This window comes from Apium graveolens, chromosome 9, assembly GCF_009905375.1.
Source record: "Apium graveolens cultivar Ventura chromosome 9, ASM990537v1, whole genome shotgun sequence".
NCBI classification, from domain to species: domain Eukaryota; kingdom Viridiplantae; phylum Streptophyta; class Magnoliopsida; order Apiales; family Apiaceae; genus Apium; species Apium graveolens.
In genome coordinates, this window is record NC_133655.1 from 22,439,771 (window position 1) to 22,583,949 (window position 144,179).

General features: G+C 34.6%; 5 protein-coding genes, 1 long non-coding RNA gene and 3 other non-coding genes across 21 annotated transcripts; 2 read left to right on the plus strand and 7 right to left on the minus strand.

The window, feature by feature from the left end:
• Positions 1–13,441: 13,441 nt before the first annotated feature.
• On the plus strand, positions 13,442–22,218 carry LOC141682671 (uncharacterized). 13 transcript variants are annotated; one of them, XR_012559892.1, is made up of 9 exons: positions 13,449–13,584; positions 14,098–14,323; positions 15,364–16,593; positions 16,859–16,913; positions 16,991–17,096; positions 17,218–17,342; positions 17,610–17,696; positions 17,790–17,880; positions 19,955–21,763. It is a non-coding gene; the product is annotated as an uncharacterized LOC141682671 (long non-coding RNA). The 13 variants fall into 13 exon arrangements; XR_012559894.1 differs by having other exon boundaries at positions 16,991–17,066; XR_012559898.1 differs by adding an exon at positions 21,777–22,218 and having other exon boundaries at positions 13,450–13,584; positions 16,859–17,096; positions 19,955–20,151.
• On the minus strand, positions 18,838–18,940 carry LOC141688292 (U6 spliceosomal RNA). The gene has a single exon (XR_012561744.1). It is a non-coding gene; the product is annotated as a U6 spliceosomal RNA (small nuclear RNA).
• On the minus strand, positions 20,273–20,467 carry LOC141688555 (U2 spliceosomal RNA). The gene has a single exon (XR_012561990.1). It is a non-coding gene; the product is annotated as a U2 spliceosomal RNA (small nuclear RNA).
• Positions 21,137–21,277, minus strand: LOC141688066 (U4 spliceosomal RNA). Its single transcript, XR_012561534.1, has one exon. It is a non-coding gene; the product is annotated as a U4 spliceosomal RNA (small nuclear RNA).
• A 21,354-nt stretch (positions 22,219–43,572) lies between the features above and the next one.
• Positions 43,573–47,853, minus strand: LOC141687542 (cyclic nucleotide-gated ion channel 18). The gene is made up of 6 exons (XM_074492848.1): positions 47,227–47,853; positions 46,752–46,964; positions 46,342–46,649; positions 45,669–45,780; positions 45,149–45,385; positions 43,573–45,015 (listed from the first exon to the last, which is right to left on the minus strand). Exons 1-6 carry the CDS (start codon positions 47,692–47,694, stop codon positions 44,224–44,226), a joined length of 2,130 nt encoding a protein of 709 aa, XP_074348949.1. The 5' UTR covers positions 47,695–47,853; the 3' UTR covers positions 43,573–44,223.
• Positions 47,854–50,448: 2,595 nt separating this feature from the next.
• Positions 50,449–54,392, plus strand: LOC141687139 (uncharacterized). Its single transcript, XM_074492306.1, has 7 exons — positions 50,449–50,933; positions 51,050–51,130; positions 51,242–51,418; positions 52,581–52,751; positions 52,903–53,115; positions 53,210–53,298; positions 53,551–54,392. Exons 1-7 carry the CDS (start codon positions 50,849–50,851, stop codon positions 54,274–54,276), a joined length of 1,542 nt encoding a protein of 513 aa, XP_074348407.1. The 5' UTR covers positions 50,449–50,848; the 3' UTR covers positions 54,277–54,392.
• A 1,760-nt stretch (positions 54,393–56,152) lies between these two features.
• On the minus strand, positions 56,153–59,054 carry LOC141687105 (RING-H2 finger protein ATL46-like). The gene has a single exon (XM_074492268.1). The coding sequence runs from the start codon at positions 58,512–58,514 to the stop codon at positions 57,363–57,365; it is 1,152 nt and encodes a 383-aa protein (XP_074348369.1). The 5' UTR covers positions 58,515–59,054; the 3' UTR covers positions 56,153–57,362.
• Positions 59,055–60,062: 1,008 nt separating this feature from the next.
• On the minus strand, positions 60,063–62,051 carry LOC141685110 (inactive leucine-rich repeat receptor-like serine/threonine-protein kinase At1g60630). The gene is made up of 2 exons (XM_074490235.1): positions 60,755–62,051; positions 60,063–60,646 (listed from the first exon to the last, which is right to left on the minus strand). The coding sequence occupies exons 1-2, from the start codon at positions 62,049–62,051 to the stop codon at positions 60,069–60,071; spliced, it is 1,875 nt and encodes a 624-aa protein (XP_074346336.1). The 3' UTR covers positions 60,063–60,068.
• Positions 62,052–115,109: 53,058 nt separating this feature from the next.
• Positions 115,110–119,286, minus strand: LOC141685111 (uncharacterized). Its single transcript, XM_074490236.1, has 4 exons — positions 119,157–119,286; positions 118,968–118,991; positions 116,762–117,158; positions 115,110–115,559 (listed from the first exon to the last, which is right to left on the minus strand). Exons 1-4 carry the CDS (start codon positions 119,159–119,161, stop codon positions 115,110–115,112), a joined length of 876 nt encoding a protein of 291 aa, XP_074346337.1. The 5' UTR covers positions 119,162–119,286.
• Positions 119,287–144,179: the final 24,893 nt, after the last annotated feature.

Below are 144,179 nucleotides of genomic sequence, written 5' to 3' on the forward strand. Positions count from 1 at the left end.
TTTATTTTTTAATTATTTAATGTGTTTATGTGTTAGAAATGTGATTGATGAGTCGTACTATATAGGCAATTGACATCAGTACCGTAAGTTTACTCACTGAATGACATATGATATTCTCCGTTCCAATAACTTTCTATTTCGGGATGTTCCAATAAATTGTCAACATTTCCTAAAATAACACATTATCTTTATAGTAGCTCCAAAATTTACCCCCGCTTTCCTAATTTCTCTTCAACATAATTTATTTTTTTAATCTCGGTGTCTGACAATGATGTTAACAACCTATGGGACGGTGGGGGTATATGATATATGTAATAGAATGATTAATAGTGAAGTATAAATCTTACATATCTGTATAAATAGTTTATTTTATTTTTTATTTCATTGAATCTATTATATATATATAATACAACAACAAGGGGTTTGATGAGCAATCTAATTAATATGACAATTATACCCCTATATTAATATACATTAGTATGTATATAACATTTATTTCACTCTCATTCATTTATTAAAAATTATTAATTATTGTCTAATTAATTTGAGTATACATATATTAATATATACATATATTAATATATATATATATACATGCATATATACATATAATAAATACATATATATATATAATACATAAATGTATACATACATGCATACAAATGTATACACACACATATACATACATACACACATATACACACATAAATGCATACGCATATATTCTTATTTGTCATCAATTTAACATTGTCCTCTAACACAATGAAATGACCAAATATTATATTAAAATATATGAAATAAAAATAAAATAAAGTTTGTATACACATATGTACGATTTATATTTCACTGTTAATAATTATGTGACATATATCATATACTACACATAGTCACATAGGTTGTTAACATCGTTGGGGGGGGGTTGTTGAACAACTTAATTCACATGACAATTATACCCCTATATTAATATATATATATATATAATATTTAATTCACCTCGTCATTCATTTATTAAAAATTATCAATTATTGTATAATTAATGTGTGCATATATATATATATATTGTTAGATATTGAATACAAAGAAATATAACACGGAGGGGGGGTGAATGCGTATCTGTTAGATATTGAATGCAACACAGAGGGGGTGAATGTGTTTCTTGGATTTTTAGCCTTTTTAAACTTGTTTATATTTTAGGTGAACAAAGCAGTTTAGATTTTGCAAAGATAATGTATATACGGAAATAACCAATAAACATAGTATTATCAAAACTCACTTAATTTGTATTAATTAAGTTGGTCTTGCTACAAATTCTGGGTTCTTAAGAAAGTAAGAACACAACTTCTATCTTGAGAGAATACAAGAAAATCTAGATTCATTTTTGTTACATGTGAACTAAGGACCAGTGCATGCTTTATAGACTAGTAGCACGGGTTACAAGACTTGCACTAAAATATACTAAACTACTTTCTAAAGTAACCTTTTTTATTTCCATTTCTAGCTTAGCAAATTTGTGCAGAATCTTGCAGGTCTGTGACCATCCTTTGTCTAGTTAATATTGGCCATTGATCTTGTATTCTTCCAGCTACTTTGTAGACTTTTCAATCTAGTTGATAGATCATTTGTTGACTGATAATCTTGAATCTTTAACTTGTCCGTATTCTGTAATTGAGAGGCATATCGATATATCCAGTTTGTTCTATAGAGCAGTGACATCTCGATAAGTATAATGACTTATCGAGGTCTCTGAGTTCTCTATAGGTATACTTCACTTGTCGAGGTCTCTAGATCCTTGCATGTGAAACGAGTTATCGATATGTCTGAGATCTCTACATGTAGAAATGACTTATCGATATCTCTGAGATCTCTATATGCACATTTTGACTTGTCAATATCTCTGACATCTCTATGTGAGAAATTGACTTGTCGATATCTCCAATTCTTCACATATTCAGTTGACTTGTCGATATCTTTGAGTTCTCTACATGCAGAAAATATTTATCGATATCTCAAGTTCTCTACATCTTCATTTGATTTGTCGATATCTCCGAGACTTCTCTATAAGCCATTTTGGACTTCTCGATAAGCCCTTCTGGACTTCTCGATATAACTTGATATGTGACTTGTCGATATCTTAACTTTGAATATTTTCCTTAGAACAGTTTTATTCAACTCCAAGCTTCTACACTTTTCTCTGAGGCATGATAATGGCTTGATCTTCTTCCATAGTTTATTCCTTAGCTTGAATCTGTTCACAGAAAAATCCTCCAATCTAATCTTCTAACTTTTTTACAGACTCAAGAAATACAATACATAATACAAAAATTGATTATTAACCAACGAAATCTTAGGGTTGTCAATGTGACTTAGTCTTGTTATTATATAGGCATGTCTTATACAATAATCTCCCCCAATTTGTGAGAAGATTGCTAATCAAAAATTCATGTCTGATAACAAGACTAATCCTCAAGCTAAAATTAATTACATAAATTGACAGATTGACAAATACAAACTTTTATACATTTGATGATTACATAAGTTCAACAATTACAACCATCAAGTGAATTTTTATAGCCTGGTTCTTTCCTAATGAGGCCCTTAATATTTACTAGCACTTGGAGTTCTTCTATTATTTTTGTCCCTCTTAAGGCTTCTACCAGCTTGAGCCATTCATCCAATGAGTAACTGTTGTGGTAACCAACTTTGAATCTTGAAAATCTGCCAACTTGAATGTTTAAAAAATGTCCATCTTTTGAGATTCTGCTCAGCCCCCTTGCTTTGAGCTCATTTGATCTTTGTTCAAACCTCTCAATCTCCCTGGCATACTACATTTCCCTATCCTCCTTCTCAGCCTTTATCCTAGCATGTCTTTCATTCATTTCTCTCAGCCTCTCAGACATCACAGCCTTCCACATTCTTGTATTGGTATCATTGTCCTTCATCAAGCTAATCACCCTATTAAATTATGTGATTGAGAATCCTTCCATTACTTCCCTGCTAAGCAAAATAGAGGAGCCATCAAAATAGTAGATTCTTACTTCTGACAAAGAGACAACCCAGACTTTGACTATTTCTTCAGATAGTTGTTGAAAGTAGTCATCATCTGTTATGCTCATGTTTAGAGGTAGAAAATTATCTTAATTGAAGTAGTTCCATATGACACCAGCATCAGCTTGCATTTCCCTTGGTTTCTCCCAACAGTCTTGAAGTGAGTTTTGGTTGGAGGCTTGAATGGAGGTAGGTTTATGATTTTCTTTAGTGTGACTTGGTTGGATCTGATTGATATTTTGAGTAAGGTGTTTGCAGTTTGTTTGACTAGGAATTTAGTTTTTAGAGGTTGGATTAGTTGAGTGTTTGTTTGGCCTGGCTTGGAGGTTTGAGTAGGTTAGATCTGTGAGGTTTTTGCTTCCAGGACATTTTGTTTCTGTGACTCCCCTTCACCGCCTTTCCTACTTTTCTTTCCATATTCTTTTATTTCTTCTTTCCCTTTTCTCATTTCATACACCTTGCTTCCTGTTTCTTTAGAAGATTTACTAGGATTTGAGCCAAATAATTTGTGTTCATCCTTCTTTCGTTCATCATCATCCAAATCATCTTTTGAGTTAATTTTGGTTCTAGGCAACATGTCATCAGCATTTCTTAAGTATCTCCCCAAAATCTTGATTACTTTTTCATCTTATACAGTCTTGTTCCTTTTTTACTTCAAATCAGTTTCCAGTGCCATAATCAGCCTTGGGTTCCCTATGACACAATGCTTTGGGATCATGAAGTGTCTACACTTTTTGGTTGTTGAACAGATGTAGGTCACTCCCTTACTAGGATGGAGATATGCTTCTGGAAAAGCAACTAATTGAGCCTTCTTGAGTTCATTTAGCAAGAGAGTGTCCTCTGGAATCACCATGTTGACTTTGTTGATTAGGATGTCTAGCTCAGATCCTCTTTCAGATATGAGATAGTTGAGAGACACATGCATATATCTGTCCACACCAGAGTCGTTTATGTTGGAGATAATTCTCCTCTCCTGAAAGTTGTCTACAGTCATCATTATCACCCTTAGAAAGTTGATATCTCTGTCCAAAGCCTTTTTGTAGGTGAAAAAGTTGTTAGTTAGAGAAACTCTGAGAGCCCTGAGCAATTCATCAAACTCTTTGTCCAAACAGGGTCCCCCAACTGTAATCCGTAGTCTCTCTTTCCCAGCATCAACTTGACTTTTTTGAGCTGTGGTTTGGATGGATGATGATTTTAGCAATCTGAATTCTATCTCCCTCTTAGCAGGCAAGATTAGAGGAGTAGGAATTTCAGGTCCTACTGCTTCTGGCATGCAGGAAGAGAATGAAGGGTTTTTAGCACATAAACGCAACGAAAACGTAAATTTAAATTTAAAAAAAAAATCCGAAACCCTCTGCATGATCCATGCGAAAAATAATATTTAATTCGTAGTTCAGTATGTTTACCTTAAGAAGCTTTACATTAATTGAAAGATGAAGGTCTTTAATAGAGATCCAAGAACCACGAGCGGAGATCCTTAGCAGCTGCTCCTCAAGTGTAAAGCACTCCACCGGTATCCACCAAGAAAACGATGTAATGGAGAAGGAGGAGGTGGAGAGAATTAGGGTTTTGTAAAATTTTTAGGTTGAGGCAAAATTAGGGTCTATAATAGTATATTTATAGGCAAAATTTTCAGTTGAAAATTTTCCCATAAAATATTATTATTATTAACCCTTTATTATTCTCACTAATAATTAAAACACCTTTTAATTATTAATCCTTTTTCTAAACACTTTAGAAATAATTCTCTCACTTGATTTAATTTCCAAAAATTAAATTCTTAATTAATAATATTAATAACTTTTTCTTAATTAATTTATAATCAATTAAATATCATTTAATCAATTATTAAATTTGCCAATTAATTATTTATTTCATAAATAAATAATTATCAGCCATTATTAATTAATTTCTCCACCATTAAATCATTCTCTTTTATGGTGTGACCCTGTAGGTTCAATATTAAGCCGGTAGTAGAAATAAATAATAATAAAACTACTTTATCATTATTTATATAAATTCTCTAATTCATTAAATATGATTAATTAATTAATCATATTTATTCTACATCGTGAGGGATACTTCTCAGCATATCGCGACTATCCGGATAATATGAATTCACTGCTTAGAATACCAAGAACCTATTCAGTGAGTAGTTACCATACAATTAATTCCTTCTACCCTGCAATGCCACGATTAAATACAAGGCATGGAACTTGTGTCAAGCCTATCTTATTTAATCACTTGCTTTCTCATTCACTATGCTTAGTTCTATTTAATGTAAATTAGAAACTCCTTTCTAATTCCATTCACTCTGGCCAGAGATTCCTGAACTAACATAAGTGGATCAGCATTGAACATTCTCTTCCTACACTGGAAGGGGTAGATCCTTTATTGATCATACACTAACTTCGTGTATAAATTCCTATACCCAGTAGAGCCCTTATAATTGTCCCTTGAGACTAAGAACTAAACCAAAGCATAGTTCAGTGTACACAAGATGACTATGATGACCTCAAGTCTAAGGATACTTGTACAACTATCACTATATGAACAACTGCTGACACGTGAGTGAACTCCATCAGTTGTTCAGCTGTGTGAGTCATGTTCAATGAACTTATTCTATAATAAGCACCTACATACTAGCTATAGTGTCACCACACAAATGTCTATGAGAACAGACATCCTTCATAATGAAGCAAGCATAGTATGTACCGATCTTTGCGGATTATTAATTACCAGTTAGTAATCCTACGACCAGGAACTATTTAAGTTTAGAGTTATAATCTTTTAGGTCTCATTATTATGATCTCATCACAATCCATAAAAAGCTTTACTCTAAACTGTGGTATATCTTATTTAAACATTTAAATAGATAGAGCCCGCAATAAAAACAAAACAAGTCTTTTATTAATATCAATGAAATCAAAACAGATTATATAAAAGTTATTTCTAAATCCTCATACATGATTGGACTTAGGACATATCTCTTTCAGAGAAATATTCAAAGCCCCCATAATAACTCCCAGGGATACAGAATTTTGCATTTGGAGATGTTTGTTGGAGTCTATTAGTGACTTGATATCATTCTGTTGACTCTGCACCAAAGCTGTCAGTTAGGAAACTTGAGTTGTCAATGAGGCATTTGAGGTCCGTAGAGGTGAAACTTGAGCTTGCAGGTTTTGGATCTGTAGATTTGTTAATGTAGACAAGGGTTGTTGTGAGCTTGATGCTGCCAAAGGACCAACAGACTTTTGCACAACATTCTACACCTCTTCTATGACCAAAGCTGAAGGTTCAAATCTAGCTTTGTAAAGTTGCCCCAGTTTGACCTTTGAGTCATTATTTTGAGTGATTTACTTCTGGATAACTTCATGTAGAGCTATCAAAGATTTACTTAGCATGGACACATTTTCTTCTACAGGAGTGAGAGAGAAAGTTGAAGTCTGTATGAGAATCTGTTGAACTTGGTCTTGATGTCTTGACATGTTGGCATCAGCTCATCAATCCTATGATTTACCAACTTCTTGACTTCAGTTTGATGCTTGACCATAGTTCTTTCTATGGCTCTTCCAATGTGATGAAAGGCCTTCAATTGTGCTTTGTACACCTCTGTCACAACATCATATACTTCCCAATGAGTGAGAACTTTAGCATTACTACCCAAAATGGTGATGTATTCTTCTCTGAATTTTGCTAAGGCCCCCTTCATAGTTGTTGTGAAGTCCTTTGAGAGTCATGCATCCATATTATCATCTGCTTCATCTGCAATTTTCTCCTGCTGCTCTTCAACATACTCCTTGTATGAGAGTAGTATAGATGGATAGTCTTGGTTTGACATATTTGTTATAAGGAGTTGTTGGAAAATATTGGCTAGGCCTGCAAGTTGTTCAACCAAAAGATCATCAACTGTAATAGGTTAGCCTTGAGCATCCAGCAACCATTGAGATAGTAGGTGAGAAGTATGTGGTGTAGTGTTTGAGGTAGATGGGGTGTTTGTTTGGTTTGAAGTGGAGGGTACGGAGGTACTAGGTAACCCTGTGACCGAAGTCACAGTTGAACTCACAGTTGTAACTGTGGTTGTGATAGTGTGTTGTTCACCAATAATGGGAACCTCAACCTCTATTTGAATTGGAGTGGATTTGACCAGGTTGTCGTCATGTAACATGGCCTCAAACCCTTGTTCTTCTTGCAAAGAACCGACACTTGAATGTGCTATACTTGCCTCCCCAATAGTTGGATCATATGCAATTTTACTCTCAGCTTCAACTAACAGAGCAATTTCAGCTAGGGTGTTGAGGGGAGTTGTCCCTACTTGAGGAACCTCCAATTGAATTGGAGAGAATTTAGATAGCTTCCCCTAATGAGTACTACCCTCAAACCTATCAATATATGAAGATTGTTTAGCACATAAAGATGCTTGAGTAACATCCACGGGGTCTTCCGTTAAAACTGATGAAACCCCTGTGGTTTTGATGATGTCATCAAGGTCTACCCCAGCTAGTAGCCTCTCACCATCTAAATGAGGTTCATGGGTGGTGATCACAGTTTCTTGAACCATGTCACTTAATTTTGACAATACTTGAGAAGTGGATTCAAGTATTTTATTATATGAAGAATATTTGAGATATGAGATTAGTGATGTTAGCATTGAGTGTTGGCAGCTCCCCCTGAATGGATGAGAGGACTTCAAGTGATGTGCTCTCAGTGTTAGTGCCAACCTTATTTCTTCTTTCATCAACTGCTTTTTTTTTCGGGGAAGAATATTTGATATTTTGCTTCTTTAAGGCCCTATCGGATTTCTCTAAAGACGTCTTCCAAGATTCATCATGACGAACGGCTGCGTGGAAGTAAGCATTATTTTGAAACAATAACAAAATATAAGACAAAGCAAGGATAATGTTATCAAAAAAATAAAACGAACTTAGAAAAATAAGGGAGACATACCGAAGCAATGGACTGGGCTCCCATGAGCTTCACACGCTCCAAGTATTGCCTAAACACAATATCCCTAAAGTCATTTGGGGTGATGGAGTAGTGAGACCAATCCCATGAGTGCTTGGTCGAGCCAACCACGGTGTCGCCTCGCCGAAAGCCCCATAAGGGTTAAAAATGAGCCAGTAGGGGTGGAGAAACAGGATTAACCGGGCCGCCCTCGGTCCTAGTCCCAGCTGAGGAAGCCTTAACAATAAGCTCCTTGTGTTTAATGAAAAATCTAGGTTTTGTGGCCTTCCCTCGAGTATCAAGCCCCGCAAGCCTAGCATTTTTCATCCCGACCGTCTCCTCGACAACGAGAACAGTGGCATTGTTAATCTCTTGAGCCGCTGAAAGGAAAATAAATACAAGAATAAGTTATGTTAATAAAGGTGAAAAATGGAGAAGAAAATAAAATAGGAAAAGAAATACCCTGTAAAGTGACGGAAGAGAGTCCAACATGGATTAGAGAGAACTCTTCCAATAAAGTCCAACTCGTGGTTTTGTCATCATCTTTTATAAGTTCAGTATAGATGTGGTTCTCCTCATCAGATAAACGAATAGTTTTGGAACTAACATCACTCACTTTACCAAAAGAAGATCTAAAAAGTTTTCCCCAATCACCATTTTCTCATCTCAACCCAACAAAGTTGTCCCTCCACTGCTGGTTGTTATCAGGGATGGAGACGCTGTTGAAGATTTGTGGGGATTTGGGTATCTGCCTAATGTAAACCCAACCACAAGAGGTTTGGGCACTGTTATTACATTGGAAGATTTTTCTAAAAACAATTTCAGAGAGGGGAAAACCTTGCCTAAGGCTTAAGACCATGAAGCACAAATATTCCTCCAGACATTAGGAGGAAGTTGACAATGAATAACTTGTAAGTCAGCTAATAATCTAGAAATGAACTCATGAACGGGAAACCTAAGCCCAGCAGTTAGGTCATCAACATAAATAAAAGGGTATCTCTTTTCTAGTGACAGGTACGGGTACTACCATCTACAGGAACTATTCTAAGGGGATGACGGACATTATAGGTGGTATTAAGCTGGTTAATATCAGTAACATTATGCCATTTATTGCAGTGATCAAAAGAGTCTAAGTGAGCATTATATGGATATTCATCCCCCTCAGTGTTAATCATATCTAAGAGAGACATGTAAGATGAACGAACTTGAATTTCGTTACCTCTTTTAGAAGCCGAGACAATTTTAGCAGCCCTCTATGCACTCTTATCCGCCATTGATAGAGATGGGATGAATGCTTTAAACCGAAAAATTGGATGAAGAGGATGAAAATTCAATGGTCCTTCGAGCACAAACCCAGAAATCCTGACCGGAAAATATGGTCGACCACCATAAAAACCTTAGGAGGTTGGGAGAGGAGAAATGAGAGGAGAGAAATGAACGAAAGGAAATGAGGAAATGAGAAATGAAATGTTAAGTGATCTCACTACACCCACACATATATAGTGCCCCTAGCCGGTCATTGGGACGGTAAAGGAAGAATTTTAACCGGCTATAACCGTGCAAATGTTCAGCCTAAAAGCTTAGGCCCAATTCTAGAAGCTTCCAAGATATTCTCAAAAAATAAAAAATAATAATATAATTGGGATTTAGAAAACTCCAAAAAAATCTAGAGAAGTCAAGAAGAAGAAGCCCAGTTAGAAGGCCTGAGTTGGGACCCAGTAATCTAAAGAAGGGAGGCCCAGATTAAAAATGGACCAGGCCCAGTAAGAACCGAAATCCTAGAGGTTTCCAAAAGAAAACAAGGGGCCCAAGTACAAGCCCGAACAAAATTGGGCCCATAAATTATGTGCAACATTTAGAGGAAACGTATTTTCGGTCAAAATCCAGTCAAAAGAGGAATTCCTGACCCAAAAGACATGAATGATCGATCAAAATCATGGTCGAAAGTTATTTTGATCGAAAAATCCATAACCAGGAAATAATGACCCCTAATTCGGTCAGAAAAACCGGCCAAAGAAGAAAATCTTGACTGATATTAGGTCAGAATCCTGATCGAAAAAGTTTCCGATCGAAAACTTCACGACCAAAATTTAATGGAACATAATTCGGTCAAAAGTCATGTCAAATGAAAATTCCTGACCGAATTTCGGTCAGGATCCTGGTCAAAAATTGTCCTGGTAAAAAAATCAATGATAAGGAAATAACATACCATAATTCGGTCATAAAGATTGGTCAAAGGTAGAATTTTGACCGAAATTAGGTCAGAATCCCGGTCAAAAGGTTTTTTGATCGAAAAACTCATGACCAGGATCCAGGAGGCCATAATTCGACCATGCTTAAAGGAGATAAAATTCTGTCGACCAGGATTTCGTTCAAAGTCCTAATCGAATAGAGTCCTGACCAAAAATGCAACAAGCATGAGTAAGAAGGCTAAAATTTGACTAGGATCCTGATCAAAAATGGATTCCTGGTCGAAATTATCATTAAAAAAAAGAGAAAAGAAATTTCTTAAAAAATTTGAGGAAATTTTTCGGAAATTAGAAATAATTTATGGTAAATATTTTCCGAAGAATATTTATAAGGAAAAATTCATAAAAAAATAGGAAAAATATATGAAAATAAGGAAAAAATCCTGAAAAAATAGAAAAAATACTTAAAGGAAGGAAAAAATCGTATAACATCAGGAAAATATGTTGGAGCCTCGAAATGGCAAATTGTTATAAAAATATAGGCCACTCTACACTTTTACGCTAAAAATAATACCTTGCAAGGGAATAAAAAACTTAACTTCTACGAAATCATGCACGGTTCCCCAGAAATTGGGGGTAAATGATCGAGGGTAAAATAATCCCTGATTATATAATTAATGTGAAATTAATTATGCCCGGTTTGGGTTATAAATAAAGCCCATTTAGAGATGATCAAAACCCTGAATATTAATTAATTTAGTAATTCATAAAAATGGGTAAAATCAGCTGACAAAGAAAGTCCAAGTAAGGGTATAATCCCTTAGAGATCGGTTTCAAAGAAACCTCACAGGATAAAGAATCAATTTCCTGCATTTTATGACTCCAAAGCTCACTCTAAATCATAGACTTGTTCATCAAGTCTCCTAAACTTAACCCAATTTAAGGCATCCCATGCCTATATAAGAGGCCTCACCCGACAAATCAGAATTATGTTTTCAGACTTGATCCTTAACACACAACAAGGTACATATGCATCGCAGATTGAGTAACGAAACACGAGAGCAGTCAAATAGAGTCTTGAAACTCACGAACCCTAATAATATATACAGATTTAAATACACCCTAGTTTTTATCCATTAAATTGAGTTTTCACGCTTTCTGTATTTGAGGATATATGTCCGATTTAAGCTTTTTCATTAATTGATAACCAAACATTACAATAAACTGTAAAATGGTCATTTGGGCTGATAATGCTCGTTTTTCCAGTTAAGCCAAACTCACAAATGTCCTCACTTTTCTCTACTTTTTTTTCCGTATGATTTTTTCTCCATTATTTTGTGAAGCTCCTCTAAAAAAATAAACAAAAATTATAAAGTTATGCATAGATCATCTCTTTTCATTTATTTTAAAGAAACTCTGTTTTAATTATATTAATCGCAAAATGTGATACGACTGTTTGCTCAGATTACATGAATGTTGTAATTGTTTTTTACTTTTTTTTTTAATTTTAAAATTTATATGTTAATATTCCTATTATTAAATTTTATCTTTTTAGTTTTATATTCAACTATAAAAAATATTGTTTTTAACTTTTTTTATAACTTATGCAACATCAATGATTTCCGTAGAGTTCATTGATGACAAAAAAAATGATTTCCGGTTGAAACTCACTCCATCTCATCCAATTCTTTACATTCGTGGGCGAGGGCTCTCTATGCATTTTAAGCCTTATAAAACATAGTTGCCTATTTTTTTCAAAAACTTTTTTCGTTTACATAAAAATATAATGTTTTACTTTTTTTTAAGAGAAAGAAAATTTTAAAATAAATTACTAAATTATACTTTATAATAGTTTTAAAATACGTGTAAAACATATAAAATAAAATGTAAAAAAATAATTAACACAGAAATTAGTTAGTCAAACGGACACATAATATGCAACATATAGATGTGTAGTAAAGTACACTAGGGATGACTTGGACAACTTGGTACAAGTCACTTGAAATGCACAAAATGACACTGATAACTAATATTTGGATGCGAAATTTTGATACAATAACATGTAAAAATATAAATATAATTAGTATCAAATTTAATTTTTTGATATAAATACATGACACAGAACAAAAGTCAACGATATATATAAATAAATTTTAAAATATATAAATTTTATGTGTTATTTTATAATAAATAACAAATGCAAATAATTATTCTATTTGTGTGTAACTTTTATCAATACTAAATATATTATATTTGACTGAAATACTTCCTATCTTAAACTATTCAATTATCTAGTACAATTTTTAACTATCAATTTTTTTTCAAATATAATTCATGTACTTCTGCGTATAAAACGGTACATACGAATATATATTACTTCCGAATTAATATTAATAAAATATTACATAAATACAAATTCGGGTTTGATTTTATTAATTTTTAAGGTTTGACACGAAAATACCACACGTCCATTGCTAGGTCTCCTCAGTATATATTACTAAAAACACATGTAAATAAAAGTATGTAGAGGGAAAATTAATATGATTTTGAGAGAGATATCGTAAAATACAGCATGTTGTAATATATTGGGGGGAGAGAGAGATCTTGCAAATTGTAATACAGCGCATATTTGTTTTGTAGTAGTATATGTTTCTTTTCATCTTTTTGTCTCCAAAATCTTAAAGGTTAAACATGGTTTATTATTAACTACTACTACTGCTACTACTTATATTTAACAGATCCAAGATCCAACTCATTTTAAAGGGAAATGGAATATTCATGAGATCTATATTATATGAAGGAATGAGATCTATGTGTTTATAATAAATTAAAAAATGATACATATTAACCCTTTATTTATTTGGTCAATAAAACAACTCCAACACTATCATTACATTAACTCTGAAGTCAAATTTTGAAGAAATAAAGTTAAAATTGATCTCCAAGAGGCTCCTTGTGACTCTCTATTAAGATAGGAACTTCAAATGCCTCCTCATTGTTGAGCAGGAAACCATCCCTCCTAAGTCATTATTATATTATTTCCTTCCTTCCCATGCATTCAACTTTAATGACTACATTATTATTATTTATAGTAAATTATTATAAAATGAATAGAGAGCGAGTATATAAGGAGGATTTTTGGAGAAAATGTTAAATTTATCTCCTAATATTTAAGAAGCAATTTTATTATATTATTTATTTGAACAATATAAATATTGTTGGAGAATGTTTTGTTCACCTTCCCCTGTGTAGGAAACCTAAAAAATAATGGTTGTTTTGTTGCATGACACATTGCTGTCAGCTTAGCATTGTGTAACCACCTCCCCTGTGGCCAAGAATTCGAGGCTTTTGCTTCCTATTTGGAATGATGAAGCTGGATAGAATAACCTCAACCAGTTCTAACCTTGTGAGTCAATTTTAAGATATAAATAAATGACATTGTCGACGTATTTATGTTTTGAACCACTTTTGCTAAGCTTTTGATTGGGGCATATATCTTTAGTTTATTAAAATTGAAAGTTACCCTGTTTGTACCTGCAATAGGTCAAAATGTCCAGTTGTCGTTATTTATCTTACACAACAGATTTATAATTTATATGAAATGAATCCTTGCGGTTGTTCATTATAAACTTTACATTGATTGGTTGTCTGTGAACTCAAAGATTAGTATAGTAACATGCTTTTTGGTTTTAAAATCTACTACTGGCTCCTTCATAAAATAGTGATTTACTAAAATATTTATATTCTTGTCAATAGAGTTGCATTGTTTGTGTGCAATTGATTAGTACGCGAGTTACCTTAGTGATTCTGCATATTAAATCATTTGAAGTTATCACATGTTTTATAAAAGCTTATCTAATAAATATTATATATATAGTGGGCTGATGCTCAGCAAACATTTTTCTGATTTGCTTGACAGTGTAAAACATCTTCTGGATGATAGAAGTCGGCCAAAACTTCACCACTGTGTGCAGCATCAGTCTGGATTACACTCACTGTATTATTCTTTTAAAGTCCTATACTTTTTTGGAGTTAATATTTGAACAAGTAATTTTGAGAAAGAAATGAGGGATACATTGTTTGAACTTTGAAGCCCTAGAAAAATCTTATGTCCAAGGAGTTAACTAGCCGACTCTCAAAAGCAGGTAATAATTATCACTGTTCAACAATTTATCTCTCTGTCTAATGATGTGCAATAGTGTCATATATTGATTCCAGTCAGATGCATCATTTTATATTTGGTTTATCATGTTTCATTTTATTGACTATTATTAGTAACAAAAGATTTTAGGGAGGTTGCAATAGGATTTTGAAGGCTAGAGAAATTATGAGAAAATATGTTTTGAAGACTGGGTCATTTGACCTATAAACTTGAGAAAGTAGTAAATTTTGGAAAAGCAAATCAGTTTATTGTTCTTCTACAAGAAAATAGTAAATTTTGGAAAACTATATCCCTCTGTGCCTCAAACCAAATGAAAGAAAGAGTCAACCCCTTGTATGTGCTCGTGAATACAATTGTTGCTTCTATTATATAACATGCAGTATTATGTTGATGTAATGCTACAACTGGACAGGGTTAACCTATATGCTCAATCCGTTCCCTCAGTGCTCATACCCGCCACTGGCTTTGACATATTCATCCTCGATCTGTATTTTTCTCGGAAAAAAAGTGATGGACCTACTATTAATTGCACACTCGCACTATAACGTTTTTCCACAATGAGTTCTAGCTTGAGTAATTTACCTGGAGGAATATGTTTATGATGTTGCGCTCTTAAATTCCTATTGTAGTTGTTTTTTTTAATCGTATAATATTAATGACGATTAATGTGATTAACTTTGGTGATTGCCTCAAAGTTATATGCATCCATCAAGCAAATACTGAGAAAAATACTAATAGAATGCTTTATGGAAGATAGGGATGCAAAGAGAAACAGAATTTCAGGATTTAAAATGTATTATACTATTTTGTGTTATAGCCTAGATAGTGTGCATGTTTTTTTTGAAGAAAGTGTGCATGTTAATCTATCTAAAACTGGAAATTTTATCATAGAGGGCTCAGGGATATCCAGAAATTTGTAACCGTGTGGACTATCCCAAAGCTTATTGTTTCCGCACTGTAGATGTGTATAAATATGTTCTAGTGTGTATTTACTAATCTATGACACAACACTATCTTTTCTAGGCATGTCTTGGAGTTGGGTTCTAGAAGTCCCCGAAAGTGAAGACAGATTGGTCGGATCTGGTGGTATGCAGAAAGTGTGCCAGACGGCCATCTCAAACAAGTTGGTGCTCTTGAACAGCAAACGCTGTACATGTTTGATTCTGAGCCGCTTGTCTTTGACCTACCGGATAGTGAGCAATCTATACAAACAAATACAAATGCTTTAAAAGTGAATGGCAAGCTAAATGAGAGACGGTTGGGAATTTTCTCCAGTTTCTTGATATATTATTATTCTTTCCTCCTAAAGGCAAAAACCAATTAAGTGTGTGCAGAAATAAACACAGAATATAAAATTTAATGCTGACCTGTGGGGCTTTACCTTGGAATAAAAACATCTCCGGAGTTTATTTTATGTAGTGAATGTGAATCCATGCCAAATTTTTGGTGCTTAGGGTTTGCTGCTTCTCGTATGCACCAATGCATGTTCTAGGTGACACTTCGTTTTTTATATGATGATTATAATTCTTCATCAACCATCAATCAATAGATATGAGCACATACCATTGTGCTATTGTTTATATTGAGACTTATGATTCGGAATGAAACTGCCATCCCATTCAATCCAACCGGGATGCCTTGGCCAATCTGGAACACAGTCAACAATTTTTGTGAGCCCACCACACATATTGTTTGCTAAATGTGATAAAATTTTACTTTTTTGGGAATGTTCGCTGTTTAGGTGATTTAGAACTTGTTTGTTGGTTCTTAGCCCCAATTGTACACATGTTGAGTTGTTACTTGTCCGCAGTGACAAGCTTAAGATAGTGTGTACTAGGATAGTTTTAAAAAATTCAGTCTGAACCTGACCAGGGTCATTTCCCATACATTAAAGAAGATTTTAGATGGCTCTATGATGAATAGGTTTACCTTTTTTTGTTGTCGACTATATCCCTCAGTGCCTCAAACCAAAAAAGAAAGAGTCAACCCCTTTTATGTGCGCGTGAATGCAGTTGTTGTTTCGAATATATAACATTCAGTATTATGTTGATGTATTGCTACAACTGGACCATACTGGAACAGGATCGTTCAAAGGTTCGTATCTCTGCGACCTTGATTTTCAAGTATACAGGTGACCATGTCGGGTTTTTTAAAAAATATCTGCCAGGCCAGAACGTGATTGCAGGCATGTATGGTCCGGTTGATGGACCTTTTAAGCAGTTACTGATCGTTCCCTTCTCAGAGTAATGGCTGGTATGGTCTTGCAGTTGTGACCCTGTTTCTTTTTTCCCTGATGTGAATCTGTATAGGCTTTTGTATATTTCACGAGTAAATGTTAATCTGCCCTTACCTTTTCCTGGAAAGTACCTGTCATGCGCATCCTTTAATCTGCGTTATTTTTTCCTTCTGCAAGTACCTGTCATATGCAGCCTATAATATGTTTAGCAAAACTCTCCTTCATGTAGTTTAATTTGGAAAAAAAAGTGATTAATAATGTATGTTTGACTCGATCCCGCAGCAAGGAAGCAATTTGTTACATGAACAAAAGTTTAACACAAGTGGACATGGACCTGGTAAGGGCACAACAAATTGCAAAGGTTTTGTACAGTGGCACTTTTTAGCATAATTTTAATCTCCGTCATTACTTTAGAGGGTTCAACAAGGATACATGAGTTGTGTTGGTTCCGGCGTCGAGGAAAGAACATCTCCAATAAGTTGATCCATGTGTATGCCCGAAACATGTATCCGTTTCACATGTATATAAAGTTTGCAAATGCAATTTATAATTGTTCAAATCAGCTAATTTATGTTACTTTTTTTGTTTACATTATCATGTTAATTGCTGCAAATTTATCTCTTCTTGCTTTCTTTATCTAGTTGTTTGCTTCGGATTTGTCTCGTTGAATTCAAAGAGCAGCTTAATAGATAGACGGGATAGCTTTTGATTTTTCTAAAACTCAAATTCACATTTTGTATCCGATCCCTACTCGGAGTACTGGCTGGTATGTCTTGCAGTTGTCTGACAGACCCTGTTCTGCCCCCCCCCCCCCCGATATGAATCTGAATGGGCTTTTGTACATCTCATGATTAAATGTTAATCTGCCCTTACCTTTTCCTTGAAAGTACCTGTCATGCGCATCCTGTAATTTGCCGTTATTTTTTCCTTTGGCAAGTACCTGTCATATGCAGCCTATAATATGTTAAACAAAACTCTCCTTCATGTAGTTTGATTTGGAAAAAAAAGTGATTAATAATGTATATTTGACTAGATCCTGCAGTGAGGAAGCAATTTGTTACGTGAACAAAAGTGTAAAGAACACAATTTACGGTGGAATACACAAGTGGACATGAACCAGGTAAGGGCACATAGTTAGCTAAATTGCAAAAGTTTTGTACAGTGGCACTTCTTAGCATAATTTTAATCTCCGTCATTGTTCAACTTACTTTAGAGGGTTGAAAGTGGATACATGAGTTGTGGTGGTTCCGGCGTCGAGGAAAGATTATCTCCAATAAGTTGATCCATGTGTATGCGCGAAACAGGTATCTCACATGTATATGAAGTTTGCACATGCAATTTATATTTGTTCAATTCTAATAATTTATATTACTTTTTTTTTTGTTTACATTATCATGTTAATTGCTGCAAATTTATCTCTTCTTGCTTTTCATTATCTTGTTGATTGCTCCGGATTTATCTCATCGAATTCAAAGAGCAGCTTAATAGATAGACGGGATAGCTTTTGATTTCTCTAAAACTTAAATTCACAAGCATTTTGTATCTGATCTAAGAATATAGGATGGAAACCTCAATTTTGTGCGAGTAAAAACATTCGGATCACTTTATTGCCGTTCATGCACTTAAAAAAATGCGATTGCATGACTACGTTCAAGAGGGCGTGGTACAGACAGGCTTATGGCATGTGTCTAGATTGGACTTACAGATATGATCCATATATCATATTTGATTTGAGAATCACAATACCGCATAATTTAGTCTATTTGTCAAAATTAAAGGACTAAACTAGTGGTACGGTGAGGTGCGAATAACAGGCAGTTGCTTAGAACTAAATTAGTTCTTTTAGTGTTACTAATAACTAGTAATAGGTATAGAATTGAGATTGATTTGTGTTTTAATTACATTCATAGGTTCTCGTTAATTTTTATTGAATAAATTAAAATATGTGAAGTTAATGCAAGCTGATAAGAAATTACGACACTTTATGGACATTCTATAAACAAGAAAATCCGGAAGTGTGGTAGTTTTTTCATTGTTGGATAGTTGTACCCTTTGTAATATTTTAAAAATTCAACAAAACACTTTATGTATGGCTTTTAATGATAATTTTTTTCTATTTTTATGTAATTCTTTTGATATCTATAGATATATTCTGGGTCACCTTGGACTCATAGTAGGTTTCCTCCAACCGTAATGCAAAAAGAGTATTACGGGGAGCTGGTTTCAACCAAAAAATTATGTTCGATTTCCTAGATTGGAAAAAAAATTTGAACCATTTCTTGATTTGTGCGTGTCATCCTTGCGCATGGGCCATGCTAATTTTTTCTGTATCGTTCCAATTTTATCGAATGTCCCCGGAAGGACAAGTCGTGTACTAGAACTGTTACTGTATGAAGAACATTTTATGTATATCCTTCAGCAATGTGGGAGATAATTTAAAAAAAGTAAGGGCATGCCAACATGAAGGCGTTTAATCTATAATTGTGCTCATGCAAGGCCTTAGATGTCACGGATAACAATGCTGAGCGAGCGTTTCTCTCCTATGGGATTGTTATGGCTTAAAGTTTTACCGGTTGTTCTTTAAATTCTAAGATTGTCACTGGTTAGATGCCTTCTACAAAAGCAAATCATGGAAGCATCAATGTTGCCTGCCACCGAAACGGAGTTAAAATGTCGCAAGCACTTAATCAGAATATGGACCCCTTGGACCCCTGGATATTTTTTTTATCAAGCCGATTTATTTATCAAATATTAGTATAAATTGTGACATTGTTGCATATAAAGAGAAGCTGGTGGCATCCCAAATTAGATTTGCATATAGCATGCAAAGTAATGAATCCCCTCGAAATAGTATTTCGTATTTTATCTTACTTTCTTGAATGTGCATGATTAAGTGGGGACTTTCAAAACCATAGGACTGTATTAATGCGTGATGAATACCGTTTGTCATTCTTCTTCATAGATTTTGAGATTTGAATTAATTAGTTGGTTGAGATTTTGATGAAAACCGGTTGTAACGTTATTAACTATGAAGAGAACATTAGACTTTTACGCATTTCATTGTCAACATGAATAGTAACGTGTTTGGTAGCACCAGTGCAACAATTGGTATTATTTATGTACAGATTTGGATTCTTGAGAACCTGCTTTTTATATTATTAGCATAGTATCGTTTAGTATGGTGACCGGTCGCAATGCATAATTCTAGAGCACGGGCCAAGAAATATGCACTTGAAAGATTGAGATTTGAAACAAGTTGTGTCGTCCCAACACTTGATTCTCGGAGCCACAACTTTATTAAAAATGTTTGATTATATTCCTTTTCTTGTTTACTATTGTGGTGAAACTTTTCTTTGTGTTGTGCTACAATTGATTCAGGAGCGATAAAATTACCAAGAGTGAGGGCATCATTTTTTCCTTGGCAGTTCTGAGAAGCAGTAATAAACCGAGGACGGAAGTACAATCTCTACTGTTCTGCCTGAAGTTAGCCTGCAATTCTGTTGCGGATATGGCTGATTAAAGGTAGAAGCAGCAGGAACCGAATTCACTCCAAGCTGCAACAAGTGTATTTGCAGGTATTCGCTGTAACTATGTTGGTTATGAAAATATGTTCAAGTTATTGCCTGAGAACCTTAGTCCATTTAGTATAACTGGTAAGTGTAGTGTACTTTGACAAATATATTTTACTATGTTTTGGTGGGGTGTGCCAGGCCTAAGCAGTAGTGCAAGACTTGGGCGACTCTTGAAGACCCCAATAGCAAGCTATTGTGATGGATCTCCCCCCTAAAAAATTAATTTAATATCGTGTGAACCAATGGCCCACATATCAGATATTAAACTGATAAGAACAGATACTACACTTGATCTTAGCCAAAAGGCCGAGAAAGGTATGCCTTCAACCATAGGCCAGCTCTGCTTTTATACAACACCTTAAATCAGACTTTCTCTAGAGACTTCGATGAGGGACAAAAACAACCTGTTGCAAAACACATAGTCTGCCTATTGAACTAAAACATGTTCTGCTGTCCTTTTACATCATTATTGATTTGTATTTCTCCAAACTACTGATTCACCAACTTTGCACACCCAAACTTAAAGTTTGTCCCACAATCTATTGTTCCAACTTTATTGATCACATAGTACTATCATGCTGCTAATTCTTTTTCTAATATTGCTTTTTTTTTAAAATTTCATGAGAACTTTTGTGATTGCATCATTGTATAACTATAAACTAAATGGACAGCACTAGCAGAGAGACCCGTCTGCTTCAGCTTGTTCACACATTGAATTATTTGTATTATGTTTTTATTTTCAAGCTCCCTTAATCCTGGGTTTATACTTTTATTTTAACTTTCAATTAGTCCCATTCAAATTCGATACATTCTGGACTTATCTATTCTCTTCATATTTAGACAACTAGCGAAAAGAGATCTTAAGCAGAAAATCCAATGGAGAAGACATTTAAGCTTCATCAAGGCCTTTGATACTTCAATCTGTTTCGTTTGTTCCAGCGGATTTTAATGAATAATTAAATATTTAACACTAGAATGGTAGGGATTCACCCTGGACTAAAGGGGGCCTTCCAAAAGTTCTCAATGGCACATGGCCAGAGAGGGGGTTTGAAAATAGTTTTAAACCAGCAATTGACGTGCCTCAGTTAGTAAACCTCACTAGCTGCGTCACTGCCCCAAGCGCAAGGATAATGAGGGCCGTAGCCCCGAATAATGTGTTGCACATTCTTTTTTTAAACTGATTTTTCCTTGCACGCTTTTCGCGATCAGCGATGCGATGAGTATCGCGTACAAAGATTATAAGCTAGGGTTATTTTTATTTATGGATCCTACGTGTATCAAACTTTTAGTCTCTAGAATTCTCGAAGAAATATCATTTGTCTTAGGCTTATCAAATTTTCTATGTGCATATTGAGCGTGGTAGGAAAAAAGGTTACAAGACAATGCTAGATATCCACGCTCAAGGGGACTTCGTCAATACGTCATTATATTGGACGGACCAGAGTAGGTCCAAAATTTCAAAAGCTAGTATACCATTTTTCGTAACGTTGTCATTTGTAAAAATGACCCTTCTTCAAAGTTAGGGAAAACGTCTGTGAACTGGCTCCGGAAATATTTCTATGATCGCCATTTTTTGTGACTTATTTCTTGCTTCGAATAAATCCAGAATGAAATTTAATTTTGTTAAGGTCGCAGGGGGACTGGAGTCATATGACCTATCCCAAAGGAGACTTGATCTGGAACACATTCAACCTTATTTATAAGCACACCACAATTGTTGTTTGGTAAATTTGAAAATGTTTTACTCTTTTGAGAATTCGTTGTGTACATGATTTAGAACTTGTTTGTTGGCTCTTACCCCCAATTATGCAGTTGTTACTTGTCTGTGGTGACAAGCTTAAGATAGTGTGTACTAGGATAGTTTAAAATTAAAAAACTCAGTGCTCAACCTGACCATTTCCCGGATACGTGAAGAAGATTTTAGATGGCTCTTTGATGAATTAGTTTATCCCTTTTTTATTGTCGACGATATCCCTCAGTGCCTCAAACCGAATGAAAAGCAAGTGTCGACCCTCGACCCTTTGTATGCGCATATGAATGCAATGCAACTGTTACTTCTCTATATAACATGCAGCATTATGTTTAGTCATTTATCCCCGTATACTTTGCTTTATACTTTATCTTAATTTTTGGTGTATTTGTATACTTTGCTTTACACTTCGCCTTTTAAAAAAAAATAGAAATTGAGACTCGGTTAGTATTTTTTGGGTGGAACAAATTAATAATGCAAGTAATCTTTAATTCAGTCCTGTAATTGTTTATTTGATTTTAGGTTAATCGAGCCTTATCTTGTATCTCAATTTTCAGTCAGCCTCGTTTACTGCAATGAAAAAACTGATACTAGGTTGACGTTTTGTGGGAAGAACAAATTAATGATGCAAGTAATCTACTAATCTTTCATTCAGTAAGCAAGACCTCATATATCTTATATGGGCGAGTTTAACCTGTCAATTCGACGTTGAGGCAATGGACTGGCTTTGGATGTCAAATTATTGTACTTGTGCGGAAATAACATTCAACACAATGTACAACCATCATTGGGTGTTGATTAAGAGCATCCACAGCCCTTCGGGCCAACTCCCCCGGGGACACTTATGCATTTCCCGTCACGTCACCCGAAATGACCCCATAAAAAAAGTGACTCCAATCTATCCAATGTTAAGCCCACTTCCCACATTTATGTAGCACTCTTGTATTATTATTATATTATATATCTAATAATTGTTTTTATTATTTGATTTTAATTTTAATTTATTAGTATACAAATTTTAATAATAAAATTAAAGTGATTTTTTTTTTAAATGTCAGTAAAATAAAAAATATGACCCGTAATTAAAATGCATTATATTATTAAAAAACATGAAATTGAAAACAACACACAAGAAAACATAAAATTTAAACGTTACAATTTAACGATTCTCGTTGAACTGCGAGATATGCTCAACTAAGTCATTTTGTAGCTGACGATGTGCCCGTCTATCACGCATCTGCATACTGTTTTGAATATATGTTTCATACGGGATAGAGGGTTCTTCACCTAAATTTGGTTGCGATAAACCATTTGTTGCATCGTCATAGGTTGGGAATGAACCAAATTGAGTGACATATGTGTCCCTTTCATCTTTAACAATCATATTATGTATTATGATGCATGCTCTCATGATTCTCCCAAGATCTTCTTTGTCCCAAAAGCGTGCTGGACCACGTACAATTGCAAAACGAGACTGTAACACACCAAACGCTCGTTCAACGTCTTTTCGTTGGCTTTCTTGATATTTTGAAAATAATTTTCTTTTCTCACCTTGTGGACGTGGTATCGTTTTAACGAATGTTGCCCATTCAGGATATATTCCATCAGTTAAGTAATACCCCATATTATAATTATTTCCGTTGATAGTATAATTTACCTCTGGAGCACGACCTTGTAGGATATCATCAAATACCGGTGACCGATCTAAAACATTTATATCATTATTTGATCTGGAAACTCCAAAAAATGCATGCCATATCCATAGATCAGATGAAGCAACCGCTTCCAGGATAATTGTTGCAACTCCTTTATGACCGCTCATGAACATTCCCTTCCATACTTTTGGACAATTTTTCCATTGCCAGTGCATGCAGTTAATACTACCCATCATACCGGGAAAGCCACGAGCCTCACCCATCTGCAATAGACGTTGCATGTCATTCGAGTTTGGCTTTCGTAGGTATTCACCCTCAAATATCGTAATTACATTTGAGACGAACTTTTTCAAGCCTTCAACCGCGGTGCTCTCTCCAATACGAACGTAATCATCAACAGCGTCAGCAGATACACCGTATGCCAACATACGCATTGCCGCAGTACATTTTTGTAAAGGTGATAACCTTTTCTTCCCACTGCATCAATCCTCTGTTGAAAGTATGGATCAAAATTTGAAACAGCATCCACGATACGAAGAAAGACATGTCTTCCCATACGGAATCTTCGTCGAAATATATTTTCTGGATATACAGGATTTGGTGAAAAATAATCATTCACTAGACGACGATGACCTCCTTCACGATCTCTGTAAATATTTCTTCGGGGTGTGGATGTTGAGCTATGTCCATGTATTTTATGAAAGAGCTCGAGTTGACGATTTCTTTTAGTGTCATCGAAAAACTCTTCTTCAAATTCTTCAATGAATTCTTCAGTGAAGTTTTCTAGTGTGGGTGTTTGATTCATGTTGATGTGAATTGAAAGAGATGATACGTCTAGTTTATATAGAAGGTAAAAACGAATATATTCTAGCTTCCAACGGCTAGTTTACAAATAAATTAAAACAAGTACTAGCTTCCAACAACTAGTTTACAAATAAATAAAAACAAGCACTAGCTTTCAACAGCTAGTTTACAAATAAATAAAAACAAGCATTAGCTTCCAACAGCTAGTTTCTTGCCATAATTTTCTCAAGTAATTGTCAAAGTTACTCACGCCAATGATTGTCAAAGTTAGACTTCTTCTTGTAATATTTTAAATGAAGTGCATTAGCTTCCTCAATTATGTTGTCCAAGTTTGAACCGCTCCCGACTCTTCGTAGAGCCTCATCATAACACGATCCAAATTTTTGAGCACCTTCATTTATTCGTTGCCACCTTTTTTTCATTGCCATAACTCCTCTCTTAATAACACCAGGATTATATTCTTCACAATATTGACGAATTCGGTCCCAAAATGCATCGGCTTTTTGATCTGTACCGACTAATGGATCGATTGACACATTCAACTATGCACTTATTAAGAGTTTATCTTCAACCCACTTCCACTGAAAAATAGTTTCTCGTACCTCTTCGGTTTCCTCGCAATCATCATTTAGATCAATAATGTTTTCATGACCAAAGGCGGGGACTTGCGTTTCCGGAGAATTTTGAATATTGATAGGTGTTTGATGGGTTTCAAATTGGGGATTCGAAAAAGGAGGAAATGGAAACGGATATGGAGAATTTTGAGGATATGAAAATGGAAATTGAGAATTTTGAGAATGTGGAAATTGGTATTGAGAATTCGAATTTTGTGAATTAAAGGCTAAATTTTGTGGGTTTGGAAAATAAGAATTTTGATATGAATATGGAAACTGAGGGTTTAGATTTTGAGGAGTTGAATTTTGATTTGAAAATGGGGTATTTTTTGGATTCATGTTTGCTAAGATAATTTTTTTAGAAGAGTGTAAATAGTAGTGGCTTGGGGATTGGTATTTATAGGAGAAAAAAAAAAGTTACCGTTTATATATACGTTAATATTCCAACGCTAATTTAGTAACGGCTATATACAACAGATGGGTACAGTTTTAACAAAAGGTGGATGAAAAATATATTAAAAAACTGAACTGTCCCAGCCCGGGGAAGAGGGACTGGGCTAGTTTTTTTTATTTCCCACAATGCTGTCCGGTGCCTTTATCTGATGAAAGGGTCATTTCGCGCGTTTCTAGGTGCAAAGCAGCTCCGCGCTGCACATGCTCTAAGTACCTCCAGTAATTTATTCAATGAAATAAAACTGAAAACGTATTGGTATAATTATGTAAATTAAATGTCTATGAAGTTGCTTCTACTTGGAAATCTTTTTCTTAAGATTCTTCTATTTGAATTTCTTTCTTGTTCTTCAGTTTTGTAAGAGCATCTGCAATAGGGATTGTTAAGGAGGTTGCCTACCTATTTGGGAGGTTGACAAAATGTTGTCTATCAAGATTGTCAAAATTTGGCAGCTTCTTAAATTAGTAAAAAATCATAAAAATACATCTAAAATATATATTTCAACCCATTTTTATATTAAACTAAATATAAAATTAATATAGAAGGACCATGGACATCCTTGTTTCATTATTGGAGCAAAATTTTAATAAATGTTACCAAGAGTGACATGAATGTGAGAGAAAATTAAAAAAATAATATATTTAATAATTTATTATGATTTGTCAATTTTGTTAGTAACTTTTGTTGGAATTTTGTTAGTAACCTCTATTCCAAAAGCATCTGGTATTGAACAATGCCAAAGACAGATACAAGACTTACAGTAGTCAAATAAATTTTGAACTTAAATTGTAGGGAGCCAACCGAAGACCCTTCAAAAAATAGACATATACCATTATTAATGACGAGCACACGCTATTCTTTAGGAAAAAGCAATCATCACATGGCTGCGTGTGTTATATGATTCTGGGGAGTAGTTCTGCAGGACCATTTCTTTTGTAATGTTCTCGATGTGGGCATTAAGATTTGCATGGGCATATTAAACACTTTGAACCCTTTGCGGTATTTGTCTTTATTTATAATTGTATTATAAATTTATCCTACTTCCAAAACTTTTTATAATTCTAGACTAATTACGGTTTGTTTCACTGTTTCATATTGTTGAAGGACATATGTAACCTTACAAATAAATTGACAATTTTGTAGCTCCCAATACATAAACCAAACATAAGCCAGTTATGTTTTAAAATTGAGAAAACTTGAGTTTAGAAAAGATTGCATGGCTTATTTTATCAATATATAGGCAAATGATCAAATAAAACTAAACTTAAAATAAAAATTAGAAACTAATACAAGTCATTATTGTCCTAACTCAAAATAGAGGGTATATGATAAAAAAAAGTTGTTCAACAACTTATTTGAACTTTATTTTTAAGTCATATCTTCCCATGTCTTGACTTATATTTTATAATAAATTTTCATTAATACTCTTTTTGTCTCTCTACTATATATATTATATTTTAATGTTGAAAAGAATTATAAATAATAAAATATTGAATTAATAGTAAGGATAAGGCACATTGTTCGAGATTAATTTACTTAAACATGTCCTAAGTTACTAGCAAAATAATATTTTATATCTCTTCTCTTCTATTTATATATAATAGGAGAATAAGAGGATAATATTAGTGATATTTTTTATTCTAAGTGAAATGACTAACTTACCCATGTACTTATTATTTATATAGAAAATGTTGTTTCAGTCTTTACATTCACGTGCACATCTTATTTTCACTATACCACAATGTTACTTAGGTTTTTTATCATACATGTAATATGTGAGTGTCATGAATAAGGATAATTTATTTAACTGAAATTTGTAAAGTTAATTTTAAACAATTGAATTTGAGAAATAAAGTTAAGTATGGTACATAAACGTTCATTAGCTTATTTATTAAATATTTTTTAGTTTGAAAAGTATGTCTCATACATTTTTAATATATTTTTTAATAAAAAATTAAGTTGTACTTATATTTATTTTTTAAAAATATAAATAGATACATTTATATAAATAATATATATATGTGTGTGTACTACATATTTAGATACGTTAAGGTCATATATAGTTAGTGTATTTTGGTTTATTTCGAAATCAGAATTTGACATTATTTTCAAAAAATACTCGAAATTTCAGTACATGGTCTGACCGAAAATACATCGTCAGTATCTAAGTTTAAACTAAATTACGTGTTCGACGAGAAAATCTTATCAATAAGGAAAAGTTTTGTAATATCTTATATTCATAAATTAATTTTTTTGAGGTCTTTATAGGATCAAGTCAATTGATAATATGTATCAAAATTATTAGGTTCGAAATCAGAACTTTCCCATTTTAAAAAAATGCTCAAATTTTGACTATATCACCCAGCCGAAAATACATTATCATTGTCTAGGTTTAGTAAATTTAAGTTACGAGCCCAACGAGAATATCATACCAATAAGGATAAATTTTTTAATTTCTTATGTTGATAAAAAATAATATTTTAAGGTCTTTATATGATCAAGTTAATTGATATTCAAAATTACTAATTGGCCTGTTATACATTATTATGTCTGCGACATGACCCAATATTTAATAATATTCGGAATTTGATATGAGATGTCGCAAGATCCGTTAAAACCACGAAAATATACTAATCGATATATTTTTTAATGTTTCACTGGAGAAAAAAAAATTATATATATAATTGGAGAATAAGGGGATAAAATTAGTGAGATTTTTTTATTCTCGGTGACATGACTAACTTACCCATGTACTTGACATTTATATAAAAAAATGTTGTTTAGGTGAATTATTGAATTATTTGTGTAATTAATTTTAGCAAACTAAATTTAAATATAATTTAAAATACAATACATTAACTGATCATTATTTTCACCCGAATTTTTTTAAAAAAAAATTACTTGAGATACTTCAGCTTAATTTGAATTCCAAATTTGATCCATTTTTTGAAAAATATTCGTCATTTGGCTATGTAAACTGATTCACTACGTAGGTTTAGTTAATTTAAGTTACAAGTTCGACAAAGACAGAATGCTTGTAATGTCTTATATCAATGAAATATGTTTATTTAACAGCCAATATGTTTCAAATTTACTAATTTGACCAAAGATGAGTTATTATTTTTTGGACTGGACATAACACAAGTCGTCTTAAAATCTGTTGATCACCCATACTTTCAAGATGTGTTCTTGCCGACAGAAATTATGGATCCAATTGATTTCGATGTGGTCTCTTACCAATCTGATCAGATAAAAGACCATGATAGAAAATAAATAAATATTATTATTGTATTAGCATAAGGAAAAATGTATAAATAATTAACGAATAAAAGTTGACAACTATTAGATAACATTTTATTAATCCAAATAATTGGAAAACAATCCACGTATGGCCTATGTCAACACAACCAACACTTTAACATATTCTAAAACACATAAATCTCATTTGACATGCCTATGCCATGAATATACAAATCTTGTACTGGCACTTTAAAACGAGATTACTAGAGTTGGACGAAGACATTATAGATTTCAAATAAAACAAGTTCATTTACCTTATATCCATAAATATCGGACTTACACAAATTAAAATCAGTATTGATATATCTTTAACCTAGAGATTATATATACCCAAAAGATTATATATACCCAAAATATCTATCATAACCAGAAAAATGAAATATTAAAAAAAAATATAACTGTAAACAATACATAGGATTTCATCACTCAATGGTCTAAAAAATCATTGAGTGTAATCCACTTTGAGTGATACTTTTCGTAAAATTCAAATAAATTATAAAGCATAATCCATTTTATTTCTAACAAAACTCGAGCAAATTGAAATTTAAACATTATATCCCCTGCATTACGAAATATTGCTAGAAAATGGCTCGTGCCTCGCACGAGCTATTATGCTAGTTTTAAATAATATTTTGCCATTTCATTATGTTGCAGGAAGAGGTTAGATTGATGACAAATAAGAATGTACGAGTATGTATGGCGTGTATGTCCATGTTCTAATTTATATATACGTATGTATGTGTATGTATGTCTATGTTCTAATTTATATATACTAGCTTACAGTCCGTACGATGCCCGGGTCTTGGTTAATTTTTATATATTTTTATTTTTATTTTATATAATATTATTAAAATTTTATATAAATAATTAAATACTAAATAATGATTATATAATTATATTTTCATTGTGTATAATTTCAAATGAAGTTCAAATGGTATAAATAATATATCATTGATGTGATATTATTCATAAATAATAATGTAAATATTTGTTGTTGGTGAGATTTGAACCTGAAAATTTATATGCATCTTTATAAATAATAATATAAATATTTGTTGTTAACGAGATTCGAACTTCAGAACTTATATTGTATCTTTATAATAATAATATTAATGTTTGTTGTTGACGGGAATCGGACGTGAGAACTTGTGGAGTGTATTTTTTTAATATTTGAATCTAACTGCTCTGATTATTTAAGAAAGAAGATCCGACGGTCGTAATGAAAAGGGATAACCAAAATGAGGGGTTAATCAAATTACAAATTATAACACATTCTAGTTATTATAGTATAATATAGATGTATATTGTATTAATGTATGTATGTATGCACATATTAATTATACAACAATTGAGATTTTTTAATAAATGAATGACGAGATAAATTAAATATTATACATATATTAATGTAGGGGTATAACTGTTACATGAATTAATTTGCTCAACAAATTCCCAAAAGATGTTTACAACATATGGGACTGTAATATACGTGAATTTTGGATATTTTAAATAATAATAATAATAATAATAAGTGAAAAAATTTATTTAGGTAAAATTAGAATAATAAAAGAATTTATTTTGAGTTAGTAATTAGATTAGAAAATGAAGTTGTAAAAGATTTATATATAATTGGCAGACCTCTTAAACAAACATATGTAATTATAAAAAAAAAACTCTAAGCGAGGCTGTGGAGAGAGTTAGAGGCAGCTACTGGAAAAAGGATACAGCTTAATTACCGGTGCCTGCTATCGAGTCAATAATATTAAAAGCAAAGTGACTGTAATTGAGAGATGCACACATGAGCAGGGTAAAGAAAGAAAAGAAGAGATTAGAGAGATTATTTTCTGTTGTTTGTTCTCAAAAAGTCGAAAATGTATCTTTTAATTGCTTTGTTCTGTTATGTAGCACAATATGTATCAAGTGGGGTAGATTCTGATTGATTACTTTAGTTAGTAATTAATATTAATTTAATATATATTATGTACATCATGTGCTGGGGTCTTATACTCGAATTTTAGTTTGTATATGGAGCCATAAATCTATACCATGCATGTTATCTTTGTCATATTATATTCATAATTTTGGTCCTTGCCCTGCTCGAGTTCATGAATGAGTTTAATAACTTTATTTGTATTTAATTACATCATGACATGATTTGCATCTATTAGTTATATCATCAATTAAATAATAGTTCTGACACTGTTTAATAATTTTAAGTTTATTATTTGTCACTATATCTTTTTAGTCCTAGTACACATTAATATACATCTGTATTAGTTTTGTAATTAATTATTTGTACAATCATGTTGACTAGGTGTCAAGATATTAATGTATATGATTTATTTAGTAAGATAGCATGGTACAGCACATACATGTGTGAATTTTGGTGTCGCTTAAAGATATAGTGATGATATGTTTGTCAAAATCAGTAATGTAACTTCTACTTGGGAGCTGTAAAATTATAGAGTATTGTATAAATTTTATGTTGGCTAATTACTGACTAATTTAGAGCAACGGATGTTAAGTATTAATAAATTTAAAGTATTAATAATATAGACTTCCAAATGAAACCTACAATATGTTATGTTAGTATGATAATGTCACTTGAATAGATTATTAATTTATAAGTTTATATAAATGAACATGGTCTACTAGTATGTTGTGTAAGGTCAAAATAAATGACCGGGTAATAATATATTTTAATTTTATATTTAGATCGGGGGCGGGAAATTTAGCGGAGCATTTACGAACTTCTTTAGTATTAGAGTTTTCGATATTCGAGATACGGATTATGTCCCCTTTTTATTCAGCGCTACTCTTCTTTTTCATTATATTTATTTGATTCGTTTGGTTCTACTTTCTGCTCGTATCGTTAATATTTGCTTTGATCGTTTTAACTCCCAGAAATTGTCTTAAAAATTAATTTTTGAAAATTTTAGATATCTGTTTATGCGGTTTTCAAAAATTATTTACGACACCCTCAGCTTTGCAAATCTGAATTATTTGTCTCAGGTGATTTTTAAATTTTGCGAGAAATATTATTTTTCATTTAGACCCTTAGTGTGATTTAGGGTATACCGAGTTAACCAGCTATAGGGGTGCTATAGCCATGTCATTGCAGCACCAGTGACATGACACTTCTGTGACAGTGTGATCGGTCACGGCATATCCTTCTGTTATGCTGCCAATACTCAATATAATTTAAGGAAAGACAGGGATGATGATGAGCAAAAGGATGACATTCAAAAACCTTCCAAGTCAGTCCTCTAAGGCAGCCGGAAGCAAGAGTGAAAAGAAGAAGGATGATGAGAAGGAAAGAGGAAGTGAGAGGAGAAGCAAGAAGAAACATGATGGCTCGAAACTACATCAACCAACCCTAAAAATCCAAACAACTCTAGCTCAACATTGAAAGCCAAAAATCTCAAACATCAAACCACCTCTAACCTTTAAGCCAAAGTTTCTGTATAAATAAATTGTAAACACCTTTCTTAAAACACCAATCACCTCAAACCAAACCTCTCTCAAGAAAATCACAAACTTACCTTTAGAAAAGCCTTCACTCAAAATCAATTACAAGTCTGTTGGGAGGAAACCTAAGAAAGTCAAGCCTACAGAAAACGTAGAAGTCACTGAAAGGGCCCTCTGGAATTGTTTCAAGCAAAATGACTTTATACCTTTAAATTGGTGCATCTCAGATGAAGATTATTTTTAAAAACTAGTTGAGGAAATAGTTAGAGTCTAGGTTGTATCTCTAAGGAAAGTTGGAATTTATGATGAAGATGGGTCCTTCACATTCCTTGGTTGTGCTTTAATGGATTCTCCCTCTCCCATAGAAATCAAGAGAGTGATAAGCTTGCTAAAAGATAAGGATACTGCTACAAGAGCATGTTGATCAGTTTTGGCTGAGTGGTAGATTATAAGGGAGGAAAGAAGAAAAATAAATGAGGCTGAATATGAAGAAAGAAAAAGAAAGTATGATGAAGAGATTGAAATGTTCATGAAAAGATCAGAAGAACTTAAGACCAAAAGTATGAGTAGAATTTCTAAAGATGGAAAGTTTTTAAACATCAAAGTTGGCATATTCTCAAGATTTAGAATTGATTTACTAGACAGTGGTTATCCAAAGGCGGCCATAATTAAACTTGTAGAAACTCTAAGTGGGACACCTATTATAGAATAACTTGAAATTTTTGTTTACTTAAAGAATTTCATTAGAGAAGAAGCAGAAGCAAAAACAGTCTTTACCTGATGCTTGTAACCATTTAGACTCTGTAAATCTTCTAATGTATAAAAGTTGTAATTGTGTCAATTTTTATGTATTACTCTTATTTTCCATTATAACTTGGGGTTAGTCTTGTTAACAGACATGAATTTGTGTTAAGCAATCTTCTCACAAATTGGGGGAGATTGTTGTGCAAGACATGCCTATACAATAACAAGACTAAGTCAAATTGACAACACTAAGTAAGTTGTATTGTTATCTTAGTTTGCATTTTGTATTGTAACTTTTAAAGTCTATAAAAATGTCAAAGAGCAGACTTGAGTCTTTTTCTGTAAACAGTATCAAACCTAAGAATTCTATCCGGAAGAAGATCAAGAAGATCATGCCTCAGAAGAATTATGAAGAAGCTTGGAGTTGAATAAATTTATTTTGAGAAAAATGTTCTAAGTCAAGATCTCTACAAGTCACAGATTTAGTGTTATAGAGAAGTCATTCAAGAACTCCAGAATGACTTATAGAAAACTCAGGAAAGATACTAGAGAACTCAGAGATATCGACAAGCCAAATTGAAGACATGAAGATTGAAGATATCGACAAGTCATTTCTTCACTAGAGAACTCAGAGTTATCGACAAGTCAAAGTTCATTAGAGAACTCTGAGTTATCGACAAGTCAAGATTCACTAGAGAACTCTGAGTTATCGACAAGTCAAAATTCACTAGAGAACTCAGAGATGTCTATAAGCCAAAGTGAAGACATGAAGTGGAGAGATCTCGACAATCTAAATTCTCTTATAGAGAACTTAGAGACCTCTACAAGTCAAAACAACAATAGAGTGATTAGAGATCTCGATCAGCCAATAAACTTATCGAGATGTCAAGTTCTCTATATGTCTAACTGGAGATCTCGAGGTAAAATCTCAAAGTACAAATTGCAGACCAGTTCAATATCCAAGATTAACAATCAACAAACAATTCAACCAGTTGGATTGACAAGTCTATAAAAAGAATCTTAAGGTGTGTGCAAGATCAAGGGTGAAGATTAACTGAGAAAGGAAGATCAAAGTGAACACAGTATGCAAAGATATGTTAAGCCAGAAATGGAAGATATACTTTTCCTAAAATGAAAATGATAAGTGACAGTTTACTAAAGTGAATAGCATCTCTTATTATACACTCTGTAAACCATTAGTTAACTATGATATAAAGTTAACACTAGTCCTTTTTTAGATGTAACAATTTAGATAAGAAAATCTTGTATTCTCTCAAGTAAGTAGCTAAGCTCTTTATCAACAAAGAGCCTAGAAATTTTGTAGCAAAACATTCTTAATTTTTATATAAAATTAAGTGAGTTTTGAAAGATATGTGTACATTGTTATTGCTTGTTTAATTTAAGTATTAACACATTTCACTGCAAGATTTAATTTACTTTGTTCACAGCCATAAATACTTCAAGAAAAGCATAAAACACCAAAAACACATTCGCCCCCCATGTGTGTAATTCATTACCTAACACAAAACAAACTAATATATACTATTGACCCAGGTAATAACAAAAATACAATTGAACCGGTCTGAAACAAAAGAAAAATCAAAACATAATTTGTTGGTATATTTAATGGTCCAGCGGTAAAATTAATAATATACACTACTTATCCAGGCTAAAATAAAATTATATTATTGATTCAGGCTAAAATAAAAAATAATAAGAACTAAATATAGTGAGTTGGATTTGCTGAATCGGACAAAAATAACATAAGTGAAAATTTAAAATACCCACTATTTAGAGGGTAAATGCTCAAAATATCGATTGAGTCATTGACGGGAGTGTCTACCAAAAATGTTCACCGATTACACATATTGGAATTGTTTATTTTATATTTTAAAATTTTGTAAAGAATACGCATCTTGATGCTTATTCACTATTGATTTTGTAAAGAATGCACATTTTGCAAACGGAAACCAAATACAAAATGGGGGTGGAGAATGAGGTTAGAGGGATATTTGGTAATCTTAAACTAAAAAATGTGAAATGGATTGCCATTTTTAATTAAACAAACACCGGTAACGGGAGTGAGCCACATTGATTCCCTTTTTCCTTTGTTAACCGCCTCCAAACAAACGGTTCCCCAAGTCTAAATTAAATTTTATTTGATATTGGACTATAACTCTTTTTTCGTATAATTTAATATATTTATTTAGTAGTATAGACTATATAATTTGTGCTTTTTAACATTTGTTTGTTAGATGGTTGTGGAGACTTCTACTATTATTGTAGCTCGTAAAAATTTCAATTTTTTCAAGTTAATAGTTATGAATGTAGTTCAAAATAAAAAATATATTTTTAAAATCATATTTGGATTGAATTCGATGTGTTTAGACAAGAAAATATAAAATACTGGCTCGAATTCGAGACTACATTATATCAAATAAAACGACATTAAATTCAAAGTTGAATATTAGAAATTATAATGATCTCAAACTTGAATATGAAATTGTTCGGTCTCAGCCAACTTTACACACATTAACTTGTATATTTGTATAGACTTTTTTTCCTCATTTTGTATTTATAGTTCATCAAAATATTATTAAGATAATTAAAAATATATTTAGCATTTATTTAATCAAAAAAAATTAAGGGTACTTAAATTTATTAAAATGATTATTGAATTTATAAATATATGTAAAACTATGAAAACTAAAAAAAAGAATTATATAAAAATGAAAACAACATTTTACTTGCTCAAAATATAAAATAATATAAGAAAATAGAATAAGAAGCGAGGATGTGCTTTATCTAATAAGAGTTTTAAAACAAACTAAAATATCCATGTAACATGATGGTTATATCATCAACTTTATATTAGAATGTTAGGGGTTCGATTCTTTAAATAGACAAAAATTATCTTATTTTTGCACAAATTCAATAGGAGTGGCATTTTTGTAAATTTTCAATATATATGGGTAAAATCTACACAGTCATTTTATTGGCTCAATTTGCCCATAGTACTATTTTAATATATAGAAATAAAAGTTTAAAAATATATTAATAGCAAAAAATCCTATTATATATATACATAAAGATACACATATACACACACATCGGGGTCGGGGAGACACTAATCTTAGACTCCGGCTCAATCCCTGAAATATTTCTAAAACTTTTCTCGTTCCCCGCCCTCTAAGAATTCCCTGAATCCGCGACCTGAATAGGGCGGGGATCGTATCGGGGTTAGGCGGGGCGAGATTAATGTTCATCCCTATTTGTTTGGTTAAGACTAAAGAATGAAGTGTAAAAAAAGCGAGAATATTCATCACTAATTCGTGTCACTCCTAAATTCTTAACACGTAGGTTGACTAAGTGGATTTTATATATCTGAGGTGAGTGAAATAAATTGAAAAATTATTAGGTAAATTAATAAGAGTGTAAGACATATTAAAACTAATAAAAAATGACATGCTTTCTTAAAATATAATAACAAATGAATTATATTCAGAAAAGTATTACAATAAAAACTAAATTGGGAAATATGAGGGTGTAAGTTATTGTCTAATTTTATAAAACTTTTAATAAAAAAAAATTTATAATTATTTAAAACAACCGGGTATCGTACGAGTTACATGCTAGTAATTTATAATATATGATGATAAAAACGTCCGTATATCGCACAAATTATATACTAGTATGTATGTAAGTACTAATGTATGTATGTACATATTAATTATACAACAAATAGTAATTTTTAATAAATGAATGATGAGGTGAAATAATATTATATAAATTTTAATATAGGGACATAATCGTCATATTAATTAAATTGCACATCAAACCTCCGTTGTTGTATTATATATATAACAATAGACAGATTCTTGTCGACTATTTCACGTGCACAAACAGCATATTAGTACTTTTATTTGGGCTACGATTTTAGATATTGTTGTAAATATAGAATTTTTCTTGAAATTTCTTATTGGAATTATAAACTTTTAAAAAGAAATTTAATTTTATTAATATTAGTCCTTTAGAGCAAATCCAACAGTATACTAATAGGTTCCTTATTTATATTATATAACATTATTATGACATGATGTTATGTTTCAACTTCAGTAATGACCTTTAAACCTATCTCTTATTATTATAAAATAAATTTGAATATATATATAAACAAAAAGTGGAAGAAAGAGAAAGATAAAAGCTGAAAAAAAAGTGGGAAATGAATATTTTATTAATAAAGGTGAAACAAGATAGGGCTAATGGTTTCTTAAAATTAAGACACTGCCTTAGTGATATTAGAAACAACTAAGATAAGGGTATGAATTTAAATCAAGTTCCTTATATTTCAACCGTTTAAGCCTAGTTCTTTATCTTTGAACTTAAAAATTCATTTAAGAAAATTGTTGGACTTACTTTTAGAGTAACTTCAATGAAGGATGTCAGGTGTCAACGCCATGTATCATGAAGTGACTTGACACCCTTGTTAGCACTTCATCGAAGTTGATGATATCATTAAGGAGCCAAATGAGTTGGCATGGGTACCCAATGCCAAAAGTTGGAATCCCATAAAATAAGTGTCAACTTCATTTGTGGTCTCAATAGTGTATTAAATATTATTTCTCTAATATATTTCTATTAAACATTTTCTATTGAATTAATGAAGTTGACATATTGGGTGCTAACCATTGAAGTGTTTTTTGAAAAAAAGGCGCTAAAAATGATATAAAAGAAGGAGAATATAAAATATAATATTTTTGATTATGTGGCGAAATTAGCATTTTTTAAGGGTGACAACCATTAAAGTTGTTCTTAGTCGCTCCAAGTTTGACGTGGGAATGGGGTCTAGGCACGGCTTCTATAAAATATGGTTTTTAAATTATTTTAATTTTTTCCTTCTAAATTAGTCTACGATGTTTAAATTTTTATAAAAGAATAAAATATAAAATATAAAACCATACTTTATAATAGGCTTACTAAGAAAAACTCTCCTACTTGGCTTGGCTTGGCTATTGCTCTTGACCGTAAAAAATGAGTGGAGCATGACTATAATTTAAAAAAAATATTTCTTGAGAAATGTCTGCTGACTGTACATTATGGTCCTCGATATCTACTCTTAACATGTCAAAGAGTTAACAGGTTTCATAAGACTGTATTTGTAAAATTTGCAACTCTGTACATTTTGGTTTTCCCACTAAAAGCTACCAGTGATATTTACATCACATGTCACATGTATTCTATGTTAGCAATCTTGTACGATAAAGACATTGTTATATATATATATTGAATATATAACTACTTCACAAAAACATTGTTAATTCTTAAATCACATAAGCATATGAGAATTAACAATTAAATTAGGAGAAGGGTTTGAGAAAACAAACAGAGATTGGATTTAATCTCGAGTCCAGAAAACTGTCTCCTTAAAGCAGTTTCGCCCCGCACCATCCGTGTTTAGCGACCTGCTTCCCAGGATAAAACGAGATACTAGTATAATCGATAGATCGAATATACTCTCAGCGAACTTGAACTGAGCCCGAGAACTATCACCGGAATATTGGAAAAATTTAAGACTAAAGAGACCAAGAATGAAAGAGATGACTCTTATTTTCTTGACTTAATAAAACTGGTGCCCTAAGACTCTATTTATAAAGAGAGGCTTGAAAGGACTTGTTTTTCTTTTCGATGTGGTACATGGTATTTATAAGAAAAACTAAGGAATAGGTTTGTGCTACTCTCGATGTGGTACAAAGCCACTTTTCATATTAAAAGGTAAAACTTTGGAACATCAGTTCTCATTCACCTTTTACTCATTTTGAGCGTGTTAATATGCGTTGGAATCCCCTCGAAGAGAAGAATACGTTCCAATAAATACACACCACTAACACATAATGTGTCTCACTCATATAGAGTCTCAAAATGATTCACAACTTAGTCTAAAATACTAAGTTTGTCCAACAATCCCCCACAAATGAGATTGATGGTCCAGTAGCACGCACCACATAGACACCACATAGACAGACAGACGCGGAGCTTGACTTGGTGATAGTTCCGGCGGTCAGATATAGCATACGATAGGTAGAGAATGCTCCTTGAACCTTCGCTCGAATAAGTATATCGACTTTACTGGTAGACAGTATGACGCGATGTCCTTGAACTGTTCGACCGTTTGTGTAAACGATGACATACTCATCACTATATCTTTCCTGACTCATTCAGTTCTCATGATTATGTCCATTTTGGCCCTGGAACATCGTCCTGGTTCTGCAAGAGTTTCTAAAGAATTGTGCCTCACAATTCTCCTTTGAAGCGGCCATACTTCTCTCTTACATAGGTGATCTTTATCTTATAGAGTAACCCGCGTTTACTCAACCGAATATTATGTATTCAAACTTGAAATCCTTGTATTCGTCAAAGATCATTAAAAGCATAAAGCTTAACCTCGTACCTTACGGGTCTCACTGTTTCATCATCATAGAAATAGGCCGGGGGTTACCCCCACAGTGATTTAGTCATCATGATTTAGTTGTCCCATTGAACCAAGTTCTTGGGATCTCCAGTCAGCAAGGTTGGGTGTCCACCATGACGCCGTTAAGCAATAGGCAAGGCTCATTCCTCTCGATGATTTGACAACTATCTCTCGGTCTAACTAGATTCTCTTGTCTTAAACAGATTCGCTCAGTTTAACCATCTGGTTAGTGGATCCAAACATTATCATTTGACTTTACATAGTCAATAATGATAATTCTCGTTGAGAATAGTTGTTTAATGGTATTATGTCCTCATCATAAATGTGAGACATACCATTTCATACACAATAATGTGATCTCCCAATTTGCATATTGATTACACGATATATGCATATTGAAGACACATTTTCCTTGTCATTTAGGAATATCCTTACAAAGTGGCTACTCGGCCTTTTAACTGCATTTATTTTATGCACCAGACTCGTATTCCATCATGAATCGAGCTAAGTTTAGGATTTCCATGACACGACTGCTAAGTGTGAAATGTATTCTCGAATGACTTTAAAGTTCTTAAAGTCAAATATCTAATTTACATACTATATTCACATAGTACAATTAGATATCTTTCGTATTGAAGTCCAAGCTCACGAGCACATATCATACACCTTAAATCTCATTGCAATCACTTCCAAGTGACCAATTTCCATTGTACTCGTGCATCTACCCAGTTTACCAACTGTGTAGCCTATGTCTAATTTTGTACAATTTTAAAAAGTACAACAGACTTGCAATCCTTCTTGAGAGATCCTTGTTCATCTACACTTGGATATATATAAATCCATTCCAGCTATGACAACTTTAGCTTCGTTGACCTCTTCAAAAGTCACATCACTAACATGTGACATGTATCATCTAAAAGTTTTAAAGTCACGAAGATTGTAATCTTCAAATCAAAACTTTTCAATCTCATCAAGATTTTCAGAGATGATCCTCTTGTCATTACTTCTCGTAATGATCAGATCACTCACATGCAATCAATTATGACTTGCATATCATGTGTAAATAACACATGCACACTTGTCAATTCTCTGATTTTGAATCAGTTTGACATCTCATATTGACATATTTCATATTTATGAAATAACTTTACTAGTTATTACTTAAGGCTTCACTTGTTATTGATATTACCAGCTTTTAGCGTCCCAAAAACCAGCAATTTCAGTTTGCATCATTACCGAGTTTAAGCGTCCTTAAACTGGCAATCCTTATTCACATAGCAACCAATATTGAGCGTCCTCAAAATGGCAACCATGTCATTTATTTGAAGCCATTGCTTATCATAGCAATATCAAATTTAATATGCCATTATTTCGTGTCAATGTTGTTTCACTCAACATGATCACCGAAAATACAGATTTTCTACTCTTGCTTTATCTAGAGCAACCCTCGGGTTCACGTAAATAGATATTTCTCCAAATAACTATTTAGAAAGACCATCTCAATGTTCATTGATGCACTTTTAAATTTCACAATACGATAATTTTAGTATCATCTTAATGAACCTTATTCTCAAACTCGAGAATATTTCATAAATTATATAAGGTCATCACTTTCGACTGTAATATTTTTTGTATCAGTCTGACCTTATACTTCCTTCAGACCCAGATATATTTTTCCAATTTAAAAATTCATTTGGGTCCTAATGCTTCTATCTCGTAAGAAGATCTATATATTTTTTTTAAACAAGATTCTGTCAAACAGAACCACTCTCTCTATTTCTTAACATCCTTTCCCCCACAAAGGACATAGAGAGAACATGCACAATCCATTTTCTAGTACACGTGCTAGAAAATCTTGATTTATTGACTCTTAGTAATAGTCAAATTTTCTCTTGATATATTCACTTATCAAGAAATTATACGAGAAGCACATTGCTTCTATTAAATTTACGAGTTCACCTTCAAGCAAATTATCAAGACATTCGGGACTAGCAATTATCCAAGTCTTTTGCTCTCTGCAGGTTCATCCTCACATTCATCCAATAACTCGTAAGTTCATTTAGATGACTTTTAATTACAGATCTACTAGGATCTACTAGCTTATCGCATAAGCATTCCTAAACTCTGTAATAGTATTCTTACAAATCTCAAAAATTAGATTCATATATCGGATATTATTAGACTCAACCATTGTCTATGTATCCATCCAAAATATCTCAATTGATTTTGGATCTCATGCTACCAACAGAGGTATTGGTATCAAGTTTCGAGATACCCCCACATTTCAATTATTTTCAAGAATGTTTCATTACATTCCAATATTCATAGAAAATTCAATAATTTTCTATTTTAGATACCCCCACAATTTTAATATTTTACAGAATGTCAGAAAATATTCCAAAACTAATAGGAAATTTAATTATTTCCTTCTGTGGTATCATGTTTAAGGAACGATTAGCCCTTCGTAACTAATATCCTCAAATTCAGTGATAGTCTGAGCTGATCACAATCGTTTTGCATCTCTCTCAGAGCGCAACTCAAGCCTGCATCTACTCCATTTATTTAATGCGAGTAAGGTGCAACGACCTCATGAATATTCACGTTGCAAACAGAATTTGCCCGGTGATTATTCATCATCAAATTTATTCACTACCATCTTAATTATCTGTATTAAGTTGGATTTGCCCTTGAGTTTATAGAGCACACATCTCTCTATTTAGCTTCAATATTGACTCGACTACGAGTACGAGTGATAAATGTTTTACTATCAAACCAGACAGTAAACACGTATCGTGTCACTACCTCTCATCTGAGCAGGTTTTACGTTATTCATTAAAACCTATAAGATTTTAATATCATGTTAAAAGAACTTCCCGTAGTTCTTATCATTAAAAATTCAATTACCGAATTTCTCGAAAATATTTACATGGTTCACACGAACCTACATTTATGGCTCACCTACTGGTACAACCAGAAAAGGCCCAAGGAAGAACATAAATCTTCAATAAACCCACATTCAGTGATCCTTGATCAACTAATGCGTTAGGGTTAACAACTTTCCGGATTCTCTCCGAAGTTCAGCATAAATACTGATATCAATATTCGCCGTATTAAGTATCACATGGATCACTATAATAGGCTCGTGTGTCACTGCCGCAGCAGACCGACACCAACACGTGAAATTATTATTTAACTGGAGGAAAAATCCAACCAGAAAAATATAATTTATGTGCCGACCCATAACCTGTACTCCAGGCCCATTAGGTTTTTTAATGTGGAGAATCCTGAGCAATTGTAAATCTGGTTCACTTCAGCTGCCCACCTCGTCACATTATTTAACAACAAACATGTTACTGCATTCTATCCAGTATTACAAGTTTGTGATATAACTCCATTATTAAAGATTAAACAATAATAATTGATGCATTATCATCACTCAACAATGATTAAAAAATTAATCACCAAATAATCAAGTTCCATCATGAAGGGTCACATTTATGTAGCCATATCATTTAATTGCATAGCAATATCATGTTATGAACTTGCAAACATGCATGTAAACTATAGCATATATGATTCTGGTATCAGTGTACTAATAATTCCAAAATCAATTCAGAATTAAGAAATCAATCACCATGTTAACAAAACATAATAAGCTATCCATTAATAGCAAAAACATGGACGAATTATAAATTTGGGTTTAATCTACCAATTTATAATGATCAACCCGAAAGAGATGTCACCAAATATGTCCACTTGAATATAAGTTGATCATAAATCAATAACCATTAAAGCATCAATAGCCTTATAAGAAACCAATTATCCAACAACTTTGTGCTTACTTTTGCCTCGTACCTGTTATGCTTAAACAAAGCACCACTTAAAATCAAATTTATATTAATTTCAAGCACATGGCAACAAGTGATCAAAGAAATTAATGCACTAAATTTAATTTAATTAATGAGGCAAATAATGACCACTCATATACCCATAAATAAATCCAATTTAAACAATCAAATTGACTTTTACGTCTACTCACAAGAAAGTATGAAAATTGAAGGAAACTGCTTTAAGATTGTTAGCAATCTTGTACGATAAAGACATTGTTATATATATATTGAATATATAACTACTTCACAAAAACATTGTTAATTCTTAAATCACATAAGCATATGAGAATTAACAATTAAATTAGGAGAAGGGTTTGAGAAAACAAACAGAGATTGGATTTAATCTCGAGTCCAGAAAACTGTCTCCTTAAAGCAGTTTCGCCCCGCACCATCCGTGTTTAGCGACCTGCTTCCCAGGATAAAACGAGATACTAGTATAATCGATAGATCGAATATACTCTCAGCGAACTTGAACTGAGCCCGAGAACTATCACCGGAATATTGAAAAAATTTAAGACTAAAGAGACCAAGAATGAAAGAGATGACTCTTATTTTCTTGACTTAATAAAACTGGTGCCCTAAGACTCTATTTATAAAGAGAGGCTTGAAAGGACTTGTTTTTCTTTTCGATGTGGTACATGGTATTTATAAGAAAAACTAAGGAATAGGTTTGTGCTACTCTCGATGTGGTACAAAGCCACTTTTCATATTAAAAGGTAAAACTTTGGAACATCAGTTCTCATTCACCTTTTACTCATTTTGAGCGTGTTAATATGCGTTGGAATCCCCTCGAAGAGAAGAATACGTTCCAATAAATACACACCACTAACACATAATGTGTCTCACTCATATAGAGTCTCAAAATGATTCACAACTTAGTCTAAAATACTAAGTTTGTCCAACATTCTACAACTTGCATCATTCCTGCACTAGCTAAACATCCTCTCTGCCTAAAGAAAAATCAGGCTCGTCTGGTTTAAACAACTTGGGCATCTTCAGGCTCGAAGAAGAAGTGTCAACCACTGGCATAGCCACAGGGACATGCTGACCAGCCCCTCTTCTTGTATTGGCAGCAAACCTTGAAGCCATGACTGTGGCTCCAAGATTATGTGCACCACTCGTGCTATCGATCAACGAAAGCTTACCATTTCTCTCGTCATAGACGACTGCACCAGACAGCTCTTCACTAATATTATTTCCGTCTTTGTCAATTACATAAAAATGATTCTCTTGCAGAGCCAATTCCTTGGATAATTTTCTCCTTTTGTACCTTCGCCACGCGGCTTGCATGTAACAAGCACCCCATGTTCTCCACTGAGAGGAGTAGTACCTGAATGCATGTTGCAGCTTCTTGCTATGAAGATGCCTAAACTGATTTGAAACAAATTTGAGGTCTTCAGCTCGAAGGGCAAATGCTTCAACTTCAGTGAGTGTTCGGACTGTACGAGTTGAGGACGGGAGGTTTACACTTGAGTTGGGCAGTAAGGCCCATGTCAGTAATTCTTCACCACAGAAATCGCCAGGATTGAGGGTGATCGAATTGTAGAATCCTGATCTTCCACCGTTCGTTGTGGAGCTCTCTAGTTGTCCCCTGATAATAAACAGCATTTCGTTTACAGGATCACCTTCTTGAAATATGTAACTGTCTTGGGTACTTAAGGATGAGACTAGTCTTTCACATATGGCATCTAGAAGCTGGACATCCATTTGTGAGAAAAAAGGAACCTGTACAATGTTAAACATAAGAGATCACGAGGTCTTATATAAACGAAATCCATAGCTATCTTGCAAGCCTAATGCCTTACCCGAATTATGTCTGCGTATAAAATGAATTCAACAGACTAACAAGAGTACATACACGTTGGACAAGTTTGAGGCATAGATGTCGTTGGATATCACGCCGAAGGTCTGGTGGCAAGGATTTTAGGATAGCTTCTTCATTGACTCCTCTAGTGGCAACCCATCTATACTGAACAAACCGACGAACACGGTCTTGCAGCACAGGAGGCAACTGTCGATGTCTCATCCACTCTTCGGTATCTCTTTTTTTGACCCGCCACTCTTCAAGCCTCACAGACATGGACTGCAAATATTGCTGTATAGAAAAACTAAAGAGATTAGATGAATGAAAGAACTTGAACAGAGTTACTCAAGAACAGAATTGACAACTTTAGGTTTCTGGTAAATTTTACAAGCACGAAATTTTCTGGAGCCAATATGAAGTAAAACAAAAGGACATAACAATACTAGTGAATACTCTTCATAGAAGAGATCAAAGTGAACACATGAAACACAAACTGTTCCAAACACAAACTTTTAGTTCAAATATCGATTGTACTAGGACAAGGAAAATAATCCCAGAAGAAAAAAGTTGTTACCTGCATATTTCCAATTAGCTGCGCGAACAGAACCAACCCCGCAATTGATAGGAGAATGCAAAATAAAGTTTCACCAATATAAGTACTAGTCTGCAAATTCTGTCCATACGAACTGCAAAAGGAAGGATGAAAATTATACACTACAAAGAGTATCAGACTTGTAATACAACAACTATTCAGAATGATACTTTAAATGGGTAGCAATAAGCATCAAGAAGTGAACAACTGTTTCCAATATGATCTATAGATGAGCATATTAACAGAAACTATAATGCATCAGGAAAGGTCTTAGAGAGCACACAGTCACACACCTATACTGCTACACACATCAAAACACTGACAGCTTCCAAAATGGCAGCTGCTATGTTGATATACTCTCTGATCCAAGAAGTGTCTAATATATTTCTGATAGGCGTATTTGAATTTACAGGAATGCCAGTTTTCTAGCAGCATATAAACTAGTTTTACGGTTTCTATTTTTTGAAAATGTCTGGAGCAGCACGTAGTAGGAATTGTACACTTTAACATGTGTAGTCGATCATAATCTATAGAAGTTAACAGAACATGTAAAAAAGACGGGGGAATTTTGGATGGAAGAGTAAAGAAAAAGCAGTTTACTCTTGGATTTCAACGGGGGAAGAAGAATATGAAAAACAAAAAACAGATTGTGTACCTTAAATTTCTCAAGCCCCACCAAAGGCTATACAAATACTTCTGGTACATCGGAGACATAGCAACTTCACTAGTAAAAGCATCCGAAAACATTCCAAATTTAAATGTTGAGTCTAAGTTGTTAGCATCACAAGTAGAAAGCACTTTGGTAAAATTCAGCCAGTAAGCCCGCTGAATATTTCCTAAACTATTGCAATCTAGAAAAGTGAAATTGCAAGCTGGAACTCTGTGTTGCTCCGCATAACACTCGTCTCTCCAACATGAATGCTGCCTCCCTATAGACATTAGATACCAGGCTGCTCCTAGTACCTGCACCAACAGTTAATGATAAACAAAAGTGTTTTCCCTCATGTATGAATACTACATGTTTAAGTACAGTTACCAATGGAAGAGCAAATATTAGGATCTTACGTGACTTGCTAGCATGTAAAGCACAAGATTATATGCAGCTCCAGCCCAAGCAGTATTAGCAACGACTCCTGTGGTTTTAATTATCCTCTGATTTAGAGGAAACATGACAAACAGTCTTGGAACATATTGAATCAAAAGAATGAGAACCAGGGTGTTGTGAGCATGATCAGCACTGTTGTTTTTCATTGCTGGAACAACATACCAATTAAGAATCTGCAAGGGAATGAAACATAAAATTTTAATACAAGGTCTGAGGGAGGAAACATCTTCAGATGTGTGTAAAAATTATAATCAACTTCCACTAAAGCGCTCCATTCAGATTAATTTGGTATGGTCTCAAACGTTAAAACATATTTTTCCCAGAGCTGCATTTCTGCAATCACTAATCACTAATGACTAATCTTCAAGAAATATTTATAATGGCACCAAATGATTATAAATTAGATTGTCTGCAAAAATATCGGTTGAGGCTTGCCTGAGGTAATGGTAAAGAAGCTGCAAGATCAATAATGAAATCCGATTTCAAATAGCGCACTGCAATTTGATGAGAATCCATAACAAGTTCACCTCTACCAAACACCCTAGAACTTGGAGCAACAAAAGCCATCCTAAACTTCATTACAATGTGCAATACATAAAAAAGATCAGCCATAGTTCGAAAATAGGTGATTGTAATTGCAGCAGGCACATCAGTACTCATGCAAGCAGGACCGCCAACATACGGAAGAAAGAAATAAAGAGGGTCTATAAAAAGAGAAATAAGACAAGTAACAAGAAAAAAACGGTTCCATTTGGCAACAATGGGGCTACTAGGATCAAGAATTTGGTAGAGCCAAGGTGCAGCTCTGGCGAGTGCTGGCTCTGTGTGTCGTTTCAAAGGATTAGCTGCTTGTCGCCTGAGCTGGCGGAGTTGGAATGCTGGTGTCGAAAATATTCTATTCATTTTCCATTGCGGAACCCAAATGAGGGTTCACTGGATTCCGCCAAGAGGCCGGATGGACTTAATTTGTATCTTGTTCCAGATTTTTAATGATTTTAATGAAGATTGTGTGCAAATTATCGATGAAAAATTGCAGGTAGGAGGGGGTTGCAGAGGGATGAAAGTGTGTTTTCTGGGGCAAGGGGGAGGGGGGGAATGATCATTGGTACAAGTTTGGAGGGAAATGGAAGGCAATGCTTTAAAATAGGTAGCTGCATGTAATTTTTTATTATGGGGCTAAACTGAGGGTGATATAAATTTAAATAAAAAATCAAGTCGTCCAACTAGTATTCAAACGGTCAACTGGTAAGTTGTAGTATAAGTTTTACTTATACATATGTTTTGTTCAGTACTTGTCCATGCTAAGAAAAGTGTAATGGAAGAGTTGTAAAATTTTTATTCATGGAGATTTTTGTATATCCAGCCGGGTTCATTATTATTAATGAGTTTTCCATCAATATTTTATAGGAAAATATTAGAGGTACAAAATGAGTTACTAAAATAATTATAAATTACACATGTCACATGTTGGTTGACTAAATATAAATGAACCCCCTCATTTACATTAAGAATATCTCCAATAGAGGTTGCTAACAAAATTGTCAAAACATGACAAATCATTAAATATATTATTTTTTAATTTTCTCTCACATTCATGTCACTCTTGGCAACATTTATTAAAATTTTACTCCAATAATTAAGCAATTTTAAAAGTTGTCTATGTAGTCCCTCTATATTAATTTTATATTTAGTTCAATATAAAAGTGGGTTGAGTAATATATAATTTAGATGTTTTTTTTATGATTTTTGCTAATTTAGGAAGTTGTCAAATTATGGCAACCTTGGTAGGCAAACTTTTGGCAACCTCTCAACTCGAATAGGTAGGCAACCAAGGGTGTCATGCCACATAAACTTGGCAACCCCTACCGGAGATACTCTAATAAAACCAATTGAATTTTTTCATTGTATCTTATCACCCATGTCATGTCATTTTATGACAATTTTTTGTAACTTTTTTTTGTGCCTCTAACATTAATCTATTTTATAATTTCATCATCAATTATTAACTCTTAAATATGCTTATGGACACATACTAAAAAATCCTAGTTATATGCAATGATGATCGGAAGTGTAGAAGTTTTTTGGTGTAAACAATGTGAGGCCCAAAAAGTTAGTGTCGTGGTTGAGTTCTTATCATATTTGCGGGATGTCAAAATTTCGATTTCTTGTACATGTAAAATTGATTAGCAAAAAAAGAAAATTCTAAATATTTGATTGGCTGGGATAGTGTGTGAGGAAGGTATACCGTATGCAATTTTATCCTCATTTTAAATAATGAAATAGGCTATTTATTCAAAACACCTCTGACTTGTATATGCACAGATATATGTGTGTTCTAATTATAAAGTGATATAGTACGTAAAAGTAAGCGGGACAATAATTTGAACCATTTTTTTTTTCACATGGGACTTACCTATACCGTAAAAACCATCTTCCTCCTTAATTTTTAATGTCTCCGGGCAAAAAACTCATACTTGTTGTCAAATCTAAGATTAAACCGCAATCTTTTCTCTTAATTATAATTAACATCGGGCACAATAATTAATGATTCGCTCAACCCTTTATACTATTTGAAATCGGCAGCTGAACCGAAATATTATTGAAAATATGATATTACGTATAATGGTTAACCGAATAATTCAATAAAACCCTAAAAACGTCGACTAATGTAATTCAAAATAAAATTTAATAAAAATTAAATAATATATAATTGAGATGTCGAAATCCAAGAACACTACGGGAGGGAACCGCTAACCACTTTCAATGACTCAGGGGGGAGGATATTTGATTGTGCTTTAGTGTTGTTTTATAAACACGTATTAGGGTCATATTATACTTGAAATGCACAAAAAATCCGTCCCAAAAATTTGGTCAAATCCGTTTCGGTCAACGCCCGGTCCGGTCCCAACACAGGCTTAGAGGTTCGATGAAACGTCCGAAAAATCCAATTCGTCAAAACCCGGTCTTTTTAAGACCTGGTCAAAATCTGAACTGATAAATTTTTTGTACATCTCTATATTATAGATATTTCTATTAATTTTGAAAAACGTTAACACAATATTTTATTATCGACTGCGCGCGTACTTAAATTGGTGCATTCACAGAACATTAAAATTAGGAGCTTGAGGTGAACACCGTGCTTTCCTGTTTCGGTGTGCTATAATGTTGAATTCAAATTCGATTATGAAAATATGATTTGTACTCAAACACTGAATGGTAAAGTTTATTCTGAATAAAATATATATAGATATATAGTTTTCTGAACATAAGTACCTTTATAATTAACAATAACTTCAATTTTAGTACTATAAAACAATTACTGCAAACTATACTTTGTCAGGAAATGGTTAAAATAAAGAGAAAGAACACCAAAGGAAATAGAAAACATTCGGAGCATGGAGATCTATGATCTGTTTCACAAAAAAAACACATGCATGATGCATGCGCCTCCAAGAAAACACACCAAACACATCCAACATAAATACAAAACATTAATAACTACTACTCTGAATCTTGGAAAACAAACCAATAAATTTTCATATGTTTTAATTTAATTTAAATGGTACTAGATGGTATAGAAAAAAACGAAAAATCCATTTAGTAACTCTTTTCAATTATTGTATTTGTTCATCATATTTATCCTCCCATTTTTACCCTTATACAAAACCCAGAAAGCACAGAGTTTTGTCTGTTCACACACCTCCATGCTTTAGTAAAATGTCTGAACAATCTTTATCTTAACTGACACACCTCCATTACATTTACATATATCCCTCGGCTCCTACACATTCACTTTACCTTCTTACATTGATCAAAGAGCTTTCATCAAGTTTATTTATTTACCACTACAACTCTTTGAGCCTCTCCATTAGCCCACACTTTATTTCTCTCACTCTTTCTTTCAAGAAACACAACCAAGATTTAGGCCTTTTGATTAATTTGTCACAAAAGTGAAGAACTTGATTGTGGGTCACTCTTGTTTTTTTATAATAAAAGTAAAGTTTGCATCTTTATTTATAAATATTCTTGTTTTTTGGATGTACTCTGAGAAGAAACAATGAGGAGAAATTGGTTGGTGTTTCTTCTGATTTTAGTTGTTTTCTTTGGTGGGTGCTCATCTGCTTCAGCCACTCCTCCTGCAAGTAAGTTAATAATTTAATTTCATGCTATTTTTTAGGTACTAATTGTGTGTTTTTCAGTTATTTATATCACATTTCATATTTTCACATCTGTTTGCGTGATTCTTGTTTTTCTGTAGAAATTGTTAGTGGGGTTGTGTCTAAAGTTGTTGCAGTTCTGTTTAGATGGCTGTGGTCACTTACATCTAGCAAATCAACAGGTGTGTGCATTTTACAAATTCGTATTTTAAATTTTTTTTTATGTTGTTTTTTTTCGTGTAAAATGGATTTGGGATGATTTTATGGTTTGATGGGGTGGTTCATATTTCCAGCTATTTCTGGACGCTCAATGATGAAATTTGAAGGTGGTTACACTGTCGAGACTGTTTTCGATGGAAGTAAGCTTGGAATTGAGCCTTACAGTGTAGAGGTTTCCCCATCTGGGGACCTTCTGGTTTTGGATTCTGCAAACAGTAATATCTACAAAATTTCAACACCATTGTCGCGATGTAAGTTATTATTCTGATCCTCTTTATTGTATTATAGATTTCTATCAAAATCATTGATAGTAAGACTCTTCAAAGTGCAACCCTTCATTTTTTCTTCTTTTGTAGTGATATTTAGAACTTCCAAACGAGCCCTAATGTGTGATCGATTTAAGTGAAGTGGCATGTGAAAGTAGTGCTACAGTTGCTAATTGGTGACTGTTATTGCTCATGACTCGTTAGATTTCGTAATTACATTATAAATCTTTGGTCTACTCTAGTTTGTTTATGAGGATGCGTTACTTTTCTTTGTGGATGCTGCACCTTAATTTCTTGGTTGTTTCTGCAGAGTTGATTCTCTTTTTGGGAACTTTAAGAAGCAGTGCATTGCTTTTATGTACTAAATCTCCTATAAGCAATAATATTCATTGCTCTCTGACTTTTATAATTCTATTGGTGGTCCTTTATTAGTTCATTTATTTAGTTCAGCCTTGTTCTAAGACTCCTGAACACTCTGTACTGAGGATGAAGTTCATGTGTCATCTTTCTAATTTGAGAGGTTTGGGGTAAAATTACATCCAAAATTTCAGTTAGCCCATTGATAAGAAACCAAGTCCTTTTGAATAAACTGTTTACAACACAAGTGTCAGTAATGTATTTCATTTAGAACTCTTGTAGTTATCGACCACCACCAGAAATGCATCATTTGTAAAACTTGAATCTATATGTTTTTTCAATCTTTTTTTATTTGGAGAACACAACAGGCTAGTTGCAATTAACAAGAAAGCTTTAATTTGTACTTTTTATGGGGAAATTATGCTCAAGCTTTTAAATTTTTGGTTTTTACGTTTTTAGTGCTTGAGTTTCTTTCTTATCTGTAATGTGATAAGATACGCTTCTTATTTGTATTTCATAGCAAGCAGATTTCATTTTTTTTAAGAGCTATCTCGCCACTTCACTCTCTCATTCTATTTCTCTCAAATGATTTATTGATGCACCAAGAACCATCTCATAACTAGACTTCCCTAAAATTTTTATTCACTTTATTTCCGTACAGTGTTTCGAATTGATACAGATTTTATTTTGTGTGCCCTAGTTTTAGTGAGACGCCACAAACTTTAATCCAAGTTCAATCTTTCCCTTTCCTCACTCAAAAATGTGTTACATTTACATAAAATATCTGCAGATAGCAGACCAAAGCTTGTAGCTGGCTCATCTGAAGGTTACTCAGGCCACGTGGACGGAAAACCAAGAGAAGCAAGAATGAACCACCCAAAAGGGCATACTGTTAATGAGAGAGGAAATATTTATGTTGCAGACACCACTAATATGGCAATCAGGAAGATCAGTGATGCAGGTAACTTGATGACTAAGAATTTATTTATTTGAAACACCTGTATTATATGCTTTCATCTCGTGATACAGCCAATACATTCCTATAGAAATCAACAATGCAAGTGCACGTTTAAAGTTATAGGATCAAAGATGATTTATTTCTTTGTATGCAGGGGTTGTAACAATTGCAGGAGGAACATTGTCCCGAGGGGGAGGTCATGTCGACGGTCCAAGTGAAGATGCAAAATTTTCAAATGATTTTGATGTGGTTTATGTTAAAAGCACTTGTTCTCTTCTGGTTGTTGACAGGGGAAATCAAGCAATTCGTGAGATTCACCTCAATGATGATGAGTGTTCGCAAAAGTATGATGAAGATCTTAATTTAGGTACACTAAAACATTATAATCCTTTCATCACCAAGTTTTCATGATCATGATTGTAAAATAGTTAATGATTCATATATGATATTGATTGTTGTAGGCATAGCAGTTCTTGCTGCAGCAGGATTTTTCGGATACATGCTGGCTCTGTTACAACGTAGGCTCGTAGCCATGTTTTCGTCCCACCATGTAAGAAACTAATACCTTGGTGTTCAGATCTGTTTTATTTTCACTAACAAGTCCTCTGATCTCATTAGCTAGGAAATATGTTTACTTTTACATCATCATATCCCAATTAAATGTTTAATCTGTGATTATGGAGGAGAGATGTTCAAATTCTGGATCTATATTAGTTTATTTAGATTTCTTAGTTATGGATCTCTTCTCTGTAATACTTTGAATCTCTTATTTCTATTTTCACTTGAACTTCTCTTTCTGCAGGAACTTAGAGATTCGTTAAAGGTTTACCCTCCTGCACCATATCAAAAGCCTCCTATGTCAGTTAGGCGTCCCTTAATTCCAACTGAACATGAACCCGAGAAACAAGAAGGCTTGTTTGATTCATTGGGGAAGCTTCTTATGAACACTAGCTCATCTGCCGTTGAACTCTTTGGAGGATGGTTCTCAGGGTTTAGAAAACAACCAGGGCATCCTGTCCAACAGCAATATTATCAGCAATCAAGCAGACATGCTAACGCTTGGCCTATGCAAGAAAGCTTTGTCATTCCAAATGAAGATGCACCACCTCCATTAGAAACAAGAGACCCAACTCCGCGCAAAACCTACCAATCTATCACCAAGGACATGGAGAAAAGTCGGCAACACAAGCAAAACCAGTCTTTCTACGGCGGGTGGAATGGAGATTTTCGTCAGCAACAACAGTTCCAACTGCACATGCAACAACAGCAGCAGCAGCTCTACCAACATTTACAGCAACAGCAACAGAAACAGATTCAGCAGCACCATCAAAGACACCAGTTGTCTAGCCCTCAGACATACTACGAGCAAAACTGTGAGACAAATGAGATTGTATTTGGAGCAGTCCAAGAACACGACGGGAGGCATGAAGGTGTTGTCATCAAGGCTCTCGACTATGCAGATTCTGCCAGTACTAATCATAACATTCGATCGCGATATAATTATACGGGATACTCGTATGGTTATTGATCTTTCTTAATTCTTGTTTCTAAATGTAGTATGAATTTGTACTAGGTAAGTATAAAGAAACCAGTTTAGAAGAAGATGAAGTTAGTAGCAAAATTGTTTCCTTGTAGGTTCTCTTCTATGTTTGTGTTGTTAGGTAGTAGTAGTATTTGCTGAGTACTAAATGTTTTTAAAAAAAACACACTAAACACAACCTGAGGAGTCCCTTGAGAAAAGGATTAGTTGCTGTAGAGTTGCTTATGATCACTCTAATAACAAGTTAATGGAGTATATGTTAATTACTAATGGCAAGTTGTAAAATATCATGTTCTTTACTGTGGTAAAATGTTGTCAGTTCATCGCATCTCATTGGAAATGTAAACATTTTACAAGTGAAAATTGCCTGGAGAAGGGGGTGGGGGCAAATGGCCAATGGATAATCATTGTCCACTGTGTTTGGTAGCCCCAGAGATAAGTTTGTCCTGATATGGAATTGGCACGGTCATCAAGAATGAAGAGTCCTTGATTGTAACAATACAAGTAACATTGCAGAGATAGATGAGATGAGGATAGATTGATCGACAGACAGCATCAGTAGCAGGAAGCTTCCTCTATTTATTTTTCACAGATAGATTGTTGCATTCATGGGACTGGGAGTCAATGATCCATACAAAATATATCAGGCTGTGCAGCTAGTGAATCAGTGATCAAAGGTTAGCACGTCCAACACCTGGGCTTGGCCTGGAATTCTTAAAACTAGCCCACAAAAATTTGTCATCCAATTTAAGTACACTTGTCCATTATTTGTCTGGCTTGCAGTGAGGTAAAGCCCAAGCCTTATCAACAACAAAATTAAAACAACAATTTATTAGATAGAAGCCTTTTTAGACTAATGTTAGAATCCTTATTGGGCCTCATGCCAGGTAGGACTTATGAGTACGAATTTTCTTACTATTAAGGCTATCGGATGAAACATTCTGGCACCAAAATATTATGTTGGAAAACTTGTTCCAATCTCCTTTTTAACAGAAACTATAATTTTATAACCATTGTATTGATTAGTATGCTACTATTATGCATCTCACAAACAATAAAATTTCAATTGATTCTCGTATTTTTTTTTCCCATTCTCGTTCTCTACCCATGATACTTAACTGAGGTTTCGATACCAGATATCAACAAACAATTATTAGTCGATTATATGAAAGGCTTCGGACTGATTTGGCCATCTTAAATGACGGTGACTTGCAAAACTAAAATTTTATTATATGAATAAAATATAAAGTACTACTAATTAATAAGATTGTTTAAACTAAAGCTTTTTTTTCAAAAATTTAATAAAGTAGTTTAAACAAACTAGTAGATTTTACTTGACCTGGCAAATCATTTGTCTCGTGTAGTTTCGTGCAGTGCATTTTCATTTTTCACATACTTGAATGTTAAACTCAAAATTGGCCCATTTAGGGTTCTGTACTTTCGTGTTCATTTATTTTCGTTTCATGTCGTGTATATTTAATATTATGAAATCAAGTATATTTTTGGAAATAAATATGCATATATTTATTATAAATATAAATATATTCATTATAAATATTAATATTTAACTATATTATTTATTTATATCATATATTTCGTGTCCTGTATCCAAAGGCTAAATACAATACCGACATTAAATTGCGACTGTGTATTTTCATGTTCGTGTACCTTCGTATCATGTACTAAAAAGGCAAATACAAACGCTCGTGTAATTTCATGTCGTGTAAGTCGTGTTATGTCTAAAATTGTCGGGTGTAATGGTGAGCCGCAGTCTGCTGAAACAAGAAACCAATTGGTGTTCTCATGTTCTCATCCTGTCCTTTTCTCTATTGTTTACATTTGTTATCAAAACATAACAATAATATTCTTAAGTAATCTTATCCCTTGCAAAGTTGAAACCATTGTGGAGATCTATGTATAAATCCACACATTAAACTTGCAAATCATTATATAAACTTGGTTATGTACACATGACAATGTACATAGTCAAAAAACTAATACAGGGCATCATCAGCACATCAAAGCTAACACTAACTATTTAATTAGTAGAAATGGTCAAAATTTCTCACTGTCATCATGGATCCCACAATAATTAAAGATGCCAAACATGGTGCTTGGCTCCCACTATATGACTATCACAAAAGGCATGTTCACAAACAACTACAAGATAAAAAGGAGATTAACAACAAAAAGTAAAGCTAAGATTGAAGAGAAATATGCAAGCAAAAGAAGTTGTTGACCATTCTAAAGCTAATTTAGACATCTGAGATCAAGATTTTTGAAAGTTTCAATCCTGCTCTTAAAAATAGATTCAGATTCCTAACATAAAAATTCTTAGCATCAATGCATCATAGACTAGCGGTTACACCTCTCTCGAACAAGGGCTGAAAGAGGCATGAGTGACTGACGTAAATATTTAAATTCCTGTAATCGACCATCACACGAAAAAAGGGTACAATGTGACTACTGATTAAGAACAAGGATCTTGATTCACAACATGAGTGAATTCCTTAGTTCAGATTTATGAGAGGATTTCGATTTTCACAATTATTTGTCCATTTAGGTTTGATCAGAAAATGTTGCGAAATAAATATATCCAATTAACTGCGCTTAAAGAACAGGAATAGGAATCTTTGGTCAGCTACTAAGAGACAGTTTTTTTGTTACTTGAGCTCATTTGAATATGAGCCTTGCGCCTCTCTTTTGGTAGGTCAAGTTTTGTGGTTGGTGTAACTTCAAAACAGCAGAAGCTACAAAGACTATGTCCCAAAACATATTATTCAAGTGATCTGGGGGACCCTAACATATAGAACCAGCCAACATGATGATTTAAAGGTTCTCTCAACAAGAAGAATGCATTATATATATTTGTGCGCTAACCATATCAAAACTGAAACTTGAAGTGCCTTTACAAATCAGACCGAGTTGGTGGAGTTGTTCTATTTAAACTATGGATAAAAAGGTTTGACCTAGAATAGAGCTACATACAAGTACGAGTTAGATTAAAATTTTGTGAAGCTTACTTGATTAAATAAACTGGCTCATTAATCGGTAAAAAGTAAATTTTATAATTTTCATATACCTTCTGTTTTCCTCATCCAAGGAAGTTCGTGATCAAGAGATGAATGATAATCCATTTGAGTGCCTGAAGAACCTGAAAGTTGTCCTTTCTTAGACCATAGCCATATCTTTGAAACAGAATAGCTGTCGGTCTTTGTCCCAATACTAATCTTTTTCCCATCATCATCCTTGTCAGGGAAAGAACTATGGCTGCTTTCTTTTCTTTTTACAAGCTTTGCATCACTACCATCTCGTACATTGTCCAATGCTACCTCAAGGCTTGTTTCAGCAACCACGTACTGATATGAACCCATTGAGTAGCACCTTCTTGCATCTAAATTGCTACTACTAGTCTCCCCTCCTGCGTCGTTCGACCCTTCCTTCAACTTCCGAAACTTACCAAGTCTAACAGGTAGAACGCTAGATTCGACTGCACTTTCCTCAATTTCAATAGTCTTCTGATTGGAAGCTAAAGCATATCTTCTATTACCATGACATCCATCATCATTTAGATCATCAAAATCAAACATTGGGTTTTCCATTGAGAATCCAGGACTAAAAAGTGTCCCTCGACAAAGAGGGCATGTCGAATTCGAAAGTAGCCACGTATCAATACAACTAATATGAAAAGCATGACTACAAGTAGGAAGCAATCTCAATTTATCCTTATCAGTAAACTCACACAAACAAACAGCACAATCAAACGGTTCTTTTGAACCCACAACCTCCTTGTACATAAACACAGGCAAAGCATCAATAAAAGCTTGATCCAAACCCGAGTCGTGTAAATGAAACAATTGTTGTAGCTGTCTTTCAAGAGCATCTGATCTAGAAGAAACCTCGGGCCTATCCGACTGGGAGGATGTCGAAGACTGGTGTTTTGTCAAAAATCTAACTAGCAAATGCAGAAGTCCGGATATGAAAAACAAGACAGCTAATATCACAATTATAAAAAGTACAGCAGGGTTAATTTTAGGGGAAGATGAAGGTGAAGGAGCTGATTGTTTATGAAAAGCAATAGAAGTACCGTATGGAGGTGAAGGTAGACTATAAACTGGAGGAGGGTATGTCAAAATTTCATCTTTTTGCTTGGTTGAATACTTAATCCAAGAAACTTTCATGTGGGTATGCTCAAAAAGCCATCTTTGGTATCTAACTTCTGACATTGCACAGCTTCAAAACCCCAAAGGTCAAATCTTTATATATCAAGAATACCAATAACAAACCCTTGTATATCACACCTAACTTATGCCACAAAATTTGCTATCATACCATTAAAATAGCAGTCTGAACTGAATCTTTATAACAAGTCAAATACCCAAGTCACTAAATGTGCAATAATGAAAGAACAAACCACACAAGTGATAAAAAGATAGAATTTTTAACTCACAAATCTTGAATCCACCTTAAAATAACAGATTCTTGATCTATTGCCCCTCTGCTGCAGCAAGAAGCCCCCAAACACAAGGCCTTAAAAGGGAAAGTCAAGATTGAAAATCCCAATAAAATGGCCTAAAGTATAATTTACTTTAAGTCTCTCCAAGTATCCTCCAACTTGTATACACACTGATATACATACAAATCTTATGTGTATTGCAGAGGGTGTGGTTTGTAAATAGTGTTAAATAGAACCAGAAGTGTTGGTGTTTGAAGAAGGGCACAAGGCAAAGAGCCAAAGACTGGGCAGTGACATTCAGTTTGTTGTATTTTTGTATGCAATAAAAAGCCAAGTAAAGTATCTTCCCACCCATATGTAATGAGACAATGTTTCTTATTGCACGCGCCTTTTTTTGTAGTGTGCTTCAACATTGGGCCTTGGCTAGATTCTATACTTTAACCATTTATCTTTCCTCTTTCTTTTTCTTTATTTCATAATCACACACTCTTCACTTTCTTTTTTTTTTTTAAATGTACTCTCTCTTTTTTCCTAATTATAATTTTAAGGATTTGTTGAACAAGATTCAATTATAAAAAAAAATGACTTAATTTTAATGTAAAAAATCTGAATCCGAAAAATCTATCCAATTTAATTAGTATAAAAGAAGATTTGCGCAAACTCGGCCGCTAAGAGCCCAAGAAGGCCATATATTTTCCTGGGCACAAGTTCTACATTTTCACGAAAGTTTCGAAAAATATCCAAATTTAAGTTCGATTTGAGAAAAATCTGAATTTCTAAATATTCGAGCTTGTTCAGATTTTTTTTAATCTCTAATAGACTCTGAAAGTTATCTTCCCTTCCAAAATTAGATATTTTGATCATTTTTTTCTTTCAGGTTGGAATGCAGTCAAACCTTTTAACAGTTTTTCAATATCTTATTTTTCTTGGCTAAATCAGTATTTTTAATATCTGTGTCCAGCCGGTTCCTCCTTTTGTTTATGTGGTAGGAGTTTTAACAAAATATGTCTAATTTAATTTAGTTTTGCAGCCACCAAATAAATGCTCACTAGATTTTTGTTTCTACTTTGCCAACTGCCAAGTACCTCTTTTCCCACCAGAATGTAAACACAAATTTAAATGGACACCTACACAAAAATGTCAGCTGAATTTTGAGAGTTTTAGAAATTTTTTAGCTCAAGTTCTCCTTCAGAGTTAGCATTTGGTAGTATCACTATACAAGACAAATTGTGCAAAATTAGAACATGAAACATTATTACTCTGAATCAAAACCAAATAATTTATGTAAATGGACAAAGCAAACAAAAATTTAGCTCTTGCAAGTTCATACTTGAGATATAGAAATATCCATGGATGTGTCATCCTCTTCTTTAATTGCATCAATCATAAGTGCAACTTGGCTAATGCTAGGCCTGGCTTCTGGTGACTGATTCACACATTGGATAGCAATTTGAAGCAAATTCACCATTCTCTCTTCACTAGCACCTTCTTTACTTAATCCTCTGTCAAATACTTCCCCTGTCCACTCCTCTTTAATCACTGAAACTACATATTTAGCCAAATCCATTCCATTGTTTTGTACTGATGCAACCTTTCCTGTAAGCATCTCAAGAAGAATCACCCCAAACGCGTATACGTCTGATTTAAATGTATTTTGTCCAGCATTTTCTTCTGCTGCTTGGATGTTGCTTATGCTAACCATTGAAAGTTCTTGATTTTCCACCCTTAGGCCATACTCGCTAATGCATGGTTCCATGTTCTCGTTCAGCAATATGTTGGAGGATTTCAGGTTTCCATGCGCAAGCAGGTCCTCGCGGAGCTCCTCATGCATGAAAGCTAAGGCTTTGGCAATTGTAGCTGCTAGACTTAGTCTGCTGCTCCAGTCAAAGATCAGTTGGTCTCCTGTTCATTTTTATATATGACAAGATAAATGACATGTATTTTCTTTATCTAAAATTTATAACGCAACTTTTCATTGTAAAATTCTTATCAGAGGGATGAAGTTATTACCATGAAGAAGCTTGAAGAGACTTCCATTGGGTTGATATTCATATACTAGAAGTTTTTCTTGTTTGGAGCAATAGAAGGCAATGGGAGGCAGCACACTTGGATGCCTCACTTGGTCCAACCTTTTCATTCTAATTTTGAAGTCGCTGCTAGAAAGTGACCAATCTTTAATCCTTTTCACAGCCATTGTCAATCCTTGGCCCTCGCATATGACCTTATACACACTACCGTGTTTTCCTCTACCGATCAGCTCCGCTGGTGCCTTCAGCAATTCTTCGAACCTCAAGCCATTTACCTCAGGACTAGATAGAACAACCAAGGATTTTGCACTTTCAACTGAAGTAGCTGAGGTTTCTGATTTGTTGGCTTCACTTTTATCACTTGACATAATACTAAGCTTGGTACTTCCATCATAATCAGATGCTTCTACCTTTAAATCTATAGTATCACTAACTTTCTTGGTGTTTTTCTTACCTTTTTTACAGAACTTATACAGAATGAGAAGCACAACAACCAACCCTATAAGAAAATAACCCGAGAACATGAGAATTTGCTCCGTTGAGTAGCCACTCTTAGACCTGTCATCTGGGGGGCATTTGTTAGGCAATGGTTCACCACATAACCCCGAGTTATTATCAAAGCTACTAGAAGGAAACCGAGAACCGCCATTAGGAATAGGACCGCTGAAATTGTTTTTAGAGACATTAAATTTCAGAAAGTTGGGAAAATCAAATTTTGGAATAAACCCTGAAAACTCATTGTCTTGAGCTAAAAACTCTGTCAGGCCAGATATTCTGGCAAAGTTAGGCAAGACACCGGAAAATTGATTCTGAGAGATTTCAAGAGTCTTTAGATTGTTTAACCTTGACATAGAATCCGGAATGTTGCCAGAGAACAGATTTCCGCGTAAATGCAATCTAGAAAGATATTTGCAACTTGAAATTCCTTCAAGGTTTTCTACTTGAAGACGGTTGTCGTTGAGGCTAAGTTCATTTAGAGATTCAGCAAAAGATTCATCACCAGTACAAAGAATCCACGGATCAAAAGTTCCACTAAAATTCAAGCCATCAAGTAGTAAATTCTGCACCTGAAACTTGTTACTACAAGTCACACCCTTCCATTGATCCTTGCAAGGATCAGAACTCAAATTCCAACCCCATGACGGATCAGGAATATCATTACTGCTACTAAGTTTTTGAATAAACTTGACTAATGTAGTTTGAACATCATCAACAGATTGTGTTGAATGTAAAAGAAAAAGGAATGAGATGAGGAAAGCCCATATGCATATTCGATTCATATTTGCAATATTAGAAACACTCCAAGGAACTGTATAAAATTTCAGAAATGAGATTGTTCATTAGTAATTTGTTTCAATGTAAATGTATTTTATATACCCGTTGGCGGATTCTGCAACTAGAGAACTTGTTTTTTATTGAACTTGAAGAGGATCTTCTGTCAAACTTCATGCCGGCTTCAGCTAACACTAATTACAACTGTAGAATTTTGCTAGACTTTTCTAAGGTATTGCATGAAAGAATCTTGGACAATATCAGCAGATGTTATACATATTTGGACTACATACAAGTAGTGAACATCTTAGTTTAATATGTTATGATAAGTAAACACCACATTTGTACAACTATTGGTGATCCATCAATTTATTCATTATCAATTGGGATAATATACAATTGATTTTTTGTTTAGCCTCTCTTGAAAGTTACTGCTAATGCTGCTACAATTGTTCAAACGACACATCTTTCTCAGATAACAATCAGGGACAGAGCTAAAGATTGGCCGGCATTCTCATCTGACCTCATTCTTTGTTCTTATACCAGTGCTTATAGATTTTGTAGTTTGTAACCAGGGTAGGAGGTTATAAGATTAAGGAGTAAATTACAGGGGTGTGGCTAAGTTTTACAATCGTTTTCAAAATATTGGCTATATTATCTAATTAACAAATTGGTGGCTGGATTTCCTTCCCGCCATTTAAAAAAATGGTTGGCATCAACTCCCGTTAAGTCTCGCCATAACTAAAATATTTATAGCGTAAATTACAGAATGGTGATTGTAGTTTACACCGAATGCAGAAGAGCCTATGACATATATCGAATATGAATGTGCTCCAAGTAGAGGAAGGTATCTTTCTCATGTTGTAAATTATTTAGTTGGAACTGAATTTTCATGCTTGCACTATACTTATAATTTAATACAAATGCCATTAGATTTGTTTCATCAGAGTCACACAAGTCATTGCATTTCATTAGGCCGGCAGTGTTTATACACTTCATCTGACATACAGGATATCATACATCAATTCTTACCTATCCTTGTCTAAATTTATAAGCAAGCAAAACAATATAGAAATCAAAGATGCTAATATCAATAACTTCATTAATTCTTTATTATAAAGAACTGTTCTTACAAAATGATCACGGCTGTTCATGTCTCCATTCAAGGGTCTGCAACTGCATGCCCATGAACTTCATCTTCACTGCAGACGCTTCAACCATCACTTTAAGATCCTAGTGACATCATGCAAAGCAAATTGAACATGAGTAAAACAAGTAGATTGAAACTGGGAATAAATGACTAATGAGAAACAAAACAGAGATAGATAGTAAAATCAGGGATAGCTAACAGACAAGCAAAACGGGGGAAAATATATTTCCAGCAGTATTTCACTAGACACCACGGTGAGGGGTGAAATATCTAATCTAGTGACGGCAGAAAAATTAATAAATTAGGCAAGACTAAATTGCAATTTCTTGGTATGCACTAGCACTATTATATTTTTTGGCAATTCGGAGGTTTAGTTTCTAAATGAATAATTTGGTATGAGAAATTATACAAAAAATATTTAATAAAAAATTTATAGAAAAAATTCTACTTCGGATATTTTAACCGGTCTATTTATTTAAAATCCAAAAGTGATTATTTTGGTAGGGTTAAGTTCTATGGATACCACTTTTTTTTGGAGATCTTGGAGTACAAAAAAACATGGCAAAATATATTATTTTGCGAATCATGCTCTACAAAGATCCTTATTTTATTCAAAATCTTGAATATCATATATGTACTGCATGTAAAATATTACAAAAATATTTTATTCTGCAAAACATGTTAAGTTTGTAGAACATTGGTTTAGCTTGCAGAACATACACATAAACTTAAATGATCTTCAATAATTTTAATGAATTAGTGATACTCATAAAACATACATCACAAAATAATATATTTTATAGTGTTTTGATTGCTGAACATAGTCTCCAAGGTCTCCGATAAAAATGTGGTCTCCATATAACTTTTCTATATTTTGGTATACCCTAATAAGCCATTTTTTTATATAATAAACTATTTAAATTAAAACTAAATATTTTAATTATTAAAATTTGTGTGCATCCAAAATTTATTATTTTTATTAAAATTGATATTTTTTTATTTTTCTCGGTGTTACATATGTACTATTCTTAATGTCGTATGATCGGATATTTGGACAATTTTTAGAATTGTTAATGAATAAAGTCGTTTGTAAATAAAATTCGGATTCATTTTATTTCATGCCGACTCTGCTCAAATTGTTTATTAACAGAACCCGAATTTAAGTATAAAAATATAATTGAGCCACTGAGCTTTACATTTGTTATATTACGTAATAGATCGCTCTAATCCCTTAAAATATCAAAACAAGATCGATATATTATTTTATGTTATTCAACTAATCTAATCAAACATATACTAACTACTATTAATATCAAAAAATACCATTATAAATAAATTCTAAACTAAATAAAAAGGGTTGAAAGGATCGAACTTGAGATCCTCCCTGAACAAATGTAATTAATTAACTAGTATGTATGTTACAAAGCGGGTAAACTGTTAGTATTTGTGTTCTAAGTACAACACTATTATGTTTTGTTATGACATTTGGATTATTATTATTAATGTTATATCGATTATTCTCTTTATAATTTATTTTGTCTTAATTTACTGCGATATAAATATTAGATTAATAAATCTTCTTAGAATTTGATACGCATTTTATATCTCTAAGTACGTGACTTAGAAATAAGATTATGAGAATAATATTGATATTTTTAAATATTTCTAGTGAAGTATTATTATCAAGAGAGAATTATAATGCATTAAAAAATTAGTGTGTCTGTTGACTGATGATCTCATCTCATTGATTATAGGTACAGTAATACTAAAGTTGAAAACACATACATATATAAATATACATGATGCTGGATAGAGATTCTACTGTTGTGTAATAAGTAATTTTCACAATGATAATGAGGTAATGGTCCTTAGACTTAAAATCATTATATTTCTATACGATGATTAATATACTACGATTACATTAAAAGTTGGCTTTGATCTGATAATGATAAAAGTGAACTTCGGGTATATTATGAATCGTATGAGAAATATGATTGATCTAAAAAGGATTTAACCCTCCTATTTTTGGAGTGATATTATTGGTATCTTGTGTGAACTAGACTATAAAACGCGTGGAACCGTGCTCAAATTTTGATTTGAAATGATAGTTTACTCATTGATCAAGAAAAGCTGGATTAAATTATGAATAGGATGACACATAACATGTCTCAAGTTTAATCTATAATATATGAGTAAAGAGATTATATTACATTATATATTATTCACAAAAGGTTTAATCGATCACTGATTTAATTATTATTATTTGGGAAACAATGATATACATGATGTCACTCATTGTTTATAATTTTAATATGAGATATTAAAATTATTGCCGACGTAATAATAACCTATAGGGTCGCTGAAAAAAGCTCGGAGGAATATTTAATTTAAATTCGGATTTGAATTAAATAGAAAATTTGAATTATTTATTATTAATTAAGTTGGACTTAATTAATTGAATAAATGAAATCCGAATTTACAATTATTAAAATCAAAATTCAGGTGTTTGATGATTAAATTAGACTTAATTAGATAACAACTAGGAATTTCGGATTACTAATAACTCTAATTTAGATTAGAGTCATAATTTGTTTTTATCTCTGTCATATGAAATTTGTACTTGGCTGATTTAAAGTACTACATTTTTATTAGTTAAAAGTGAAAAAAAACCCTAATAGCGATAGGGAGAGAGAAGAAGAACGAGTTCAAGTTTTCGGTACTAGTACACGCCTCCTCCGCTCAAGTTTTCGTATAAATACTTTACAGCGTACATCGCACGGGCGGAATACGTGGTGATCATTTTAAGCAATTACCTCCATTAGACAATCATAATCGTAAAACTTTGTAAGGTAAACTTCTCATTCACAAATTAAATGTATTGTTTTTCGCATGAATACCGCGGTGGGTTTCAATTTTTTTTTGTGTTTACGATTTTTTATTTTCACTGCATTTTATACCCCGAAATCCGACACAAACAAGATCGCACACGAGATTGCTAAAATAACTTGTGAGTTTAATAGCTTCTTTATTACTTCATTTTCTTATCTTGTTTGTTGGAGACACTATGGTCAAATATTTTGATGATTTAATGAAAATCATCTTTTATTCAATAAAAAAACAAGTATGTACAAAAATTTAAAGTATCAGATAAAACTTCTATGAGATTTAAAAATTCTAGTCGAATTTAGCTCGTTTAGCGCTGGACAAGTTAGATCTCGGTTCTGACTCGCCGACTTAGTTCGTTTAACTTGTATAAAATAATATATTTTATAAACATTATTATCATAATATTCAAATTTGTTAAATGAACATAAATTATAATTTACTTTTAATTATTATAGTGATTATTAAATGAGACTAGTTATCTTACCCGTGCTACGCACACGGAGTTTAGTTATATACGATCATTTTTTAAATTTTAAAGATATATATTCGTGAAGTTGCGATAATGTGTACCAACATTTTTACACCAATATCATCATTTGTAAACACTAACAACAAATCATTCGATAATGTCTCTTCCCTTTTTCTGTCTTTGACAAAGAAATGGTATAGTATTTTAGTCAATTAGTACGAAAAGTTCTATTTTTTGTATATAGTTTAAGCACATTTATAGTATAAAACATTAACCACATAACGACAATGATAATAATCAAATTACTGGACAAACTATCTGCCATTAAAAATTATTGGTCCATTAATTTAAAAATTTGCAAAAACATGAACGACATCTAAAAGTTTCAATTTCACCGTCGTGCAAAATGTTACTGTTTTCAAAACAGTAAACAACAATGGAAATAAAAATCAAACATAATCATTGAAGTTCTGAAAAGGAAAAATGGGATAATCTTCATTCAAGATTCCTCGAAAGGAAGCGATTATATGAATCTTGAGTCCGCTACCAAAGCATTTTACTTTTCCTGGATAATGGAATATAATATAATGTTAATGCCGTATGATTTAATAAAAAACTGTACATATATGTGTATGATAAATCACATCTAATAATGGGTAATTATACAATCTACCGACCTTTTTAACTCGTTTGCTAGTCGATAGAGCTGAACCTGGAGTGCCTGCACCATCTGATGGACTGGGAACACTTATCTGCAATTTTGGTTATAGTATGAAAACATTTGTAAATTCAAGAGCTAACAAATATCTTTAGGATATATAGTATTGTAGGTATATTGTGGAATAATCAGAAAATTTTTAAGATGTGAAACATGAAGCTCACATTTGTATAATTTGAAACTGAAGTCCCAGTATCAATGTCTTCAAGCACAGGAGAAGTGCTAACTGAACATTCATATGCATCATGAGCATAATATACTGTGCTGCTAACTAATATGTTATCATCAGTGAGCTCAACTTTAACAGTAATTTCTCTTCCTGCAATTTGCTTCAAAGGTGGAGGATATGATGCAGGATCCTACAAAGTTACAATCAGTAGACAACTTGATATAATCATAAAAACGGTAACATATGTTTCGGATAAAACAATTAATTGACACTAAAGGGATTAAAGTACTTTATATTGTATCCTTCAGTCATCAGCTTAGTTACTGTTTTACCCAACAGTCGTTTCACGGCACGATCATATAAACAAAATTAAAAGCTTCTGTGTCATCTTTAGCAAGAACAACGATCTTGAACTTACAAATGAGATATATGAATTGTTGGTGATTGTTTAGTTATACAGTTATTTACTCATATATACATTTAACTTTATATTTATATTGATAAGAGTAGAGACATAATTTGTTTCTAAATAACCTCTTTTGTGGTACTGGATAATTCTTCTGGCATCTGGCACATCGATACTTTCCTTCGAACTTTATAACTTCTTTGTGACAATCATTCTTATTGCAGCTACCATACCACCAGTTGTCACTTTCTTCAACGGATTTAACCTTTACTTTGCACATAAAACTCATATACATATTCTATTAACATGTTTTAATTTATTACATTCACAAAAAACTCTACTTCGTATGTATGCATGCAGTATTAATCAAATACAGAATGTATTATATGTGAACTTACACATTAATCTTAAATTGGCAGCATATAGATAAATAATACCTTCAGAAAATCAGTAGAAGTTTTCTCACTTAACTCCTTTAGTGTAACCGTTTCAATGATAGGCACCACCTCCTTAACATCTGTTGTAGTTGGAGAAGAAGTTGTCTTGTCAGAAGGTACATAACCTTCTTCGCGAAGCCTAATACAAATATGGATAAATAATTTTAAACTCTTTAAAAAATAATTAACTAATCATCTAAGATATATAGATGAAATATAGTTGATGAAAATGAGTGTACCCCTGTCTCATAGCAAAAACAAAATCATGATCCAAATTGATGTATATCTTAGACGCGGATAGTGTGCTAATCTGAACAGAACCTGTATATACATATGAAATGAAATCATGTTGTGTACATGTTAATAACCTCACACTTTACTACTTTAATATTGAATTTTATAGGACTTACTCTTCCAAATCTTAAGCTTTGTACTTGACGCTATAAAAATTATAGGCTCCTCCTCACCATATTTAAATCCCGCCTTAACCTCTTTAACACGTGCATCAGTAGTCACGGCAAGATTACCCCATACAGTGACCTTATGAGAATCTCTGTATATGTAAGTTCAAGATTATGAAATAATACAATAGCCGAAAAAATAGAGTTTGATCAACAATAAATATTAGTCAATGAGAAGTCCAGTATAAACCTTCCGTCAGTAATCCTGAACTTGCAAATATCCTTTAGACCGTATATAGTTTTGATTTTCCATACATGCTCAAAATCCACTAAAATACCAATCACATCTACATACCAAGACCAATTATATATGTTGGATTAATAAGTGTATAAAATGAAATAATTTGCGAGACTAATATAAAAACTTAATTTGTTCGACTTATTGATACGTAAGTACTTAAAAAATAGTTTAACCTGTTGAATAATCGGGAGAATCAGGTTTCTCATATGCATCTGTAACAACAAACAAATCGCTCAAATCAACAAATTCAAACTTGTTCCTGGCTATCATGAAGTCGTCTTCAACTCTTTCAACATTAGTCGATGGCGAGAAGTTGATGCGAAATTTAGAGCTCACTGGTCCGAGAGAGCCCAAAGCTTCTTTTGTGTAAAAATTAGAAAAAAAAGACTTCACCTTCTACTATTTTGTTCACATGATATTTCCAGTTATCAGCATAAACAAAAATATGAACATGACAGTCCTGATCATACAATAAAATAGACAAAATAATGTTGTATAAATCAGTCAATATGAGTCTAATTAATTGGAAAACGTAAGAAAGTAAATTATAAATTTAGAGGCTTACATCGTCATCCAGTAAAACTAAATTGTATCCTTTCATTGTTTCAGTCCCATTGTCTGCGACAGAAATAGAAGGCCACATTCTGGTAACTCTATCCTTTATCTTCCATGTGGTTCTAGAAGCATCAATAGAAGAGAGCTGATCAAACATTGTGGATAGTTATCTGTATCATAAAAAAACATTAAGTACAATAGCAAGATAAAAGAAAAGGACGGTGGGATGTGGTTGTTTACCTGTATGAAGTCGATTTGTATGTTGTAGAAACCAAATATGGTCTGCCAAAAAAGAAGAAGCAGTTTATAGAAGAAAGTGATGGACGAAAAAGTAGGAGTAAATATCTCTAAGCATAAAATTAGGAGGAGTAATCAGTTTATGTTTGTTATAAATCATAAGATATGACAGATAAACTGATTTATTGTAAAGTTGTTTTAATGATATACAATACATATCTATATCAATCTAGAGACATAAAATTAGGAGGCAAATTAATAATATGATCTCTGTATAAAATAAAAAGATATAACGTGTTTTACAAATATAAAAAACAACAATATTAATATAGTGTACTATTGTATTACTAAAAATACCATTTAAATATTCAACTCACGTATACGTTATTGATTTAATCAATAGTGCAAAGAAAAATTCATCAAATTATATTTAAAATCGTAGTTGTATCGTTTACATGTATTCATATTATAAAAATCTAAAGTTATATTATAAAAACCTAAAGTTATATTAGACAATTATGTTTGGTGCATTATTTAAATATATTATATATTATAAATTATCACATCTACATGATTTTTTTCGTATTTACTACTTTGCAGGTAATTGACAGGCATCTAAAACTGAATTATCTTTTCAATATTTCAGAACTAATAGAAGATTTATTATTAAAAATATAAATATTATAATTGGGCAAGACAAAAAATAGGTTTTCGTTAAAATAACTTTAATGTTAAGTAAAATTGTTACATATGGATTTATTGTCTTTGTAAATTAATTCCAAGCATGAAGAAAAACTGTCATAGAAAGGCAAACGTGTTGACAATAAAATTCTTTATTTATATTAGATTCAAAAGGCCATCTTGTAAAGATTGGTTCGATCTCTATACTTGAAAAAAAGATTGGTTTGTCTCTAAAATTATTGTTGTACACCTAACAATTGGATATTTTTGCTTTATAATTCACTAACATTATTGTCGTGTTAATACAATTTGTTAGGTCACACAACACTATAGAAGGGGGTTGAATATAGTGTTTATACAATCAAATCGATTTCAACACAAGTATGTAACAAAGATCAAGTATATTCAAATAAACTCTGTTACAATAGAACTGTTGTTCTCTCTCAGTGATGAACAATATCACTAAGAGCTGCTAGGTTACAATGTATAATATTCTCAATAATGATAACACATGTAGTGTAAACCCTAAGCTGTGTTTATATAGTACACAGTTACAAGATATATTTGTTATTCCCAGTGGACTAACAATGAGATTTACAGAAGGGGGGTTGAATGTAAATCTCAAAACTTTTTCAAGTTTTGAGTAGTTTCTAAGGCTAAGTGTTTTAGTGAGCAAATGTGTGTGAATGGCTTGAAGCTAATACAGACATATATATATTCAAACACAAATGTAAGGAACACAAAGAACTTAAAAACTTTTCTGGTGGATTTGTTGTTCCACCAGAGATGTGTTATTTCAGAAAATCTGTGATTCAAATAATTAAATCACAGCTGCTTCCTAGTACAAACTAGATGATTTTCTCTCTGGATTTTTCTAAACAGCTCTGGAAAATTCATATCTAATTACTAGCTGCTACTTGGTTTATATATCACCAAGTTTACAAGTGAAGAAAAAACTGTAAAATATAATTAAAAAGGCTCTTCATATGTTTCTTCTTCATTTCTCTATCCAATGCAATCTAGGATAATCTGTGAATCTTTGAATACTTCCTTGTTTGCACCAGAATGGAAATGCTGCATTTTCTTGATTCCTCCAAGAGGCTTCCACATTCCAGTTTGTCTCTGTCAACCCATGTGCCTTTGTCAGCTTATGAATTGTCACTATCAACTGCTAATGAACTAAGCATCCGTTGAAGCTTTCATCCGTTGATGCCTTATCCGTTGAGGCTTTATCCGTTGAGGCTTTATCCGTTGATGCATTATCAGTTGAAGTCTTTATCTGTTGAAGCACTTATCCGTTGATGGATATTATCCGTTGAAGCATTTATCCGTTGATGGATATTATCCGTTGAAGCATTAGAGACATTCGTTGAAGCTTTGTTTCTTATCCGTTGAAGGTCTTCAATATCAGTTGATACTTCTTCACTTATACAAAATTACAAGACATGAAATATTTACAATTAGCCCTCCTATTTGTATATCCACTAGTAGTCAACATGACTGATACTTTCCTACAACATCTAAGAATTACAACTTGAATCCAGAGAATGAAATGTGCTACAATACTAAACTTATTACTAAGTAAAGCTACTCCTTCAACGGATAGCCAAGATGGTCTTATCCGTTGAGGCTACAAACACTAGATTTCTACTTAAGTGTTTAGTTTAACTTATCATCAAACTAATACACATATTCCTAACAATCTCCCCCTATTTACGTCTACTAGAACTGTAGGCATAAATGTAACACCCCCAGATCCTGGGTCGGGGATCCGGGTCGTCACGATCTTTCTCTCCACAATATCACTTCACTTAATTAATAATAATTAACCTCATGCTGTGACCCCACACTAACACACACCACAACCCGTTATAGTCTCAGAGATGAAATTGAAATAAGTACAAGTCTTTGAATCCGTAATTTAAAAGTTATTACAACCCAAAATGATTACTTGATAAATTTACAGTTAATTTCCATTATCTGCCACAAGTTATAATTATACATAATTGATTCTCAAAAGTAGATGGTCTGATCTACAGATAGATCTACCTCTGCAGCTATAGCAGCTATGATCTCAACGGGAAGGCGCGGGGCGCTTCCCACGCTCTTGCGCTGGGTCTGCTGGAGTCTGGTCATCCTTCCTAACTGTTGTTGTGTGATGAAGAAATAAAGCAAGAGTGAGCCTTACAGCTCGCAAGATAATATATAGTGTAATCAATAATGCAAGTATCTAATATATAACTTACTGAAAACCTTTATCAAAAGTAAGATAATTACTTACTGGATATAAGCTTAAAGGAAGATGAAGTTACCAAATACTTCACTATACTTATATCATTTATAAGGCTACTTGAACTACCACTGTTCAAAGTATTATAGGTTTAAAAAAAAAGTCATCCCATAGATGAGACCACAAGTTAAGACTTGAATAGATTCAATCTTTGAAATATTATTGAATGAAATAAAGTTACGAGATACTTTATTTAGTCCCGATATATATCCACATATATATCTCTTAAATATTTCCTGGAACCTCTGTTATGTAAAGTATGAACAGAATTTGTAACATCCAATGAATTTCGGAAAGGAAAAGAATTTTGGCATAAACCCGATATCTTGTTGATCAGGCAAAGATACCAATAAGTAACCTTTTCTACTAGTAGATGGATGAATCCCCCACCGGTCATCACCCTGGCCACATAAGGACCTTGTGCTGGACCGCCACCCGGCCTCTTACGCGTTGATGGACTGCCACCCAGCCACTTACACTTTGATAGACCGTACCCCGGCCTGTCGCTTATGCCGACTCAATTAGATGGGCTTACTTCCCGAACGTTGGGTAAGTAATCAATTCATTTGTTTTCTCAAATCAGCAACCACGTTGCGAATGTAAAATGCACCACAGAGCTGGATCCCCCAGGTTTTGAGCGAGTATTTAAATCCCCTTTGAAAGGAAGATCTTAAATATAAAAATGAGTTTTGGGATCCGCTCTAACTTTTAAAAATTATTTTGAAGACTCGAAAACACTTTAAAGAGTGTTTGGAGTAATGCTGATTTAATGAAGTAAATCAGTCCCAATATATTTAGAAAATATCTGAATATTATTATTTAAATAATATTCCCATAGAGAATAATCTTATAAAAATAATCGAAGTAGAAGTTGTAAGACATATACTTGAAATGAGTATTAAATAACCAAAGATATACTTATATGAAAGTACTATCTTTATTTGAATAATCGAAAATAAGTTTGATTATCGAAACATTATTCTTTAATAAAATAAAGAATATTATTAAATAATGAGCGGAGTCATAATACCTCGAATGAATATTATAAATAATATTCATTAAATAAAATAAAGGAGTCAATACATCCTCAAATGACTATCCAATTAACAATCATTAAATAATATAAACTGAGTCATAAGCCCTCGGATGAATATTCGAAATAATATTCAATAATAAAATAAAGGAGTCATAAGTCCTCGGATGAATATTCAAATAATATTCATTAAATAAAATAAAGTTATCGAATAAACCTTATTCGATTAATAGTTTGGAAAGCTATAACCATATATATATAAATATATATATATATATAAAATCTACTCGGGATCCTCGACTCCCGGTTTTAGAAAATGTTTTCACCTTTGGGTCCCTATACTAAGGGTATATGCAAATTACCACCATTCTCTAGCATAGGTATTATCAACTGAACCAACAGATATATATGACAAGAATACGAAACAGGCATGCATATATATACCATATCAGCATGCTTCAATATATCGCACATTTGCTAATTAACCAACATGCATCTATCGCAAGATAATGCATATACACATATACATCACAACAACAGTATAACGGATAGAAAACTTGCCTGAGCGACTGGGGGTGATAAAAGGCTCGGGACGAGTCTGGTAACCTATAAACAACAAGTAAGTTGAAATTAAACCAAAGTCACTTGTAAATCTATACTTTAACTAACTTAGATTCTAACGCTTGTTTTGCGCTTACTGATTCTCTTAAGTCACTCGAGTACCCGCGGCTCCACCATTTTTAATAAATTAACCATTACGAGTTTTAAGGCAATTCTTTCGCGGGTGTCTTACCAACTGCCTAAGACACTTACCATAATTGTTTCATACATTAATTAACCCTTTTTGGTCTTTAACCTATGTTTCAAAGTAAGGCGAGGGGAAAAGTTTCGTTCGCGAAACGCCGTTACTTGAAACGGTCGTTTCTCCTAAACCGTGCATCGGAGTCGAACGAAATATATATCAAAACGAAGCTCGTAACATGAGCTATCTAAACATGGCAATGGTCAACATCTAGCAGGGGGTTCTTGGGTCCTAATGTTATGAACAAAAGCAGTCTAAAGTAAATCGGACATTACGACGGCTATGTTTACGCGATTTCCCAATTTTAAACCATTCAAAAACCATCACAATTCAACCTCAATCCATTCATACAACCAAAGTCCATCCTTATCACATAATAACAGTCCCAATCAATTCAATATTAACATTTATACTTATGCCTAAGCTTGAATTTAACTATACTTAAGTTCTTTTAACCAAAACAACAAGATTCACCATTCCATTTCACTACCACTCCAACCCACACTCTAAACCACAAGCATTAAGCTACTACATCACCATAATAATCAAAATCATCTTATAATACAAAGGAATCTAGGGTTTGGAGATGATATACATTCCTTGAAGTGGTGGGAGTAGCTAGGAAGCCTTAAGAAGCTTTTAAGAGTCTTAGGAAAGCTTGGATCTTAAAGGAAAAACAAGAAAATCAAGTTCAAATTCTTGAAGTTACTATTCATTGTCTTCTTCATTGATTTATTGAAGAAGATTGAGAATGAATGGGGTGCTTAAACTTATGATATAGCCATAACTATGCATAAGGATGATTAGGGAATTATCTTACCAATTTAGGAAGCCTTGATCTTGAGTTTTGAATTTCTTCTTCCTTTGCAATAGTAAAAGCCGAGAGCAATGAAGAAATAATGCCTTGGTTTTTTTTTGTTTTGATGAAGAATGAATTATTTGTCTTGGTTGGTTGTAGTTTTGTTTTTGTTTTGGTAAATTACCTATTTGCCCCTGATTTTGTGTGGTTAATAATCCACCACATTTCCTTCCTTCCCATGTCATGCTTATGTCATGCTATGATGTCATCTTTCCCTCCTTGTCCTCTTCTCATTGGTTGGGTAACATCATCCCCACTAATCTCTTTGATTAACTTCCTAATTATTTGCCTAGTGACCGCTGATCTGTTATACGGTTCGCTTAACTTTCGTTTTCGTTTATCGTTTGAGGGATCATACCCGGGATCTTATTACTTTGGTTCCCTTAACCTTTCTCAATATATTATATTCCTTTTATGATCCTCTCTTATAATCCTTTAATTTAAATCCTTTTTATCCTGTTACCTTATACTCAATTCTTTCCGTATCTAGTGGATTTCCGGGAAAAATCAAAGTGTTCGGAATCGGATTCTGGTGATCTTTACATACACTTATATACCATGTAGAGTACTAATAAAATCTCAGAATATCCATAACAGGACCCCTACATAGCGTGGCATGAAAAGTTTTCTCATTCAGCTAAAACACTATTCACAAGGGTTACAAAAAGTTCAAAATTTTGGGGGTTATTACAGTCTCCCCTCCTTAAAAGGATTCCGTCCCGGAATCAAATAGAAAATAAATGGGGGTACTTTTCTAGCATTGGGCTTTCTAGTTCCCAAGTTGATTCTTCCATATTATGATTCTGCCATAGTACTCTGACTAGCTTGATCACTTTGTTCCGAAGCACCTGCTCCTTCTTATCTATAATCCTTACTGGCTTCTCCACGTAAGTCAGATCTGGTTGCATATCCACCTGCTCGTACTCCACTATGTGTCTGGCATCCCGATGATACTTCCTTAGCATTGACACATGGAACACATTATGAACTTGTTGCAAGTTAGGGGGTAAGGCTAGCTCGTAAGCTAACTTTCCAATCTGTCTTAATATCTCAAAAGGTCCAATGTATCTTGGGCTTAGTTTTCCTTTCTTTCCGAACCTCATTAATCCCTTTCAAGAGGATACTTTCAGCAGTACTAAGTCTCGTACTTCATATTCCATGTCCTTTCGGGCTAGGTCTGCATATTTCTTCTGTCTGTCTTGGGTTGCTACAAGTCGCCCTCTGATAAGATCCACTATATCTTTGGTCCTTTGGACCACTTCGGGTCCGAGCATCTTCCGCTCCCCCACTTCATCCCAGTATAAGGGAGATCGACACCTTCTTCCGTACAGGGCCTCATAAGGCGGCATTCCGATGCTAGCATGGAAGCTATTGTTATAAGAAAACTCGATCAACGGCAAGTGATCATCCCAACTTCCTTTAAGGTCTATTGCACAGACTCTCAACATATCCTCTAGTGTCTGGATGGTCCTTTCACTCTGCCCATCCGTCTGGGGATGGTACGCGGTACTCATATTTAACTTGGTCCCCGCACATTCTTGAAAGTTCTTCCAAAATCTGGAGTTGAACCTGGGGTCTCGGTCTGAGACAATGGATGCTGGGACTCCATGTCGCGTCACTATTTCCTTAAGGTAAATGTCCACCAGTCTATCGATTGTGTATCTCTCATTGATAGGAATGAAATGAGCTGACTTTGTCAGTCGGTCTATAATTACCCATATGGCGTCATGATTGGCTTTCGTCCTTGGCAAGCCTACAACAAAATCCATCGCTATCTGTTCCCATTTCCACTCGGGAATCTCCAGGGGTCGTAAAAGTCCACTGGGTCTCTGGTGCTCTGCCTTTACTCTTTGGCAAGTCAAACATTTGTTTACCCATTCTGCTACGTCCCTCTTCATGTTGGGCCACCAGTAATATTCCTTCAAATCCCTATACATCTTGGTACTTCCCGGGTGAATGGAATACCTTGAACTATGGCTTTCATCCAAAATCTCATCTTTAAGCTCTTGAATATTCGGAACCCAAATCCGGTAGGAGTACCTCATTATCCCTCTATCATCTTTCTCAGTATGGATCTCCTCTCCAGTCATTGACTCTCTGCCTTCATTCATTATTTTCTCTTGGCACAATCTGATCTTTTCCAATAACTTTGGCTGCATTGAGATCTCAAAAACCTTTTCAGTTCCGGTTCCGGTTACCTTTACTTCTATTTCCATTCTCTCAAAATCCCTGATCAATTCTTCCGAAGTCGTTATCATTCTGAGTCTTTCCTTTCTACTAAGGGCATCAGCCACCACATTGGCTTTCCCTGGATGATAGAGAATCTCACAATCATAGTCCTTGATTAGTTCTAACCATCTCCTCTGGCGCATGTTGAGCTCTTTCTGCGTAAATATGTACTTGAGGCTCTTATGGTCTGTGAAAATCTCGCACTTCTCTCCATACAGGTAGTGCCTCCAAATTTTTAAGGCAAATACTATTGCCGCGAGCTCAAGGTCATGAGTAGGATATCTAATCTCGTATTCCTTCAGTTATCTCGACGCATACGCAATCACTTTACCGTGCTGCATAAGCACACACCCTAATCCTTTGTGCGACGCGTCACTATATATCACAAAATCTCCTTTTCCGTCCGGCAATGCCAACACCGGGGCCGTTACCAACCTTTTCTTTAATTCCTGAAAACTGTTCTCGCATTTCTCCGTCCATTCAAACTTCTCTGTCTTACGAGTAAGTCGTGTCAAAGGGGATGCGATCTTCGCAAAGTCCTGTACAAATCTATGATAGTAGCCGGCCAATCCTATGAAACTCCTTACCTCTGTGGGTGTGGTTGGCCTTTCCCAATTTGAGACCGCCTCTATCTTGGAGGGGTCGACCAATACTCCTTCTTTATTGATCACATGTCCTAAAAATTGTACTTCATTCCGCCAGAATTCACACTTCGAGAATTTGGCATACAACTGTTCCTCTCTGAGTATTCCTAGAGCTATTCTCAAATGCTCTGCATGTTCTGCCTCAGTCCTTGAGTAGATCAAAATATTATCGATAAAAACTATCACACACTTGTCCAAGTACTTCTTAAATACTCTATTCATTAAATGCATGAAAGCCGCCGGGGCGTTGGTTAATCCAAAGGACATCACCAAGAACTCATAATGCCCATACCTGGTACGGAACGCTGTCTTGGAAATATCTTCGGGTTTAATCTTTAGTTGGTGATATCCAGTTCTCAGGTCGATCTTGGAAAAATAAACAACATCCTTTAGCTGGTCGAACAGATCGTCTATTCTAGGTAATGGGTACCTGTTCTTTATGGTTAGCTTGTTCAACTCTCGATAGTCGATGCACAGCCTCATGCTCCTATCTTTCTTCTTAACAAATAAAACTGGTGCTCCCCACGGAGACACACTGGGTCTTATCATACCCTTATCCAAGAGTTCCTGCAATTGGATAGCTAATTCCTTCATTTCTAATGGGGCTAACCGGTAAGGTGCTTTTGAAACTGGCGCCGTCCCGGGGGCCAATTCAATAGCAAATTCAATCACTCTATCGGGTGGTAATCCCGGAAGGTCTTGTGGGAATACATCTTTAAATTCGTTGACTACTGGAATATCTTGTAAGTTGGGCACCTCCTTCTGTGTGTCCACCACATAGGCTAGGTAGGCCTCATTACCTTTTCGTAGCATCCTTCTGGCCTGGGCCATAGTCAAAAATTTCTGTGTCTGCCTCTTTCCTCTAAATATAACTTCTTTCTTCCCTGGGATATTTAACTTAACTTTCTTCCCTTTACAGTCTATCTGAGCATCATTGCTAGATAGCCAGTCCATTCCCAAAATTACATCAAACTCCCCTAATTTAAAAGGAATCAGATCAACACTAAAAGATTGTTCCCCTATGCCTATCTCACAGGCGGGGTGAATCCGGTTAACAGGAATAATTTCATGATTGGCTATTTCTACTTGTAAGGGTTCTATCAAGGGTTCAGCTTTAAGTCTTAATTTACGCGCAAAGTCCCTTGATATAAAAGATTTAGTTGCTCCCGAATCAAATAAAACATTTGCACTGACTGAATTTAGAGAAAGGGTACTTGCTATCACATCTGAATCTTTCATAGCATCCTGGACTGTCATGTTGAAAGTCCTTGCGGTAGGTGGCTTATTAGAAGCAGCCCTGCTTGCTCCCGAAGTTGTTGGTTTATTCATTGGGCATTCCCTCTTCCAATGACCCGGGCGTCCACACTGATGACAAGTGGTGGTTGGGCGGGTAATGGGGGTTGGCGAAGTGCACTTGTCCGAATAGTGACCCCCTCGACCACACTTGAAGCAGATTACCGGCTTTCCTTTACATTCCCCAGAATGCATCCTTCCACAAGTGTTACAGGCTGACAATGGGGGTCGAGACTGGTTGGAATAGGACATTTTTGACTTCTGGCCACTCTGGCTTACATTCACGCTCATGGGCCGCTTAAACCCAGTGTTCCTTCCCGGTAGGGACACTGCTCCTCGATTAAATCTAGTTGGGAAGCTCCTTCCTGCGGAACCTCCACCCATGCTCATACTTTTCCTCTTTATTCCCTTCTTTTCTCTTTCCTTCTGCATCTGTTCACTTCCAGCTTCTACAATTGTTGCCTTTTGCACCAGAGTGGCATAATCCGTAAGCTCAAGGATTGCCACCCTATTCTGAATCCACGGTTTCAGTCCCTGCTGAAACCTCCTAGCTTTCTTTTCCTTGGTGCTTACAAACTCCGGCACAAACCTTGATAACTCAGTAAATTTCGCTTCGTACTCTGCTACAGACAAGTTATTCTGCTTTAGCTCCAAGAACTTGAGCTCCATCTGGTTTTCCATAAACCTCGGGAAATACTTTCCCAGAAACAACTGACTGAATCTCTCCCAGGTTATAATAGCATCTGTCTCTATATTTTTCTTGGCCTCCCACCAGTAGTTAGCCTCTCCTTTCAGAAGGTAGGTAGCAAATACAGTCTTCTGTGCCTCATCGGTACTCAGAATCTCAAAGGATTTCTCTATTTCCTTTAACCATGCCCTTGCCTCAACTGGGTCGGCTGATCCGTGGAACTCAGGGGGCTTAAGGGACTTAAAAGCCCTGAAAGAGTTTGCCACAGTATTGTTATTTCCTTGAGGGGGTGGGTTGGGTTGACGTTCCAAGTTCTGCCTTAGGAGTTGCATGAACTGGCCCATGGGATCCATGTCTGGGTTTGGTACTGGTTGCTCAACCTCAGTTTCTCCTTCTTCAGCCTCTATCTCAAATCCCTCAACATCATATGTTTCCTCTTCCTCTTCATATAGGGAGTCATCCTGTTCCACATAATCCTCATCTTCCTCTTCACTGTGTTCCTGGTTTCTATTGTCCTGATTATGGCTTCCCTGGTCCTCAGATCCAGGGTTCGCCCTAGTTCCAATCTTTCTTGGCGGCATGATTCTGATAAAAAAAAAGTATTATTGGGAAATTCAACGTTAGGTCACAATCATATACAACATTGTGCCTTGCACAGCTCTTATAATGGGGAGAACGTATATCGCAATTCTATTATTTTATGACAGTTCTAATACGAAGTGCTGTAATAATAATGATAAAAACAGTGATCTCGTCACTAAGGAACTGAACCGAACGGAAACAAATATATACATAATACGAGAAATACATAGTCTGATCTGGTCAAAAGTACAACAGTGCTACAGCCATCTGTCCCAAAAGTGATACACAAGAGTCTATCTGTCTAGTCAGAAAAAGGGATGCTATATACAAGTCAACTATCCCGGAAAATTGGCTCTTACTAAGGCCTCGACTAACTAGACAACTAGACTATTCCATCGTCAATCCTGAATCACACACCGGAGCGGGTCAGCTCCCATACCCTTTCCATCGTACGACGGAAGATATAGTCGGCCTGCCGCCTGGAGATCCTACCATGCCTGTCCCCCTGGAGAGATCTGAGTCTCGCTCGGGACGTGAGCTCTATCCCCGTAAGCTCCCTCCTCAAGGATCGGGGTATAGAGGCCCTAGTCTCATAAGCTCGGGTACGCCTACCCGCCCTCTCCGCATCCAACTCCCTCCTGGCCTCATCCAGTCGGGCCTCAGCAACAGCCAATCGGGTCCTCAGTACATCCTGCACATAGCCGTGGGCTAACGAAGACTGCCTGTGGGCAGGGTCAAGAGGTGGTGAATCCGGAGCCGCTGGGGTGCCTCCTCAGTCTGCCTAGGCTCGGAAGTATGGGTCTCTGAGCTGTCATCATAAGGGATCCAAGATAGTGGTGGAGGGGTAGGAGCTCTGACCACCGGAAGTGTGGGTAAAGGGGTACCAGCATACACTACCATAGGTCCAACACGCTCCTCAGCTACTGGGACCTCATCAGGGTCCTCCTCCTCTGGAATAGCAATGACCTCTGTCTCTGACTCCTCCGAGGGGTCCTCCTCATCTGAAATAGCAATGACCTCCGTCTCTGACTCCTCTGAGGGGTCCTCCTCATCCTCCTCCATCTCAGGCTCCTCCTGATCCTCAACATCTAGTAGTGCCTCATCATGCTCACGCTCGAACATCTCAGGGTCCTCTATCTCAGGCGCCTACACATTAAACGAGCTAAGTTACTATCATGATACTTATAAGGGTTCCCGTAAGGGTTTTAACTGTCATCACTACTTTAAGTAGTCCGACCATGAACTTGGCAAGATTTCTTATTATCTTTGTGAGTTTGTTATTATATCGTCGCATCATCTCTGAGGTTTATAACGCTTAGCTCTGATACCATTTCTGTAACACCCCCAGATCCGGGGTCGGGGATCCGGGTCGTCACGATCTTTCTCTCCACAATATCACTTCACTTAATTAATAATAATTAACCTCATGCTGTGACCCCACACTAACACACACCACAACCCGTTATAGTCTCAGAGATGAAATTGAAATAAGTACAAGTCTTTGAATCCGCAATTTAAAAGTTATTACAACCCAAAATGATTATTTGATAAATTTACAGTTAATTGCCATTTTCTGCCACAAGTTATAATTATACATAATTGATTCTCAAAAGTAGATGGTCTGATCTACAGATAGATCTACCTTTGCAGCTATAGCAGCTATGATCTCAACGGGAAGGCGCGGGGCGCTTCCCACGCTCTTGCGCTGGGTCTGCTGGAGTCTGGCCATCCTTCCTAACTGTTATTGTATGATGAAGAAATAAAGCAAGAGTGAGCCTTACAGCTCGCAAGATAATATATAGTGTAATCAATAATGCAAGTATCTAATAGATAACTTACTGAAAACCTTTATCAAAAGTAAGATAATTACTTACTGGATATAAGCTTAAAGGAAGATGAAGTTACCAAATACTTCACTATACTTATATCATTTATAAGGATACTTGAACTACCACTGTTCAAAGTATTATAGGTTTAAAAAAAAAGTCATCCCATAGATGAGACCACAAGTTAAGACTTGAATAGATTCAATCTTTGAAATATTATTGAATGAAATAAAGTTACGAGATACTTTATTTAGTCCCGATATATATCCACATATATATCTCTTAAACATTTCCTGGAACCTCTGTTATGTAAAGTATGAACAGAGTTTGTAACATCCAATGAATTTTGGAAAGGAAAAGAATTTTGGCATAAACCCGATATCTTGCTGATCAGGCAAAGATACCAATAAGTAACCTTTTCTACTAGTAGATGGATGAATCCCCCACCGGTCATCACCCTAGCCACAGAAGGACCTTGTGCTGGACCGCCACCCGGCCTCTTACGCGTTGATGGACTGCCACCCAGCCACTTACACTTTGATAGACCGTACCCCGGCCTGTCGCTTATGCCGACTCAATTAGATGGGCTTACTTCCCGAACGTTGGGTAAGTAATCAATTCATTTGTTTTCTCAAATCAGCAACCACGTTGCGAATGTAAAATACACCACAGAGGTGGTTCCCTTAGGTTTTGAGCGAGTATTTAAATCCCCTTTGAAAGGAAGATCTTAAATATAAAAATGAGTTTTGGGATCCGCTCTAACTTTTAAAAATCATTTTGAAGACTCGAAAACACTTTAAAGAGTGTTTGGAGTAATGCTGATTTAATGAAGTAAATCAGTCCCAATATATTTAGAAAATATCTGAATATTATTATTTAAATAATATTCCCATAGAGAATAATCTTATAAAAATAATCGAAGTAGAAGTTGTAAGACTTATACTTGAAATGAGTATTAAATAACCAAAGATATACTTATATGAAAGTACTATCTTTATTTGAATAATCGAAAATAAGTTTGATTATCGAAACATTATTCTTTAATAAAATAAAGAATATTATTAAATAATGAGCGGAGTCATAATACCTCGAATGAATATTATAAATAATATTCATTAAATAAAATAAAGGAGTCAATACATCCTCAAATGACTATCCAATTAACAATCATTAAATAATATAAACTGAGTCATAAGCCCTCGGATGAATATTCGAAATAATATTCAATAATAAAATAAAGGAGTCATAAGTCCTCGGATGAATATTCAAATAATATTCATTAAATAAAATAAAGTTATCGAATAAACCTTATTCGATTAATAGTTTGGAAAGCTATAACCATATATATATATATATATATATATATATATATATATATAAAATCTACTCGGGATCCTCGACTCCCGGTTTTAGAAAATGTTTTCACCTTTGGGTCCCTATACTAAGGGTATATGCAAATTACCACTATTCTCTAGCATAGGTATTATCAACTGAACCAACAGATATATATGGCAAGAATACGAAACAGGCATGCATATATATACCATATCAACATGCTTCAATATATCGCACATTTGCTAATTAACCAACATGCATCTATCGCAAGATAATGCATATACACATATACATCACAACAACAGTATAACGGATAGAAAACTTGCCTGAGCGACTGGGGGTGATAAAAGGCTCGGGACGAGTCTAGTAACCTATAAACAATAAGTAAGTTGGAATTAAACCAAAGTCACTTGTAAATCTATACTTTAACTAACTTAGATTCTAACGCTTGTTTTGCGCTTACTGATTCTCTTAAGTCACTCGAGTACCCTCGGCTCCACCATTTTTAATAAATTAACCATTAAGAGTTTTAAGGCGATTCTTTCGCGGGTGTCTTAACAACTTCCTAACACACTTACCATAATTGTTTCATACATTAATTAACCCTTTTTGGTCTTTTACCTATATTTCAAAGTAAGGCGAGGGGAAAAGTTTCGTTCGCGAAATGCCGTTACTTGAAACGGTCGTTTCTCCTAAACCGTACATCGGAATCGAACGAACTACATATCAAAACGAAGCTCGTAACATGAGCTATCTAAACATGGCAATGGTCAACATCTAGCAGGGGGGGTCTAGGGTCCTAATGTTATGAACAAAAGCAGTCTAAAGTAAATCGGACATTACGACGACTATATTTACGCGATTTCCCAATTTTAAACCATTCAAAAACCATCACAATTTAACCTCAATCCATTCATACAACCAAAGTCCATCCTTATCACATCATAACAGACCCAATCAATTCAATATTAATATTTATACTTATGCCTAAGCTTGAATTTAACTATACTTAAGTTCTATTAACCAAAACAACAAGATTCACTATTCCATTTCACTACCACTCCAACCCACACTCTAAACCACAAGCATTAAGCTACTACATCACCATAATAATCAAAATCATCTTATAATACAAAGGAATCTAGGGTTTGGAGATGATATACCTTCCTTGAAGTGGTGGGAGTAGCTAGGAAGCCTTAAGAAGCCTTGAAGAGTCTTAGGAAAGTTTGGATCTTAAAGGAAAAATAAGAAAATCAAGTTAAAATTCTTGAAGTCACTATTCATTGTCTTCTTCATTGATTTATTAAAGAAGATTGAGAATGAATGGGGTGCTTAAACTCATGATATAGCCATAACTATGCATAAGGATGATTAGAGAATTATCTTACCAATTTAGGAAGCCTTGATCTTGAGTTTTGAATTTCTTCTTCCTTTGCAATAGTAAAAGCCGAGAGCAATGAAGAAATAATGCCTTGGTTTTTTTTTGTTTTGATGAAGAATGAATTATTTGGCTTGGTTGGTTGTAGTTTTGTTTTTGTTTTGGTAAATTACCTATTTGCCCCTGATTTTGTGTGGTTAATAATCCACCACATTTCCTTCCTTCCCATGTCATGCTTATGTCATGCTATGATGTCATCTTTCCCTCCTTGTCCTCTTCTCATTGGTTGGGTGACATCATCCCCACTAATCTCTTTGATTAACTTCCTAATTGTTTGCCTAGTGACCGCTGATCTGTTATACGGTTCGCTTAACTTTCGTTTTCGTTTATCGTTTGAGGGATCATACCCGGGATCTTATTACTTAGGTTCCCTTAACCTTTCTCAATATATTATATTCCTTTTATGATCCTCTCTTATAATCCTTTAATTTAAATCCTTTTTATCCTGTTACCTTATACTCAATTCTTTCCGTATCTAGTGGATTTCCGGGAAAAATCAAAGTGTTCGGAATTGGATTCTAGTGATCTTTACATACACTTATATACCATGTAGAGTACTAATAAAATCTCAGAATATCCATAACAGGACCCCTACATAGTGTGGCATGAAAAGTTTTCTCATTCAGCTAAAACACTATTCACAAGGGTTACAAAAAGTTCAAAATTTTGGGGGTTATTACAATAAATTTGGGTTTAACTTGATGATAACAAAACACTTAACAAATATATAAACTGTAATAAAGCAGAAGGTCAAAAGTGCTGCAAAAATGTGTATGCTGAGATGGAATTGAAGAATTACATTGTTTCCAAGGGTGCACCTTTAGCCTGAGCAGATTAATTTCTTTTCCTTTGATCCCTTGTTTTCATTCCTAGCCTCCTGTCATTCTCCTCTATTTGAAGTTGAAGTTGTCTGTAGAATTCAACTTCATCTTTTTCATTGATGTCCAACTTAGATTGCATATCCTTGAGAGTTTCATTACTGGCAATCTTGAGCTGATCTTCAATTCTGAAAAATCTTCTGACTCCTTTGTTGTCTCTGAACTCCATCAACCAATGAGGTGATTTGTGAACTGTAATTCCTCTTTCTTGAATGAGTAATGTTCTAGGCAAGGTATTGGGCTCCCTCCAAGTTTTCCTTATGTTGGCAATGTTGTTGAGAATCTCAGTCTTGGCAGTCCTGGTAAAGCCAGAATCCCTTTGTATGGCTGAGTAGACTCTAATCAAGGTAGAGTAGCCTTCATTAAGAATTCTGTAAAGAGGCCAAGTTCTTTCCCCATCTCCTTTATATTTGAACACTAGTCTTTCTGGTAGCTGTCTGTAGACAGCTATTCCCCTTACTTCCCCCAGCTCATCCAGATAGAGTTCAATGTCTGAAAATTCTTTTATGTCACAGATGTGAACATAATCATCCTTAGAGGCTTGAGGCTTAGGCTTAGGCTTCTGTGTGAATTTGATTGAGGCTTTAGAGGGTGTTGATTTGATTCTTCTTTTATGCTTCTTTGATGGTGGAGAAAAGGTTAGGAAGGTGGGCAATTTGATGGTGTCCCAATCAATTGGTTCCTCCTTGGGAATGATTGTTTCACCATGAATGTTCATGAAGGGGTCAGGCACAATGGGTTCAGGAATAGAAGGTAGTGGTTTGGATTTTGATTGGGTTTCTTCAGTCTTATCTACCATCTTTCTCTTTGTATTGGCCTTCTTTCTGTTCCCTTTCTGCCATTCTTCTCTTTCCTTACTTCTCTCTTTCATATCAGTATCAACCATGTCCCCCATAGCTTCATTTTCACGTTTGTCTTCAATTTCTTTCTGTTCTTCAGCCTGACTTGACTTTAGCTATTTTTCAAGCTTTGCTTGTGCTCTTTTGTCAGCCTTTAGCTATTTGGCTTCTTCCTTCAACCTTCTGGTTTCTTCCCTCTTGGCTATTGAGAATTTGGGATGTCCTTGCATCACACATATGCTTTTTCCCTCTCTGAAGATAATAGCCATGTTCCTCCTTACAGCCACATCCATGGTCTCTTTGTGCTTTGTGATACTTCTACCTAAAAGCTTGTCTTCATCAGGCTTTGGAAGAGGAAAATCCACTCCTTTCATCTGAGCAAGGCTTAGAGGATTCTTTGTAGAGTCCTTATTGGATCTGTTGTTGGGCTTGAGAACCATAGATTTCAGATTCTTGGAAGAAGTCTCTCCAACCTTATTCCTCCCTACTGGCTTGAGCTCCATAATAATTGATTCCACTTTTGTGCTATGCTTCACAGATTGTGATTGAGAAGTTGTAGAACCAAAAATTTGTTGCATCTTTTCATCAATCTTCTTCCTTTGCTCTTTGACTTGCAATTCAGCTGCTGCTATCTTGATTAGATGAATTCCATCAAGCTTTCCTTTGATTTGAATAGTTGGAGAAGTGGTGATGGCAGGAACTAGCACTTGAGATATTTGAACTGTTATTGATGGCTCTCCTTCCCCTTTCCCTTTATTCTCCCCCTTTTTGTTATCATCAAGGGTAGGGGTCAAGCCTTGTGCTTTTGCCAGCTGCATGAGTAGATTTGTTTGAGTTTGTTGATTCTGAAGAATGGTGACCATAGAGTCTTCAATGATCTGAACTCTGGTTTCCAATCTGGCCAGCCTCTTGGCAGCATCAGATTCTTTCCTCAGTCTCCCCAACAAATCTTGCATAGTACCATAAGGTATGACTGAATCCAACTTCTCAGCATTGTAGGATTTCAGATCAGCAATGTCCTGCTTGAGTTCATCCATACTTAGATTCTGTTTGAATTGCTGCAACTGCAAGAGATGCAGAGAGTCCAGATGAGCTTGAAGAATTGCCTTGGTACCAGCATCTGTAGTCTCCTGAAGGGCCTTCTGAATTGTCATGACTTGTTTGACCAAAGTGACACCAAACTCTCCTGGTGTTGAAGCTTTTGCCCATGCCTATTCAGGAAGATCTGGAACAGAACTTGGGTCTGCTACTCCTCCTAAGTTCATGCTCTCATCCAAAGAATTAGAGTCATCATCATTAGAATTTACTCCAAATTCTTCAGATGGCTCACTAGCTTGAGAAGGCAGCCTGTTAACAGCAACTTTGTCTCTGAGAAGAGATTCTGAAGTGTGTACAATGTTTAAAGTCTGTTCTGCCTCCACATTGCCCTGAGCAGCCAATAATTGATAGGCTGAAACAGGATGAGTAAAAGTGTCAGCATCCAAGGAAATGTTATCAATTACAGCTTTGTAATATTGCTGAAATTGTCTTTCCTTTTCTGCATCATCCACTTTCATTGACTCACTAGCAATGGCTGGATCCACCCTTATAGCTTCTGTACCTGCCTTTCTCTCATTTTCTCTATTTTCTTGCATCAGGGGCTCCCCCTGGCTCACACACACCCTCACACCCTCACCCTCACCTGCTAAGGTGGCACTCCTCTCACTCACTTTTGCCATGCTGGAAGAAATAGCATGCATATGGTGACTCTCAACCTCTCATTTTGCCTGGGAGCAACCCAGCCTCTCACTCAAAAGATCACTCCCTTCCCTCAAACCTAAAAGTGATTGTACAGTTACCATGTCCTCTACAGTTGGAATTGTTTCTGTTATGTGTGTAGAGACCATCAACGGATAGGGAGTATCCGTTGAAGTGGAAACTGATGGTATCAACGGATAACTGCTGTTAAGCTTATCCGTTGAAGAACAACCACTTGTCAACGGATGAGAGATATCCGTTGAAGAAGGAAAAGATGTAGATATAGAAAGTGACATAATTGTTGAATCTGTGTGAATTGATTTTAAGTGAGGTGACACAGATTCTTCAACTACATCTGAAAGAATTGGCTGATGATCCAACAAATCATCTAAAAGATGATGATCATCAGGTTTTGAGTGGGGCTCCTCCCTGAGTTTTAATGAGGGAGAATCAGGAATTGATGTGAATATCATATCCACATCCAGAGAGGGTGATTGAGAGTTTGATGATTGGTGTGTTTCTATTATGAGAGAATGGGGCTGTGACTCCACATTTTCTGGAATCACATCAAGCTGAATTTGAGAAGGCACACATACAGGTGGATGTATCTGTGCTGTGTGTGCCCCTTGTGTGGAAACTAGGGTCTTGGCCTTCTTCTTCCTTGAAAAGGCTTTAATTGGTGAATGTGTGGCTTCAGTGTCCCTCCCTCTTTTGGTCTGTGTCCCTGGTTGGGGACTATTTTCAATAATTGCACCCTTTTGGGAGGATGCAACTAGGGATGTGTTTGACTCTTTTGAACCACCACAGTCTTTTGAGAGACTGTGGCTTGGCTGGCTTGGGTACCACTCACTTCTCCCACCTTATCCTGGGGGGTTTCTTGATGTTCACCCCTCCCCTCACCACTCACACCCTGTTCACTCCCTTCAGGGTTTATGGTAGTTGTTACAACTGTTGTCTTTTGAGAAACAGCAGAGGTAGTTTTCTTTGACTTGAGTTTTGAAACTTTAGTTTTGGTGGCTTTGGTAGGAACCTGTTTGGACAAAGACATCCATTGCCATACTGGAAGACAAAGAAACAATGGGGTTGGAAATAGTAGGAGTTATAGAAGTGTTTACCTCACTTACCTGTGGTGCATTCATGATTGGCAAATATACCAATGGCACCTGGCTGTTGAGGTTCATTCTCAAAAGGTCTGCAAGGACCCTGTTCTCTTGTGCCCAGCATTTGAGTTTATTATTCTCATTTGATATAACCAATCCTTCAGCAACATGGTTAGCCAACAACATAAAAAATCTAGCATAGTAGATGTTATGTGGTCTATTAGCTTTGTTACCTAATCTGGAACCTAATTCTAGCACGACACAGTTGCTAAAATTAAAGTACCTATCAGAAACTAGCATATAAAGCATATTAACAAGAGATGAAGTTATGGCATCAAAATTGCTAATCTTCCCAGAGAAAACCTTAATAAAGGCATCTCCAAGAAAACTCCATTCTTTCCTAAGCCCTTTCCTTCTAATACTACCTAAACTAGCAGAATAAAAAGCATAGCCTATGGAATCTAACATAGCAGATACATCTTTATCAGTGTGTGGTATCATGGCATTATTCTCAGGCAGCTTAAAGCAAGACTGTATATCATTACAGTTAATGCAATAATCCTTACCTTTGAGAGAGAAGGCAATAGTCATATCTGTGGAGTTGAACTCTGCAGTTGTCCAAATCTCCTCAATCACCTCACAGTAGATGGTTGGGGCTTCCAGCATTGCATAGCTTAGTTTGCAGTTTTTGATGAAGTCCATCATCTTGTGATAATCAGAATGGGCTTCATTCTTTTCAACCAAGGCTACGAAATTATTCTTTTCATAAACAAATCATGTTTGAGACATAATTTTGACTACTGGTGCCATTGTTGTGAGTAGAGGTTGCAGAGAAAAACTTGAGAATTTTGGGAGAGAAGGAGAATAAAAATTGCAAGAAAGCGTAAAGTGAAAATTAGAATTCAATGGGCTTTTATACTTTCTTGAATTAAAACGTAATTAAAATGATTAAATGATACTTTCAAGCAAATTACAGCCGTTTAAGAATAAAGAAAACTGTAGAAATTCTGAAAACTGCCTTTAATATAAATATATACAATAGTGTATATCTGTATCAACGGTTAAGTAAAAGAATCAACGGCTGTGACTCACTTAAAGTAACTGATGTGACACTTCAACGGATAAGGTAAATAGTTATCCGTTGATGATCAACACTATTTTATCCATTGAGGGATAAAATTACCAGAAATGTATTTGTCTTTCAACGGATAATGATCATCTGTTGATAGAACAATTTTGGCTTTCAACAGATAGGGAATATCCGTTGATAGAATAAGTTTTACTAAAAGCCAACTTTGTTCTTGCAGCAAATTTATTTCAGGCTTCAAGACAGATTATATAGAGGACATAAATTTATGAATAATTAAGCATACCTAGCTCACTTACTAATCTTGTGAATGATGATTCATCAAGTGGCTTGGTAAATATGTCTGTAATCTGCTTTTCACTTGGAACAAAATGAAGTTCCACTGTATCTTTCATCACATGTTCCCTAATGAAATGGTACTTGATGTCAATGTGCTTGGTTCTTGAGTGCTGCACTGGATTTTCAGTAATGGCAATGGCACTTGTGTTGTCACAGAATATAGGAATTTTGTCAACAGTCAAACCATAGTCAAATAGTTGATTCCTCATCCATAGTATCTGTGCACAGCAACTACCAGCAGCAATGTACTCAGCTTCAGCTGTTGATGTAGAAACAAAATTTTGCTTCTTGCTGAACCATGACACAAGCTTGTTCCCTAGAAATTGACTGGTGCCAGTTGTGCTTTTCCTGTCTATTTTACAGCCTGCATAATCTGCATTTGAGTAGCCAATTAGATCAAAACCAGACTCTCTAGGGTACCAAATTCCTAGATTTGGAGTCCCTTTGAGATATCTGAAGATTCTTTTAATAGCCACTAAGTGAGATTCTTTAGGGTCAGCTTGAAATCTAGCACAAAGACATGTAGAAAACATTATATCAGGTCTACTAGCAGTTAAATATAAAAGTGAGCCAACCATGCCTCTATAACTTGAAATATCCACAGACTTTTCAGCCTTGTTTAATTCAAGCTTGGTGGCAGTGGCCATGGGAGTTTTTGCAGATGAACAATCCATTAAGTCAAACTTCTTTAAAAGATCATAAATGTATTTAGTTTGACTAATCAAAATTCCACCACTAACTTGTTTAACTTGTAAACCAAGAAAATAAGTTAGCTCTCCCATCATGCTCATTTCATATTTACTTTGCATTAACTTAGCAAACTTTTTACAAAGCTTATCATCAGTAGATCCAAATATAATATCATCTACATAAATTTGAACAAGTATTTTAGAGCCATTAACATTTCTAAAGGAGATAGTTTTGTCAACAGTACCTCTTGTGAAGTGATTATCTAGAAGGAATTTTGACAAAGTCTCATACCAGGCTCTAGGTGCTTGCTTTAGTCCATAGAGTGCTTTCAACAGATAATACACATAGTCTGGAAAGTTTGGATCTTCAAATCCTGGAGGCTGGCTTACATAAACTTCTTCCTCCAATTCCCCATTTAAAATGCACTCTTGACATCCATTTGATAGACTTTGAAATTGGCATGGGCTGCATAGGCTAGAAAGATTCTGATGGCCTCAAGTCTGGCAACTGGAGCAAATGCTTCATCAAAATCTATTCCTTCTTGTTGAGAATAGCCTTTAGCAACCAATCTGGCTTTATTCCTTATGACAATGCCATTTTCATCCATCTTGTTTTTGAATACCCATTTTGTGTCAATAGAACTCTTGTTCTTTGGCTTGGGTACCAGCTTCCATACTTTGTTCCTCTCAAATATGTTTAGCTCCTCTTGTATTGCTAAAATCCAATCTGGATCCAATAGAGCTTCTTCCACTCTCTTAGGTTCCTCCTGTGATAGAAAGCTACTATACAGACATTCATCTTGAGTAGCCCTTCTAGTTTGCACTTTAGATGTAGCATCACCAATGATCAGTTCAAAAGGGTGATTCTTGGTCCATTTCCTTTGAGGTGGTAGATTAGCTCTAGATGAGGTTGCCATCAGTATTGTCATGATGTGAGATAGAATGTTGATTGGTTGAAACTCCCCCTGAGTTGCTGATCCTTTGAAAGGAATTGGGAGCTCTATCAACTGATGAAGTGAATTGATTATCCGTTGACAGACTGTGATCAACGGATGCTTCATTATGAACTTCAACGGATGATGCACTTTGTCTTTCAACGGATGCAGCATTGCTTCTTTCAACGGAAGCTGAATTATGACTTTCAACGGATGCAACATTCTGTGCATTATCCAAAGGCAGATTCTGAATTCTTCTTGAGATGCCTTCTTCATCATTCTCATCTTCACTATCATCATAATATATCTCAATATTGTCAAATTTGAGTCCTTCATGATGTCCCTCATCTGTTAGTCCATCAATCTTTTTATCATCAAACACAACATGCACAGATTCCATGACAATGTTGGTTCTTAGATTGTAGACCCTATATGATTTTCCAGCAGAATAACCAACAAATATTCCTTCATCAGCCTTTGCATCAAACTTTCCTTTATGATCAGATTGATTCCTTAAGATGTAACATTTGCAACCAAAGACATGCAGAAAGTTTAAAGTTGGTTTTCTTCTCTTGAATAATTGATAGGGAGTCATGCCTTTTGCCTGATTGATTAGAGAAATATTCTGAGTGTAACATGCACAGTTAACAGCCTCAGCCCAAAAGTAAGTTGGGAGTTTTGACTCTTCAAGCATTGTCCTTGCAGCTTCAATTAGTGATCTGTTCTTCCTTTCCACCACACCATTTTGTTGTGGGGTCCTTGGAGCTGAGAACTCATGCATGATCCCATTTTCTTCACAGAACAACTTCATGGTTGAATTTTTGAACTCAGTTCCATTGTCACTCCTAATATTCCTTACTTTGAAATCAGGATGATTGTTGACTTGCTTGATATGATTGATAATGATTTCACTGGCTTCATCCTTTGATCCAAGAAAATAAACCCAAGAAAACTTTGAAAAATCATCTACAATCACTAGACAATATCTTTTTCTTGAAATTGACAATACATTGACTGGTCCAAAGAGATCCATGTGTAGCAGTTGTAATGGTTCATCAATTACAGATTCAAGCTTCTTACTGAATGATACTTTCTTTTGCTTTCCTTTCTGACAAGCATCACACAGTCCATCCCTTGTGAATTCAACTAGAGGCATTCCTCTAACTAAGTCCTTTTTGACTAGATCATTCATTGTCTTGAAATTCAAATGGGACAGCTTCTTGTGCCATAGCCAACTTTCAACTGCACTTGCTTTGCTGAAAAGACAAGTAATGGATTCTGCATCTGTAGAGTTGAAGTCAGCTAAGTACACATTTCCTTTTCTAACTCCAGTTAGAACCACTTTATTGTCCTTTTTACTTGTGACAATACAGGCTTCAGAATTGAAGGAAACAGTATTCCCTCTGTCACATAGTTGACTGATGCTCAATAAGTTGTGTTTGAGACCATCAACCAATGCAACTTCATCAATGATGACATTTTCTTTTAAAATCAAGCCATATCCCATAGTGAACCCTTTGCTGTCATCTCCAAAGGTTATGCTAGGGCCAGCTCTCTCCTTAAACTCTGTGAGCAGGGTGAAATCTCCTGTCATGTGTCTTGAACAGCCACTGTCCAAGTACCATAGATTCCTTCTTTTTCCCTGCACACAACAAAATCAATCAAGTTGATTTTGGTACCCAAGTTTCCTTGGGTCCAGCCTTGTTAGTCTTTTTCTTAGACTTCATTCCTCCTGCATCTTTTGACTTAGGTAACTTTGGGTCAACCTTGATCTCAGATGTGGTTGGTTGAAGTGTAGGGTTAGTCACAGAATCATTTAGCAAATTTGATTGAATTTGATAAGGCATAGATTGTGCAAACATGTTATTCCACATAGGCATATTGTATGGCATTTGAGGTATACTAAATGCAGTATAATAAGGATTATTAATACATGGCATGTTTGCAAAATGTGCATGGGGATTCTGATGAGACATAACAGGCATGTCATGCAGAGGTGATATAGACATGTTAGGCATGGAGGGATTTGAAGGCATGGGAGTATTTTTAACAGATTTGCAATTATCAGATAGATGATTAACACTTTTACAATACACACAGCTTTTTCTACGAGCATACCTATCAGGTGTGTAATTGTTATGTTTATTAATCCCTACCTTCCCATTTCTTTTAGATTTTCTTTTAGTTTCCATCTTATCCTCAACCAACTTAAGCCTATTTTTCAGCTGATCTAAAGTCATGTGTCCTATATTCACCTTACTGGCATCTTTGGATGTGCTGGCTCCTTCTTTGACAAAGTTCTTGAAAGTTAAATCATCCTTCTTATTGAGATTTTTATTTTTAAAATTACTTGCCTGTTTTAATTGATGAGCCTTCAACGGATGCTCCTTTTCTTCCTTCAACGGATAACTTTCATCATCCGTTGATTCTACATCCGTTGACAATCCATCAATTAATTCTAACTCCTTTTTGTTTTTCTTCCAGGCATTCTCACAGAATGATTCAATTCCCCGAACCTTGGCAATCTGAACACTAATATCCCTAGATATTTTCCAGGCCTTGATTACCTCTTGCTCACTTTCTAACTGTTTAGAAAGAATTTCTACTTTCTTAACAACTTCTTCTAGTTCACTCTCAACAGTCAAGCATTTAAGTTTTATCTTTTCAAGCTCAATTACCCGATCCTCTAACACAACATTCCTATCACTTAAAAATACATTATTTTCTTTGATCCTAGTGTTTTCTTTAGCTAGTGATTTCAGGGAAACACGCAAATGATATAATTCATTGGACATATCATTTATGGCTTCATTGCATTCATGTTTAGAAAGCTGAGAGATATCAGTAGTAATTACCAGGTTGCTTGATGAACTAGTTTCATTTTCATCAGAATTAGCCATCAGGGCTAGGTTGACATATTCTGTATCATCATCTTCATTGACCCCATCTGCTGCCCAATCATCTTGAGTGAGAAAAGCTCTTTCCTTTTGTTTGAGCAAATCAAAATACTTCTTTTTGTAATAAACTTGCTCAAATTTCTTTTTATCAGAGGTTGGCTTCCTACACTCACTTGCAAAGTGTCCACTCATGCCACAGTTATAACATTTGAACTTGGATTTGTCCACCATGTTTTTGTTTGGCTTAGTAAATTTTGTATTTTTCCTGAACTTCATCTTTGCAAACCTCCTGGACAGAAAAGCCAGATGTTCATCAATATCATCAGAGTCATCCTGACTGGAATTGTCTTCATCCTCAGCTACTTGCTCTTTACCCTTGCTTGATTCTGATTTGTTTATGCCAATTTTGAGACTTGGCATTGTCTTTTCCTCATTCCTGGCTTCAACCTTCTCACTGTCAGCTACAAGTGCAACTGATCCTCCTTTTCTCTTTCCCTTTTCCAACAGTTCATCTTGCTCCATCTCAAGTTCATATGTCTTCAAAATTCCATATAATCTTTCAAGTGTGAAGTCCTTATAATCTTGAGAATTTCTTAGAGAAACAGTCATAGGCTTCCATTCCTTTGGTAGAGACCTTAGAAATTTTAAATTGGAGTCCTTGACTTGGTACACTCTCCCATACAGCTTTAATCCATTCAACAGTTTCTGAAATCTGTTGAAGGTATCATTCAATGATTCTCCTTCTTCAAAGTGAAAATATTCATACTGTTGAATGAGAAGCTGCATTTTGTTTTCTCTAACTTGCTCAGTGCCTTCACAGATAAGCTGCACAGTATCCCAAATTTCCTTAGCAGTTTGGCTGTTGATGACATTGTCAAACATATCTTGATCCAGGCCATTAAACAGAATGTTCATGGCTTTCTTGTCCTTGTGGACCTCTTCAATATCTTCAACAGTCCATTCTGCCTTTGGCTTGCGAATAGACTGTCCAACAGCAACTGTTGCAGTAGCAGCTGTGGCCACCTTGTATGGGATGTGAGGACCATTTTCAATGCAGTTGATGTAGCTTTCATCTTGAGAGAGAAGATGTAAATGCATCTTCACCTTCCAGTGATGATAGTTATCTCTTTCCAGGATTGGAATCTTTACACCAATATCCTTCTTACTCATGATGTTAGCAGAATAGATCTTTAAACTCTTTGTATGTTAAGAGCAAGCTCTGATACCAATTGTTATTCCCAGTGGACTAACAATGAGATTTACAGAAGGGGGGTTGAATGTAAATCTCAAAACTTTTTCAAGTTTTGAGTAGTTCCTAAGGCTAAGTGTTTTAGTGAGCAAATATGTGTGAATGGCTTGAAGCTAATACAGACAGATATATATTCAAACACAAATGTAAAGAACACAAAGAACTTAAAAACTTTTCTGGTGGATTTGTTGTTCCACCAGAGATGTGTTATTTCAGAAAATCTATGATTCAAAGAATTAAATCACAGCTGCTTCCTAGTACAAACTAGATGATTTTCTCTCTGGATTTTTCTAAACAGCTCTGGAAAATTCATATCTAATTACTAGCTGCTACTTGGTTTATATATCACCAAGTTTACAAGTGAAGACAAAACTGTAAAATACAATTAAAAAGGCTCTTCACATGTTTCTTCTTCATTTCTCTATCCAATGCAATCTAGGATAATCTGTGAATCTTTGAATACTTCCTTGTTTACACCAGAATGGAAATGCTGCATTTTCTTGATTCCTCCAAGAGGCTTCCACATTCCAGTTTGTCTCTGTCAACCCATGTGCCTCTATCAGCTTATGAATTATCACGGATAGCCAAGATGGTCTTATCCGTTGAGGCTACAAACACTAGATTTCTACTTAAGTGTTTTGTTTAACTTATCATCAAACTAATACACATATTCCTAACAGTATTCTAATTGATATGGAATATACTTCTGTCTCCTAAAATATATCAATTAGATATCTTCTACAAGTCTTCTAGTCCTTTAACTCTTCATGCATATCTTCTTTTGTTTTAGTCCAGATCTTCTCCTGTAAATCAGCTGCATTCCTTATCTGAAGTCTTCTCGCACTTAAGTCCTGATATATATCTTCTGACGACTTAAGTTCTGATATTAAGTTCTGACTTCAGTAAGTTCTGATTTTAGTAAGTCCTGATATTCCTGTTGTTACGTTCTGAAAAACTAAACACAAATCAGATTATATATGACATCTCAAATATATCTAACAATCTCCCCCAACTTGTAAATTATGAAAAATATACAAGTTAATAGATTTGATGATGTCAAAAACATTTAAGTACAAATGCAATAAGAGTTTAAATAGACAATTAACTACAACTTACAGTCCTTGTAGCTTTTACCAATCTCACTGAGTCAATATGAATCCAAAGTGATTCTTGACAAAGTTTGATATCAGCTTTTCTTCTTTATTCCTCAGGACTTGAGATAGTGTAGCTTTGACTTGCTTCAATTCTTCATTCTGACTTCCAATCTGATAGATTGCAGTCCTTAGTGCTGAGATGTGATTTCTTTCTGAACCATCAACAAGTCGATCACCCTTGGATGAGAAGAGTCTTCATTGTAGCACAAACATTTCTCTTTCAGAATCACTTCAAGTTTAGCAGAATCCTTCTTCATTGGAATTTCACTTCCATCATCTTCAACAATATTTGGAATGAATTCTATAACCCTTGAACCAGAAATTCTTGCTTTATCTCTTATAGTCTTCATAATGAAATTTGACCATCTCCCGGTAATCTCATGCTTTATCTCTAAAAGATAATGAAAGAATTGAAGTTCTTTCAGAGATTTGTTCAACACATCTGATTCTGACATTTGATATGTTCTTCCATCTTCAAGAAATAGAATCAGATTTTCTTTGACATTATGCTTATCATGAGCATCCAGTACCACTTGAACAGAGATAACCTTATCAAGGTATTTCTGTGTAACATCTTCAAGAGGTTTGTTAGTCAATAAGAATGGATCTCTTTTAAGCACTTCAACTCCTGTCTTGATCTTAGCTTCTTCAGAACCTAGTCCAGCTCTGTCCCCTGCTTCTCTGGCTTTCAATCCAACAGTCATGAAATCAGATAATAATTGGCTTTTCTTTGGATCTGATGGTTTGACATTCTTCCATAGGAGTTTCTTTTTATCAACAACTTTTATCTTGTCTAAATCAACTTGAGTACTGTTAGAGGTTGATTTTTTGATGACTTGATCATAATATGCTATTTCTTCTATTGCTTGCTGTTCTTCATTCTGAACAACTTGAGCTTTGTCAGAGGTTTTCTTGGATTCTTCAGTTATCTTCCTTCTTTTCAGAATTTAAACAGTTTCATCTTCAACAGCAGTAACATCATAAAGTTGAACCATTTTGTACACAGGTTTCATCAGGATTTGAGGAATCTTCATCTCCCGTGGCTTTGTTGGTTCATCAACTTTTCCTTTCCCTTTATATTTGGGATCAATCTGTGATCTTGTCTTGGGCTTTGAAGCCTCAGAATTTGACTTTTCCTTGATCACAATGCCTTTTGCCTTAGACCTTGCAGGTTTCTTAGCATCAGAAGCTTTAGACTTTAGATTTGTCTTCTCAGCTGCAAATCTAGCTTCTTCCTCCTTGAGATTCTCTAAATCCATACCAGGATTATGCTTGAAAAATAGTCTTCTAGCAATCTCTTCATCAAATGTCTGAATTTTAGGATCTTTGTAGTAGACAGTACTCTGCTTTCCTTTGAGCTTCAGAGTTTGCAAAAACTTCTGAGAGTCTTTACTTCCTCCTTGAATCAGAACATCAGAACTTGATATCAGATTTTGATTATCCGAATTTGCTATCAGAGCTTGAGCATTTACAGCATCAGAATTTGTCTTCTTTTGAGTAGAAGTAGAAGATTTGCTAACATCAGTAATTATTTTCCTTGAAGAAACTTTGCTTCTTTGCCCTTGACCTTGACCCTTGCTTGGGTTTCCCTAGTCATCACCTTTGTCATCCTTTTTCTTTAGTACTTAAGTAATAGAGCATTTAGACTTAACTACCTTCTCCCCCTTTTTGGCATCATCTGGTAGTAGGAGAGAGGGAAGAAGTTCTACTGAAGATTGAATTTCATTTAGTTGAGCTTGTTGAGAAGCTTGATTTTGCAGGACCTCGGACTTTTGGGCCTGTTGCTGTTCTTGAATCTTCTCAATAGCTTCAAATTTCTCAGAAATAGGTCTGATAAACCTCTTTTTGTCCAACTTGATCTCCATATCCAGTTTATCATATTTTTCCAAAAGTTTTTCAACTTTTTCATGAGTGATGAAGTGTTGACCTTGAAGATGTTTGGTACTTAGAGCAGTGACTTTGAGTTGATGCTTGAAATCAGAATTTGTCTTCAGCTCATCAGCTTTGACAATGTGCTCTATAAGAACTTTGGAGCTTGGAATGAAATCAGAGTCATTCCACTTCTTGGTCCACTCCACTCCTCTGTGAGTTTCTTCCCAAGGAATAGGAGCAGCTTGTTCAACAAACTTTTCAATCAATGCCTCCTTTCCAAGAATGGGAGCTGGAGTATTAACTGGAGTTGACTCTCCAGAACTTGCAGAAAACTCATCATCTTCTGACAAGACTAAAGTATATGTCACTGAAGGTGATTCGGCAATAACTTCATCTAAATTCTGATCATCAAAATTTATCTCCAGAATTGGGGTTGTTGGTATCTCAGCCAATAAGATAAGAGAATTAGCAATAGTTGGCTGAGCTGTAGTTAGAGCTTCAAGATAGAGCACGGTTGGAATGATCAGCCTGTGGATGTCAATTTCAGGACTTAATCCTGAATCTTTAACTATTGTTGCTTTGACTGGAGAGACAGACTGTTTCCTGAACAGTATCTTCAGCCTGAGTTGGAGGTGGCAAAGATTCAATTACTATTGGCTTTGAGATCAGAGATTCCTGATCCCCTTCCTCAGTTTCAATAGTATCCTCAGATGGAGGTTGTGCCAAATACCTTCCTGCCCTCTGTTTCTTTGATCTCTTTGATAGAGAAGTAGTTGCCTTAGCAGCATCAGAACTTAAGGATCTTTTTCTCTTCAACTTATCTGAACCCTCAGCTTCAGTTTCTTTCTGAGAAGATTCCTTTTCAGCTGTTACTTCCTTCTGAAAAATGACATTTTCAGCTTCAAATGCCACAGGTTCTGATGCTTGAACCTGGACTTGCTCCTCTTCATTATTAGATTCATCCCTAAGAATCATCCTTCTTCTCCTTGGTAGAGATTTAGGAACTGATTTTGCTCTTTTAGGCCTGGAGGATGAAGTTCTGATGGTAGGTACTGATGGTTGAGGTTGAGATGACTGAGCTGGCTGGAAATATGTTCTGATGGTTGGTTGAGTTGGTTGTGGTTGAGAAGTGGTAGGTGGTTGATTGGTTGTAGGTGCTGATGAAGGTTGGGATGGTTGTACATCAGGATATATAGCAACATAGGTGTCTAGATCAGAATTTACTAAGACCTGTTTGACTGACTGAGAGATTTGGAGGGGTCTTAGTATAACCTTCTTATTATCAGTAGATAATAAGTCAGTTAAGGCCCTTTTAGCAAGTTTAAAAGGTTCAATTAACTCACTAGCTAGTTGGGCCTTATCAGAACTACTGAAACTGTAAATAAGTTGGCAAAATAGGTTCAGGATATATAGCAACATAGGTGTCTGGATCAGAATTTACTAAGACATGTTTGACTGACTGAGGGATTTGGAGGGGTCTTAGTACAACCTTCTTATTATCAGTAGATAATAAGTCAGTTAAGGCCCTTTTAGCAAGTTTAAAAGGTTCAATTAACTCACTAGCTAGTTGGGCCTTATCAGAACTACTGAAACTGTAAATAAGTTGGCAAAATCTAGCAAAATATACAGTGTTTCTGTCCTCTTGCATTCTATCCCCAATAGATCCTAGCACAACACTAGCATAATCAAAATGAGTTTGATTAATGATAGGATACCCGATTTGCTGACTCAGGATTGAGATTTCATCAAAATTGGAGCACTTGTTTGCAAAGGCCTTGGTGATGCAGTCAAAGAAGAAACTCCACTCCCTCCTGATGTGGGGTCTCTTAAATTGTCCAAGCTTTTCCAAAGTCTTTTCATAGCCCAGATTGGCCATCATTTGCTGAAGGGTCGTCTCCTCAACTGTTGAACTGTAAACACAGTTTTCTGGCAAATGTAGTGCTTGTCGAACAGTTGACAAAATCACCACATGCTCATCCTTCCCTTTTGTAAATATGATACTTGGGGACCCATGTCCACCACCATCATCATACACACCACTCCTCCAAAACTCCAGAACTTGAGTTCCTGAGATTGCTTCTGGTTGGGTCAAAGCATACCCAATCTCACTTTGAGATAGAAAATCTTGGATGAAGTGAAGTTCTGATGGAGCTTCATCCTTAGAAAGAATAGCCATGTAGTTGTTGGGAACAAACTTGGCTCCATTGAAAATGATGTCCTTTGGTGCCATTTCTGTAAGAAATAAGTGAGAAAATGTGTGTTTGCAAAGTGCTTGATAAAATGCCTGTGAAAGATAGAGCTTCAGAGAATATTAGAAAGAGAGAGAGAATAATATAGATAAGAAAAGAATTAGAAAGTAGGTAAAAGTTTGTAAAATCTTTGAACTCCCTTATAAATACTCTCTCCACTCAACAGTTCTTTTTGGAAGTGAAACAGACACTTTACACCTGTCAGCCAGTAAATAGTTAAAGCAGTAGTTAGTGGGCATGAGAAATAAGCAGTAATTATTGTGCACATGGAGTTGTCAAGGCAAACACGTTTCCCACTAAGCAAATGATTATGACTGTTTTTATCTCACTTAAACATATTCTGATAAAATATGACCGTTACAGTAAATATTAAAACTAAGCCAAGTAATTATAAAATGCCACGTAAGCATCAGAATTTGCATCAGAACTTGACTATTTATCAGAACTTAATAGTCATCAGAATATGGCTTCTGTACTCAAACAATGAATGTTTGTTTTTGTGATTCTTCATACAAATACTGACTTGTTTCTTCAGAGTTTAATCATCAGAACTTGTCCTCAGAATTTATGCAAATAATACTTAACTGTTTTTCAAAAATAACTTAATCACCACAGTAATTTTCATCATTCACATGGAGTGAGAGTGTGTGCATTTGCAAATGTTCAGATAAAGATAAAAGTCTGATAAACTTCGGTATATCTTAGAAATAAGGCATAACTAAGAAAAGTGCTTAAAATATGTCTTTAATTTTGAAGTCTACTATAGAATAAATTTATGCAAGAATCCACCTCAACAGTTTGTGCTCATTTTATGCATCTTTTGACATTCTTTTTATAGTGGCTTTTCAGTGTAAGTGAGTTACAATTGCTATCAGAATTTATGCTATTATCAAAGTATTTCTCCAGTAATCAGATAATGTGAAAAGTCACCAAGAAAAAATTATTTGCTTTTCTAATGCATATAACTTAATACCAGCAATGCACTTGGGTCTTTCCTTTCACATATATTACTCTAGATCTCAAAGGAGTACCTGATTTTGATTTTCTTTTCTTTTCTTTTCTGCAGATAAGTGAGGCTTATCAAGCATGTAGTTCATCCTCAAGATTTACTGACATCAGAATTTGACAGATAAGAAACAAGAATCTAGTTTGTGACTTAGTAATAAGATAGACAAACTAAATTTGACTAAGCTCAAAATCAAAATTTGCTTGTGTAATTGATTTCCACATAAATAACTAATTCAAATATGGGATTTCTAGTATGTTAAAGACTACTAGGTCATCATCCAACACAGTAGTCCTAATTGGATTGAATAGTCATAGAACATTCAAAACACTATCAGAGTATATAGAATCACATCAGATAACAATCAATATTTAATATATTACAGTTTAAGCACATATTTCAAAGAGATAAGACAATCTGTAAACACTGATCATAAAGTCTGATGCATGAGAACAAAAACTAAGCATATTTTGAGAAAGAACCTGAAACCATTCCAAGTTCATTACCATTCTTGTGAAAGTAGCTTCACATAGTGGTTTTGTGAATATATCTGCTAGTTGTTGATCTGTTGGAACAAAATACAATTCCACTATACCTTCCATCACATGTTCCCTAATGAAATGGTACCTTATGCTGATGTGCTTTGTCATTGAGTGTTGAACTGGATTACCTATCATAGTAATAGCACTTTGATTATCACAGTAAATAGGTTATTTAGAAAATTCTAACCCATAGTCCAGTAACTGATTCTTCATCCAAAGAATCTGTGCACAACAACTTCCTGCAACAATATATTATGCTTCTACAGTTGATGTGGAAATTGATTTCTGTTTCTTGATAAACCAAAAAACCAATCTGCCTCCAAGAAATTGGCAGCTTCCCTTAGTGCTTTTCCTGTCTATTTTGTATCCTGCAAAATCTGCATCTGAGTAACCTATTAGCTTAAAATCTGATTCTCTAGAATACCACAATCCTAGATCAGCTATACCCTTGAGGTACTTGAAAATTCTTTTCACAGCTATTAGATGAGGTTCTCTTGGATCAACCTGAAATCTTGCAAAAAGACAGGTAGCATACATGATATCAGGTTTACTTGCAGTTAAATAGAGTAAAGAGCCAATCATACCTCTGTAGTTGGTAATATCTACTGATGTTCCAGTATCTTTATCTAACTTGGTTGCAGTGGCCATGGGAGTGGATGCAGTTGAACAGTCTTACATTCTAAATTTCTTCAGTAAATTTCTGGTGTACTTGAATTGATTTATGAAAGTACCTTCTTCATTTTACTTGACTTGAAGTCCCAGAAAATAGCTAAGTTATCCCATCATACTCATTTGATATCTTGACTGCATTAGTTTTGTAAACCTTTCACAGAGTTTGGTATTTGTATAGCCAAAGATGATATCATCAACATATATTTGTACCAAAAGTAAGTCTTTTCCATGGTTGAGGTAGAACAGTGTTTTATCAATTGTGCCTCTGTTAAATCCACTTTCCAGAAGGAATTGAGCTAAAGTCTCATACCATGCTCTTGGAGCTTGCTTAAAGCCATAAAGTGTTTTATCAAGTCCGTAGACATGATTAGGAAATTTTGGATCTACAAATCCTGGAGGTTGTTCAACATATACCTCTTCTTCCAATTTTCCATTGAGAAAAGCACTTTTCACATCCATTTGAAAGACTTTTAACTTCTTGTGAGCAACATAAGCCAAAAAGATTCTTATGGCTTTTAATCTAGCAACTGGTACAAATGTTTCGTCATAATCAATACCCTCTTGTTGAGAGTAACCTTTGGCAACCAACCTTGCTTTATTTCTTGTAATTATGCCATCATTGTCAGTTTTGTTTCCGAACACCCATTTTGTGCCAACAATTGATCTGTTCTTTGGTCTTGGCACTATGGTCCAGACTTTATTTCTTTCAATTTCATTTAACTCTTCCTGCATTGCTTGTACCCAATCAGCATCCTGAAGAGCTTCTTCCACTCTCTTTGGTTCAGTCTGAGATAGAAATGAATGATATAGACATTCATTTGATGTAGCAGTTCTAGTTCTGACACCTGCTTCAGGATCTCCAATTATTAAGTCAGGTGTATGTGATTTGGTCCACTTCCTTGCATATGGAAGTTGATTTTTAGAACTGGATCCTCCCCCATGATCCATGCTGTCTCCATCAGCATTTTCTGATGCTCCCCCTGTAGTTATGCTCTCCGAGTCTTCAGAATTTGAGTTTGATCCTTCAGGATTTGAAGAATCAGAGCTTCCACAATTATCAGAATTTGGCTCATCAGAACTTGATGAATCAGAACTTGAAGAGCCAGTGACAGATTCTGATGCTTCTTGAGATTTATTGTGAATATGTTTTGTACTTGATGATTTCATTAACAAAACACCTTGGTAGATTTTACTTAGTGAAAAATGTAGCACTCGACGGATAAGGATTATAGTCCCGACGGATGACTCAATATAGTCCCGACGGATGATGATTTATTATCCATCGAGTGAGTAGCTTGTGTAACAATAAGTCTGTAGCATATTTCTGCATACACATTGTTTAGATTCTGTAAGTAGTACTCAAGTCATGTTGACTTTAAATAGATATGCAGAATAGGTTGATTAATTATACATAGTTGATGTCTTGTAATTCTGCATAAATGAAATGAAGACAAGTGCCAGATTGCTACCCGACGGATAAACAACAATGCCATTCGAGGGATGATCAACAAGACAACCCGACGGATGATCATGAACTCGACGGATGATCATGAACCCGATGGATAAAGAATTCAAACATCTGTTGACAATGACAACACAGTCACATGCGTCGAGTATATGTAAATGGAATGTAGAAGCCTATTCAACTGGGTTTTAGAGAACAAAGAAGCATTGCCATTTCCATGCTATTATGAAGATATTCAAAGATGCTGGAAAAGAGTAATGAAGTAGCATAGTATTAGACTTGATAGTTTTTGTTTTATTATCTTGTCTTATTACTTTATAATCTTGGTGTTATATAAACCAAGAAGTAGCAAATAGAACAACTAACTAAGCAACCAAGAGAGAAACATTTGTAAGCTGTATTCTTAGCATTTCTCTACAATCTTAGTTGTTAAAATTTTTAAGCAGCTGTGAGCTAATTGCTACACAGAGTTCTCTTGATATATTATATATCTCTGGTGGATACATTCAAATCCACCAGAAAGTTTTTAAAGACCTGTGTTTAGATTTATTTCAAGTTATTATTCCACACTCTGCAAATCAATTCACACTGATATATATATATATATATTTAAGTTAGAACACTTTTATTTTTAGAAAAAGTTTCAAGAATTCCATTCAACCCCCTTCTGTAATTCTTGTTGCATTGTTAGGGACTAACAATTGGTACCAGAGCACGCTCTTAATAAACAAAGAGTTTAAAGATCACAACAAAACGACAAGATGAACAAGAAGAATGTCGGAGTCAAGATTCCTTTTCTGGATAAAGATAATTACCGTCATTGGAAGGTAAAGATGCATCTTCATTTACTTTCTCAAGATGAGTCCTATGTAGATTGCATAGAAAGAGGCCCTCATGTACCTATGAGAGCTGCAACTGGAAATGAGCCATCTGTCCCCAAGCCAAGGCATGAATGGTCTGATCCTGATATTGAACAAGTCGGGAAAGATGAGAAGGCCATGAACATTCTGTTCAATGGAGTTGATGGTGACATGTTTAACAACATCATCAATTGTAAAACTGCCAAGGAAGTTTGGGATACAATACATATTATCTGTGATGGCACTGAATAAGTCAGAGAAAATAAGATGCAGCTGCTAATTCAAGAATATGAGCATTTTCATAGTGAAGAAAGTGAGTCTCTCACTGACATTTTTAGTAGGTTTCAAAAACTACTAAATGCTCTGAAGTTACATGGAAGGGTCTATCAGACAAAAGACTCCAATCTAAAATTCCTTAGATCTCTTCCAAAGGAATGGAAACCAATGACAGTCTCATTGAGAAACTCTCAAGATTATAAGGAGTTTACTTTGGAGAGACTGTATGGCATCCTGAAGACTTATGAGCTTGAAATAGAGCAAGATGAGAGAATAGAGAGAGGAAAGAAGAAAGGAGGGTCCATTGCACTAGTTGCTGAGTTAGAGAAAGAGAAAGAGATGAAGATGGAAGTTGTTGAATCAACTTCATAGGTCTGTGAAAATAAGGGCAAGGGGCTGATAGCAGAAAATGAAGATTCTTTGAGCTAAGATGACATGGAAGATATTGATGAACATCTAGCATTTCTTTCCAGAAGATTTGCCAAGCTCAAGTTCAAGAAGAACTTTGGAGCAACTAAGCCAAATAGAAACATGGTGGATAAATCAAAATTCAAGTGTTTCAAATGTGGCTTGACGGGGCACTTTGCCAGTGAGTGTAGAAAGTCAGAATCCAGCAAAAAGAAGTTTAAGCCTGTGGATTATAAACAGAAATACTTTGATTTGCTCAAACAAAAGGAAAGGGCTTTCATTACACAAGAAAATGACTGGGCAGCAGATGGTCTGGATGAGGATGAGGATGTCAGCTATGTCAATCTAGCCCTAATGGCCAAGTCTGATGAAACATAGACAAGTTCTTCAAGTAATCAGGTAATCACCACTAACCTTGCATATTTATCTAAAGCTGAGTGTAATGATGCTATAAATGACATGTCTACAGAATTATATCATTTGCGTGTTACACTTAAGTCTCTTATTAAGAAAAATGCTAAAATCAAAGAAAACAATTTGTTTTTAAGTGAGAGGAATAATGTGCTAGAGTCTCAGTTCATTGAATTTGAAAAATTAAGAATTGAGTGCAAAATTGCTAAGGATGAATTAACTGAGTCCTTAAAGAAAGAAGAGATCTTGAAGAAGCAGCTTGAACGAGAACATGAGGTGATTAAGGCATGGAAAACATCTAGAGATGTTCATGCTCAAATCACCAAAGTTCAAGGTATTGAGTCCTTTTGTGATGCAGCCTGGAAGAAGGATAAGGAGAAGCTGGAATCCAATTTGGTTGAAGGATTGCTTACAGATGTAGACTCGATGGATGATGAGGGTCATCCGTCGGATAACAAAAAGGGTTATCCGTAGAGTGACATAAATCCTCATCCGTCGACTGTGAGCAAGCCTGTGAGTAAAGCCAAGCTTATCAAGTTAAATGAGAAATATGGATCAGTTTCCAAGAATTTTGTTCCAGGAGAATCTAGTCAAGTGAAGAAGGAGAAGAAGGCTAATGTTGTTCATATGACTGTCAAGCAATTGAGTGACAGACTTGAAAAGATTGAGGCTAAAATAGAGGCTAAAAAGAAAAATAATAGAAATGGTAAAGTAGGGATTAACAAACACAATAACTACACACCTGATAAATATGCTCCTAGAAAAATCTGTGTCAAGTGTGGTAGTGTAAATCATTTGTCTGTTAATTGCAAATATGTTATGCCTACTTCCATATCTGTGCCACCTCACTTTCCCAACATGAATGCCATGTCTCCCATGCCTATGAATGCTATGTCTACACAAAATATGAATGTACAATTTGCTAATATGCCATTTACACCTAATCCTTATTATGCTGCATTTAGTATGCCATAAATGCCATTTAGCATGCCTTACTGGAATAACATGTTCACTAATAGCATGCCATTCCCTGTTAATCATAATATGCATGATAATTCTGCTGTAATGAATGGTTTCAAAGGTTCAACTCAAATGACTAAGGATGAATCTGATATTCCCAAGTCAAATGAGATCAAACCTAAGAAACAGAAAAAGAAAGCTAACAAGGCAGGGCCCAAGGAAACTTGGGTACCAAAATCAACTTGATTTGATTTCGATGTGTGCAGGGAAATAGAAAGAATCTATGATACTTGGATAATGGTTGTTCAAGACACATGACTGGTGATTCTACCCTGCTCATAGAGTTCAAGGAGAGAGCTGACCCTAGTATTACTTTTGGAGATGACAGCAAGGGTTATACTGTGGGATATGGCTTGATTTCAAAAGACAATGTCATTATTGAGGAAGTTGCCTTAGTGGATGGTCTCAAGCATAATTTGCTGAGTATCAGCCAACTTTGTGATAAAGGCAATTCAGTAACCTTCAACTCAGAAGCCTGTGTTATGACTAACAAGAGGAGCAACAAAGTGGTTCTCACTGGTGTGAGAAAAGGAAATGTGTACCTAGCTGACTTCAACTCATCATATGCAGAATCTGTTACTTATCTTCTCAACAAAGCAAGTCAGGATGAAAGTTGGTTATGGCACAAGAAGCTATCCCATTTAAACTTAAGACCATGAATGAACTAGTAAAGAAAGAACTGGTAAGAGGCATTCCTCAAGTGGATTTTATAAGGATGGATTGTGTGATGCCTGCCAAAAAGGAAAGCAGATTAAAGCATCATTCAGGAAGAAGCTTGATTCAACAATTGAAGAACCTTTGCAACTGCTACACATGGATTTGTTTGGACCAGTCAATGTGTTGTCCATTTCAAGGAAAAGATTTTGCCTAGTAATTGTAGATGATTTCTCAAAGTTCTCTTGGATATATTTCCTAAAGTCTAAAGATGAGGCTAGTGAAATCATCATCAATCACATAAGGCAAGTCAATAATCATCCTGATTTTAAAGTGAGAAGAATCAGGAGTGACAATGGAACCGAGTTCAAGAATTCTGTCATGAGAGCATTTTGTGAAGAAAATGGGATTTTGCATGAGTTTTCAGCAGCAAGAACTCCACAACAGAATGGAGTAGTAGAAAGGAAGAACATAACACTTATTGAAGCTGCAAGGACAATGCTTGAAGAGTCTAAGTTACCAACATATTTCTGGGCTGAAGCTGTAAATACTGCATGCTACACTCAGAATATTTCTCTGATTAATCAAGCAAAATGCATGACTCCCTATCAAGTGTTCAAGAACAAGAAGCCAACTCTAAATTTTCTTCATGTCTTCGGCTGCAAATGTTATATCTTGAGAAATCAAACTGATCAGAATGGGAAGTTTGATGCTAAAGCAGATGAAAGAATTTTTGTTGGATATGCTGTTGGCAAAACATATAGAGTCTACAATCTAAGAACCAACATTGTTGTGGAATCAATACATGTTGTGTTTGATGATAAAAAATTGAAGGACTGTAAGATGGAGATTACCATGAGAGCCTCAAATTTGACAATGTGGAGATGGTTAGTGATGACAGTGATGATGAAAGTGATCAAGAAACAGTATCAAAGGATAATGCAGAAAAATCTACTACCAATGAAGCACAAAATTCAACATCTGTCGAGTTGTATAATGCTTCATCCGTCGGGAGACAATCTGCCTTATCCGTCGGGAGGCAACCAGCTTCATCCGTCGGTACTCAAGATTCACCATCCGTCGGGTTATCAAAAGGAGCTGGGAGTGAGGATAGATCACTTACAGAAAGCTTCCCTTTCTCAAATCAAAGATCCATTAACTCAGGGGGGGTTTAATAATCAAAACTCAATCACACATCAAGACAACAATGAGGCCTCTTCATCTAGAGCTAATCTACCTCAAAAAAGAAAATGGACTAAGGATCACCCCTTTGAGCTCATTATTGGTGATGTATCTTCTAGAGTTCAAACAAGGAGAGCAACTCAAGAAGAATGTCTATACAACAGCTTTCTTTCTAAGAATGAACCAAAGAAGATAGAAGAAGCTTTGTTGGATCCTGATTGGATTTTAGCTATGCAGGAGGAGCTAAACCAATTTGAGAGGAATAAGGTATGGAAGCTGGTGCCCAAGCCTTGAGGAAAGAAACCAATTGACACCAAATGGGTATTTAGAAATAAGATGGATGAAAATGGCATAGTAGTCAGGAACAAAGCTAGATTGGTTGCTAAGGGCTATTGTCAACGAGAAGGAATATATTTTGATGAAACATTTGCTCCTGTTGCAAGACATGAAGCCATCAGAATCTTCTTAGCCTATGCAGCTCATGCCAATTTCAAGGTCTATCAAATGGATGTCAAAAGTGCCTTTTTGAATGGAGACTTGGAGGAGGAAGTCTATGTTAGTCAGCCTCCTGGTTTTGAAGACCCAAATTTTCCAGAATATGTCTACTATCTTTTGAAAGCACTTTATGGACTGAAGCAAGCACCTAGAGCCTGGTATGACACTTTATCAAAGTTTCTTTTGGAAAATCACTTCACAAGAGGTACTGTAGATAAAACTTTATTCTTTAGAAATGTTAATGGCTCTAGTATACTTGTTCAAATTTATGTAGATGATATTATTTTTGCCTCTACAGATGAAAAACTTTGCAAAAAGTTTGCCAAATTGATGTAGAGTAAGTATGAAATGAGTATGATGGGAGAACTAACTTACTTTCTTGGTTTGCAAGTTAAGCAAGTTAGTGATGAAATATTCATTAGTCAAACTAAATACATTTATGATCTATTAAAGAAGTTTGATCTAATGGATTGCACATCTGCAAAAACTCCCATGGCCACTGCAACTAAGCTTGAATTAAATACTACTGAAAAGTCTGTGGATATTTCAAGTTATAGGGGCATGGTTGGCTCATTTCTGTACTTAACATCTAGTAGGCCAGATATAATATTTGCTACATGTTTGTGTGCTAGATTTCAGGCTGATCCTAGAGAATCTCACTTAGTAGCTATCAAGAGAATTTTCAGATATCTCAAGGGAACACCAAAACTTGGCATTTGGTACCCTAGAGATTCTGGTTTTGATCTAACTGGTTATTCAGATGCAGATTATGCAGGTTGTAAAATTGATAGAAAAAGTACAACAGGAACCTGTCAATTTCTAGGAAACAAGCTTGTGTCCTGGTTCAGTAAAAAGAAAAATTCAGTTTCTACTTCCACAGCTGAAGCTGAATATATTGCTGCTGGCAGTTGCTGTGCACATATTTTGTGGATGAAAAACCAATTGTAAGACTATGGTCTGCAAGTGGAAAGAATTCCCATTTTCTTTGATAACATAAGTGCAATTGCTATCACTGAAAATTTAGTGCAACATTTAAGAACAAAGCACATAGATATAAAGTACCACTTCATAAGGAAACATGTAATGAATGGTACTGTAGAACTATATTTTGTTCCAAGTGAAAAGCAGCTTGCAGATATTTTTACCAAGTCACTGGATGAATCCACCTTCTCAAGGTTGGTAAGTGAGTTAGGTATGCTTAATTATTCTTAAATATTTTCAGATAATTTGCAAGTTATTATGCAGCCAGAAATTTAATTGATTTTCCGGTCTAAGATGGAATTTTGGCTAAGTCAAAATTTACATCTCGATGGATGATCTTTATCCATCGAATTTGATCATCCGTCGGAATATTTTTTGTAAATAAAAATTAAAGAAAGCCCCCCTCTGGTATCTCTCCAAAGATGCCAGTTGCAAAATCCACCAAAACCAAAGAGGGAAGTATGAAGGTGGGTAAGGTAGGTGAGGGACAGGGTGAACATAAAAGAAACCCTAAGGATAAGGATGGAGAGTTGAGTGGTTCCCAACCTAGCCATACTGCAGTTTCCCAACAAACTGCAGTGATTAATAAGGATAAAAGCTCATTTCTAGCTGCATCCTCCCAAAAGGATGTGGCTATTGAACAAAACTCTTAGCCAAGAGCACAGGCTAAAAGGGTAAGGGACACTAGCTCACCCCCAAACTTATGCCAGAAAGAAGAAATCAAAAACCTTTAGGGATGCATAGGGTTCACACACTGTGCAAACTGGTGCTAAAGACACAGTCACTGCACCTTCACAAATTCAGCTTGATGTGGCTCCAATAAATGCTGAGTCACAGCCAAAATCATTAGTAATAGAAGCACCTCAAACACCAAATTCTCCCACAAATTCTCTGGATATGGACATGATCAACACATCAATTCCTGATTCCCCTTCTTTAACTTTGTTAGGGGAAGCCAAAATCTAGAGCAAGTGAGCATCATCTTTTGGATGATTTGTTGGCTCACTTGCCAATTCTTTCAGGAACTGTTGAAACATCTGTGCCCAAAATCTCATCAATCAGCATAGAGTCCACAATAGTTTCAATTCCAAGTTCATTCATTTCTACTCTCTCGATGGATATTGCTCATCCGTCGAGTAGTGATTGTATCCCGACGGATAAACTTAACAATATTTATCCGTCGGATAGTCAAACTGCTAACCCGATGGATATTCCTCATCCGTCGGGTGTCTCTGCACAACTTCAAATTTCATCTATTATCTCTAGTGCAGAAGACTTAGTGGTTGTACAGTCACTCTTAGGATTGAGGGAAAAGAGTGTTATGAGTGAGAGTCTGGGTTGCTCTCAGGAAAAAGGAAAGGAAAAGAGTGAAAATATGCAATCCATTTCTTCAGGATTGGAAAAAGAGAGTGAGAAGAGTCCCACCTTAGATGGTGAAGGTGAGGGTGTGAGGGTGGGAAGCCAGGGTGAGACCCTGATGCAACAAAAGAGAGAACAAGAAAGAAATGCAGGTACATGAGCTATAAGGATGGATGTCATTGCTAGTGAGTTAATGAATGTCCAGGATGCAGACAGGGAGGGACTCTCTCAGCAACCTCAAGCTGTTATAGATTCCACCTCCCTTGATATTGAGGCATTTACTCACCCTGTTCCAGCTTATCAACTTCTAGCTGAATAGGGCAATAACAATGCAGAAAGGATGCTTAATTTGGTGCATACCACTCAGTCAATACTAAGAGCTAAGGATACCATCACAGCTTTGCCCTCTACAGCTGGTGATGTTGATTATGAGAGTGGTGGTTCAGCAGTTTTCTTTGAAGATGAAGGTAGAGATAGTGAAGAAGAGCCATTGGACATAGGGGGGAAGTAGGTTCCAGTTCAAGATCAGGCATGCCATCATGGGCATTTTCAAAGCATTGTGATGAACACTACTTCAAGACAACCCTGATCCAACTCATAAATCAGACAAATTCTTCTCTTCAAACCACTACAAATGCCAACACCAAGAAGCTCCATCAAGCACATCTTGCTTCTCTACAACTATAACAGATTCAAGGCTTCCAACATGATAGAGATGTCAACACCATCAAGGGTGATATTGATGAGATGAAAAAGGCTATTTCTGACAAGATGGACTCTAAGCTTCCAGAAGCTACAATGCTTGACATCAAGAGACAACTCAGGAAAAATTCTGATCTTGCCATAAAGATAGATGCCTTAGATACAAAAATGTCAGCTATGGAAGCATCTCTAACGGCCATTCATCTGCATCAAGCTCAACAGACAGACTTGCTTCAGAAACTGGTGGCTGCACAAACCTCCTCGTCTACTCAACTTGATGATAACAAAAAGGGGGAGAAAGGACCAAGTGAGGGGGAGAAGCTTCACATTCAAATCAGTAAGATTGCGTTTGGAAACGCGAATTTCATTTAAAATATTGAAATTCAATTGCTAGAATTGAATTCCGAAATTTTAAATTCAAATAACTTGTTTGGTAATTATAAGAATTTCAAATCCTGAATTTCAAATTCATAATCCTGTTTGGCAACAACTAGAATTTCATTTCAAATTAGATATTTAAAATCCATCAATAAACAATCATCTACAGAATTTTTTTAACACAATCTATGTTTAAACAAACTAATCATTAATAAGCAACAAGATCCATCCCAATTTTTTATCATCCGGTAAACTTTTCAGCATCTCGAACTCGTCAACTTGTCCATTCAGAAACCTCTTGACAGCCCTCATAACATCATTATCAGTGATTTTATCAACAGTAGATACGACCTCATATATTTCTTTGCAGGTGGGTCGCGGTGGTTCTTTTGATTTACTCACGTATTCCTTGAATGACTCTGCAAAACTAGTAACGGCATCAGCTAGACGGTCCCTCTTTTGCCTTTTATTTAATTCACCAGAACCCGTTTCAGCAGTGCTAGCAACTTCATTTTCTAGCTCCATCGCGGTAGCCGACTCTTCATACTGCTCTGCACCATCACTGTTAGCTCTATCGGCGGCAAATAAAGTACAGATGTCATCCCAATTCTGAATACGCTTGTTCTGATAGGCAGATGCGTGTGGAACTCCCTGTACAAGCAAATCACAACACATAAAAAAATCAGCAAAGAATTGTTTATTAATCTTAAACATGAATCTGATAGCTATTTGTGTTTGCAATCATGCTGGTGTATAGTAAATACATACATCAGTAGTTTAGTTTTCTAACTACTGGAATCTACAAACATGACTACTCTGCCTCTAAATGATGAAAGTAGCATTTCTGTTAAACCTAATGTACATATCATATATAAGCACATGAGCCATTAGTGTCAATTACCATGTTCTTCAGGTATACATAGTCACTTTAATAGTTGCAGGAAAATATTATGAGTAGCTGAATGAGTAATTGCCAAAAAAAATTCTGCAACCGAAGAGTGAGTACTAAACTACATATAAATCTACAATTTAAATTCGATTTTGATAGTGTAAAGGGACAAGGATGCTCTAACAAGAATTTAATTAGACCACCATTTATCACCTGAGTAATCTTTTTTTTTAAGTCTTATTATAGTCATTCAAAAATTGGAAATGTATTTCTTCTTCGATCATTTTTTGCTAATAATTATACATGCATTTCTAATTTATATATGTCAACTTCAAAAAGAGTAATATCATATTATCACTGTGTATCAGAATAGCTAATATAACAAAAGAGATGCAACAACTTTTAAAGGCTATACAGAGAGTGAAGCATATATCATTATGTTGTATTACTTACCTTCTTTATTAAAAAATCAGTAATCATATCTACACCTCCACTCTTAGGTGACAGGTGGTGACATATCTAGAATTTCAAAATTTATTCAAACTGACAGAGAAGGCTTTAACAGCTCAAAAATATGCTAGTTGGCTGAAGCAAAAGAGGAGAGTTCACCGCAGAAAATTGTAATAAAGAAGGAGAAAACAACTGTTGCGTCAAGGTACATGCAAGGTTTCTCGACATCTAGCAGAAAATTAAATAGAACTGACTCAACTGGTTCTGCAAATATCAACTCAAACTATATATTAGGCAGACGAGAGAAAAAACATCCTTCAGGCACAATCTCCTGGCACTCTCTTAAAGTTATAATTAAATCTAAGCATTCTTAGAGTTTCAAAATCCTGCTTAGATATATTAACACTTTCTTTCCATTTTTCACATTTGACCTTAATGATCATTCTGTAATAATTATCTAATTATCTAAATGAGTAAAATCAGATATACTAACTAAAATAATGATATACAATACCTCACAATAAGCTTTCCATTCTGCAAGATCTTCTATCGGTATCACCAACATCTTCTTTTCTTCATCCCATTTAAACTTGGTATAAGTTCGAATCTCAGTAATCATAGCATAGTGTTTCTTCCAAACCTTGATTCGGTTCCTCACATTATCCACAGTGGCAAATATACCCATTTCAACCCGCAATTTATCAACCACGGCCTGGTGAGCTTGAGCTTTAAAATCTCCGTCACCTTTGTTTCCTGCATTAATCTGATCATACAATGTCAAAATCAGCAGGTTATCCATATCAGTACTCCATGTTAAATAATCCCTTTTCTGAACGATTGGTACAGTTGGCTGCTGAGTAGTTGGCTGAACAGTCGGCTGAAGCATTGGTCGTTTTCCTTGTCTTCGGCACCTGCAAAATCTTGATTACTAGTCCGTGTTGCAACTGATGGTGGATTGGACAAAGAGAATGGTGAAAATAAAAAAATACTACACTGCTAGAAATTCTAAGAGTAGCACACATGATATAATATTTAAATTTAAATATGTTGACAAAATCCAACTTTAGAACTTAATATAAATCCTTCCATTAAAAACTACACAAGTTCATACAAAATTAAACAAACAAGTTATTTATAGTCCAGAAAGAAAGCAGAATAGATAGATAAACTAAGTTTTATATAGCTCAAGTCCTTCGTGCTACATATTCTTCAAACATTTTCTTGGCTAGATCATCCCTAAACTCGTTCCATTCATTTGTTGATCGTGCAGTTGAAATGTAGTCATTTTCCTCGTCTTCTTCATCAATGTTTTCCGATCTTAACAAGTCTCTTTCTACTTCTTGCATAAAGTTTCTTTCTTCCATTTTTTCTTCCCTAAAAAAGTTATGAAGAATAAAACAAGCATTGATAATTCTGATTTGAATTTTTTTGGGATAAAAGCTAGCATCCCTCAATATAGCCCAACGCTTCTTCAACAACCCAAAAGCCCTTTCAATGCAATTACGAGCGGAAGAGTGCCTCAAGTTAAAAAGTTCTTTGTAATTTGTGGGAGTGTTTCCATGCCATAAATTCAAATGATATCGAGTATGTTTGTAAGGAGTTAGGAATCCTTCACTATTAGAAAAACCCAAATCCGCAAGAAAATACTTATCTGCATCACATAATTAAAGCATTTTAAATATTACATTTTCTAAAAGTGTCTAACCAAATTCAAAGCATGAACAAATTCTTACTTTTAGGCACTTTTAGACCATTTGGTCTACGAAGTGCATCGCGGAGTACACGAGGATCTGATGCCGACCCTTCCCACCCAGGCAAAACATACGTGAAACATAAATCTGGATCACAAGTAGCTAGAACATTAGTGCTAATATCTCCTTTTCTATCTCGATAGCGTGGCCGGTCCTCGACAGGGACAGTCATTTTGATATGTGTCCCATCAAGAGCTCCAACAGCACCCTAAATATAGTTCTTATTTAATAATGGACACCTTAAATTTTACCTACATGAATAGAAATTGACTTTTAGATTACCTCAAACCACTTCCACTGATTATCATCAACATAACTAGTGGAATGGTCTACTTTCTTTATGTAATCCTTCCCGAGCTTGAGTAATGATCCAAGTACTATATGAAATTATCGACTCACTGTCTCTCCAGAACGTGCAAAAAGAGCTTGTATGGTTCTATTTTTCAAATCATGGGCAAGGATGTGAAGAAATAAAGCCACAACTTCTTTTACAGTGACATGTTTTGTAGTTACTAACCCTCCCCTAGTTTCTAAAAGGTGACACAACTTCTCAAATCGAGGTATATCAAGACGCAATTCATCACGGCATCTCCTGTCAATTTTTAAGGTGTTCATCCAAGTAGCTCTAATTTGAGAACGATCATAAGCATTCCATGTTAACTCCTTTAACCTATAATTTTGGCCATAAGATGCTGCCACTACGACTTGAATAAAACCTACGACCAACATAATAAATTCCATATCCTCATCATTGTCAACATTACCCCTTGGACGTTTTTGTAAAACGTTAGAGACATGAAATTTTCAGTGTTTGCAGTTAGAAAAAATAAACAATTATCAAATTAATCGAGCTACGCTAACAAGCAAAGAGGTACTCAATTAAAACTAACTATTTCAACAGTAAAAAGGCAGCAATAACACGCACAAATAAAGAGTGAATATAAAGAGGAAAATGTGTAATATACTAACCCTTGAGCTGATTTCTCTTTTGAACTGCAAAAAGAACCAATAAAATCAATTATTTTCCAAATAAAAATATATAGATCTGATCAATTCTTTTGCGTGTAAGAAAAAATTGAAATCAATAAATATTTGTATATATGTATATTGAATCAATTTGTTGTTATATGTATAGATTCACAAACGGCTGTACCATACCTCATGTTCGTTGATGGATTATGTGTGAAGAGAGAGATAAGAGGTTGAGAGAGAGAGAGATTCAATCGATCGAGAGAGACCGTTGAGTGACTGTTGAGTCGTCCGATCCAATATTTGGGCTGTTTTTCATTTGGAATGACATACCTAAAATTGTTATTTGAAATTCACTCATATGGGCTTTATTTTTAAATGGGTAGAATTTGGGCCAAATCCAAATCTAAATCCCTCATCTATCCAAACAATAAATTTGAGTCAAATACAGTATTTTAAATGAAATGTGGCTATCCAAACAGGCTGTAAAGTAATTGTGCCTACAATTGCTTTCACCAAGCCACCAGTAAGAGACAGTATTGATCTGATCAATGAAGCATCAACCAACATAAGAGCAACTGAAAAGGAGCAGTTGAAGCCAATCAACTGGGAGAAAATTGATGAGGACATACAAAAGAAGTTTGGGCTAGTAAAAAAGCCATAAAAGTCAGCCATTCATTACTCTCAAGTCAAGTAGATTTCTGTGAATGAAATGAGCATGAACTATCTGGAAAGAGGACAACCATCCTGCATCAAATCTCCAAAGGCTGAAATAATTTTGTAGCCAAGGGTGAACTATCCAAAATCATCATTAAAGAACCCTTTGAATACAGTGTATGAGACACCTAAGCCTGATGAGAATAAGCTTCTGTCAAGAACAATTGCCTTCTAAAGGATCCAGCTGATTCAGCCTTAAAAAGGAGAATTGCTAAAGTTTTCAGAAATGGGAAAGAAATTTGTGTGGTGGCTGGATATCCTCAATTTGCTCAAGCAAAGAGAGAAGAAAAGGCAAGATTGAAGCAAGAAAAGAAGCAAGCTATTCTAGATGCCAAGAAGGCTAAACAAAAGAAAGAGCAAGCTGTTATCTTGGACAAGCTACAAGTTGTGAAACCAACACAACAAATTCCTGCTCAGCCATCTGAAATCACTGAATCTCAAGATCCAAAGAAGCAAGTTGAACCAAAACAGAAGAAATCTCAGAGATACAAGGAATTGGCCAAAAGAACCAAAAGGAAATTAAACTTTGTTGGTAAGGAATTGGAGGATCAGTTTCCCAAGGAATCCACTCTAACTACAACTCAAGCATCAAAACCCTCTGTGGTATTTGAAGACATCAAGGTGGTGGATCCTTACCGGAACATTCATGGTGAACCTATTGTGCCTAAGGATGAACCAATAGACTGGGAGAGCCTACCAATACCTGACTTCAATCTACCAATCCTTAACAAGCCAAAGAGAACAAAGTCAAGAGCAGTCAACAAAGTGAAGTTGTCACCTCTCAAATCCAAATCTCTAGTCAAAGCTCAATCTAAAGTCAACAAGGGAGATTACATGTACTTGTGTGACATCAAGGAATTCTCTGATCTAAATCTTTATCTAGATGAACTAGAAGAAGTGAGAGGGATTCATGCATACAGAAATCTACCTGAAAGGTTAGTTTTCAAGTACAAGGGAAGAAAGGAGATTCAATGGCCACTTCACAGGATCCTTCAAGAAAGCCAAGCTGTACTGATAAAGGTTTATTCATCTTTCAAGAAGAACTTTGGGTTCGATGTAACTGCAAGAAGATTGGTTCTAAAGAAGATTGAAGAACTGAGGAGTATTAGAGCTAAAGATGCACTCCCAAAGACTCTTATTATTCCTTACACAGGGAGAATAGTGCATCTAAGGCCCTACTAGCTGATGGAGTTCATGGATGACAAAGGAGTTAAAAGATTTTTCAGATTAGAAGACCAATTGAGCATCTTTAGCAATGAGACTCTTTTGGAGATGCAAGAAAAGCTAAATCTCTCAGAATCTGATGAACTGGAATTCCACAGACAGCTCTAAAATCAGATAGAAGAAAACAACAGAAAGCTTGGAAAGAGATCCAGACCTTCAAGGAACTAGATAAATCTGCTCAGGCTAGAGGAGAACCTTGAAAATGACTGTGAGCTTATCTTTGTACTTTTTGTTAATAGAAGCACTTTACAGTTTTATCTACTTACTTTCATAGTTGTATTTTTAGGGCGTTTTGTAATCATCAAGTTTCTCTTAATTTATGGCTACAATTCCAGTAGACATAAATTGGGGGAGATTGTTGTGAATATGTTGTGTACTTGATGATTTCATTAACAAAACACCTTGGTAGATTTTACTTAGTGAAAAATGTAGCACTCGACGGATAAGGATTATAGTCCCGACGGATGACTCAATATAGTCCCGATGGATGATGATTTATTATCCATCAAGTGAGTAGCTTATGTAACAATAAGTCTGTAGCACATTTCTGCATACATATTGTTTAGATTCTGTAAGTAGTACTCAAGTCATGTTGACTTTAACTAGATATGCAGAATAGGTTGATTAATTGTTCATAGTTGATGTCTTGTAATTCTGCATAAATGAAATGAAGTCAAGTACCAGATTGCTACCAGACAGATAAACAACAATGTCATTCGACGGATGATCAACAAGACAACCCGACAGATGATCATGAACTCGACGGATGATCATGAACCCGACGGATAAAGAATTCAAACATCTGTTGACAGTAACAACATAGTCACCTGCGCCAAGTGTATGCAAATGGAATGTGGAAGCCTATTCAACTGGGTTTTAGAGAACAAAGAAGCATTGCCATTTCCATGCTATTATGAAGATATTCAAAGATACTGGAAAAGAGTAATGAAGTAGCATAGTTTAGACTTGATAGTTTTTGTTATATTATCTTGTCTTATTACTTTGTAATCTTGGTGTTATATAAACCAAGAAGTAGCAAATAGAACAACTAACTAAGCAACCAATAGAGAAACATTTGTAAGCTGTATTCTTAGCATTTCTCTATAATCTTAGTTTTTAAAATTTGTAAGCAGCTGTGAGCTAATTGCTACACAGAGTTCTCTTGATATATTATATATCTCTGGTGAATACATTCAAATCCACCAGAAAGTTTTTAAAGACCTTTGTTTTTAATTACTTGTGTTTTAATTCATTTCAAGTTATTATTTCACACTCTGCAAATCAATTCACACTGATATATATTTAAGTTAGAACACTTTTATTTTTGGAAAAAGTTTCAAGAATTTTATTCAACCCCCCTTCTGTAATTCTTGTTGCATTGTTAGGACTAACAAGAGTCTTGAGTTGTGGTAGGATCTTCAGCTTGCTCCCCCTGAACAGGTTCATTTTCCCTTGGAGTAGTTACCACAGTTTCAATGACATCAGAATTTAACCCGTCAGAACATACATGATCAGGATTTAAGCCATCAGATGTTACAGAATCAGAATTTAAATCTTCATTTTCAAATCTCAGCTGATCATGATCATTGAAATATTCAAGTCCATTAGTCTTTTTATCATCAAAAGATATATTGATAGATTCCATGACAACCCTTGTTCTTAAATTGTAGACTCTGAAGGCTTTTGTGAAAAGAGGATATCCAACAAAAATTCATTCATCAGCTTTTAGATCAAATTTTGACAGCAGTTCAGGATGAGTCTTAAGAACAAAACACTTACATCCAAATACATGAAAGTATTTCAGATTTGGCTTCTTTTTCTTCACCATCTCATATGGTATTTTTCCATGCTTGTTTATGAGTGTAGCATTCTATGTAAAACAAGCAGTCTGCACAACTTCAGCCCAAAAGTAGGTTGGCAGCTTTGCTTCATCAAGCATAGTTCGTGCAGCTTCAATGAGAGTCCTGTTTTTTCTTTCTACAACTCCATTTTGATGTGAAATTCCAGGTGCAGAAAATTCCTGTTTAATTCCATGCTCTTTGCAGAACTCTTCCATGATTGAATTCTTGAACTCAGTGTCATTATCACTTCTTATTATTTTAACAGAATCTTTGACCAATTTATCCAGCTATCTGACATGATCAGTTAGAGTAGATGCAGTTTCATTCTTCTTGTGTAAGAAATACACCCAAGTGTATCTTATGAACTCATCTACTATAACCATAGCATATTTCTTCTTTGTAATTGACATGACATTGACTGGACCAAATAGATCAACATGTAGTAGGTGATAAGTCTCAAGAATTGAGGATTCAATTTTGCTCTTGAATAAAGATTTTCTTTGTTTTGCCTTTTGACATGAATCACAAAGGCCATCAGGAGCAAATACTGATTTTGGCAGTCCTTTCACAAGATCTTTCTTTACTAGCTCATTTATGTTGTTGAAATTTAAATGAGAGAGTCTATTGTGCCAATTCCATCTTTCTTCAATTGATACTCTACTCAACAGACATATTACAGAACCATCAGAGTTTGTTGAAACTTTGGCTTCATAAATGTTACCATGCCTGTAACCTTTCAGAACTACTTTGCCTATAGAATTACTTACAACTTTACAATGTTCTTCAAAGAAATCCACATGATAACCTCTGTCACATATTTGACTCACACTTAGCAAATTGTGTTTAAGTCCTGAGATAAGAGCTACTATTTCAATGATGACATTCCCAAGATTGATATTGCCACATCCCAGAGTTTTTCCCATGTTGCCATCTCCATAAGAAACTGTTATTCCTAGTGAACTAACAATGAGATTTACAGAAGGGGGGTTGAATGTAAATCTCAAAACTTATTCAAGTTTTGAGCAGTTTCTAGTCTATATGTTTTGATGAGCAAGTGTGTGTGAATTGCTTTGAGCTAATGCAGACATATATATATTCAAACACAAATGTAAAGAACACAACAGACTTAAAAACTTTTCTGGTGGATTTGTTGTTCCACCAGAGATGTGTTATTTCAGAAAATCTGTGATTCAAAGAATTAAATCACAGTTGCTTCCTAGTACAAACTAGATGATTTTCTCTCTGGATTTTTCTAAACAGCTCTGGAAAATACACTTCTAATTACTAGCTGCTACTTGGTTTATATAACACCAAGTTTACAAGTGAAGACAAAACTGTAAAATACAATTAAAAGACTCTTCACATGTTTCTTCTTCATTTCTCTATCCAATGCAATTTAGGTTTAGCTGTGAATCTTTGAATACTTCCTTGTTTGCACCAAAATGGAAATGCTGCATTTTCTTGATTCCTCCCAGAGGCTGTCACATTCCAGTTTGTCTCTGTCAATCCATGTGCCTCTGTCAGCTTATGAATTATCACTATCAACTGCTATTGAACTAAGCATCCGTTGAAGCTTTTATCCGTTGATGACTTTATCCGTTGAAGCTTTATCTGTTGATGCATTAGCAGTTGAAGCATTATCCATTGAAGCACTCATCCGTTGATGGATGATATCCATTGAAGCTTTAGAGACATCCGTTGAAGCTTTGTTTCTCATCCGTTGAAGGCCTTTAATATCAGTTGATACTACTTCACTTATACAAAATTACAAGGCATACAAATATTTACAATTAGCCCTCCTATTTGCATATTCGCTACTAGTCAACATGACTGATAATTTCCCACAACATCTAAGAATTACAACTTAAATACAGAGAATGAAATATGCTACAATACTAAACTTATTTCTAATTAAAGCTACTCCTTCAACGGATAGCCAAAATGGTCTTATCCGTTGAGGCTATAAACACTAGATTTCTACTTAAGTGTTTTGTTTAACTTATCATCAAACTAATACACATATTCCTAACAATCTCCCCTATTTATGACTACTAGAACTGTGGGCATAAATTTGGGTTTAACTTGATGATAACAAAACACTTAATAAACATATGAACTGAAATAAAGTAGAAATTCAAAAGTGCTGCAGAAGTGTGTATACTGAGATAGAATTGAAGAATTACATTGTTTCCAAGGGTGCTCCTTTAGCCTGAGCAGATTAATTTCTTTTCCTTTGATCCCTTATTTTCTTTCCTAGCCTCCTGTCATTCTCCTCTATTTGGAGTTGAAGTTGTCTATAGAACTCAGCTTCATCTTCTTCATTGATGTCCAACTTAGATTGCATATCCTTGAGAGTTTCATTACTGGCAATCTTGAGATGATCTTCAAGTCTGAAAAATCTTCTGACTCCTTTATTGTCTCTGAACTCCATCAACCAATGAGGTGATTTATGAACTATAATTCCTCTCTCTTGGATGAGTAATGTTCTAGGCAAGGCATTGGGCTCCCACCAAGTCTTCCTTATGCTGGCAATCTTGTTGAGAATCTCAGTTTTGGCAGTCCTAGTAAAGCTAGAATCCCTTTTTATGGCTGAGTAGACTCTAACCAAGGTAGAATAACCTTCATTCAGAATCCTGTAGAGAGGCCATGTCCTTTCCCCACTTCCTTTATATTTGAACACTAGTCTTTCTGGAAGTTGTCTGTAGGCATCTATTCCCCTTATTTCCTCCAGCTCATCCAGATAGAGTTCAATGTCTGAGAATTCCTTTATGTCACAAATATGAACATAATCATCCTTTGAGGCTTGTGGCTTTGGCTTAGGCTTCTGAGTGAGTTTGATTGAGGTTAGAGGAGGTGTTGATTTGATTTTCCTTTTCTGTTTCTTTGATGGTGGAGAAGTGGTTAAGAAGGTAGGCAATTTGATGGTGTCCCAATCAATTGGTTCCTCCTTAGAAGTGATTGTTTCACCATGGATGTTTATGAAGGGGTCAGGCACAATGGGTTCAGGAATAGAAGGTAGTGGTTTGGATTTTGATTGGGTTTCTTCAGTCTCATCTACCATCTTTCTTTTTGCATTGGCCTTCTTTCTGTTCCCTTTCTGCCATTCCTTTCTTTCCTTACTTCTTTCTTCCACATCATCACTAATCATGTCCCCCATACCTACATCTTCACTCTTGTCTTCAATTTCTTTCTTTTCTTCAGCTTGACTTGACTTTAGCTATTTTTCAAGCTTTGTTTGTGCTCTTTTGTCAGCCTTTAGCTTTTTAGCTTCTTCCTTCAACCTTCTGGTTTCTTCCCTCTTGGCTATTGAGAATTTGGGATGTCCTTGTATCACACAGATACTCTTTCCCTCTCTAAAGATAATGGCCATGTTCATCCTTTCAACCACATCCTTGGTCTCCTTGTGCTTCATGATATTACTACCCAAAACCTTGTCTTCATCAGGCTTTGGAAGAGGAAAGTCCACTTCTTTCAACTGAGCAAGGCTTAGAGGGTTCTTTGTAGAGTCCTTATTGAATCTGTTGTTGGGCTTGAGAACCATAGGTTTCAGATTCTTGGAAGAAGTCTCTCCAACCTTATTCCTCCTTACTGGCTTGAGCTCCATAATGATTGGCTCCACCTTTGTGCTATGCTTCACAGATTGTGATTTAGAAGTTGTAGAACCAAAGATTTGTTACATCCGTTCATCAATCTTCTTCCTTTGCTCTTTGACTTTCATCTCAGCTGCTGCTATCTGGATTAGATCAATTCCATCAAGCTTTCCTCTGATTTGAAGAGTTGGAGAAGTGGTGATGGCAGGAACTAGCACTTTAGATATTTGAACTGTTGTTGATGGCTCTCCTTCCCCTTCCCTTTTATTCTCCCCCTTTTTTTTATCATCAAGGACATGGGTCAAGCCTTGTGCTTTTGCCAGCTGCAAAAGTAGATTTGTCTGAGATTGTTGATTTTGAAGAATGGTGACCACAGTGTCTTCAATGATTTGAACTCTGCTTTCCAACTTGGCCAGCCTCTTGTCAGCACCAGATTCTCTCCTCAATCTCAGCAACAAATCATGCATAGTACCATAAGGCATAACTGAATCCAACTTCTCAAAATTGTAGGATTTCAGATCAGCAATATCCCTTTTGAGTTCATCCATACTTATATTCTGTCTGATATGCTGCAACTACAAGAGATGTAGAGAGTCTAGATGAGCTTGAAGAATAGCCTTTGTACCAGCATCTGTAGTCTCCTGAAGGGCCTTTTGAATAGCCATTACTTGCTTAACCAAAGCTACACCAAACTGTCCTGGTGTAGATTCCTTTGCCCATGCCCATTCATGTAAACCTGGAACAGAACTTGGGCCTGCATCTCCCCCTAAGTTCATGCTTCCATCCAGAGAAATAGAGTCATCATCATTAGAATTTACTTCAAATTCTTCAGATGGCTCACCAGCTGGAGAAGGCATCCTATTAACAGCAGCTTTATCTCTTTGAAGAGATTCTGAAGTGTGCATTATGTTCAAAGTCTGCTCTGCCTCCACATTGCCCTGAGCATCCAACAGTTGATAGGCTGAAACAGGATGAGTAAAAGTGTCAGCATCCAAGGAAATGTTATCAATTTCAGCTTTGTAATGTTGCTGAAATTGTCTTTCCTTTTCAGCATCATCCACAATCATTGACTCACTAGCAATGGCTGGATCCACCTTTATAGCTTCTGTACCTGCTTTTCTCTCATTTTCTCTATATTCTTGCATCAAGGGCTCCCCCTGGCTCACACACACCCTCACACCCTCACCCTCACCTACTAAGGTGGCACTCCCCTCACTTACTTTTGCCATGCTGGAAGAAATAGCATGCATATTTTGACTCTCAACCTCTCCTTTTGCCTGGGAGCAACCCAACCTCTCACTCAAATTATCACTCCCTTCCCTCAATCCTAGAAGTGATTGTACACTAACCATGTCTTCTACACTTGGAGTTGAATCAGTTATATGTGTAAACTAGCAGAATTAAAAGAATAGCCTATGAAATCTAACATAGCAGATACATCATTATCAGTGTGTGGTGTCATAGCATTATTCTCAGGCAACTTAAAGCAAGACTGTATATCATCACAGTTAATGCAATAATCCTTACCTTTGAGAGAGAAAGTAATGCTCATATCTGTGGGGTTGAACTCTGCAGTTGTCCAAATCTCCTCAATTACCTCACAGTAGATGGTTGGGGCTTCCAGCATTGCATAGCTTAGTTTGCAGTTTTTGATGAAGTCCATTATCTTGTGATAATCAGAGTGGGCTTCATTCTTTTCAACCAAGGCTACAAAATTGTTCTTTTCATAAACAAATCCATACTGAGACATAATTTTGACTACTGGTGCCATTGTTGTGAGTAGAGGTTGCAGAGAAACGATTGAGAGTTTTGGGAGAGAAAGAGAGTAAAAATTGCAAGAAAGCGTAAAATGAAAATAGGAATTCAATGGGCTTTTATACTTTCTCGAATTAAAACGTAAATAAAATGATTAAATGATACTTTTAAATAAATTACAACCGTTTGAGAATAAAGAAAATTGTAGAAATTCTGAAAACTGCCTTTAATACAAATACATACAGCTGTGTATATATGTATCAACGGTTAAGTAAAAGAATCAACGGCTATGACTTACTTAAAGTAACTGATGTGACACTTCAACGGATGAGGTAAATAGTTATCCGTTGAAGATTAACATAGTTTTTATCCGTTGAAGGATAAAACTACCAGAAATGTATTTATCTTTCAACGGATAATGAACATCCGTTGATAGAACAATTTTGGCTTTCAACGGATAGGGAATATACATTGATAGAATAATCTTTACTAAAAGCCAACTTTGTTCTTACAGCAAATTCATTTCAGGCTTCAAAGCAGATAAATTTATGAATAATTAAGCATACCTAGCTCACTTACTAATCTTGTGAATGTTGATTCATCAAGTGGCTTGGTAAATATGTCTGCAATCTGCTTTTCACTTGGAACAAAATGAAGTTCCACTGTATCTTTCATCACATGTTCCCTTATGAAGTGGTACTTGATGTCAATGTGCTTGGTTCTTGAGTGCTGCACTGGATTTTCAGTAATGGCAATGGCACTTGTGTTGTCACAGAATATGGGAATTTTGTCAACAGTTAGTCCATAGTCAAATAGTTGATTCCTCATCCATAATATCTGTGCACAGCAACTACCAGCAGCAATATACTCAGCTTCAGCTGTTGATGTAGAAACATAATTTTGCTTCTTGCTGAACCATGACACAAGCTTATTCCCTAGAAATTGACAGGTGCCAGTTGTGCTTTTTTTGTCTATTTTGCAACCTGCATAATCTGCATCTGAGTAGCCAATTAGATCAAAACCAGACTCTCTAGGGTACCAAATTCCTAGATTTGGAGTCCCTTTGAGATATCTGAAAATTCTTTTAATAGCCACTAAGTGAGATTCTTTAGGGTCAGCTTGAAATCTAGCACAGAGACATGTAGAAAACATTAGATCGGGTCTACTAGCAGTTAAATATAAAAGTGAGCCAACCATGCCTCTATAACTTGAAATGTCCACAGACTTTTCAGCCTTGTTTAATTCAAGCTTGGTGGCAGTGACCATGGAAGTTTTTGCAGATGAACAGTCCATTAAGTCAAACTTCTTTAAAAGATCATAAATATATTTAGTTTGACTAATGAAAATTCCACCACTAACTTGTTTAACTTGTAAACCAAGAAAATAATTTAGCTCTCCCATCATGCTCATTTCATATTTACTTTGCATTAACTTAGCAAACTTTTTACAACGCTTATAATCTGTAGATCCAAATATAATATCATCTACATAAATTTGAACAAGTATTGTAGAGCCATTAACATTTCTAAAGAAAAGAGTTTTGTCAACAGTACCTCTTGTGAAGTGATTATCTAGAAGAAATTTTGACAAAGTCTCATACCAGGCTCTAGGTGCTTGCTTTAGTCCATAGAGTGCTTTCAACAGATAATACACATGGTCTGGAAAATTTAGATCTTCAAATCCTGGAGGTTGGCTTACATAAACTTCTTCCTCCAATTCCCCATTCAGAAATGCACTCTTGACATCCATTTGATAGACCTTAAAATTGGCATGGGCTGCATAGGCTAGAAAGATTCTGATGGCTTCAAGTCTGGCAACTGGAGCAAATGTCTCATCAAAATCTATTCCCTCTTATTGAGAATAGCCTTTAGCAACCAATCTGGCTTTATTCCTTATGACAATGCCATTTTCATCCATCTTATTTCTGAATACCCATTTTGTGTCAATAGAACTCTTGTTCTTTGGTTTGGGTACCAGCTTCCATACTTTGTTCCTCTCAAATTGGTTTAGCTCCTCTTGCATTGCTAAAATCCAATCTGGATCCAATAGAGCTTCTTTCACTCTCTTAGGTTCCTCCTGTGATAGAAAGCTACTATATAGACATTTATCTTGAGTAGCCCTTCTAGTTTGCACTTTAGATGTAGCATCACCAATGATCAGTTCAAAAGGGTGATTCTTGGTCCATTTCCTTTGAGGTGGTAGATTGGCTCTAGATGAGGTTGCCTCAGTATTGTCATGATGTGAGATAGAATGTTGATTGGTTGAGATTCCCCCGAGTTGTTGATCCTTTGAAAGGAGTTGGGAGTTCCATCAACTGATGAAGTGAATTGATAATCTGTTGACAGGCTGTGATCAACGGATGCTTCATTATGAACTTCAACGGATGATGCACTTTGTCTTTCAACGGATGCTGCGTTGCTTCTATCAACAGAAGCTGAATTATGACTTTCAACGGATGCATCATTCTGTGCATTATCCAAAGGCAGATTTTGAATTCTTCTCGAGATACCTTCTTCATCATTCTCATCTTCACTATCATCACAATATATCTCAATATTGTCAAATTTAAGTCCTTCATGATGTCCCTCATCTGTTAGTCCATCAATCTTTTTATCATCAAACACAACATGCACAGATTCCATGACAATGTTGGTTCTTAGATTGTAGACCCTATATGATTTTCCAGCAGAATAACCAACAAATATTCCTTCATCAGCCTTTGCATCAAACTTTTCTTTGTGATCAGGTTGATTCCTTAGAATGTAGCATTTGCAACCAAAGACATGTAGAAAGTTTAAAGTTGGTTTTCTTCTCTTGAACAATTGATAGGGAGTCATGCCTTTTGCCTGATTAATTAGAGAAATATTCAGAGTGTAACATGCACAGTTAACAGCCTCAACCCAAAAGTATGTTGGGAGTTTTGACTCTTCAAGCATTGTTCTTGTAGCTTCAATTAGTGATCTGTTCTTCCTTTCCACCACACCATTTTGTTGTGGAGTCCTTGGAGCTGAGAACTCATGCATGATCCCATTTTCTTCACAGAACAACTTCATGGTTGAATTCTTGAACTCAGTTCCATTGTCACTCCTAATATTCCTTACTTTGAAATCAGGATGATTGTTGACTTGCTTGATATGATTGATAATGATTTTACTAGCTTCATCCTTTGATCCAAGAAAATAAACCCATGAAAACTTTGAGAAATCATCTACAATCACTAGGCAATATCTTTTCCTTGAAATTGACAATACATTGACTGGTCCAAAAAGATCCATGTGTAGCAGTTGTAATGGTTCATCAATTGCAGATTCAAGCTTCTTACTGAATGATACTTTCTTTTGCTTTCCTTTCTGACAAGCATCACACAGCCCATCCCTTGTAAATTCTACTAGAGGCAATCCTCTCACTAAGTCCTTTTTGACTAGATCATTCATTGTCTTGAAATTCAAATGGGACAGCTTCTTGTGCCATAGCCAACTTTCAACTTGACTTGCTTTGCTGAAAAGACAAGTAATTGATTCTGCATCTGTAGAGTTGAAGTCAGCTAAATACACATTCCCTTTTCTAACTCCAGTTAGAACCACTTTGTTGTCCTTCTTACTTGTGACAACACAGGCTTCAGAATTGAAGGAAACAGTATTCCCTCTGTCACATAGTTGACTGATGCTCAATAAATTGTGTTTGAGAATATCAACTAATGCAACTTCATCAATGATGACATTTTCTTTTGAAATCAAGCCATATCCCATAGTGAACCCTTTGTTGTCATCTCCAAAGGTTATGCTAGGGCCAGCTCTCTCCTTAAACTCTGTGAGCAGGGTGAAATCTCCTGTCATGTGTCTTGAACAGCCACTGTCCAAGTACCATAGATTCCTTCTTTTTCCCTGCACACAACAAAATCAATCAAGTTGATTTTGGTACCCAAGTTTCCTTGGGTCCAGCCTTGTTAGTCTTTTTCCTAGACTTCATTCCTCCTGCATCTTTTGACTTAGGTAACTTTGGGTCAACCTTGATCTCAGATGTAGTTGGTTGAAGAGTAGGGTTAGTCACAGAATCATTTAGCATATTTGATTGAATTTGATAAGGCATGGATTGTGCAAACATATTATTCCACACAGGCATATTGTATGGCATCTGAGGCATACTGAATACAGTAAAATAAGGATTATTAACATATGGCATGTTTGCAAAATGTGCATGAGGATTCTGATGAGACATAACAGGCATAGCATGCAGAGGTGACATAGACATGTTAGGCATGGAGGGAGTTAAAGGCATGGGAACATTCTTAACAGATTTGCAGTTATCAGATAGATGATTAACACTTTTACAATGCACACAGCTTTTTCTAGGAGCATACCTATCCGGTGTGTAATTTTTATGTTTGTTAATTCCTACCTTCCCATTTCTATTAGATTTTCTTATAGTTTCCTTTTTATCCTCAACCAATTTAAGCCTATTTTTCAACTGATCTAAAGTCATGTGTCCAATATTCACCTTACTGGCATCTTTGGATGTGCTAGCTCCTTCTTTGACAAAGTTCTTGAAAGTTGAACCACCCTTCTTATTGAGATTTTTCTTTTTAGAATCACTTGCTTGTTTTAATTGATGAGCCTTCAACGGATGCTCTTTTTCTTCCTTCAACGGATAACTTTCATCATCCGTTGATTCCACATCCATTGACAATCCATCAATTAATTCTAACTCCTTTTTGTTTTTCTTCCTGACATTCTTACAGAATGATTCAATTCCCTGAACCTTGACAATCTGAGCACTAACATCCCTAGATGTTTTCCAGGCCTTGATTACCTCTTACTCACTTTCTAACTGTTTAGAAAGAATTTCTACTTTCTTAACAGCTTCTTCTAGTTCACTCTCAATAGTCAAGCATTTAATTTTAATCTTTTCAAGCTCAATTACCTGATTCTCTAACACAGCATTCCTATCACTTAAAAACAAATTATTCTCTTTGATTCTTGTGTTTTCTTTAGCTAGTGATTTAAGGGAAACACGTAAATGATATAATTCATTGGACATATCATTTATGGTTTCATTGCATTCAATCTTAGAAAGCTGAGAGAGATCAGTAGTAATTACCTGGTTGCTTGATGAACTAGTTTCATTTTCATCAGAATTAGCCATCAGGGCTAGGTTGACATATTCCATATCATCATCTTCATTGGCTCCATCTGCTGCCCAATTATCTTGAGTGAGAAAAACTCTTTCCTTTTGTTTGAGCAAATCAAAATACTTCTTTTTGTAATCAACTTGCTCAAATTTCTTCTTATCAGAGGTTGGCTTCCTACACTCACTTGCAAAGTGTCCACTAACGCCACAGTTATAACATTTGAACTTGGATTTGTCCACCATGTTTTTATTTGACTTAGTGAATTTAGTATTTTTCCTGAATTTCATCTTTGCAAACCTCCTGGACAGAAAAGCCAGAAGTTCATCAACATCATCAGAGTCATCTTGACTGGAATTGTCTTCATCCTCAGCTACTTGCTCCTTTCCCTTGCTTGATTCTGATTTGCTTGCGCCAATTTTGAGACTTGGCATTGTCTTCTCCTCATTCATGGATTCAATCTTCTCATTGTCAGCTACAAGTGCAACTGATCCTCCTTTTCTCTTCCCCTTTTCCAACAGCTCATCTTGCTCCATCTCAAGTTCATATGTCTTCAAAATTCCATATAATCTTTCAAGTGTGAAGTCCTTATAATCTTGATAATTTCTTAGAGAAACAGTCATAGGCTTCCATTCCTTTGGTAGAGACCTTAGAAATTTTAGATTGGAGTCCTTGACTTGGTACACTCTGCCATACAGCTTCAATCCATTCAACAATTTCTGAAATCTGTTGAAGGTATTATTTAATGATTCTCCTTCTTTAAAATGAAAATATTCATACTGTTGAATGAGAAGCTGCATTTTGTTTTCTCTAACTTGCTCAGTGCCTTCACAGATCAGTTACACGGTATCCCAAATTTCCTTAGCAGTTTGGTTGTTAATGACATTGTCAAACATATCTTGGTCTAGGCCATTAAACAGAATGTTCATGGCTTTCTTGTCCTTGTGAACCTCTTCAATATCTTCAACAGTCTATTCTGCTTTTGATAGACTGTCCAACATCAACTGTTGCAGTAGCAGCTGTGGCCACCTTGTGGGGGATGTGAGGACCATTTTCAATGCAGTTGATGTAGCTTTCATCTTGAGAGAGAAGATGTAAATGCATCTTCACTTTCCAGTGATGATAGTTATCTCTTTCCAGGATTGGAATCTTTACACCAATATCCTTCTTACTCATGATGTTAGCAGAATAGATCTTTAAACTCTTTGTATGTTAAGAGCTAGCTCTGATACCAATTGTTATTCCTAGTGAACTAACAATGAGATTTACAGAAGGGGGGTTGAATGTAAATCTCAAAACTTTTTCAAGTTTTGAGTAGTTTCTAGTCTATGTGTTTTGATGAGCAAGTGTGTGTGAATTGCTTTGAGCTAATGCAGACATATATATATTCAAACACAAATGTAAAGAACACAACAGACTTAAAAACTTTTCTGGTGGATTTGTTATTCCACCAGAGATGTGTTATTTTAGAAAATCTGTGATTCAAAGAATTAAATCACAGCTGCTTCCTAGTACAAACTAGATGATTTTCTCTCTGGATTTTTCTAAACAGCTCTGGAAAATTCACTTCTAATTACTAGCTGCTACTTGGTTTATATAACACCAAGTTTACAAGTGAAGACAAAACTGTAAAATACAATTAAAAGACTCTTCACATGTTTCTTCTTTATTTCTCTATCTAATGCAATTTAGGTTTAGCTGTGAATCTTTGAATACTTCCTTGTTTGCACCATAATGGAAATGCTGCATTTTCTTGATTCCTCCTAGAGGCTGCCACATTCCAGTTTGTCTCTGTCAACCCATGTGCCTCTGTCAGCTTATGAATTGTCACTATCAACTGCTATTGAACTAAGCATCCGTTGAAGTTTTTATCCGTTGATGACTTTATCCGTTGAAGCTTTATCCGTTGATGTATTAGCAGTTGAAGCATTATCCGTTGAAGCACTTATCCGTTGATGGATGATATCCATTGAAGCTTTAGAGACATCCGTTAAAGCTTTATTTCTCATCCGTTGAAGGCCTTTAATATCAGTTGATACTACTTCACTTATACAAAATTACAAGGCATAAAATATTTACAATTAGCCCTCCTATTTGCATATCCGCTAGTAGTCAACATGACTGATAATTTCCCACAACATCTAAGAATTACAACTTAAATACAGAGAATGAAATGTGCTACAATACTAAACTTATTTCTAAGTAAAGCTACTCCTTCAACGGATAGCCAAAATGGTCTTATCCGTTGAGGCTACAAACACTAGATTTCTACTTAAGTGTTTTGTTTAACTTATCATCAAACTAATACACATATTCCTAACAGAAACTCCTGGGCCAGCTTTCTCCACAAAGTCTGATAGCAGGGCTTTATTTCCAGTCATATGTCCTGAACATCCACTGTCCAGAACTAGGATATTTTTCCTGTTTCCCTGCAATCACAAAGACCACTATTGGTTAGTTTTAAGGACCCGGACTTGCTTGGATCCTTTGGCCTTATTAAGTTTGTTAGCATTTGCAGCAGATTTATTTTCAGAGTTTATGCTAACATGCTGTTTATCAGAATTTATATCAGACTTTGCATCAGACTTTACACTAGAAGGAATTACACTAACTTTCTTCAAAGAAGGTTTTATTTGATAATAATCATAGTACAAACTATGATATTTCTTACAAGTATAAATGGAATTCCATAAACTACCATAATGAAAACAAGGATTTTGTGGTTTAAACCTAACAGACTGACTCTTAACTCCTAATTTAGGAGGTAAAGAGTTTATATCTTTATTTTTCCTGCAAAAAGAAGCAAGATCGTTAGAGTTTCCATAATTATAGCATTTCTTCCATGCCTCTTGCTCCTTTGATCCATTTCAAGCTCATGAGTCTTGAGCATACCATAAATTTCATCAAGAGTAGTTTCAGTAAGGTCATAGTTGTCTCTTATGGTAGTAGACTTCAAATCCCAATTTTCAGGAAGAGCTAAAAGGAATTTTAGATTTGAATCTTCAAGATCATATTTCTTGTCCACCAGTGACAGATCATTCAAGAGTTTGGCAAACCTGTCATATAAATCAGTTAATGACTCATCAGCTTTTGAGTCAAAGTTCTCATACTCTTGAGTGAGTATAGTCCTCCTGTTCTTTTTGATTGCATCAGTTCCCTGGCATCTTGTCTCCAAAGCATCCCATATCCCCGTTGCATTCTTGCATCCAATTACCCTGTTTGATATGACATTATTAATGGCACTATGCAGCAATTGCTTTACCATTGCATCCTTGGCAATAGATGAGATATCTTCAGGTGTGTATTCACCTCTCTCCTTTGGTATGGTCTTTGCTGGTTGATCAGCAACTGCAACAGAGAGCTTGGTAGGCTTATATGGTCCTTCATTAATTCTGTCAAGGTATTTTGGATCTATAGCTTCCAGAATTATAGCCATCTTCACTTTCCATATGGGATACTCAGAAGGTCTCAGTATGGGAACCCTAATAGTCTCATATCGACTGTGGGTTTGAGTGTGTTGAGTTTCTTGAGTTTTGGTGGGCTTAGTTGGGGTTTGTGTTTCTTCAGACATGATTGTTATTTGGATCCTTACTGTATGTGTGTTAACAGAAAAGCTCTGATACCACTTGTTAGGTCACACAACACTATAGAAGGGGGTTGAATATAGTGTTTATACAATCAAATCGATTTCAACACAAGTATGTAACAAAGATCAAGTATATTTAAATAAACTCTGTTATAATAGAACTGTTGTTCTCTCTCAGTGATGAACAATATCACTAAGAGCTGCTAGGTTACAATGTATAATCTTCTCGATAATGATAACACATGTAGTATAAACCCTAAGTTGTGTTTATATAGTATACAGTTACAAGATATATTCTAATTGATATGGAATATAATTCTGTCTCCTAAAATATATCAATTAGATATCTTCTACAAGTCTTCTAGTCCTTTAACTCTTCATGCATATCTTCTTTTGTTTTAGTCCAGATCTTCTCCTATAAATCAGCCGCATTCCTTATCTGAAGTCTTCTCGCACTTAAGTCCTGATATATATCTTCTGACGACTTAAGTTCTGATATTAAGTTCTGACTTCAATAAGTTTTGATTTCAGTAAGTCCTGATATATCCTGTTGTTAAGTTCTGAAAAACTAAACACAAATCAAATTAGACATGACATCTCAAATATATCTAACACAATTTTTTATGGAGATATATTTATCATTGCTGCTTTATAGGATTTTCAATAATCGCACAAATATTGATATTTAAATGGGAGACATATTAAAACTAATGACAAATTAAAGTTAAGAGGACACAAAAAACTATATGAAAAACATTGAAAGCTAATAATGACAATAAGTTCACGGATATAATTTAATATTCGTTCCAAATTCGAAGACTGGATGTCCTAACAGTGAAAGACATTTCGGAATTAAATAATAAAACTGATGAAATAGTGTCTTATTGATGAATAGAATAGTAAATTCCAGCAGCCATATCTTTCTTCGAGATATTTCATCATCAAGGTGCGTGGGCAGCAAGGTAAGCCATATCCTCCAACCTATACGATATTCTTAAATAATTCAGAAAAAATCATTAATAAAATATTTGAGTTGTCTTATTGTCTTGCTTAACTACATTAAGTATCGTTCAAAGTTTAATGTACCTCTGTCGCATGAGGAAAACTTGTGGATCATCAATGTTGATATAAATCTTGGTAGACGGCAGATTACCAATTACATATATATCTAAAATATTCCAAATCATAGTTAACTCATGAATAGAATAATACATGTGAACTTTTCAAAACATTGAAAATAGGTATGGTATGCAATAATTTACTTCGAAATACTGAGACTCTGGTTAATGCCAGTATAATAATAACTTGATTCTCCAACTGAGTTTCATACAATGCTTCATAATGTTCAGGAAATGGAGAATAAAAGGATACACAGTGCCTATTCCTGTGAATTTTGTAAAGTATAAGGAGTTATAACATTGAATATAAGCAACTAAGACACACTGAAGTAAATCACACTTACCGTCCATCACTAATATTGAAGCGCATAAGATCCCTTGAACCATGTCGGGTCTGCACAGTCCTCATGGCTTCCAAATTCTCAACAACTCCAACGACATCTGTTAATTTAGACATTTAGCCATAAGTTCAATACATAATATACTACCAGTTGGTCTTGCTAAATCTTATAAGTTACCTATAGAGTACACAGGCTGGTTTTCAGATCCATTAAAATAGAAAGAATTGTGAAGCTCTTTCAATGGTGTGATATGAATCTTATACCTCGGGATGAAGAGATTATTGTTTAGGTCCAATACAACAGTGGTGGAAGCAGTAAAATGGATCATATCCTTCGAATGTACAAGCCTAAACAAACCAGTAGATGGGGGAAACATTCATGTTTTCGATGCAATAGATGGTACCTGGAATAATGATACCAGCAAAGAGATTCCAAAGCTCTGGAGCAACGACCACGTGCATATGGTTATTCAGGAAATTGAATAACAGAAATGGGTAATGTATTTATATAAAACTAAATGCCATATTTAGAAAATATGATAGTTTATGCAATGTTGTAATGAATCATATTGTAACAAATCAAAATGGAAGAGCTAGTAGTATTGTTCCAAATATACAGATTTGTTGTAACTAACCTCACAATCTAAAAAAATCATATTGTAACGAAACAAAATGCCAGAGCTAGTAGTATTGGTCCAAATCCCGGTGACACGAACTCTCAGGAACCAATCGTTCCTAGTCTCATTCAAAGCAGAAAAATGACTGTGCATCTCCATATCTGCAAAATGTTCAACAAATAATGAGTATAAAAGGCTCCATATGAAAACACTAATGTGTTTATAATGGTTGTTTTACTTGTTGCAAAGAAGCTATTGATCAGTGGTAGTGAAACAGGTCTGCGTGATGTTTTAGTATCATATAAATGATGTGATCGTGTTTTATTTAACTACCATCTTCCCACATATCATGGTTCACTATTGATTGTTAGGATAATGATTGATCCTGTAAGCCTGCATTATCCTGATTTATCTAAACAAATTAACAGCTAAACATTCCTTAACAAATAAACTGATAAGGGGCAATCAGATATCTTTGTATATATTTCAAAATAAAGTTGTTCCCAACACATTTTACCTTCCATTTTTGTATACCTTAAACCACTTAATTAGGTACATTTGCATTGTTTGTCTTATATATGCAAATCGTTATAAATATTTGATTGTGCTAATCATATGGAAATTAAGAAATTACCATATATGACCTAACTTTGATTAGGTGATAAGAATGTAACATGATTTTGTTAAAGTCCAAAATGTATTATTTATCAATAATAAATAAGTAATAATAAACTTAAATCATGTGATCGTATGTGATCGACATCCATGAGAGAGCTCTATATATATAATATGACTTCATTAGGCTTCTTGATAAAATCGCTTTGCATATTAAATATTAAATAAAAATATAGAATATTATTAAGTTATTAACAACATATATATTGGAAAAACCTAATAAGACATATTGTTTAAGATTATACTTTGAACCTAATTGAACAATTTTAAAATCTCTTCTATATATAATGGGAGAACAAGGGTATAATTTCATGAGATTAAAAAGTCTCATTAAAAAGACTAAATTACCCCTATTTTTAATATTTACATAAAAGATGTGCTTTGTGGGAATCGAACCCAAGTCATTTCATTCAACTATACAATCTATTACCACTATACCATATTGTCACATGTGCTTTTTATCATACACATAATATGTAAGTCTGCTAAATGAATATTTTATTTAACTTTAAAGACACTTACTTGAATTCCGCAAAAAAAGGATGGTTAGTTGAATATTTGTACAGTTAATTTTAAAGAATTGAATTCCAGATATAAAATTAGGCATAGTACATAAATGGATTATTTTCTTATTCATTAATCATTTTTTAGTTTGAAAATATATCTCATATATTTTTAACATATTTTTATTATAAAAAATAATTAAAATGTACATATATAATTTTTTAAAAAATATTGAAAATAGAAATGCTTATATATAAATAATCTGTATTGGTATTACATATTTAGATAAGTTCGAATTATAATGAGTCAATGCATTTTAGAACTTGGCCCATTGTTCAAAAAATACTCAAAATTTGACTACATGACCCGGCCTAAAAACATCATCACATTCTACGTTTAGTAAATTTAAATTACAAGCTTGGCGAAAATATCTTACCAATAATATGAAATTTTTTAATATATTATTTTAATATAAATTAATGTGTTTGAGGTCTTTATAGGATCAAGTCAATTGATTATTTATATTAACATTACTAACTTTACTGGTAACACATTATTATTTTTGGGATTTGTCCCAATTTTAAGAATATTTGAAATTTGAAATGAGATCTCACTAGATTTATTAAAACTACGATGATATATTAAATCGATTTATTTTTTATTTTTCTCTTAAAAAACTAACTTTTTAAAAAGAATTCTTTTAGATCAACAATATTCATTGATCAAGATAATATTGTACAAATATTTTGAAATATTTCAATATTTTGAATTATTCAAATAAAAGTTATATATATACTATATTGTAGCATTTGATTCATTGCATTTTATATTATTTAAGGAAAAAACATATATTGTTCAATAGTTCGAAGGAATTAACCAGTTCAACTGATATTTATAAAACTTTATCGAACTGAATTTTTTTAATTTTAGAAGAATAGTATAAAATGTTATCAAATTATATGAAAAAATATTAGAGTCGTAATGAAAGACACTTAAAAATGGTTTAAATAACGATATAAATACAATTTTTCTTTCGAATTCTTGAAAAAAAATCATGAACATCAATAATAAGTCTTAAAAATATATAATTCATTTTTATGTTACAACCATGATTGATACTCGGTAAAAAAATAGATATGGATTGTTTGTCAGTGATAATGTGAATACCATGTATAAATTATAGCAATTTATTTATTACATAATTTTAATTTTTGAATAATTATAAATGCATGTTATTTAAGTAATCAATTATCTCACTAGATGTTAATAATGATTATACATGTACATAAATCAGATATTTAACATATAAATAATTGAAACCATCATAACTTACTAAAAGTTGTAACATACAATAATTTACATGCTAACACACACACATAAATATATATTAATCTTACTTTGTTAACAGTATTTTAATAAAAAACTAACATTTTCCCATACATACATATATACGTTAAATTTCAAAAACTAATATTTTTCATTAAAATCAACTTTAATATTAACAATAATGTAAATTTTACATTATTGTATATTATGATTGCAAGTCATTCTAACTTCAGTTATGCATTTTTTTATCTTTTTAAATTGGGTAAATTAATTATAAGTTAGTAGTGAACTCAGTAATAATATAGATCAGTACATATAGTTTATTTAAATAAAATTCAAGATTTTAGTCAACTTTGTATTCAACATATATGTTAATTTGTAGCTTTTTATTTGTAAACATACTAACGGCATTCTACAGATTAAGTTTAATTGTTTCGTTTTAAACATACACTTACTACCCTGTTTATATTCATTCATTAAATATAAAATAACGGGTAAGAAAATATAATATAATAATAGTTGAGGTGATATTCACTCCTAAAAGTGGTATAGAGGGGGACATGGAGCTTGTTGGAGAGAAATTTTATCTTCATTTCTTCAAAATTTGACTCAAGGGGCTATATAAGGATATTGTTGAAATTGCTCTGCAAACATTATAATTGCATGATGTATAAAAAAACTCTAGATAATGACCCATGCCTCGCATGGGTTATTATGCTAGTTATTATTTTATATGTCAACAAATACTTGATTCTACAAATAACATGTTATATTTATGGATGTATTACCTCACTTGCATTTAAATCGATTATAGAGGATACATAGCAGCAAAGACCATGTAGTTCCTAATTATTATATCTATTTTATTTAATTTATTTAATTTCTTGAAATATTATTTAATTTATACACGTTAAAAATGTTTTATGATTTACCATATCATATATTTCATATTTATATTACAATTTGTGATATATTTTGTTATCTAAAGCTTAATAAGATAACACTTAATTCATAGCTGAATATACTTTTTCCGTTTGCTGTTTTACGATTAGTATTAGACATGAACGGAGTAATGGTAGAACGTGCGAACAAATAACTTCAGCTGTGACAGAAAGCCGTTGATGCAAAGTCCAGGATTTACTGCATTGTTATAATAAGAATAAATTTAAGTCGAGGATTTATATTATAAGTTTCATTATGTGTCAATACATACTTGAAATTTATAGTATATCATATTGCCATTTATTATTATAATATAATAGTTGCATTTATATCATCTAATATGGAGAAAACACAAAAAATGGATAGGATAAGAAGCAACGGACATCATGTCGTTTATGATTATTATTATGGACCTTAGTTAATTTTTTTATTATTATTATTTCAAATTTTTGAGACAATAGTAATATTATATTATCTGTTGGGATATAATAGTTACATTTAAAGTATATAAAGGTAGAAAACATGAAAAATGAAGAGGATAAATAGCAGCAGCCACCATATCTATTTTATTTTATTATTTTAATTTCTTGAAATATTATTAAAGATAATAAGATTTAGAATTATGTCGTACATCATTTTATTGAATTTTAATTGTTTTATAAATCTAGTTGTGGCTAAAATGTGACTTGTGTTATAGACATGGGTATTAATGAAATATTTGACAATTAATAATTTAAGATTACGTTATTTTGTAAAATTTAATTAGTTCTGTCATTTTCCATCTGATATATATCACTTACTTCATAACTAAACATCTTGCTACTAATGACATTTTACAATTAGTATTCGACATGAAATGAGTAATGGTAGAACGTACGAACAAACATATTGGATAAGTATTGTTGTGACAGAAAACCGCTCATGTCAATAGATGCTTGTTTCTGCAAATAACATATCAAATTGGCAGTTGTAATATAATAGTTGCATTTCAACCATAATCTATGGAGAAAACACACAAAATTGATACGAACCAACAACAGACAACAATCGAAATAATGATTATTATGGACTCCAATAAATTAATTTTAATTTATTTAATTTAAATTTATTAATTTAAATTCTTAAGAAATTAATAAAATCATATTGTCGGTCGTATTATAATAGTTGCATTTACATTGTACAAACATGTAGAAACACTGAAAATTGGAGAGGATACAAATAAGCAAACACCTAACTCTTTCTGAATATTTTATTTATTTTATTTTGTTTCAAGTAATTTTTTAATCATAGAAAGTTTTTGAGCACTTTTTGTTCTATTAAGTTATAGTTCAACACTTCTTGTTCATTTGAGTGGATAATGATAAAAAAAATATTATGTTCTACTGCGGTTATATAACGTATCCGTAGAATCTAATTGTAATGTATATTTCTTGAAATTATAATATCAGTAAAATCCATTAATGACACAGGTTTTATGTTAGTTGAGTAAATTATCTTACATATAAAAATATAGGATATTCATAATATATTTTTATTATATATATTAAATAATAAAGTGTTATTTAAAAATATAATAAATAATTTAAATAATCTCACATATTAATTTAACTGTACTGTAGTCTACTTGATACTTCTCCTTTTGGTTGATAATGATGAAAATATTACGATCCATAGAATATTAATTTGACTTATATTTTTTAAAATTATAATATCAGTAAAATCCATTAATGACAAAATTTTTATGTTAGTTGAGAAAACTATCTTTACATTTATTTTTAAATTATCTTACATGTTTTATATTTATTTTTAAACTACCTTACATATTTATATTTATATTTACTTTTAAAATATC

What these genes read in the sequence shown, in the direction of transcription:
- LOC141687542 (XM_074492848.1), bottom strand. Translation starts at nt 47,694, where the DNA reads ATGAATAGAATATTTTCGACACCAGCATTCCAACTCCGCCAGCTCAGG. An exon ending in TTTACATGCTAGCAAGTCAC is followed by an intron (nt 46,650 to 46,751) that starts GTAAGATCCTAA and finishes CTGTTGGTGCAG; the next exon opens with GTACTAGGAGCAGCCTGGTA. An exon ending in TGGGGCTTGAGAAATTTAAG is followed by an intron (nt 45,781 to 46,341) that starts GTACACAATCTG and finishes TTCCTTTTGCAG; the next exon opens with TTCGTATGGACAGAATTTGC.
- LOC141687139 (XM_074492306.1), top strand. Translation starts at nt 50,849, where the DNA reads ATGAGGAGAAATTGGTTGGTGTTTCTTCTGATTTTAGTTGTTTTCTTT. An exon ending in TTCAGCCACTCCTCCTGCAA is followed by an intron (nt 50,934 to 51,049) that starts GTAAGTTAATAA and finishes GTTTTTCTGTAG; the next exon opens with AAATTGTTAGTGGGGTTGTG. An exon ending in TACATCTAGCAAATCAACAG is followed by an intron (nt 51,131 to 51,241) that starts GTGTGTGCATTT and finishes TCATATTTCCAG; the next exon opens with CTATTTCTGGACGCTCAATG.
- LOC141687105 (XM_074492268.1), bottom strand. Translation starts at nt 58,514, where the DNA reads ATGTCAGAAGTTAGATACCAAAGATGGCTTTTTGAGCATACCCACATG.
- LOC141685110 (XM_074490235.1), bottom strand. Translation starts at nt 62,051, where the DNA reads ATGAATCGAATATGCATATGGGCTTTCCTCATCTCATTCCTTTTTCTT. An exon ending in TCTCTTCAAGCTTCTTCATG is followed by an intron (nt 60,647 to 60,754) that starts GTAATAACTTCA and finishes AAAAATGAACAG; the next exon opens with GAGACCAACTGATCTTTGAC.
- LOC141685111 (XM_074490236.1), bottom strand. An exon ending in AAAGAGAAATCAGCTCAAGG is followed by an intron (nt 117,159 to 118,967) that starts GTTAGTATATTA and finishes AAGATTTTGCAG; the next exon opens with GTGCCGAAGACAAGGAAAAC. An exon ending in AATGGAAAGCTTATTGTGAG is followed by an intron (nt 115,560 to 116,761) that starts GTATTGTATATC and finishes TTGCTTGTACAG; the next exon opens with GGAGTTCCACACGCATCTGC.